We start from the raw sequence: 144,179 nt of genomic DNA on the forward strand, positions 1-144,179 counted from the left end.
CAGCACATCAGGTCCACATCCATTTGATCTATATACCGAGTTTCATACATAGCATGCCATGTCATGACCAAGCAGCTGTCTAGGGATATATTTCTTTACTGGGAAAGTCCGCCTGGGATAAGACCCATTTTCAGCAGAGGCCCAAGGAGAAAAGCTCCACATATAGAGATCAGACAAAACTTATACAAGAAATTATACAAAAAATATACAAGACATACAGTAGACCAGAAGTTACAAGGCTCATGGTAAAGTACTGTCTGTCCCTGTGGTTTTTATTTCAGACAACACAGCTCTCAAAAATATATAAGCACTGGAATATACTCAGCAGTGATTCTGAACTGTTGAACTTCATTGGAATGAAGCTAAGGTTTCATTATAAGAATAATAGGTAATTAAAAAGGATGTTGTATTATCCAAAAGGTCAGAAAGTTTTGAAAGAGTAGAGAAATATGATGAGTGGAGGTACCCTGAAATGTTATAATTATGCCTTTTGTGATTATATTGATATATCAGGTAGTTTTGTACATCCAGATACCATTAAAGAGTATAAGTTTCTAATTAATGCGGATTGCAATACTAGGAATATAGTCTATTTAGCTTATTGTATACAGTGTGCCTCTTTCTATGTGGGAAAATCAAATACGAGATTGAGGGAGAGAATTTGTGACAATATGTATTGTATACGGAGAGGACAAATGTTTAGTGCAATTGCTAAACATACATTGAAAGATGGAGAAGCACACAGTTTTAAAATTTAAATTAAATTTATGGTGATAGATGTGATATATGAAGGTGTGAGGTTAGGTGATATTGTGAATGATATGGAGAATCGTGAGCTTAAATGGATTTTAAGAATGAGATTGCATGATGCTAAAGGGTTAAATGACTTTTTCATTGAAACCTGTGCTTAAGCAATGAAGGTTAAAGCGTAAGTGAGAGCAGTATGATTGATGGGATATACACTCTTTCCCAATGTTACCTAGTAGCTGTTAATTGCATAATTGCTCTGACTGGTTGTTTTGAATTTTAATTTACTATTTGTATGTCTTGTGATTTATTTGTTGGTGTCTGATGAAGCAATTTTATTCGCAAAAGCACTCACAACATAAAATCAAATGTGTTTTTAGTTCGGCATCAATTTCTATGTTTTATTATACAGTTTTTATTAGTTACAATGTATATATAGCCATGTTTCAGTGCAGGATACATCGTGGTCAATTGCTTTGATAAACAGTTCTGTTTCACATTAATGTGCATCCTCTGTATTTAACACTACTCGCTTCCATTTGCACAAAGAAAAATTTGAACAAATAGGAAAAACCCATTCACCCTGTCAACTACCCCATCAAATTACAAATATGCAACTTTATCCAGCAGCCATCTGCTTGACTAGCACTAAGTACTATTCTACACAATTATGTTCCCACTCTGTCATATCTGTGTCCACAATCCTGTCAGATATGTTGGGCATGGTCTGTAATCATACCATGTTGCTAAGGTCTGGAGCTCTTTACCTGTATCCACCAGGTTAACCCTCTCCCTCCAGTCCTTTGAAACTATTCTGAAAAACTTCCTAGCCAAGATTTGGCTCTGTTCTTGCTCATCTCCAGAATAAACTATCTTCTTAAATATGAACAAGTACCTGTTCATAACCTCTGCATCCTTATTCCTTTTTTACTCACTTCCTTGCTTCAGCCAAATTCTCTCCCCCTGACTCTGTATCTTGTTGTGTCTTTCGACTTTTCCTGGTTAGGGGACGCCACAGCGGAACTCCGGTCCGCTAATGATTGGCAGTAGATTTTTTTATGTGCCGAGTTGCCATCCCTGACGTACAACCTTCAACGAAGATACGCCCATTCATGCATGCCTCCACACAGAAGATGCTCTAGCTGAGAATCGAACAGGACAACGTTTTACTGTGAGGCAACAATGCTACCGCAGCACCACTACCGCCCCCCCTGACTCTGTATCTAAGTATGACATAACTCTTTTTTTTCTCCCACTTCATATTGCAATTCCTGCTTGTATTATACTAACTTATCTTTAATTTCTCTAAACTGTCTATAGTTACTCTAAATATTAAATCATTGTCATATAAGTTATATCCTTAACCACTGTTTTCACATTATGTCTAATGTGGTAAAATTGTTTAAACTGTAGATTTTTTATTGTTTTTATTGTAATACTTTGGAGCTTTTCTCCCAGACTGCTACTAAAAATGGGCATCAATCCAGTTGGACTTTCTTGATAATCAAATGTCAATAAGTGTGTGTGTGTGTGTGTGTGTGTGTGTGTGTGTGTGTGTGTATTTTTTCCTGCATCAACAGGTGCTTGCTAGCCTTCAGAATTCTTTTTTTACTCCTTTTTTAACACCTTTATTGATTTATCACTTGACAAAGGCAAACATACATTTATATAAAAGAGAACAAACCATATTAACATATTCCCAGTTACAAACATTATACATTACATTTATTCTTTTTATAATTATCATCAATCCAGCATTACATAAATTGAGCCCTGCCTTCTCTTAAACCTCACTCCTTCTCCAAAACATTCTGCAGGTATTATTTCCACAGTTTCCATTGTTTATATGTAATTTGCAAAATCCTACTTTCAGTTCTTTTCTCTCTGTTACAATATTCAGTACTTGAAATACAGTTGACTTAGACTTTGTTTTCCATTTTCTAGTAATTGCTTTTTTGGCAGCCAGCAGAGTTAAATTTGACAAGACCTTACTATGTCTATGTAATGTATATCCTATATCCCACCTCAGAAAATCCTTTTCTTAGTTAAACTCATTTGGTCACACAGTATTTCTGATAGAGTACTCTGTAAGGCATTTTTAAAGTCTGCCAACTCATTACACTCCCAGAACATATGTTCTCAGTTACCTCTTTCTTCTCCATCACATCTCTAACATTTGGCATCTACCAGAGAAAAAATTGTTTGGAGTCTGCTTGGGGTATAAAAATACCTATGCAAATACTTCCAAGCAAAAATCCTAAATCTTCTAGTCTTTGTTGCAAATTTGGGAGCCATATGTGTGTCTTCCCATTGTTTCCTTATGAATTGTTTATCTAGTCTCTCTCTTCCAAATCCCCAATCCTTTCTAACCTCCTCTGATTGATTCCTATAGTTATCGTATTTTTTTCTTGGTCCTTGTGCCACTCTGGGGTGACTAGGAATTGAACTACTGCCAACGTTATTTCTGATGCAAATCTCTGGGTTCCTGTCAAGTAAATGTATACAGTTTCAGCAAAAACTAGTATCATAGATAGTGGAGTTTTCCTCTTTCTCCACTAATGTGTGACTTCAGTGGTTGGTGTGTGTATATATATATATATATATATATATATATATATATATATATATATATATATATATGCATGTATATATATATATATATATATATATATATATATATATATATATATATATATATATATGCATGTATATATATATATATATATATATATATATATATATATATAAATCAGCATGAATGATGTGAAGAAGAAACAAAACCAGTAAACAGAAAAAAACCATCACACTGTAACAAGCAGAAAATGGCAATTAAAATACCTTTGTAGTCCAACAAGGGTTCTCTTCACAAAATGTATACCAAAGTCCAAAAGTTTAAAAAAAAATAATTTTAATAAAACACACAAAACACTATGCTATGCCAGGTTATGGTAAATGGATTCTAGATAGACCATGTTTTACTTATAAAAATTGCAATAGTCTTAAAAAAAGTTGATGCTACAAGGACTTCAATCTAAATAGAACAGAATCCATGTTATATAACAAAAAAGGCACCTATCCATGTTATAATTGTGTATGTTGTGCCAATATAGTCACAATGACTGAATTTGTACATCCATGTAATGGGAAGAAATTTGAATTACGTTGTACAGCTACATGTAATACAAGTAATGTTATTTATTTAGCCTTGTGCCAACAATGTTCATGTTTTTATGTTGGCAAATCAACAAGAAGGCTAAGAGATAATATTGTGGAACATAAATCAGAAATAAGAAGGAAAAGTAGTTACAAATTCTTTAGCTCAACACATACAAGAGTTAGGTATGACATTCTCTTTCTCTTTTTGTGTAATAGATATTATTACTACCAGCATTAGATTTAGAGATATGGTAAATAGATTGGATACAAGGGAATATGAGTGGATTATTCATTTAAATGCTGACACTCATCCTGGTTTGAACAAACAAGTTACAATTAAACCTATTTTGAAGAAAAAACAACAACAAGTAAAATAAATGTTTATTATTTTTAAGTATTGATAATATGTATTGTATTAAATGGTCAGGTAGATATACATATAAATGTAATGACATTTTAGTTGGTTTATGAACATATTAGATCTAACAATAATTTTGATAAACTGTTGATTAAATATGTTTAACTATAAATACATGTTTATGGAATAGAAAAAAATGTACAGTTTAATTCATATGTATTTATATGGTGGCATTTACAAGTGCAATATGTGTTTCACCAAGTGTTGTAGTAATCAGTAATTTAGAAAGTTTCTGACTTATTGAAATGTAACATATTTCTTTAAGATCCTTTGATGAGAAATCTATTCAACTGTTCTTCTCTTAATTATTTTATTAAGTCTGATTTATGATAGGTAGGCTGTGTCATGTGTTTTAATTTACTTTAGGTATAAAGGATGTGATATCCTGAATAGAATTTTATCTAACACAGAAGAAGGACTCTTTGTCTGAAAGCTTTGTTTTAATAAAAATCTTTTGGTGTAGCATTTGTGGAACCTGCCTTTGCTTGCTGTAGTGACTTCAGTCCTCGGTGATTTGCCAAAAAAAAAAACATAGTTTTTATGAGGAACAGGCCAAAAATATAAGGTAAAAATCTGGCCATTTAACTGTGACAGTCTGGACATTTGAGATGTATGCTTTTATGTACAAACTTTGGATTTTTACCTAATATGAAAACTAAAGCATTATTTTGGGAATATACACTCCAGTGCTTTATTATGATGTCGTTCACATTATTAACTTCTGATATATAAGTTAACACCATTGATCTAGAAAAATCTGTGTGTGTGTGTGTGTGTGTGTGTGTGTGTGTGTGTGTGTGTGTGTGTGTGTGTGTGAGGCTTTCTTGGTGCAATAATAACACTGTCCTTAGTCACATTTAATACAGGTTGGTATGTTTTTTTTTTCTGTTCAGTAAGACCTCCTTAGCCTTCTAACCTCCTTCTAACAATTTAGTGGGGTACTCCCTATCCAAAAATAAACTTTTCAACTTTTCAAATTCAGTTTAAAACTTCTCATTGTCAGAAGTCAGTCTTGAAACTGGGGCATTTTGTCTTTTGGTGAAATGGGTGACATCTCATAGTGTAAAAAAACTGTTTAAAACTGTTGGTTTTCTATAGATGCAAAGCTTAATGTTACCATCTATATAATCTTCATATATATATATATAGTAATATCCAAAAAGTCAATAACCTTATCTTAACATTTATAACTAAACCTAAAGTAGATGTCTAGAAAATTAAACAAACAAAAAAAAAGAGTTGTAATTTTTTGTTCCTGATCATAGAATAACCTAACATTTTTCTATCACAAGTGACATTTCTGGTGTGTTTGCATTGGTTACACATGGAGTATCCATTCCACCGATGGTGTTTGGTCTGGTGGGCTTAGTAGTTATGTGCATTAGATCCATGGTGTTTCCTGTTTATATATTTGGGGGCTTCTGTATCCACTTACATCTGTGATGAAATCTTCAATTTAGGGTTAGAGGGACACAGGGAAGTAGTAGGTTAAGTGACTCCTATATTTAGTGTTGTGGAGTTTTCTAATAAGAGGTATATCACTAAGTAGTTTGGTCATCATCTTTAATTAGATATTACATTATCAGTTATTTATTTTATTTTATTTTATTTGACATTTGTTGACCAGGATAGTCTGACTGAGCTAAAGCCCTTTTTCATCAGAGGCCCTGGGAGAAAAGCTCCAAAAACAAACACATTAGTTACACATAATAATCAAAGAAATAATCATTCACATAAGTTACAGTTGTTGGCAGATAAAACTAATATCAAGAGCTCAGGAGAGATTGTCCAGTGAAGTACATCACAAGGATATGCACTTTATCTCTCAATACAGTTTAACACTGAGCAGTTATAATAATTTTCCTTCTGTTGATGAGTAGTACGATGTGTCCATTATTCTTGTACCCGGTCTGTTATCCCTGAATATGAAGTAGTTGCCTGTGATAAAGTTAGATGGTCAATTTTCAGATTTTAACCTGAACTCTGTAAGGGCTACAATATCAGCATCAATTCTTCATTTATTTCTTGCATACCTTCATCTCTCAATAACAGTCTCTGTCTTTTTGCTCAACTTCTATCTGGGTAGATCTCAAGGGCAATTCTGCAATTCTTTTATTTTTATTTTATTTTTAATTCTTTTATTCTCTCAGTTGTTTCAGGCCCTAAACGATCCACATTTTACCATCCCAGAATGCATTCAATGTAGCAGGGTATAATGGTTTAAATTTCATTTTTTTTAATGTGCACTCAGTATATGCAATTTGCTCTGAAAAAAAACAATTTCATATCACCTTTGGAGTAATCATGCTGTGCAGATACAGGCTTCCCAGTCACTGATAAAGTCATACCTGGTTGCTACTACTTCTACAATATGTGCTATTTTTCAAAACATGTCAAAAAGTGTATCAGTACTGGTTTAGGTTTCTCATATTTGAGTTCTGAATCTGGCAAATGAAAGTGTTTTACAAGCATTATCCCTAAGGAATCTTTCACAAACCCAGTCCATTCTGCTATCTTGCTTTCACATATTCTATCAAATCCATTGTTTTTTTCACCTCCCCAAACACCACACATTGTCAATCTTTACTTCCCACCCTCCTCCATCCTCTAAGTGCTGCTCAGTCTGGTTGAGTTGTGTTACTATAACTGCTTTATCCTGAATTTTTCATATTTGCTGTTTAGCAGGCTTGATGGTCGTCTGCTGGCTGTGTATGAGTTCTGTTTCATTCAATGTAACTTCTCTCATATATTTCATGTATAGATCAAATTGTCCAGTCAGGTTCCACAACTCAGTCCATATGGCTTTCAAACTATTTGCAATCTCCACAGTGCTCAGCCTTAATATTATTATTATTGTTGTATTTTCTCTCCTTGCTGGAGTCTGAGTATATTGGTGAACCAGTTTTAGTTCCCAGTGCACTTCTCCTTAAAAATAATGTGATTCCACCAAACATTCAAATTCTTCTATCACCAAACAAGTGACAACACATTCATTCTTCAGTTTACTACATTGTTCATACTACTTTTATTTCACTGTTTTACATTTATAACTTATGAAGCAACCTGATGAGGCAACCAACTTCAGAAAGCTCTGCATCCTCAAGAAGCATATCTGTTCTTCGTACATTGTGATTTTTAAAGTGCCTCTGATTCCAAAGACAATGCATGTCTGTCATCACTATGTACTGTAACTGTGAAATGCTATACCTCTTTCTTCAGTGTAAGTATACTTGAAGATATGCAACTTATCACAGTTGTTATCTTAGGGACCTATGCTTCACTAATTCTGCAAGGGGTTCCTGGTATTTTCTGGAAATATTTGTTTATGTAGTAATTAGGGAGATCATGACAAAAAGGAAACCTGGCCATTCTGATGGTGTGGGTGGATAAAGTCCTAACCTTAGCCCAGCTGACCCAGGCTCAGTTAGCAGCTTGGGCAATGGATAGAGTGACAGGAGAGGCATGAGTGTCACTATCATGGGAAGGACAGTCTCAAGGGTGCTCCCTGCATGATCCATGGTGGAGGCTGGAGAGGTATGAAGCATTGTATATAGTCTGAAGAGGGATTGGACATTGACTGAGCTGTTAAGAAGGTGGAGAGATACGTTTGCCAGTCCCCATTCCATGCCCACCCTCTGGACAAACCAAAAAGACAACATAGGAGAGAGGAAAATGGGATAAGGCATTTATTAGGCATTATATATGTTATACTGAGAAAAGAATGATACTATCACTCCAAGAGAAAGAATTTCTTTCTCCCTATAGTGCTGAATATGTTTTTTTTTTATGTATGTATTTTATAATGATAAAAGCTGTACCTTTTAGAATTGTTTGCATTTCTAATAATGTTTTAATAACATTGGGTGGCTGTGTCATGTGTTTTTTTTTTGAAAAACTGTTATAAATTCAGTGTCTTAATACTATTTGAATTTAACACCGAAGAAGGGACATTCCCGAAAGCTTTGTTTGTTAGTTTGTTAATAAAGTGAGCGTTTTCCACCTATTCGAGATTCTTTTTTGTTGGTTGGAAATATAAGAATCGGTGGAAGTAAACTGGAAATTAACTTTTTATTTTCATAAAAAAAAAATCCCCCAGTAGATGGTGTGATGGACAGACCCCCCCCCCCCCCAGAATGATATTAAGCTCCACACTGGCCCCAGCCCTTACACAGAAAGTTTGGGGTGTGGAAGAGGCTGGTATACCTGGTGATGGACATGGGGCACTGGGGTAGGGTGCTGTAGGATGAAGCAAGGGCTGAGGAAGAAACTGGTTTTAACCAGCTTCACCCATGAGTCCTGATAAACAAAGTGAGGCAAGGCATCTGTTTTTAGATTTAGCAAGAAAGGAAGTGTGCTGCCATATTTTTGTGGATATAGTATGAGTAATGAGGCTGAAAACTACAATGACTTAGGAAATGTATTTGACCTGGGCATGAGACTTGAGAAATGCAAAGGCATTGTACTGAGGGCAAGACAAAAATTAGCAGGGATCCTAACATATGCATCTAGTGGAAACCCAACAGTCATGGTATTAGTATATATAATATTGATGATGCCCATTTTGGAATTTAGCAGCGCAGCCTGATATGTTAGTGCCAAAACATTGTGCAGTGAATGTGGAAGACTGTAAAAATTCTTCACAAAGAGAATAGGTGGCCTAACTGATCTCCTTTGTGCAGCCAAAGGAAGACTGTTTTTTTTTTTTCTTTATGCTAAAGATGTTTAAGGAGAGGTTTGTAGCTGGTCTTTAGGGATGTACGGAATGAAAATCTTTATGAATGCTCATGCTTAGCCAATTTAGAGCATGAATTTAATAGAGGAAGGTAATATGCTTTAGGGGCAGCTAGTCTAATGTAGACAATGTATGTGCTTTTAGGGCAGTCAGTTATAACACTGTTAGGAGAAAATATTTAGCAGCAGTAAAAGAGAATGTAACAGTATGCCTGCTTATATCTGAATTGCTTCTAGTGTAGATATTTTTAAGACATTACTGTGTACGTTTATGGGAATGACGTTTAGAATGTATTCTGCAGAAGATAATAATGAAACCTTACTGAGGACTGCTTACCATGTTTGACATGACATTATATAGGTTCATAGGTGTGTACTAGGCCAATGGCCCTGGAGCCTTTACAAGCCTAGCCCATAGAAGTGCCTTGGCATCATGCTGCCATTAGTTCCCGGTGCCTCTATCAAGAAGAGTCACTGGAGTGAACCCCGAGGTGAACTTTCTATTTCCCATCCACTTATCAAGATTTCTCTTGAAAAGGGCCAGTGAAGTGCTCTGATTGACATGTATGGGAAGTCTATTCAAGAGCATGGGCAGTCTCTGGGTTATGAACCTCTCCCTCCAGCATGTTCTGTTGATTGTGGTAATGAGGTTGAGGTCCCTGGAGGGTGTGGTGTGGAGGGATTGGGATTTCTTTAGGCGTAACATTTCTAATAGGGCTGGGCCAGACATGGCTTTGTAAGTCAAGCAGAGATTGCCTCTTAATAGAGAATATGAGACAGAGAAAAGCTAGAGTTTTTTGAGTCTGACAATGTAGGGCATGTGGTTAAGGCCTAGGATCCTCTTTGTGAGGTACTTTTGTGGCCTTTCCAGTTGTCGTAGGTGTTTAGTGAGGTACATGCCAAATGGGATATTATACTTGATGATTGGTATAATGAGGGAAGAGTAGAGAGAGAGATGACCTCTTTCTTCCTGGATGCAAAACCCTTGGTAATGAGGTGTGCCACATAGAAGGACTTCTGATCACAGTGGCAATGTGGTGGTCGAAGGAGAGGTTGCTGTCAACCTGTGTCCCCAGATCTCTTATAACACCTTCAGTGTTCAGTGGGCTACCATGAATGTGGTAATTAGTGGGAACTGAGTTTTTCCCAAAGGGAATGATAATGCATTTTTGGCATTAAGCTTAAGGCCATGGTTAAGACACCAGTCGTTGGTCTCAGTGAGGCCTTTATGTAGGATGTCTGCATCACTTGGGGAGTTAATAATGGCTCCCAGCTTGCAATCATCGGCGAACTTGGTCAGCCAGAGTCCCTCTGTGTTAGCCTGGACTTCTGAGAAGTAGGTACCAAACAGGAGAGGACCCAGGACCAATCCCTGTGGGACTCCACTCATGACTGGTCGGCAGTCTGACTTGGAGTCTGCTACTTTCACACTGTGGATTCTATCTGTGAGCCAATTTGCAACCCACCTAGTGATGTAGGGGTTGATGCGTAGTTTGGTGAGTCTATCAGTAATTCCTGAGTGAGGAATGGTATCAAAGACCTTGGCCAGATTGAGGTAGGCTGTATGAACTGCCTTGCCCTCATCCATAGCTCTGGTGACTGACTCAAAGAAATCAACCAGGTTGAGCAGGCATGATCTACCCTTCACAAAACCAAATTGCATTCTGTCATTGGAGATTTCCTGTATCCTTGTTAATTAGGTTCATGATGATGTGTTCCATAGCTTTGCATATCAGACTCATCAGACTAATGAGGCGATAATTCCCAGGGTCTGTAGTCACTCCCCCTTTATGGAGAGGGATGACTGTAGCAATGCGCCATTCTGTAGGGACAAAGCCTGAGGTGAGGCTGTGATTGAACAGGGCACATGGGTGTGGTGCCATTTCACTTTGTAGTTCATGTAGAACACAGCCAGGGATATTGTCTGGTCCCATGGAAGCTGTATTCTTGGCCTTGACAATGCAGCTTTAACCTGTGCTGCAGTAATGCTGAGTGCCTGGCATTCTTTTGGTATTGTGATTGGCCCTTTGGGGAGGAGGGGTAAAGTTAGCACTGAATCTGTCAGCCAGTATGTTGGCAATATCTGTTGGCTCAGTATAGGAGGTACTATTGTGCAGTAACTTATAGCAAATCTAGGTATTGCCATGGAGATTCTTGATATAACTGTAGAAGGCTTTGTGGTTGTTTTTAGTGTTTGCCACAATTTTGCCTTCATAGCTAGCTTTAGAAGTTTTGATGAGGGATCTCATTTTTTTTGTTGAGGCTAATAAGGGAGTTTTTCCAATCTTGGGACTTCACCTTTTTCTGCAACAGTTTCTTCCTTCTGTTGCAGAGTTTGTTAATGGCAGGGGACCACCAGATTGGCTTCCTTTTTTTGGAGGAGAACTTCTTGGTTCTGTTGGGTATGGCTAGTTCCATGCATTTATGTACGTGTTTGTACAGTGGATTGGTCTATGATTCGGCAGTCATGCACCTATTTTCCATTTGATTGGGTGCCGTGAAGTTAGCCACTTCTGTTTTTAGGAGCCCAAAGTCAGCTTTGGAGAAATTTTTCATGGTGGTTACCTTTGCAGGTGGTGTGGGTAAGATGTGGATTTCCATGGTAATTAGTTTGTTGTCAGATCTAACCAGGAAGGGGAATTGACTATTGGTGTTGAGCAATGGTTGCCCATGTTATTAATAACTAGGTCAAGGATGTTGCTTCCTTTAGTAGGGGTAAGAATGAGCTAGTCCAGTGCATTGGAATTAATGAATTCCAGGAAGTGTTGGGCAAGTGTATTGGTGCATGAATAGTTTTCCCAGTTGATGGAGGTGTAGTTGAAGTCACCCAGTATGAGAGTGTTGGATTGGACCCTAATAGTTTCCAGGGTGCTTAGAAACATGGAGTGAGAGTCTTGGGACATGGTTGGGGACCTATAGCAGGCTATGACCTGAATCGCCGTCTTACCAACTGTTAGTTGTACCTGAAGTATCTCTGATGTGTTATGCTGGGCTACTAGTCTGGAGGTGTGCATATCCTTTATGAATATGGAGATGCCACCACCATTGGAGCTTCAGTCCATGTTCTGGGACCGAAAGGTGTGGAATGAGTTATAGCCTGGTAGTGCAGGGGTGTTTTCTGCTGCTTTAACCCAGGTCTCCGTTACAGCACAAATGTCGGTGTTCTCCATTTTGAAGATTGCTTCAAGCGAGTGCATCTTGAGATTTAGACTTCTCATGCTGAGCAGCATGACCCTCAGATTGCATTTATTTATAGCTGTTATGGTGGTAATTTGGTCTTTTGAACACTGCCTAAAAAAGGCAGTATAGGGATGGCAAGAGCCTTACCCAGTATCCGGAAATGTAGGGATGCCAGATGCAGGCCATCTCTGGCAAAGCACTGAGGTCTGTCAATCATGTCATCCCAAGCAGACAGATACCGGATCCCCTTAGAATGACACCAGAACTTAGCCAATTGTTGAAGTCAATCATTTTCTGCTTGTACTGCGATATCATTCTGGGCAATGGTAGGATGCTGCTTAGGGCTAGGGTGATACCTGCATGGGCCACATAATCTGAGAGCTTCTCCATGTCTCTTTTCATGTAGTCCAGAGAGGTGCATCTCAGGTCATTTACACCCACATGGACAATGACAGAGTCATACTTGTACTTGTGAAGTGACCTGACTGCATGTGTTATGTGTCAGATCCTGACACCCGACAGAAAGCTGACTGTTTCCTTCTCCTTATTCAACCTAGTGATTGGGACATGAGTATGCCTCACTATCGAGTCACCTATGATTAGTGTATTAGGCAAACTGTTTTGCCTTAGGGACTTAGGTTAAGGGGCACACTGTGTAGGTGAGCTATGTGTCCTGTGATTTGTGCTGTGTTGTGGTGGTTGAGTGCATTTCTGATTTGGAGGTCTCTGCTGTTTTGGTAGATTTCTTTTGAGAGCCTCCATGAATGTGGGTGTGTGGTTTGTGTTTTTATTTGAGAGCTGTGATGGTGGGTGTTCTGGAGGGCTATGTGTTCCATGTGGTGTGGTGCAGATGTTGACCTTCTCTTCTTGACCAGCTATTCCATTCATGGCTGGAAAGTGCATGTCTTCCAGTTTGGATATATAAGTGCATCTTTCACAAGTCTGAGTGTTGGGAGGTAAGAGGAGAGGGTTGTCTGTGAACATGAGGCAGTTACTACACTGTCTCAGAATGCCCAAGTTCACCAGATTAATAGGAGAAAGCACAGTGAACTGACCTTTAGACATGCCAGGAGGGATGGTCATTATTAATAAGTACTGGAGCTGTTTCCCTATAGGATGTTTTTGCTGTTAGCACTTATGTGTGCTACAATAATTGCTACAGGAAGCCAGATGAAGTGCTAGGTGAATAAGCTAGTTAAATGCAAGAGAGAAGAGAACTAGCAACATCTAAGGGAAAAATTGAAGAGCAGACTTTCTGTCAGCGGTAATAGTTTACCCTAGCTTAGTTGTGCTGCACGGCACACAAACCCATGCAAACACAGGCTTTTAAAGCAGAAAGTTGAAAGGGAGCTAGAAACCACTCCTCTTGTGGTAGATAGGCTACCTAGTGCTTACCACTCCCACTGATAAGCTGAGAGGCTTCCCATTAACAAAGAAAGATCTGGGGAACTCAGAAACTGCAATACAGTCCTGAATACAGCAAATCTGTATCTGGACTACTCTAGTAACAGGAAAGGCAGGAAAACAAGCTAGAACTTTTTTTTTTTTTTAAATATAACAGTAGCAAATGAGTAAACTGATTTAAACCAATTAACCAGTAAAAAGCTCAAAACTGAGCCTGTTCCAGCAGTCTTCAATCAGACAAGTTCTAGCTGCACAATCATGCCACTAGGGTGCAGGGGAACCTTCTCCAAAAAAAGATGGCCTGGATTAGTGCTCAAGTTATACAAACAAAGCTAGATTCAGCAGGTCTGAATCTATTGTATGCCACAGCAAACAAGGCACACCAATTTCAGAAAGAAACAGTTCAAATAAGCAGGCACAGTAAGCATTTAACTAGAAATTCCCAGCTCATAAGGGCAGAATCTACCATCTCCTTCCACAAGAGTGCAGACCACAAACCTTCTTAATGTAAAATAACTGGCCTGAAGCTCAAGTACTTAAACCAAATCTAAGACACTTTTAGAATAACAGACATTAAGCCTTCAATCAGCAACTCCCAACTTAGAAGGATTTAAGCTACCTGTCCTGCCACAAGAGTGCAGACCACAAACCTTCTTAATGTAAAACAAATAGCCTGAACCCCAAGTGCTTAAACCCAAAGGCTTAGAATAACATTTACAATTTAATCAGGCTACTAACAAGCAGTAATAAATGCAGCAGAATTAATGCATTTGAGTACTTTTAAGAACAGGCAGCAAAAGCAAAGTAAAGTAGGAAGACACACAGATACAGTAAAAGCAGATGAATAAAGTGCAATTTATTTTGATTAAGTGGGAAGGGATGAAACACGATGATTTAAGGTTGATAAACTAAGAGGGTGGGCCTTACCAAATGATCTCTCTCTTCTCAGTAGAATAAGCTGATGAGATGGGACTAGGAGTGTCCAAAATTAGATTTATACTAGGGGTGGGCAACTCAAAAGCCACCAAATTTAAGAACACAACAAGGACTGGGCAGGTGGGTGGGGAACTCTTACAACTCCAACAGAACAGAAAACCTAAAACAAAACAAATGTAATACTAGAATAAGATACAAAATAGAAGTGATCAAACCTTAAATAAATAGCTTCAAATCAAAATTAAATGCAAAGATGAGTGATACTCAGAACAGCGCAGACCACACAAACACTTCAGATAACTACAGATATTTCTAAATAAAAGAACACTGCTGTCTCTCAGCTCCTCCCACTAATTAACTGATGTTATTCACAGTTTACAAAGGAATTATTTGCAAAGGAATTCTTGTTAACTTTTTTTAACTGACCCAGCCAAGAACTCTTAAAACTCCAACAGAACAGAAAACTTAAAACAAAACAAATGTAATACTAGAATAAGATACAAAACAGAAGTGATCAAACCTTAAGTAAATAGCTTCAAATCAAAATTAAATGCAGAGATGAGTGAAACTCAGAGCAATGCAGACCACACAAACACTTCAGATAACTACAGATATTTCTGCTCCTCCCACTAATTAACTGATGTTATTCACAGTTTGCAAAGGAATTCTTGGTAACTTTTTTTAACTGATGATAGAGAAGACAGGATTATAGCTATAAGCCTCTTCCTTTCCCTCATTTCATTCAGAACAAGTTGTGATCAGGTCTTTTTCTTCTCATAGTAAACCATTGCAGCATTTTATTCTAGATAAATAGGTAGCCAGTGGGGCTACCAGCTCGTCTTTTTTGTTTATGTTTAACAGCATGAAATGATATATTCCAGTAAGCTATATTGCTGTGTACTCCTATACTGTGACATATTTTAAGATTTTTTCTTCTTTAAATAAAAAGCTGTTCACATCTATATTTTTTCATGCTGGTCATCTGTGGCAGTGATTCTTCTCTTTCTCCCATCTTTTGTGAACGTAGAAAAAATATATTTATATTTTACAGTAGTCTTTTCCTGTCTCCCTGCTGATGATCCCCTTTTCTGTTTTAAGAATTCCTTTACTGTATGGTTTCCTTCTTTAAATAGGTTACAAAACCAAATACATGTATTTATTTATTTATTTATTTTCTTTCATATTTACTTTTCTGGTTCCTAAGCCTTGCATTTCTCAAGTTACTGTGTTTTTTTTTTTCATCTCTATGTATTTCATTTTATTTCCTAAAATCTAGCTTGTTTTCCCTTAACTTATTGCTTCTTCCCTTGAGAACTGTATAATTTTCATTGTTTTCCCTTTTTGTAACTGGCAGTTAGGATAAAGGCAGCGAGGTGTTAAGAAACCACTTCCTTTACGTTTGGATTTGGTTCCTTCAACCTCCAATTGCCTATGGTGTGATGCTGAGTGAAGTACTTAACCAGAAAGTGCTGTCCAGTCGCCCCCTGAGAAGGGATACTTGTCTCCAGTTGGCCTACTTGGTTAAAAAAACTGAGCAAAAAAAAAAGACTGAATGAAAAAGTTTTTCTGCACTTTTTCTTTTTCAGATAGGCTTATTGCTGTCATACTTTCCATTTCATCCCACCTTACTGTTGCATGCTGGAAATTAAGATTCATGCATGTGAAAACTTGAAATCCTTAACTTTCTACATGCCATCATGCCACATACTCATGTGGAAACTCAATATTATGATCACATGATTCCTGTTATCTACATATGTTGAATTCCTGCATTCTGTCATTAGTAGATGCATGCATTCCAGTTGGAGTTAAGCACAAGCTACTTGAGGCATGTAATGTACAATGAACATATTTCCATGTACATAGCTATATCTCACAGAGGATATCCATGCCCTGGAACAAACTCCCCATCCACATAAATTTTAAACTCATACCTGTCCATACTCAAGTGCAGTTTGGGTCTGTGGATGGGAAACAGAAAATTTACCCAAAAATTACTCCCTGTACTAGTAAAGGACAGAAGCAGCTCCTAAATACTTTATTCCATGCATGGGTCCCCCCAAATTCTCTATAGGATGATCCCAGTTACTATCATTAGGAGTAATATCTAATTATTGACCAGGGGATGGGAGAAGCCAGTCTCTAACCAAATGAGATAGGTCATTTTGCGCAAAAAAGTGAAACTGGCTCAGCTTAAATTGGCTGAAAAGAGCAGCTAACCTATATTTCACGTAAATGAAGGATCATTGCATTTATTGAAACCACTACCATGGAATGTCACTTTGATGAAATGTGCTTAATAAAAGTGGTCATTTTGAATGCTTTCTGTTTTTTTAACTTCTTGTAAAACATAGGATTTGTGTGTGTGTGTGTGTGTGTGTGTGTGTGTGTGTGTTTGCATGTCTGCTTGCGTGCATGAATGCCCCAGTGCTTGGCAGTGGGAAAATGCAGTGACCTCAAAGATAATTAGCCTTACTATTATTTATTTATTTTTTTGGCAAATGCTGTTTTATGCAGTTGTGTTCGGTGAAATTGTAAGAGAGGGATAGCAACAACAGCCAAGATTCAGGTATGGTGTAGTAGAATAATCTACAAACATCACATTTTGTGTATATGTGTTGACAAGGTAGAGTGGAGCATTATTCTCTGTCCGTGTAGTGAAAGCCATCTACATATAATGCCTGTATGAGTTGAAATGCTGCTGTCTTTTTTTGGGAAGACTCTTCTTATACATCATGTATTCTTGTCAGTTGAATAATGCTTTAACGTAATCTCTTTCATTACATTTCTTGCCGGAGAATATAACCTATTAAGAAAACAAGGAAAGAGTGCATTAAAAAAAACTCAGAATTATGATAGTCTGTTACTTAAGTGAGACAAATGTAGCAAGCAAAAGGTATATACTTTGATGCAAGAAACCAGAAACTTGATAAAACTGTTGACAAACGTATTGTGTGTTTGAAAAAACTGGTCTCTAATAAATTGGGAGTGTCCCTGATGAACAAAAGCTGGGTCACTTCTCAAATAGCATAGATGATCAACAGCCTTACAGACACTTGCTGAATACTGAGTATACACATCCGATAAATGTATTGAGATGCTGTAGGTGTTTGACATACTGTCAGATGCTGAAATATCCCTGCTTCCTGGTTTGAATGAAGTAGAAGCTGTAAGGGTTATAGCTTATTTCAGACCCTGCTATGCTTACTTTACAAACTGACCTCAGCCCAGAGTATACTCTGCAATAATTTGTATTTCTTTTGTTTATAATGCAGTGCATCTAGCATTTGCTGAGTCAGACATGCATATCAACAAGTATGCAAAATGAAGCTTTGCATACAAAACATAGTGTATGCTTATAGTTTACAACATATGTTAGTAAATGGATGTAGTGTATATCCAGATACTAATGGAGGGGCTTAGGTAAACGAAATAACTAAAGTGAGTCACTTTTCATGTACCGCAAAGTATAAAATTTTAAAGAAAGTAAAGAAAAGTGCTGTGATGACACCAATCATGATGCCACATTGCTCATAAAAAGTCTGTCTGTTAAATGGTGAGGAACTGCTCATGGATATATGGGTCACTGCTGCCAATGCTTCTGTATAGGAGTAAATGAGTAAATCTACTATATGTGGTAATAGTGCATATGGTATAAATGTACGTAGTGATGCTGCAATAGCAGTGGACATTCAATATTTATCACTGCTGGAGTATCCTTAGCTATACGGGTTACATCATACCAGGGATATAACAGCCAGCCACCTTCCAAAGTCTCAGGGCATCTTCTACACATCCAAACTATCAGGCAGCTTGAGCTGAGCTGACTGAAAGACAAGTTTGGGTATCAGGCCCTTCATAGCTTTCCTGCTGTTGAAGAGTACTCTCCTTTGAGACTTTTGAGGATCAACAGGCAGCTTGTTCTGTTCCTTTGCTGGGCAGAAAAGTCCCCTTTGGGGGAAAAAAACTTCCATTTAATATTTTTGTTTATTACTGATACTTCCTTTTCAGGAAAGTTATTTTAAGGGTAGGAATGTGTGTTTTAATTGAATGTCATGAGACTGTAGTGCTGTTTTTTTTTTCTTGTCAGTTTAAAAGTTGTTTAAAGTAGCTCCAAACCATTTTTCTGTGGAAAAATGTGTTTATTTTACTTTGTGGGGCTTACAACTTGTTTTAACATGATTTTTCTGTGTTTGACCATCTGTAAAAAAAAAAAAAAAAAAAGCGTTGTTTGTTTTCCCTGGGAAAGAGGCTCCACTTTCAGCTGGACTATAAGAACAAACTGTTGGTCCTACAGTTGGACTTTCTTCCAGCCACAGAAAGAAAAAGTTAAGCAATCAGCAATTGCCACCACAGCAGGCTATCCATTTGCCTCAGCCTCTGGTGTATGATTCTGTTGTGGCCATTTTCTGTACCTTAGATCATTCATCTTTTACCACAAATCCCTGTGGTGTAGCAACTATAGCCACTAAGGATTGGAGGTTAGCTACATACTCTGCAGCTGATGCGGTCTTCCTCAGTGGGAAGGGAGAGCAACTGTTGCTGCCACTAATGACACTGCTGGCCCAATTTTTTCCTGACAAAAAAGTAAACTAATCATGTATGAACAAATTTCTTTAGACAGGAATAGTTTGCTGGATCTGTCTTAGGATTGAAATCAGGCAATTGATCCTTCTTGTAAGGTAGTTTTTGGTAAAAGAAAGAGGGACACTTCCTTGATGAAGATTTTCAAAATTCTGAATCTGGAAAGGAGGACGAAAGGAGGTGGTCACGGTACTGTCAATAATGAACAAGGACATCTACTTCTCACATACAGTAGTGATGTCAGTGGCATTTGTGACATTATTAGACAGAACTGGAAAGTGCTACATACAGATCCTAAGATAGCTAATATTGTTGGCGCACAACCAAAATTTATATTTAGAAGAAATAAGAACTTAAAGGATATATTATGTTGTGAACCTAGGAATAGCATACAAAAAACTATGTTGACAAGGCGAATGAGGACTTTTCCTTGTCAGCGATGTAAAGCATGTTGCTATATTACACGAGACAGTTCATTTGTTCACCCAAAAACAGGACAAACATATTTTTTGAACAGTTATGCTGATTGTAGAACAAAAAATGTCATATATTTAGCTATGTGTCAAGGTTGCAACTCATACTATGTTGATAAAACCAATTGTATGTTAGAAAATAGAATACTCAAGCATGTCTTTGATATTAGACATAAGAATGCATATAATGCACTTTCTCAACACATAGAATTGAATGCTGGGCATTCATTTTTGTTCATGGTGTTACAGATAATTTATAAACATGATAGAGGTAGGGATATTGTCAATGAGACTGAATGCAATGAAATCAAATGGATAATAAAGCTTGGGGCTGACAAATACCCTGGCTTGAATGCTGCTATCCCTTTAAAACCTATATTAAGGAAAAGGAGGGTAAAATACTAGCTTTTGATTGGTAGTACTGTGATTTAAATTGCATGCTTTACTTTTTATGCATTATCTGATGAAGGGCATTTTTGCTTGAAAGCGCTTATGGTGCACTTTTATGTGATTTTATTGTTTTAATAAATATCGTATTAGTGAGTCTCGGCTTGGTGTATCCTGCTATATACATTTCCTAGTTGCATTTGGCTTTTGTTGGCGGTGAAACTTTAGTGCAAGGTAGTAATTTTGTTTGAATAGGAAGTGATGGAAACAGTTCCCCTTCCCAGGTGGGAATGGGATTTTATTCAAGGATGTTTTTAGTGCCAAAGAAAGAAAATGCTTAGAGACCAGTTCTAGATAATTCTTTCCTAAACCTTTTTGTAATAGTGCCCAAATTTAAAATGATATCACTTCATAACTTGTTATCTTTTCTTTCTTATTTAAGTTTCTTGGTAGCACTAGGTTTAAAAGATGCTTATTATCACATCCCTATTCATCCAGACTTGAAGTTTCTTAAGGTTTTGTGTACCTTAATCACATTATCTGTTCCCTGCCTTATCCTGTGGACTTCCCACTGTGCCAAGAGTGTTCACAAATTATGTAGCTCCAGTTATAGCTCATTGCAGACTACAAGGTATCCACAGCATTCCATATTTAGGTGATTTGCTTATCTTTGAAGAGTCTATTTCAAAGTGTCAGAAATATGTCACTTGGATGAGATATCTCTTATGCAAGGTTGGATTCCAAGAGAACATTTAAAAGTCTTTTTGACTCCTTCATGTAGTGTTGTATTCCTAGGGTTTCATCCAGACACCTCAGTTCAAATAGCTTTTCTTTCACTGGCAATATGAGATCTATGTCCAGATTTGTTTCTAAGGTTTTTCATAAATACTTGGGTCACTGCGAGGGAATACATCAGGATTTTCAGTCTCATGGTGTCTATGAGTCTCCCATGAGAGTGGTACAATGGTATCTGAAGTCTCCTTGATCCCAGCATTAACATCCTTTGCCTTTTCAAATTCCAGTGCTTGGGTTTCTCAGAAGAGAAATCACTTGGTGGAAACACCAGGTGTCCCTTCTCCCTCCTTGTTCCAAAGTAGTCAGTCACCACAGACTCCTCAGACTTTGCTTGGGGAGCAGTTTCAGGAGGAATAAAAGTGCAAGGTGTGTGGGACACCAAGGACAGATGCAAGCACATCAATATAAAGAGATGATCAAGGAACTCCTTGAATCATCTTTGGTCCCCAGGACCTCTTCATGTTGTTATAGACAATACCACAGTCATGTGGTATAGCCACAAGCAAAGGGGAACTAGGTCATACCCTCTTTGTAGACTAGTCATTTTAGCCCGGGATATAGCTTCACAGCACAGTCTGACTCTACATGCATCCTACATTCTGTCAGAGCAAAACTGTGTAGCAGACAAGTTGAGCCGGACAAGGGCAGACCCTCACAAATGGAAACTAATTTAGGGTGTCTTCCAAGATTTGATCCATCTGTGGGAAGTTCCTCAAGTAGACCTCTTTGCCTTATCTCTGAACAATTAGCTGCAAAATTGATTATGTGAGTAAAATTTCCAGTATGTTACAGAACACTACCTAATATATCACAGTGTCTAAAATGAAATCCATATAGCTTATAGGAAGATTGATTTATTTTTGGAAGACTGCTTTATTTATACATTTCTTGTATTTAAATATTCCCTCATTGCAACTATTTTTGGGATCCCCAAAGTCCACAAGACTCTAGATGACCCCCTTATAGACTTAAAGTATCGGCAGAGGGGTCTAAGATGTAGCCACTAGCAGTTTATTTGGACAGGTCCCTTAAGATTATTTTTAAATCCACCTCCCATATTTTAAAAGACTCATGGGATTTTTTGAGCAACATTAAACAGAGTTTTTTTCAAATAAAAAAGTATTTTTTTAACAGTGGACATGATACATTTATTTACTTGTATTCCCCACAATGTAGGTCTTGCTTTCTTTCATTTAGCCCTATTAGAACTTATGGATTTTGCTAACCATTTTATTAAATTACTTATAGTTCTCATTGAATTGATTTTATACAACAATTTCATTTTCTTTGAGGGACAGTATTTCCAACAGGTGCAAGAAATGTCATTGGGCCCTTCATGCTCCCTGATATGTGCAAATTTAGTTGTGTATACATGGGAGAAAAAGTTTATTTTTGACTCTACTCAAATTAGTGGAAATTGCATTTGAGATATCTAGATGATTTATTTTTTTACTCTGTGTTGGCATAGAAGATAGAATATCCAAATTTATGAGGGTTTTGAACAACACAACTGATTTCTTTAAATTTACCCATCAATTTGAGAAAGATAAGGTAAATTATTTGGATGTAACTATCACCTAAAGCACAACTTTGAAGAGATTTGAGTTGACTATAGAAAAGAGACTTTTTCAAACATGTACTTACATTTTAAGAGTCGCCAACCAAACTCTAGTAAAAAGAAGCTTAATTAAGCGACAGCTAGTTAGGCAGCTAGAATGTGCTCAAATTTGGAATCCTTTATAGAAGAATGTAACAAGTTGATAGAGATGTTCTTAGAATGAGGATGACCTCATGATCTACTTCATGCAATAGGACATGAGATTATCAATGTTTGGGGTACAAAATATCACCTCTTGCTTTGTTCAGTTTGGGGTATAAAATATCACCTTTTGCTCTCTTCAGTTAACAGGTGTGAAGGAGAGTTATTGCCTTGTAGAAATAACAATGTAAACTTTACCTATTCACTTATTATCATATATGATAGTTTTGTACACAACTTTAAGGATATAATAAAGAATAAATGAAATGTGTTCAGAATTGACCCTGACTATTTAATTTAGTTGGTGAAAAAGTATTTTTTATATATGTAAAACAAGGAAAATCTTAAATGTATTCTGGAGAAACTAGTTGATGTACATAAAAATAGGTTTTTAGTAGGTACTCTTAGTTGTGGGGTGTGTAAGCAATGCCCATTTATATTAGAAGAGGACTATTTTAGTCTTTCTAATTATAGAATAAATTTAGCTAAAGGTAACTGCTCAACTAAGGGGTTGTGTATGTAGTTATCTGCTCCAGCTGTAAAAGCTTTTATGTTGGTAAAACCGAGAGAATTCTCCATAGATGTATTTACTGATATAATTATCATATTTCGAGGAGAAACTTGAATAGCTCTCTTTATAAACACATACTGATATGTACTGAATATAAAAAAAATTCTGTTTTGGAATTTTAGAAGTGGTTACACCAAATGAGTGGGAAAGTGGTTGGGAAAACACACTTGAGAATAGAGAACTAATCTGGCAATTGAGACTAGATGCTTCTATCCATTCTGGATTAAATTAACAAATTTCATTGGTTCCATTTTTGAAGTTGAGAGCCAGGAAATTATAGATACTGTAATTTTTTTGAAAACAACGACAAAAAAATCATTATTTCAATAGGAAAATTAATTATTGTGTCCTTCTTGGTTATTTTAAGTTGAATTAATATTCAGCAATTTTTTATACACAAACTTGATACTTTTTTTATTTTTTATCGGTTCATATTTTTATACTACATTATATTTCATAAAGTAATTTTTATATTGATAGCACTTGAAATTTTATTTCTCTACATTTTTGTGAATAATGCTTCATTATAATTATTGAAATGTTCCTTTAAGGAATTTGTAATTAAGTTATATGATCTGTTTAATCAAGTATTTATAATGTTTAACAACGTTTGGTCATGGTTCTGATGAAGCCCGACTGTTTTAAAGGACAAATGTGCTTAACCTGACCTTAACTTGTATTTGTGTGAAGTGTTTATTAAATTTTTTGGTGGATATCAGTATTTGGAAGTTTATATTACTGTATGGTGGTCATTTGTAGTTTTATTCCTTGATTGGTACACTTGTGAGCTCCGTTTTGTTTATACAGCTTCACAGCACAATCTCACTCTACATGCATCCACATTCCATCAGAACAAAACTGTGTGCCATACAAGCTGAGCAGGTCGAGGGCAGACCCTCACAAATGGAAACTAGATTACGTTGTCTTCCAAGATTTGATCTATCTGTGGGAAATTCCTCAAGCAGACCTCTTTGCCTCTTTTCTGAACAATCAGCTGACAAGATTCTGCTCCAGGACTCCATGCAAGAATTCCCAGAAGATAGATGCCTTGCCTTTCTTTTCTTGGAAAGCATTGTTCCCATATGATTTTCCACCCTTTTCACTGATATCTAGAGTACATCTGAAAATGCAGAAGAAATCCCCCAAGATCATTGGCGTGACTCCCTTCTGACCCAGGCAACTGCGGTTCTCCCTTCTTTTGGAAATGGTCAGGTGCAATTACCACAAAACTCCTCCCAGACTGGATGTACTCACACAAGAAAAGGGGTGTTTGATAAACCATAACCACAATCAACTTCAGTTGGTTGCCTGGATGATAGGGTATTAATTCCCTTTAGGCACCAGTTTACTGAGGACATGCAGCAGTTACTAATGGAGGCAAGAAAGCCTGCTTCAAGAAAATCATATATTAGAAAATAAAAAAGGTTTTCTAGTTAATGCCAACTACATAACCAACACCCATTCAGGGCTAGATGTTCAATGGTTTTACAGTATTTGTGTGTGTACGTATTGTCTGATCTTTCTTACTCCTTCACCAAGGTTCATTTATCAACCATTTCAGCATGTTTGCCCATGGGTCCTCCTGCTTGAATGCATTCTCATGTCAAAATATTTTTGAAAGGGGTTTGCATAAGAGTCCTCCAAGAAAATGGGTGGCCCCTCCTTGGGATCTTAATTTTGTGTTCTAGATGCTAACACTTGCTCCATTTGAACCAGCTATCTCAGTTGACTTGAGGTCCTTAACATGGAAAACAATTTTCCAGATTGCTCTGACCTGTGCAAGAAGAGTATCTGAGCTACAAGTTCTTATGGTGAGTCAACCTTATCTCATTTCCAAAGATACAGGGTTTATTTGAGAACTGATCCTTCTTTTATGCCTAAGGTGGTATCTGAGTTTATTTTAAGCCAAACTATCCATTTCTCATTTTTGTATATTGACCTAAAAATGAGGGACAAAGGATACTCCATACCTAAGATGTCCCACAGACAACTTGGGTACTGTCTTGATAAAACTAAATCTTTCAAATCTTCAGATCAGTTGTTAATTTCTTGTGAAGGTAAGAAGAATGGACAACATATGTCAAAACAGACTATTCCCAAATAGTTGTTTACGTCTATTACCTTTTGGTATACTCACCGCAGCAAAACTATTCCAGGCAGGGTCAAGGCCCACTCTGCCAGGGTGTTGGCTTCATCTATGGCTTTCTGGAAAGGGTTCAATTCTATAAGTATTGTAGAAGCTGAACCTTGGTCCTCTGTACAAACCTTTGCAAAGCACTACAAGCTTGATTCCTTCTCTAGGTCAAGATCAGGCTTTGCTAGGGGTATTCTCCTGGGGTTCCTGGACTCTTTTTCCACCTCCAAAATATAGTTAGCTAGGGTAATGTACCCATATAGTTAAGGCTACAGCATCAGCAATAAATATAATGAACATAATAGAGTTGTGTAAGTAAAGTTACCATAACAGTAGATGTTTGAATGATCACTGCAGAAGACGCAGTAGACGCTCCCTCCCTCCATCCCCCCTTGTTTTTTTGGTGTGGTGTTTATGCCAGGCTGTGGTTATTTATTTTTTTGTTCTTGCTAACATTGTCTTTTCAGGGCTCAGTCTCCCTGTTTTTGTTGGCACAAAAGCTTTGAAGGGCTTGACACCCAAACCTATCTTTTTATTCAGCTCAGTTTGAGCTGACTCTTTGGGCATGTGGAAGGTACCCTGAAACTGTGGAAGCTGGCCTGGTGTTACATATTATGCAGGATATAACTCATGTAGCTAAGACTACTGCAGCAGTGATCATTTGAACATCTGCTGTTATGGTAAGTTTACTTACACAACTGTAGCTTAATGTTTTCTATGGGTGTGTCTCCAAGGCATGGTTGCCATTGTTCCATGCAGGCTCCTTCCTAGTATGCCAAGTCTGCCACCTGATTGTAGCTTCCATAACATAACACATGACAATGAGGTTTTCTTCAGCTAGCTTACATGACCCCTGTATTCAGTGTTTGCAGTGCATGCACTGTTCCCATGACATACACACAGGGGGACAGGTTTGGCAGCATATAGTCTTGGTCTGTGTTTCACACTGCCTTCTATAGTATGCTTTGGTAATGCAGCTGCGCTGCATTTTATTTCTATTGTTTTGTAAACAGCATTTTACTCATCCAGGAACTACTGTGTCGCACATTGTGGTACATGTCAGTGATAACTGCATTTTCTTTAGTGTCTCCCTCTGTATTGCTGTCATTTTACATATATTGTTTGTTGTCTGATATTTTGTTTCTTTTTCTCTCTTTATGTACTCATTTATGCATTTTTTTGTTATGACTGTGGATGTAATGGGCAGCATCCCCCTCACAAACCACCTACCTTGCTATCTCTTACTGGGTCTCCAACTGAATCCAGTCCAATCTCTCTGCAGGGTGACATAGGTCATCCAGTGGGAGGTAATTGGGAGGCTTCCCTGGTGACCTCTATTGGTCTGTCTCTGGTGAGGAGTGTAGGCTGTCCATCGGGGGGGGGGTGTATTGGTTGGTCACAATTTGTTACCTGGAAGGAGTTGAAAGGCCAGTTAATAGTATAATTTACATGTCTTTGTTATATTCAAGTATACATAGTGTGTAACTGTGTGTGTGTGTGTGTGTGTGTGTGTGTGTGTGTGTGTGTGTGTGCGCGCGCACGCATCTGTCCTCTGTTGGACTCGTGTCCTATCCAAAATTAGTTATTTGCCTTATATCGGCAATTTGTATAGCTTTAGCTTCTCCACGACCATGGATAGGATGAAGCAGTTGTTGGAAAATGAATGAATGAATGTTTTATTATCAGTTTAATAAATAATTTTAACTCCCCTTTTCTTCTTCTCTTGCATGTTCTGGGATGTGTGACACCCACATAAGGTATTGGCAGTTCTGGTAGGAGAGAGCTCAGTTTAACAGTTCAACTAAAGGATAACAACTTAGGAACATATCACCTCATCTTATAGCCATGTCAGTACTGAAATCTGAATTGAGTCACTTAGCGTATGAATAGAATCTACAGCTTTCTGATCCTCTCAGCCTCAAAAGTGAGTAGGCTGCCTGTTGCTTTAGTAATATTGCTAGCTTTTTCTTTTTTTCTTACACTTCTAAAGTATCCTCTTCTTCACACTAAACTTTCTTAACAATTTTTTATTAGACAGTAGTGCTGGCTTACTTTTTTCACTTTATTCCAATATCTGCTCTGTCAATAACTAAATATGATTTCTCCGTTTTGTAGTCTCTCATGTTGTCTGTTGAATTCTTCATTTGTCAGTCTCTGAGTCAGAGCTGACACTCACTTCCCCAACACAAATTCTAACAACATTACAGTACACACTTTGATGGCTGGCCTAATCTGTTGTTAATTACACTGTATAATAGTTGCTTTACCAAAATGGCTAGTTATAGTCACATAATCCTATCTTTGCTTTTTCATTAGAGACACAGGTGCAAGTCTCCTGTCCCATGACTGTGTGCCCTCTCTAGTGGGCTACCGTATTAATACAGTTTAGAAATAAGGTTGTTATCTCATGCGTGACAATAAACTACAAGAATCAGTTTTAAAGAGGGGGTCACATTTTATGTCCAACATACTACACTCAGATGTACAAGGTTTCTAGATGACTATGCAGGGGTATTATGCATCTTCTTATATGACTAATGGTAACAAACCTAGAATGCTTTCCCTCTGGAAATTGACTTTTGTTCTGTTGCAGCATCCTGTTTTAAAGCAAAGCCTACTAAATCAAACATGATCAAATGAAAGCTGCCAGTAGGATTTTTGTGGATATGATATGCAGCAGAAGGATCAATAACTAGCCTGCTGGCCTTCTATTGTATAATAAGTGTTATATATGGTCACAGCACAGACAAACTAAGCAGCTTGATGAAAAAAATACTGCCATGTTCATCATCATTAGTTAAACACATTTTGTTCCCTGTTGTCAGTTTGCTTTTATTTAGAAACTGCGGTTAGTTAAATAATTCCCCACTGCCTCTTCATGCAGTTCCTTTCCTGACTTCACGTGATAACCTGAGCATTTACTCCAAAGGAAAAAGTGGATCTAGTTTTAACAAGTTTGTACATGCCATTGACTTTTGCTTGAGCTAGTCATAGGGTGTATTCTAAATTCAGAGCATTCAGGGTTCAAAGTAAGCATAGTTTTAAAACTCTTAAACTGCAAAAAATCTTTAAAACTGGCAAACTATTACAAAGTAAATGAAGGTAAACATGCCATGTGAGGAAGGAGAAAGATTCAGGTAGAGCAGATCATAGCCAAATGAGAACCTAGGCAGGGCATTGGACTGCCCCCCCCCCCCCCAAAATCTATACCAGTATCTAATTATTTAGCTGTCTCTTCCCAAGCACCAAAAACACTGTTCAAACCTGTCAAGATGTATACTATTGTGTTCTTTACTTTTACAATGGTCACAAAAATTTGGATTTAATTTAAAACGTTTTTAAACATTTTGTAGCAAAGACACCTTAAGCCATTTGGTGAGCAAAACACTCAATGAAAACAGAGTTAGCATGTTGAACAGTATTATTTTTCTTCTTTTGAAACTCACATTTATTGAAAATACATCTGGCAAAACATTAAATTACAAGAGGTGCACTGGGATTCATAGTCAAATAGTACATAGAGTACTAATTAGCAGCTAGCTGAAGAGTACTGGAATTCAAAAGACATAAGTATAACATATTTGTTAACAGCTTGGGACAGACCACTGGGCAAAGTAATACAGCTGCAGACTCAGCCACAAACAAAGGTTTCAGAAAGAAAAGTAATGTTTCTGATTTCAAATACAAGTGGTTTCAAAGAGAAATGTAATTAATGCCTTTTCTCATTTCAGCTAAGTATGCAAGCAAAGTAAAACAGCTGTAGACTCTGTCACACACATAAAGGTTTGAGAGAGAAAAGTAACATTTCTCATTTCAAGTACAAGTGGTTTCAGAGAGTAAAGTAATGCCGTTTCTCATTTCACCGAAGTATGCAAGCAAAGTAAAACAGCTGCAGACTCTGCCGTTTCTCATTTCAAATGCAAGCAAAGGTTTCAACTAGACTGCCATTTCTCTCTGACAAGTATGCAAGCAAAGTAAAAGTAAAACAGCTGCAAACTCTGCTGTTTCTCGTTTCAGCTTAACAGACTCTTGCAGATAGGAAAAGACAATTAATGCAGCCATCTTGCAGATAAGACAATTAATACAGCCATCAGCTTAACAAAACAGTTGTTTCTCAGTTTCTCTTGCAGATAAGACTTACCTGGAGGAAAAAAGTGAATAATACATGTGGACAAAAAAAAAAAAAAAAAAACAGGGAAATTTGGAAATTAAAGGGGCCACTTGGGAATTTGTGGCACCCCAATATTTTCCCCTCAAAACTGGTATTTGCTGAGGAATTCTATATGGTTGAGAGATATGATACTTGGGCATAAACATTTGTCATGATCATATTCTGTTTTACCAACAGAACTTAAGGAAGGAAAGTTTGGAATACTATATAACAGGATATCCTTAGATGGAACAAACTTAATCTTTCTCAAAGTTGCTATTATTAAAATGAATATACACCCCAGATTATTATTCCAATTTAATGCATCAAATATTAAAATCCAAACCCATTTTTAAGAATATTACTACTAGTCTTTCAAAGTTTATTTGGTTTCTACTAGGATCAGTTATCAAAAACTTACACATCCTAAAAATATTGGTGTATCAGCATTGTCAGATTTTAAGACCTACTATGATATAATTAACTCAGGCAAACTGATAGCAATAGCAGAATTTAACCAACCTCAAGACAAATGGAACTCATTATTGTTAAATTGTGGTATAATTTTATGCATAAATAGTGTAATCCCAGAGCTTTACCTTTTCTAAATAAAGATAATATTAAAATGTTTAAAATTCATAAATTTCTGAAGCATTTGCTTAGAATTTTTCAAGAGTTATTGGCTACTCTCGATTTAAAAGAGACAGTGATGATATTCTAGCCATTATGTCTCAATCCTAATATAAAATTAAATAACTTGATGTTAAATTCTTACAAACTACTCCCTACTTAAGGATAAAATCATCCTTGACTTCCTCTGTTACAAAAAAAAGTTTGACAAAACAAGAATTGCTCTTAACCTCCCTGAAAGTTAATTTATTATATTAAGACAAATTAAAAAACTTGTTTATAAATTCTTAGACAGTACAAAAATCAACGAACATAATACAAATGTATGCAAATTCTTATGGTTAGCATTTACTTACAAAATAACATCAAATGTATATAAATTAATTACTTCTCTTAAATATCAAAATTCTATCATTAATTCTAAATACTGGAACAAATTAAACCCTTCAGTTTCATATAATCAAATATCTCACTCTATTCAATCATTAAAATGAATATCTTTCAAAATATTTGTCTTTACTCAACTAATGATATTAAATAATGCTTATATGATTTCTAATAGAATTAATAAATTCTCTCCTGCATCCTTCCCTAGTTGTTCAATTTGTAACCATCAAAAAGCAGACATACTTCACATTTTTTTGGAGTTGCAAATGCTCATATAAACTTTGGTATTCTCTTAAAGTCAGGCTAGAAAAAATGGGGTATGAAAAATCTACCCTATCCTGGAAATTTGCATTACTACATATATCCCCTTTTGGTTTAACACAATTTGATTTACATCTACTAATTACTTTTTTAATGGTTAAATGCTGGATTGCACAAAATTGGATGGACAGAACAAAAACAACATGAGATAGATTTAAACAAACAGCAGTAAAGTATTTGTCAGCACAGAAGTTATCAGTATGTAATTCTATAGACAATCTTATTATAAGCAATATTGGGGAGAATTTTACAACTACATTTTATATTAATTTTTGACTGGAAAGAGGAGTAGGTTTTCAGCACTTTGTATGTAGTTGATAATATTGTTATTCTGATGTTTATGCCTGCTTTTTTCTTTCTCTTTTTGTCTGATCAATTGATATTGTCTGCAAGTTTAGTTATTGAAGGGAAAAAGTTACAAAAGCAAAAATGATTTCAACATACATTTGCTATAGATCATTCCGTTAATGATATTATGATATAATACCAAATGTGTGTTGAAATGACTTTGTGCTTAACATAATTTATTCATGTTTTTAAGGTTTGTCAGCTGATTGTAATCACACGTCTATCACCATGTGGCTCTGTTTTGTACTTAAATGTGTCAATATTAGTTGTGAATTGTTCTGAAGAAGTTCTTGATTATTAGTAAAGTCTTTCTGGAGCTATAGCAGTCAAGTGGTAATCATGCACAGAGCCACTAAGTATTAATGTGGATAAGAGTGAGCAGTTTCTTATCTTTTTTCCCCCTAGATTTGCACATTTACATGCCTCGTGGGCTCTAGGCAGCTGTCTATGTCACCTTGTGCCAGATATAGCTTTGTCTGAGGGACTATGTCAAGAAAACCAAGCAGTGTAAGAGGAGCAGGATGGAGATCTCATATGCAATCTGCAGGCTAGGCCTTCATTCCTCCACCACTGTGAGATGCATTTGGAATACATAGTTAAAGGAATTAGCGTTGGCCACTCTTTATTTTTTTAGTTTTTCCAAAAGTTTTATGTTTCTAACACCATGACAGGAATGGACCACATTCCCAAATCATGTTACAATTAGAGTTCATGAAATTAGCAATGCTTCAGTCTTTGATGTTAGCTAAGAGTGCTATTCTCAGTACCCACAATGGACCCAGACTTGTCTTTTCCTTCTGCAGTTCATACTGGGTTATGTGTATTAGCAACATATTTAAGACAGACTGTAAATTTATTTGTATTAGTCCTGTTGGAGCTGTATGAGTATTTTTCTTCCATTTCACTACTGTTTCTGCTTTTAAATTCTGGTATTTTATGTCTTTGTCTCTGTTTGTATATAATACACTGTAATCACTGGATGTAGCAATTTCAGTGATTAATGCTACTTTGTCTTTTTTTCTTGGACTACCATATCTGTTTTTTTGTATCTATTTTTCAACTATTCATATTGGGTGATCCCATGTGATCCAAACTTCTTCTTTGTCGATAATGCTTTCTGGTTCATGTTTTCAGTGTTTCTCAACTACTTCTGTATTGTAGTGTTTGCAAAATCCCTATTGCAACAGTATTACCACATTATTGTTCCTTTCAGGATAAAGACCTTCAGCCATAAGTATATCACACCCAGCAATAACATGTACATCTATTTCCATTTTTTGTTTTACAGAACCTGCATTTGTCTGTTTCTCCCATTTTTTTCAATACATTTTGTAAATCAAAGTGTGCATAACTCACTTTCTTGGGTCGCCATTATTAGCCTTTCATCTTTGTGTTTAATTTTACCTTATTTAGTCATTCTGCCATCAAATCTTGGCTAACACACTTATTCTAGGAGTTTTCTATACTTTGCCACTATGTGTGAACTTTTCAACTTTCTTTCCTTTATTTTATATCCTTTCCTTTTTTTTAGCACTTTTATTTTCTGCCTAATTCTTGTCTACTTATGATTTAATTTCCATTTCAACAATATACCAAAAATGCTTCTGCTAAACTAAGCAAAGATGTCATCATATTTCCTTCTGAGGAAGGGATTTATAACTTCAGTATGCTCTGTTTTTTCTTGTATCATTTGATTGGCACAATGAATTGTTCTTGTTTTCTTGACCAATTGATTCAATGATGTTTGGGACTAGTCAGTCATAAGCTAGATAACCAAAAAATGCCCAGGAACTGGACCACAGATCCAAATTCCACAACCTGAATGCAATACTCAAACAAGATTAACCAAGAATAAAATATATCATAGATTTATTAGGATACTGTGAAATAAATAAAATTAATTAAGCACTTTTGTCCGAGACAATCACAAACGTCATCAGAATGAAGTGAGCAGTTAAATCTGTGTTTAAATACAAAAATATATGTCAGTAAATAAGTTAATCAGTTATTTAATTGAAGGCAAAGCACACTGCATAAAACTACTTCCATGATACAAATAGTTAGATCCATATTTTAAAAAGAAAAATATTTTTTCCTTATTTAAAAAAATGATGTTATACATCATATAATTCCAGTTGTTTAAACTTTAAAATGCTGTCTATACAGACAGTTTCATTGAGACAAGGGGGTTTATATGCAGCAGTTAATAGCTGCCACTCAAGGTCAAGGGCACCCAGTTTTAACCATGGCCCCCCTCTCAAATCCAAATGTATTAAATCTGGCACCCAACATTTAAAAAATGGCCAAGGTTATCACATATATGCCTTCCTAATGCACTTCTGCCAGTTTGTTTATCTGTAACATATATGTGTTCATAAATCCGTTCATTTAGTTTTCTTTTTACCTTTCTTATGTAGAAACCTGTACATATCTGACACTTGGCAGCATAAACCACTCCATTATAGGTACAGTTGTAGTATGCATTCTTGTTAAACCATTCTCTACTATTTAAAAAAATTCTCCTTCTGGAAGGTACTTACTTTGTACAGATGCTCCGCATTTAAAGATGTCTTAGTTTAAACCCCTATTATATCCTAATTTCTTAAAATTTGATTCCAACATGTCTTTTAAATTTCTGTCCCTTTTGTATATAACCATATTGTATATAACCATATAACCATATAACCATTGCATATAACCATTCCCTGTTATTTTAAATAATTCATCATCTACCCTAAAGATGTTCCATTTCTGTTTATTAAGTTATTTTCCATCAGTACATGTCAGATCATTTTTACACTCCCCAAATGGGGATGATATAACCCCTCAGCTCTCTTCCTTGCCATCTCAGTCATAATACTAGTTATTAAATCATAAGGATATCCTCTGGAGAGAAACATATTTTTAAATGTGTCTATTTCTTCAAAAAATATCTCCAGATCCAAGGACATCCTAGCTGCCCTCACCATTTGTTCTTTTATTATTAATTTTTGTCTGGTGGCAAGGATGGCAGCTGGAAAAGTGTAACATCATGTTTGAATAGGTGGCCTTCCTAAAAATGCTAGAAGTGAATTTTTTGTTAGGTTTATCTTTGACCAAAACAACATCTAAAAACTTAATCTTCTTTTTGGAATGGTTGGATGTTAACTTTAAAAAAATCAGTTGTGCTTTCAAGATGGTTCATGAATTCACATAATTCTTCAGTGGTTCTGATCCAAAACATACAGATGTCCTCTAGGTATCTACAATAAAGACTCCATTTTTCATTATAACCAGATTGTAATGAAAATTTTTCCTCCCAGTAAGCCATTACTAAATTGTTGTAGACAGAGGCACAAGCCACACCCATCACTACACTAGACTTCTAGTGGTAGAGGGAATCTTCAAAAATACAAAATTAGGAAAAACGGTCCAGGCGAAACCAAGGATAGCAGTCAAAACAGATTTATTCAAATAACACAAGCACTTTCACCCTGACTGCAGATTTGAGTCAGGGTGAAAGCGCTTTTGTTATTTGAATAAATCTGTTTTGACTGCTATCCTTGGTTTCGCCTGGACCGTTTGTCCTGATTCTGGTGTTCTAGTAACGTTCCTCCGCCTGTTTTTTACTTAAAAATACAAAATTGCTGTACAGAACCATCTCCAACAGTGTGACAATTTTATAAATGGTAGAATGATCCCACTTGGTGTATTTACTCAGAAATTCATTTAACCCATTGGATGACTGTTCATGGGGAATGGCAGGTCTTTCACATCTATTGTTATGAAGATCAAATTGTCTGACTATATTTTTTATCTGTACAAAATCATACCAAAGCTGTAAGTTAGAAGAGGAAGAGAAATGGGTGTATAGCTTAGACATTATTCCTAGATATCAGGACATTTTCAATATTAGCTTTAGCCTTCTGAAGCATTTCTTACTGAGCTTTGTTTTTATTTGTTCATGTTGTATTGTCAACATATCTTTTATTAGCCAATATTTATACACTCCATCCTGCCCGAGTTCCTTTATATCACATTCCTATCCAAGGCTGCTATTTTCTTGGTGCTACAGCTTTCATTTTGTAAATGATGCTTTTGCACATTTATCAAGACCAAATGCCATTCTTATATCATCTGAGAAAATTTTAACCATTTGTACTTGTGCTTTAACTTGGAGTAACCATAGGCAAATCTATTAAGTAAAATGCATGATGGACTAAGAGCAAGTCAGAACAGTAGAAACAACAAAGAATCACCATGGAATATCTCCTGTTGAATTCATACCCCTGGGATAATTGTCCATTGTCCTTTGCTTAGTTGCAGATTGGTTTGCCAAAGTTTCATAGTCACTGCAATGTAACTGATCAATGTAGGGTGAACTGTACACATCTGTAAGCATTCTATTATCCATGAATATGGAATGCTGTTGAATATTTTTTTTATTTTATTACTTTTATGTTCTGTTGCCGTGATAGACATTTTTTCCTCAGTAGCTTTAAACTCTGTCTGCATCAATTCCAGTATAAATTATATATTGCTTGTGATGCAGTGGATGTTACTCTTATCTAGTGTAGGAGCCCAGGGAAGACAAAAATGACATGCCAAACATTGTATTCCTGTAGATGATAAAGGAGTCATGAGAAACAGCAAAAAAAATAATGCCAAACAAGATGAGGAATGGAAGATGGCAGTGCTGTGATAATCAGGCATCCATAATGTCTACAGTTAAAATATGACAGCGAAGGATCATAGGAAGTTACTAGGCTAATGGTCCTAGGGCCCTTACAAGCCTAGCCAAGTTCTACCCTTATTTTCATGATCAGCACCAATTGCACCTGTCCAAGAGGGACAAAAGTGGAACCCCCGGGTTGAATTTATGGTTACCCATCCAATCGTCTTGATTGCTCTTGAAGAAGGCAAATGAGGTGTTGTTTTTGATGTGAAGTGGGAGTCCATTCCAAAGGTGTGATAACCTCTGGGAGACAAATCTGTCCCTCCAGCAGGTTCTGTTAATGTCATATACCAGGTTAAGGTCTTTAGCGTGAGTAACCCATGTACCACTTGACTTGCGGATAAGCAGCATTTCTAATAAAGTAGGGTCAAAGATTGCCTTATATGCAAGGCATAGATCACCTCTGAGTAGTCTGTATGAAACAGAATAAAGTGACAGTGATTTCAAATGATCCACATAGGACAGATGCTGAAGACCTTGAGCGTTCCTTGTGAAGAACCTTTGTGGTATCTCCAATTGCTGCAGGTGGTTGGAAAGGTACATACCAAAAGGGGCGTTGTACTCAACTATTTGCCTGATGAGGGAAGAGTACAGAGAGGTTATAACTTCTTTTTTTTCTGGACGCAATTCCCTTACTTATGAGATAAGACCTTCTTACCACTGTGGAGATATGGTGATCAAAGGTAAGGTTGCAGTCAACCTTGTGCCCAGGTCTCTCACCAATGAGTGTGTACTCAGGGTAGTGTTATTGATGTGGTAGTTAGCATGAACATAACACTTACTGAAAGGGGTGATAATGCATTATTTTGCACTGAGTTTAAGGCCATGACTTTGGCACCAATCATTTGTTTGTGTAAGACCGTCTTGTAGGATGTTGACATAGTTTGGAGATTCTGTGACTGCTCCCAGTTTGCAGTCATCAGCAAACTTTGTCAGCCGCAGACCTTTAGTTTTAGCTTGTACTTCAGAGAAATCGATTCATAACAGTAGAGGTCCCAGGACTGATCCATGTGAAACAACACTGGTTACAGGTCTGCTGCTGTAGGTGGATTCCCCTGTATTGACTATATCGGTTCTATCAGTGAGCCAGTTAGTGACCCATCTAATGATATAAGAGTTGATACCTAGCTGGGTGAGTTTGTCAATGATGCTTGAGTGGGGCATAGTGTCAAAAGCCTTGGCTAGGTCTAGGTAGGTTGTATGCACAGATTTTCTCTCGTCAAGGGCCTTGGTGACTATCTCGAAGATGTCCACCAGGTTTAACAGGCATGATCTCCCTTTGACAAATCCAAACTGAGTAGGGTTATGTGTTTGGAGATTACCTATATTTTTGTTGATAAGGGTTACACTGTATGCAAGACAGACCATTAACTACAAGGTAGAAGACCAGCTAGAGGTAATGGGAGATTGGGATAGGATAGAACTCCTGTCAGAAGGACTGAGAGAAGGTTAGCACAGTCACTTAGTTGTTAACATTTCTTTTTCAAATATCCGGGGTGTATGTATGTGTGATTTTTCCTTGCATGCTCTGGTTTCCTCCCACCTCCCAAAACATGTCAGATGACTGACTGTTGTCTCTGTGGCTTGGATTGTGGAATTTGTAACTGAAAATGGTCTGTAAAGTATCAGTTCACTTGCTCAGTTAAGTACCAGAAATTAGCAAAAAATTAAAATGAGAGGGACAGTATCTTTATTTGCTCCTCTGCTGGGTATGTCTGATGGCTCCTCTGCCTTTACCCATCTGACCTATTCTTTCCATGGGGGGGTGGCAAAAGCCAAAAGTCCCCAGTCTATGTGAGACTCCTACATTACATTTATTTCTGTTTGAGGTGTTTAATTAGACCATTCATTCCTCCCATAGCAAGAGTAAGGCCAACTTGTAGGTCTAACAGAGTGGCCTAACTTCCCTCCCTGTAGGACCCCACACAATGCTGCCACTTTCAATCACCACTTAAGTGCTGCCATTGCATGCTGACTTCTACAGCCAGTGTGCTTGTACAGAGGCAGCCTATGCTCAGCACTTCCATCCTTTGCAGATTTAACACCTAATGGTCCCTGAAGGTGTCTCCCAAAATGATGAGTCAGAACCTCTTCTCTCCTTTCAGAATGGGCAAGCTGTCAGGGGCTTTTCACTCCCCTCCTCACCAACCTGCTCCTTCATGTCAAACCGCTTATCAAACTCAGGTCATCTGGTTTGCAGTTTGGGCTTCATTCCTATTTGTCAGACAGCCTGGGGAAAACGGGAGAGACTTCATTGTAAAAGAATGTGGTGTAGAGACTATAGTGAATAGGCTGAAGAAAAGAAATTCTGGAAAATTAACTAAATGAATGTATAGAAAAGAAGCTGTCCACAAGTCCTAAGTTGAGAGATTTGAACATGACCTCAGTCAAATGGGGGGTGCTGATATCATAAGAATAAACTAACAGGACCATTCTGGATGCATGGGTTTGGGAGAGTCTTGTACAGAAGCTGAAATTAATATCCCAAATCAAGACTGATTAAGTATGAGAAGGTTAAGCATGTGACTGTGGAGGATCTAAAAGAGACAATGACTATCCTACACTTTATTTCACCTTTGGTAGGATCCATGTAAGGTAAGGCATCTCAGAGAAGTTTTTAGTATACAATTAGTGGAAAGTTGTCTTTAGCAGGTAGGCAAGAAATGTTGAAGATGGATGGAGAGGCTGGAAGGAGAAGGTGTACTCAGAAAAAGGATGAAAGGCAAAGATTTAGAGAAACACAGCAGATAGTATTGCTGAAGCAGCATAAAATGATGAAGAAGAATAGGAAGAAAGGAAGAGTCTGGGTTCGTATGAGTGAAAAAGAAACAAAGGCATGCAAGGGAGTAAAAGACTTGGAGAATGGGTGAAGGCAAATAACAGGGCAAAGTGCTGATTGGTAGCAGGACAAGACTGTCTGCTGGTATGTTAGTAATGTGTGAAAGTCAAGCATTAATCCACAGTTTATAGCACATTCAAGTAATAAAAGAATTGAGTTCAACTTTATATAAACTTTCAGGAAAAAAAAAAACACTTTTTTCCAGCTGTCTACTATTCCACTCCAAATAATTCACCTTCCCTTCTGTATTGCTTTACTACACCTTTCACTTTTATCCTAAACCACTTTTTTCTCCAGTTATAAATGTCCTCATCTCCTCTTACAACATACAACTAAAAATTCTGTCTTGCCACTCTATCAGTCACACCCTCTTCATACTTATTTATTCTCTAACTTCATACCAAAATCAACTAAATAACTGCTGTTACTACTACACTATTTAACTAATCATCAGTCCCACCCATCTACCAAAACCTTCTACTACTTAATTGCCCCCAACCTCTATAATACAATCCAGATAGGTTAATTCCCTTACAAATGTATCCAGGTTCAATCCAAATCTGTTTCAGTCCTTAGATACAACAACCTCTTAACTAAAATCACCAAAGCCCTTCTGTACTTCACCTCTCAACTAATATTTAGTGGAGGCATGCACCCTAATCCTGGACCCCAACAAATTCAAAATCAACTCTACCCTGCTTCCCCTCTCCCTTGTACTGGTATTCATGCTTCCCCTAAGGCTCTAACATCTTGCTACTTAACATCAATCTAAGAAGTATAGTCAATAAAATTCATGACCTACACGTTTGCCTCTCCCAATACTCTTCCAATATTGCTATACTTACAAAACCTGGTTAAAACCTGATATTAAGAAAAATGAGAGCCTCCCTCCAGGTTATAACATATATCATTGTGATAGAAGCAACAAGCGGGGAGGGGGAATAGCCATAATGTTTAAACAAAATTTAAAATTAGATCTAATACAGACAAGTACTCCTGAGTTTAGTAATGCTGAATTATTATGTACTCAACTCAAAATCAACAGTAATAAACACTTAACAATAATTACTACTTATATTCTTTCTCTCCTTCCTCCTACTGCTATCAGGCTGGAAGAATCTGGTGGTTAGGATAAGGCAACAAACTCTGCCATTTGCATTCCAGCTGCTTATTCTGCTGTTACCTGCCCAAGGTCCCTCAAAGTGGCTAGGTGACCAGTGTTAACCAAAGGAAGCATCCTGATAATCCTCAACCAAACGAGATGACAATAGTGGACCACATAGCACCTAAGTGAAGCAATAATTGTAACACAGCCACTTATTCTGCTGTTACCTGCCTAAGGCCCCTCAAAGTGGCTACAGGACCAGTGTTAACCAAAAGAAGCATCCTGATAACCCTTAATCAAACGAGACGACCATAGTGGACCACATAGCACCTAAGTGAAGCAATGTATGTTTCTGGAGCTGAACTAGTTTGCTATTCCCTAATTTGTACTGCTCTGTTGCTAGCCTGCCAGCAGTACTCAACCCCCCCTCTCTACTGTCTAACATAGCCCTACCTCACAGCTCAAACTCTCTACTTAGATTTTAGTTCAGTGCATAATCTGTCATTTTCCTAACAGTGCATATACTTTCCTGGCTGCTATACTCATTTTGTCTATCCCCATATTTGTTCTTCTTTCTGCATTGTGTTTTTTTCTCTTGTTTTTCCTTTTTCATAATATTATCGATTGTTTTTCAACTTACCTGACCTGTCTCAGTGCCATAACCAAGCTTAGAAACTCATCTCTAAAGACAAGCAACACTACTTCTGGAACCAACAAATTAGTAGAAAAAATAATCCTAAAGCTTTCTGATCTTCCATCAACAATCTTCTTAAACCTGGCACTAAACCCAACCCCTGTCCACACCCTGATAAACCACCCAAACAAATTGCAAGTATCTTTAATTTTTACTTTATCGACACTATCGCCAGTATCACTTCTACCTTTTCCTATCCTCTTCCCAACTCCAACACTACTACTTCACCATCTTCTACTCACCACCCCTCTCTTTCTACTGATACTTTCTCACCAAATGCCAAACCTCTGACTTCTCTACCACTTTTTACACTCTCTCCTATCCCTACTTTCCTGATCAAAAATCTGCTTCTAAAACTAAAACCCTGCTCCAACTCTGCTGACAGTATCTCTGCCAAATTCCTCAAACTTGCAGCAGACTCTGTGGCCTACCCCATTAGCATTCTGATTAATAGACCCATACAGGAATCTTACATCCCTTGCCTCTAGAAAAAAGCTGTCATATTACCACTTCATAAAGGTGGTCCTTCAGCTGACATTTCCAATTTCCGACCTATAGCTTTGCTTTCTCCTATCTCAAAAATTCTAGAAAAGTGTGTTCAAAAACAATTTTTAGACTACCTTCTAAAATATAACCTTCTCTCCCCTATTCAGCATGGTTTCCGTCATGGACATAGCACATCCATTGCATTAATCTCATTCTTAGACATTGTGAACAAAACACAATACTCTGGTAACATTGTATCAGCCCTCTTTCTGGACTTATCAAAAGCATTCAATACCATATCTCACTCTATCTCCCTCTCCCAACTCTCTAGTATTGGCCTATCCACTCAGTCTCTTAACTGGTTCAAAAGCTACCTCTCTAATAAACAGCATGCTGTTAAATGGCAGAACTCCATTTCCCCTTACATACATAGCCCTACTGGTGTTCCCCAAAGTTCAGTCTTAGGCCCTCTTCTGTTTAACATTTTTATTAATAATCTACACCAGGCTATGCACAAGTCCAGTATGCAATAGTCTGCTCTGCCCACAGCTCAAACAGTCTAAAGCAAATTAACCAATCTGCATTTACCACAGTAGAAACCTGGCTTCACAATCATCACCTCTCTTTAAATCCTAGAAAAAACAAGCTTATGATATTCACTCCTAGCAGAAATTTTCCCCTTAATATAGCTGACTTTGAAATTCTCTCCCTTAACTCTACTAAAATTGAATTAGTTACCCACACCAAACTATTAGTTAATTATAGACGAAAATCTTAAATTCGATCATCATATTCAAAATGACATAAATAAAAACCACAAAAAACTGGGGCTACTATATGGACATAATAAATTCCTCTCCCTCCTAAGCAAGCATAAGCTCTAGCATACCTTCTACATTTACTAACGTACGGTGCTTCGTTATTAACTAATCTGCAGTCTTTCTTAATGACAAAATTAGAAATATACTATAATAATTTTGATAAATTTGCTGCAAACAGTCACTACTCTACTCATCATTGCATTGCTCTTTGGCAACTACAATGGCTTGAACTGCCCCATTACCTTCTTCTCCTTCAGCTTACAACCTCCCATAAACTTATATATGAACCCCAGGACTGTCCAGCACTTAGCTCCCTCTTTACCCTGTACACTCCAGCTTTTCCCCTATGTAATGAACACCAATACTTTCTCCAAGTACATAAAACCAAACTTCCTGCAGGTCAGTTCTTATACTCTTGGACTATCTCCAAAATTTGGAACAATCTTCCGGCGTCTATATGCCTTCTACCAACACCTTCCAACTTCAAAAGTGCACTGCACAGTCACTTCTTTTCAATGCGGATTTGTAACTACTCAATTCCCTCCTTAGCCATTAACTAAACCCTATTTATCCAACTCATTTACTTGCTTTATTCAACACTCCTTCTGCTCATCTCTTATTCCTTCCTCCTCCCCTTCCCTTCTTTCACTAGTGTCCACTCTCCCTCTACTCTTAACAAACTACCTTCTTCCTGTTTTCCCCACCTTTCTCTCATTTTTCCCCACTCTCCCTCTACTTTCTCAAACTTCCTTCTCCTGTATTGCATAACTGACCACTAACTTTTACTATATCCTGCACACCTCCTTCTCTGACTGCCCCTCATCTCATTTCCTTACTCTTATGCCATCATAAACCCATAACCATATACCTTCACACTAACCTTTACTCCCATGTTTCCATTTCTTGATCATATACAGACTTACTTGATATACTCCTTTCTCTCCTGTCTGTAACAGATTTTTTCTCACTCTGTTGCAAAACACCACTGATTTATGCTTTGCATGTTATACTAGATTTTTTTAGTCTTACCCCTATGCCTTCACACTAATCTTACTTCCATGCTCCCAATACTTTATCAAACAAAGATCCAACTGATGCACTCCTCTACTTTTGAGTATAACAGTTTGTTATTCTCTGTTGTGAAATATCACTGTGTTATTCTTTGTATGATGTACTAAACATCTTTATTGAATCATACTTTATAATAAGTAATTTGTCTCTTCTGTTTTCCAATAAGTTTTTCTATCTTCTGTAAATTTATATACTATTGTTAAGACACTTCTTATGTAAAAATATGTTTTAAATTTTATATTTAATGTATGTTTCCTGGAACTTTTTTCCCTGGGCCTCCACTGAAAATGGGCTAGCCTCACCCAGTGGACTTTCCCAGTAAACAAATCTCAATAAATAAATAAATAAAATAAGTAATTCATCCCCCCAGCAATAATCCAGACACCATTGAGGATATGTTCCACTGGATATCTTTGACATTCATACAAGAAACCAATATTTTAGGAGATTTCAACATCGACTGATACTCTTACAAGTCAGATAATCCCTACAATTTCATCAGTCTGCCTTTAAAAGACAATCTATATTAGACTGGATTCTATCCAACAAGCCTTCCCTAGCATATCAATCAGATGGTTGCCTCCCCGATAGTATTAGTGACCATCTCCCAACCTACTTATTTAGATATCATATGAACTTCCCCCAGACAAAACTCCTTTTGTCTAACTTGCAGCAAGAAGAATTTCAATGTTCAAACTTTTATTTCACTCTTACAACTCTAACTGATCACCACTCAAAACTCTTCCTCTTGATACAGCAGTAAACTATTTCAACTCTACCTTCCTTAAGGTGCTAAATATGTTATCTCCTTGTAGATCTAGTAGAATAAAATCTAACTACATGCCTCGGTTAACAAAAGAAACCAAAACTCTACTCAAACAAGGAGACAAATCTTGGTCACTTTGGCTCTCTACCAAAAATCAAGTTAACCATGATCCATTTAAGCAACTTCATAATAAAGCCAAGTCACAAGTCAAACTAGACAAAAAAATTACTTTACCAATTTCCAGCACCAGCACCACAACAATCCCCAAAAATTCTGGTCTGTAATCAATAAACTCCTCCACCCCAGCCAAACATCCACCCCTACCTCTTCTAACACTAACAACACCAACAGTATTGCCGAACAATTTAACTCTCTTTACTAACTCCATTCAATCTCTCTCCAAATGTAATCCTATGACACCTATAACTATCCCTAACCTTTGGAATGCATCCAGGGACTCATTCTCATTCAAACCTATTCAGATTTCCACCATAAAAACTACTTTCCAAACTTAAACCCACAACCCTTGCTGCAGACAACCTACCCACAGAATTCTTAAAGCTAGCTTAAAGCTAGCTGCTGATGCCATAGCCTACCGTATCAGCATTCTTATCAACCGATCTATCTCTGAACATTATGTTCCCTTATAGCTGGAAAATATGTTATATTATTTCCTGCACAAAGGTGAGCTATCTAACTACAGACGCATTGCTGTCTTACCACCCCTTTCCAAAATTTTGGAAAACGTATTCATTTGCAACTGTTAAATCAGCTTCTATCAAACACACAACATGGTTTCTGCCCAAACCACAGTAGCACTACTACTGTTCTAAATTTCACTAACACCATTAATCAGCATAGAAATAATAGGACATTTGTATCCTCCAACTTTCTGGATCTTTCCAAAGCTTCTGATACTGTTTCCCACCAGAAACATCTTGATAAACTTTCCAGTCTAAAATTTAGGCACACTTCCCTAGCATGGTTCCATAACTACCTATGCAGTCACCAGCAAGCAGTTAAATGGCAACAAGCACTATCTTCATTATTATCTGTCAACATGGGGATACCCCAAGGTTCCATCCTAGGGCCACTTCCCTTTACTATTTTTACAAACCAACTCCATACATCTACTCCCCTAGCCTCCATAGTTCAATATGCTGATGACTCCACACTTATCTGTGCTGCACCATCCTTAAATCAACTTGTCACTATAATACAGCAATCTTTTACAGCTGTTGAATCATGGCTATCTGATTCTCACCTGATTCTGAATCCTTCCAAAAGAAATTTGATGCTGTTTCACCCCAGCAAGTGTCAAAACCCACCACCCTCATTCCAAATGCATTCCACAAACAACACCATAATAACAGCCATATCACAAACAAAACTATTAGGTGTAATAAACAACAATAAATTGAAATTTAAACTAGACCTTTCTCAGTCAGTAAGGAAAACACATATCAAACTAGGCTGCCTTTATAGAATGAACCCATTTCTCATTAAATTCTCTAGACATGCAATAGCCAGAACACATCTTCTCTCCACCCTACTATACGCCACTCCTGTCTTCACTAACTTAAGTAAAAATGATCTAACATGAATTAAATCTTGCTACAATAAAATAGCTAAATTTGATTCCAACTCTCCTTTCAGGTCTCACCACTGCTCTGCCTTACTCCAACTAAACTGGCTAGAAATACCACCTTATTTAATGTACATTCAACTTCCTATTGCTAATAAGCTAGTATTTCAACCTGACAAAATCCCTGCCCTTCAAGTAATACTTCAACTTCAGTCTATCACTCACTCCTCACCTAAATATCTATTACAGGTCTCTAAATCCAACAATAAATTCAGTGACTCTCTGTAGTCAAACTACATCTCCAAAATATGGAATGCTATCCCTCAGCCCATCATTATTAATGTCAACTACACTCGCTTCAAAAATCAACTATGACTCTACCTCAGCGACAACTGGCTTTGTTCATGTATCTGTCATGGTTAAACCCTTTCCATTATCTATTAGTTTTTCAACATACCTTCCTTCCACACCTCATCCATCATATGTAATTTGCCTTTTTCTTTTTCCCCTCTTCTTACTTTCCTGCTTAAATCCTTTTCCCTAGTCTCTTAGTTTCTTTATTTACTTTCCCTTCATACCACCTCCTCCATATGTATTTTCTTACTTTTTACTTCCTCCTTACCCCTTCAACATCTGTAAAATTTCATCTTTTCCTACTTCTTTCCTTACCTTCACCTTTGGCCCTCCCTTTCATCCCCTCTGCATAGCTCTCTCCCCTTTATATTTCTAGTCTACTCTCCTTTCCACTTTATGCTTTACTCACTTTTCCACTTTATACTTTACTCACTTTAGTCTCTTTTCTTACATATTTTAGGCTGTTGCCGCCCTCTCATCTGATGATCCTTTTTCATAACTCTCCATGCAGTTTTTGCTAATATTTGTCATCTGGCTTCAACTAATAACCATCTTGCTTTATTATTCCCTATTCATCTTACTGAATGTTCTTTTTTATATTGTGGGCAACTATTGTTCATTATGATGTGTTCAAACTAGTCTTCTTAAATATTTTTAGATATTTGTGTTCCTAAATATTTGTATTTCTAAATGTAAATATTTCTAATTGTTGTATGTTAATATTGTTAGCTATCTTTGGAGCTTTTCTCACTCGGCCCCAATGAAAATGGGCTTTCGCCTAGTAGGACTATCCCAGTTAACAAATGTTAAATAAATAAATGTGATGTAAAATAGCAAAAGTTATAGAATGCTGTTATTATGAAGAATTTTCAGAACTGTGGACAGTACAGATAAATAATGAATGTGTATTTCGGCTTTTCCCGGTTAGGGGTCGCCACAGCGGAACTCTGGTCCGCTAATGATTGGCAGTTGATTTTTACGTACCGTGTTGACAGCCTTGATGCACAACCTTCAATGAAGGTACGCCCATTCATGCATGTCTCCACGCAGAAGGCGCTCTAGCTGAGAATCGAACCGGACAGCGTCTTACTGTGAGGCGACAATGCTACCGCAGCACCACCACCACGGACTCAGATAAATAATGCCACCTGAAAAATATTTATATGCAAATCCATCAGGTGAGTTAATAAGCATGAGAGTAAATTGCTGTGAAGAAAACAATGCAAAATATATAAATTTGTTAAATCTGAAAGCAAAGGAAATAACAACATAATTATAAAAATGGAAAAAAGAAAGAACCCAGTCAGAGAAAAATTACATTTTTCCAAAATGTTACCAATAAAGTGATGAACAAAAGTTTATACCCACCTTTCCCTGTGGTTTATATAACAGGGAGAAAAGTCAAATCATCACATTTCAGGCCTGATATACTTGGAGTAACTGTAGTGCCCAAGCAAATGTGGACTTTATAATAAGAAAGACTACAGATGTTTTGTCATTTTTGTAATACCTGACCATCTGTGAATACATAGACTCCAGACAGCATGTAAGGAATTTAGTAGAAATTTCTTTATTTTAAAATTTATAATGCAAGCTTATTTAGCATCTGTAATGTATTCTTTGTAGTCTGCAAACATGTACATAGCTGAAATCTTGGTAATGTTAAGAAAGCTGCAAAGTGTCGCAGACATCTTTGGATGGTATGCAAGAGGGATATTAATAACTCCCCCATACAGCACTTTACTAAATAATGCATTACTTACACATCCTGCTTAAAATGAGTTGATTTTGAAACAATTTGTCAAGGCATAAAAGAAGGTAAATTTCTAGATGAAAAGTAGATGCAGTGGATCTTAAAATTAAACAGATTCCATCTTTGGTCTTGAACCTGAAACCTTGTCTCAGGCATTTGTAGATGCAGTTTAATTTGAATAACTTTTGTCTGAGTTTAGTTATTACAATTTAATATATGCTAATTTACAAGTAGGTCCACAAGTGAAGACCAGTAATCCATCAAGAAAGCTTAGCCATAGCTAGTGTCTGTGAAAGTTCCCTTCCCCTACCCCATATTGCAACTGTCAAAGATCTGGTGAATCTTTCTGCTGCATTATGCACTGCCTGTCTCTCTTGGGAAGGTGACTACATAGACTTACCATACAATTCTCTCTATGAAAAAGTATTTATCGAGTCAAACCTGAACCTTGTACTTTCCAATTCTTATTCATGTCATCTCCTTTCCTCACACCATTTTTTTCAATTCTACCTTCTATCTGACTACTGATGAGTTGATGATTTCATATTATGTTTCACTATCACCTTTAATAGTTAATGAGCCCTGTTGTAATCTACTGCTTTTTGGCTTCTTGACTTTTCTCTAAAACATTTTTTAATATCACTACTTTCCATTTCCTTTTTATCAGCCATGTACTCTGACACTATTCCAGCCTTTCTGTCATCTGTATACCTTTTGTCTTCCTCTCCAGCCTGCATATTGTCAGAGACCTTGCTCAAGTCAGTGTATACCACATCTACTGAGTACAGTTTGTCTCTCTTACTGTTACTTTTACACAGTCATAGAATTATGTCAGAATGGATTGACAAGGGATTCAATGTACAAAGCCATGTTATTGTTCATCTATCAGGCAATCAGCTGTCAGAAAATTAACTGACATACCTTGGATCATTATTTCTTCTACATTATAAGAAACTGAAGTAGGGCTGTGTTCTACCATTCCTGGACTTCTTCCTACTCCTTATATAGCCACCATCTTGTTCTCCAGCACCATTCCAGAAACTTAACAAAAGCTATATAACTTTGCCATTGTTTTTTTTTTCCAGTTTGTTTTGTATTTCTTTGTAATTCAGTTTTTCACACAAACTCAGGTACTGGAAGAAATTTTTCAAAAGTCACGACAAATTATGGTTACAGAACTCCAATTAAATATCAGACTGACTGCTTCAAAGCATCAACTTTGTAAAATATGTCTTTTGCTACATAGTACTTAGTACACTTGTCAACATTATATTTAATAAGGGGGAATAAAGACAAGACAAAAACAGACAACAATTAGTGTAAGTAGGGGCATAGCCTGTCATATGAGCCTTAGCATGAATAACCTTAATTTTAGGTCAGGTAATGCCTGTGGGCACAGCTGTTGATTTTGTACAATTGTTCCTATCAGGAGTATCAAACTTCATTATTTGAAGATGTACATAGTTTTTGTGTTTAAGTTGATAGGTTATGGGGGTGTTTTTTGAGGGTTTTCAGAAAAACAAAAATGTCTTGTAAAATATGACATAGGTTCAAATAGAGATGGAAAGAAACAGCTGAATCAAATATCAGCCTGCCAAACATTAGTGGGCGCATGTAACACAAAAGCTGGAAATAGACATTAAAAAAGCTGTCATATATAATAAGTGGGAATAATAATGTCTGATCATAATGGCTATGCTGTTCATATTGTTTCGGAACATGAATGTCCTCACAGATATAAAACAAAAAGGCAGGGTATTCAGTTACATTAAGTACAGTGCAAATAATGCTACAGGAGACACAGACAGTAAAAAGTGAGTATGTGAATAATTTCAGGATGGATATTCAGCACAATAGTGATAGTAAAGGAAAATGTAATAGTGGTAGATTTGTGGTAGTAAGGAGCTACTGGCAAGGGATGAAGATTATGCTGGCATGTATTTATATTCTACTTAAACTGATATTATGGAGCTTAAGAACACTGTGGGATAAGTAATCAGATTTCAGCAGGGAATATTACTTATAAGTAGGGACTGGAACTTGATCTGCAGTAGTGAGGATTTTTTGGGGGAACCTAGAAGGGAAAATATAGAAAAAGAGGATAGATTTCTGAAGAGATTTATGAAAATATTTGGTATGGAAGACATGAATTCAGTAGTAGGAACTTGGAGAGAATTTGCATATTAATCCCCAAGGTACAATGACTGAGCTAGGTTAGATGGAAATTATATTTCACGGGAACATTTTCAATTAATTGAAAGCTTTAACATACATTCAATAACTATTTCAAATCATATACTGATAACAACTAAAATAAAGATGTAGGGTAATGAAGTAAAAATGAGACACTGGTGCTTCCCCACCTATCTGTTAAAAATAGAGGAATTTAGGGAATGTTTAGTGGAAATTATTCAGGAGTTATAATGGAAGATAGAAATGTCTTCAGAAGTTATAGCTAATGAGTGGGATAAAATGAAAATGGAGTTTAAAAATAGACTAAAAATAAAAAGTGATATGGTCAGTAAGTAACAGAAATTATTTAGAGGGGCTGACAAAGGTTAAAGTATTGCAGAATAAGGGGAATCTCAAAGAAAAAGAAGAGCCACAAATGCAGAGTGCTAAAATAAAAAAAATAAGGGAGTATGTTGATAACATGCATGCATTTAGAAAGATTGCTGTTAATTGATAATAACTTTAGAGCACAAAAACTTTTAGCACAAAGACTCATGCAACAGAAAGTAGAAAGAGTTGTTGCCAAATTTAGGGAGCCTATAACAAGAAAAATAACCAGAGATCCTGTAGAAATTTTACAGATATTTTAGAAATTTTATGAAAATGTATATAAAGCACAGAAATGTGGAACTCAAGAAAGAGCACAAATGGAAATATTTATAGAAGACTTAAGTATGCCAAGGTTAAAGGTAGATGAGGCTCAACAGTTAACTAAGACAAGAGGAGATGAGATAAAAATGATGACGTATAATCAGTCTGCAGAAAAGTCTCCAGGAATAGATGGTATTCCTGTGGAAGTTTGGAAGCTAGGAGAGAAGAAACTGATAATGATATAGAAAGTTTTGTTTAAAAGTATTTTAAAAGTAGGGGAGGCACCAACATCCTGGAAGGAAGCTGTGGTGGCTATAATACCTAAAGAAAACAAAGAACCAATACAAAAGATGTATGCAAGTCGAAAGAAGACCAAAACCAAAAAACAGGACTTGCAAGAGTGCCCAAATGAAGGTCAAAAACCAAACTTCTTTGATGAACACAAGCACTTTATTTCCTTAACGCTGCAACACAAAATAATACGTTTTCGACATAGAATCCAAGTCTTCATCAGAGATGAACAAATCACAGTAGACCTTACATCAATTTATACCATCCAACCTTCTCCTCTTGCATGTGATTGTGACTGTAAGTGAGCACAGCAGCATCAACCTAGCCCTCCTGCAGCTGGGTGTGGTAGCAAATCAGCAGCAGAAATGACAGGGACTCTGCTAGTGCAGCAGCTGTACCATGTTAGTACTGTGCTCACTTACAGTCACAATCACATGCAAGAGGAGAAGGTTGGATGGTATAAATTGATGTAAGGTCTACTGTGATTTGTTCATCTCTGATGAAGACTTGGATTCTATGTCGAAACCTATTCTTTTGTGTTGCAGCGTTAAGGAAATAAAGTGCTTGTGTTCATTAAAGAAAACAAAGAACCATCAGACCCAGATTCATATAGGCCCATTGCAATTTTAAACTTTTTTTTACTATGATTATAAGGTGTTTATGACTATAATAGCTAAAGGGATGGGAAAGTAGTTTCCAAAAGTGATAGATATGGATCAATGTGGTTTTGTGGAGGGGAGGCAAACATTTGGCAACATTAATAGAACAATTGTGATCTAGAGGGAAGCAGAATGTAAGAAAATACTGCTGCTGTTGTTGGGTATTGATGCAGGAAAAGCATTTGACATAGTAAGCTGAGATTTTATGAGCAGGGCATTAGATGCATTTGCAGTACATGATACAATAATAAGGTTAATTAGGAGGATATATGAGGGATCTAAGGCAAAAATTAAAGTGGGAGGGTTCCTTTCTGCCAAGTTGTGTCTGAACAGAGGAATAATGCAGGGGTGTCCTCCCTTCCCTTTGTTATTTGCTTTATATTTAGAGCCATTGTCAAAGAAAATAAGGGGGTCAGAAATTCAAGGATATAATTGGTATGGTAATCAAGAAAAGTTGGCTTTATTTGCAGATAGTATTATTTTGTACCTGATAAAACCAGAAAAGAACATCTCAGTGTTGTGGAACTTTTTGATACAGTTTCAGTTGTCTTGGGATATAAAATGAATGAAGATAAAACAAAGGCTATAGCTGTAAACTATGTATCCATTCATGAACTGGTTCAGCAATACCCATATTTATGGAGACACACTAAAATAGAGCATTTAGGACTATGGATTGAAAATGATTCTGTTAGGGCAGCTAAGGATATATGGGGGGAGACTAAACAAAATATAATGCAAACAAATGAGATGCTGGAAGCTCTTGTGTATGAATATGGTTAGAAAGATATAAGCAGTGAAATGTTTTTAGTCCCTTTAGTTTTATATACAGGGCAGGCATATTTTTATCAACCAGAGGAGAAGTTGTCAACAAAAAATAATAAAGTGTTGAAGGAATTTATCTGAGAAGGGAGGATGTCAAGGGTCAAGTGGGATAAGTTGATCCTGTGTATAGAACAAGATGGTTTAGGATGACCTGATTTGAAGAGATATTTTAACACAGTTAAGGGTCATATACATAACACAAGCAGAAAGCTAAGTGGAAAGGGGTGGTAAAGAAGCAGAGGTGGGATTCAAGAAATAGGGCAAGGGTAGGATTTTGGATGCAAATCCTTAAGGAGACTAACAGCAGCCATACAGAATATTATATTCACAAACTGTCAGAAAGTATTCCAAGAACTAAGCGAACACGATAATGAAAAAGGAAATTTTGCCATTAGGGATGACTGCAATTAGGGGTACACAGAATAGGCAAGAAGAAACTGGACTTTACTGGAGAAAACTGGAAAAGGAACCAAGGTTTTGGAAGCAAATAACAAGAGAGGGATAGGTAATAGAATGGGAAGAGGCCAAGAAGACATTTGGACTGCAGTCTAGAGACTGCCTTCTCTATCAGGGATTGATATCAGAGTATAGGCAAAGAGAAAGGGATGGAGATTTTTAAGTGAAAGAGCTGCTGTGGTAGAGATTTTATTTGAATCTAGAACAGAAACTGCCATTTAAAAAGGGTTAATTAGGAGGGCACTCCTGAGTCTATTGTTCTTTGTATAAGACATTAAACTGAGGTCCCATCTACTTGAGTTGATAGTAGCTCAGGTGGATGTAGAAGATCCCTCGACACCTATTGAAAGGAGTAGGGAATGTTCTCAATGTCCTGGCCAAATTTCCCCTAGTAATATAAATCTCACCTTGGGTCTCACCCCTAAAAATAGGCCATTAGTATAGTTGGGAGTAAGCCAATCAACAAAAAATGTGGTGTGAGGGTGCTGAAGAACTTCCTGCAGAAACTTTGTTATTCAGTTGTATTTTATATTTTTCATGGCTTGGGTGTGTGAGTGAGTGTGAGATTGTTAAACAATGGGATAAATATGTCTGTACACATTCTGCTGATGGGGGATCTTACACTTAGTTTAATTGGAGAGATGGGAGTAGTGTGATCCATTTATAATATTGTATCTGATGTTATCAATCTTCATCTATTCTTGACTTATGGGGTTGTTGGTTCTGATCCTTGGAACTGGTCTGGCCATTATACAGCTCATGCCGGCCAAAAATCTCTTGAGCTTATACTCTACCCACAATGCCCCTCTCCAATATACCTCAGATCTCGTGTGCTGCTCTTATAGCAAGATGCACCAGCCAACTCTCCTCTCACAGCTAAATAATATTTAAAATTTATTAGTCTTTCTACCTTTCCTTCCTATAAAATTTAATATTTTTCTTTTCTCTACCCACCTTTTTCACTGAATGCATTTCTGTATCTGTTGGTATTCCTTCTGTACCATTACTGATAGTTGTACTTTCTATACCCATTGGTATTCCTTTCCCTACCATCGCTGGTAGTTTTTTCTCTCTCCTTTTCTCTCTACCATTTTGGTAGTTCTTTCTACCATTGTTTGTAGAACCTTCTCCTTTTCCTCTGTGTGTGTGTGTGTGTGTGTGTGTGTGTGTGTGTGTGTGTGTGTGTGTGTGTGTGTGTGTGTGTATAGCGTGACTGTTTATTTTTTTCTGCCACTTGTCAATATGGCAGGTAAGTCCAAAGGCACAACTGGATTTAAGCAGTGCCAGGACTGTGGCCGGAAAATGCCTAAGTCTGACAAGCATATGGCTTGTGTTTATTGTTTAGGTGCTCCACATTTAAACATTAGAGTGCTGCAACTGTCAGGCCTTCAGTAGTAGGGCTTTGGTAGAATGTTATAACAAGCTTATTCTTAAAGGGCTTCTTAAGACCCACTTTGAAGAAGCTTTATCCAAGACCAATAAGTCTCCAAAGGCCTCTGGTTCCAAAACTAGTCTTTCTGTGCCAATTTCTCCGTCAGCACAGACATCAACAAAACAAAAGTCCCCTTCTGTTTGTTCCTCCTTGGGACCAAGAGCTAAGGTTCTGAAGCTCTCTGAACTAACTCATTCTTCAGCATCAGTCATCTCGGCACCTTCAGCACTGGCTTTGGCACGAGCTTCTTTAGTTTCCACATTGGTGATGACATCTCCTTTTTCACCACAACAGGTCTTTCTATTCCCCTTACATTGACCCCTTCTTTGGTCAACTTCCCAGTCCCTTTATAGAAAGGCCAGACTCTCCTTCTGGATTGCTGTATGCTCCTCCAGGAGTCTCACTGAAGTTGATGTGGTGAGATTGGTGGACCAGCTCCTCACTGCTAGGGGTTTTTCTATTTCTTCCCAACCCCTTCTCCGTCATGGAGCAGGGATGTTTTCTCCCAGAACTTCTCCAGTTATTCCTCCTCTGACCTCCCCAGAGGCTTTAGAGCTCCCCATTCCAACCACTCAGGTTCTTATTGCTCTGGCACTGACAGCCCCCTTGCATTTGGTTCCAGACTCAGCTCTGACTTCCTCGGTTCCTTCAGAACTGATGGATTCCCGAGATTGTGGCTCTGCTGTTGGACCTGAAAGGTTTGAGTTGACTTTTGTATTTTATTCAGAATTGGCCTTACTTCTTGGGACTCTGGCAGCTGGGGGTCCTTCCTCGGCTCTGCTTTGGAGGTGGGTCTATCGGGGTGGGGTGTGACCCTGGTTCGGAGTTCATCTTTCTTGGTGCCGGAGTCCTATCCCTCCTCAGGGAAACCTGCTTTACAGGCTATGGAGAGAGCATTGGCCACTGCAGGCTCTCACGTGATAACTGCTGTATCATATCTTCATCCACTGACCTCTTCTTACCGGGAGCTTCCACCAACATCCATGCCCAGACAGTGAACTCCAAGGTTGCACTGTATCCCAGCTGAGGACCATCCTTCTTTTGAGACTACCTCAGACATTCCCACTGAGGAGCCTCCTCAGAAGAAAACATATAAGAGGAAACACCTGGACTCTCCTGAAGAGTCCATCACTGAGGGCACTAATTTCGATGATGGGGAGGGTTCTCCCCAGTCAACCCCAGAAGACATCTCCCTTGGAGACATTCTTGTGATCCTTAAACAGAGGGGAATCTGGAAGCCCAAAGACCCTACCTCTGAGAAGTCTGTGTACTTGCAAGCCTTTGGTTCTTTGCCCATCTACTTCCTGGATGACCCTTCCCGCTGACAATCTCATCAAATTGATCACTCAGCAGGCTTGGAGGTCTGCTGTCTCCATAGAACCAATTCCCCAGAGACCGGATAAGATCTTTCCTGTGCCTGAGGACCACCAACATTGGGCTAAAGAGTTAGCAGTAGATGACATGGTGGTAGCAGCAACCACCAAGAAGGAACTGGCTGAGGAAAGTTCTTCTGTTCATCCACCTACCCAAGAGTCTAGAGCGATGGACAGATTTAGAAAGTGGATTTATGCATCACAGACCTTCACCTCAAAGTCCTTGAATTTTCTAGCACACTTCACTAGGCTCCAGAGGGCTCTGATCAAGGAACTGTTGGACACCCTAGCAGGAGCTCTGTCTGATAAGGTCCAAGAAAAAGTGGCCTCTCAGTTAGCTACCCTGAAGTCTATTTCTAACTCATCCATGAGACTCATTTCACATGCAGCCAAAGTGGCAACCAGGTCAGCTAGTTCAGGCGTTGCTATCAGACAACATGCCTGGATCTGCCTGTGTGAGTTTGTGGAGCCATTCAAGTCTTCCTTCGTTAGTGATCCCTTTGTTGGATCTTCTTTGTTTGGCCCCAAGGTTAAAGAAACTCTAGCCAGGTATGAGAAGGATGGGAAGACCCTATCTGCTGTGGGCATGCATTTTTCTGCTCCACAACGATCCTATTCTAGGAATCAGAGGAGTGGGAAGATGTAGTTAAAAAAGTCCCAAAGGCCTTTACAGGACATATGTGGTGGAGGCTCTCCTTGGGGTAGAGGGGAGGGAACTGTAGTGGAAGATGCTGATCCCAAGACAGATGTGGCCTGCTGAATCAAGGTTCCAGAGACTCTTTCTCTAGCCAGACCTACCAGCACTCCTGAAAGGGGGCCCAATTGCTTACCTTTGGAAATGGTTGGGGCAGATTTTCTCTGCATTCAAATGTCTGGCGACAGATTAACCACAGATGTTTGGGTACAAAGAATTATTACCAGAGGTTATTCTATCTCCTTCACCCTTTATCCCAGATCTCTCACAAATCGCCCTGATGTTCCACCCAATCAGAGAGACCAAGCAGCCTTAGAAATCCAAAAGCTGCTAGAAAAAAGAGTTATTCAAGAAGTTCCACCACACCAGATAAGATCTGGATTTTACTCAAAGTTCTTTTAGTGCCAAAAAAGACAGGGGACTGAAGACCTATACTGTATCTCAGCCTTTTAAACAAATTTGTTCAACAGCCCAAATTCTGGATGGTTGCGGTTCAGTCTGGACTTCCCTTTTTGGAGGAAAATGATTGGATGTACTGTATAGACCATCAAGACATGTACTACCAAATAAAATGGACAAAAGCTCCAGAATGTTTCTGCACTTTCGGATAGGAGCCAGTTACATTCAGTTCAGGGTGCTGCCTTTGGTCTCACCACAGCCCTCAGGGTGTTCATCAAATGTATGGCAGCAGTAGCAACTCACTTGAGACTGCATGAATGTTTCCATATGTAGATGACTGGCTTATCACCGTTTCTACCAGGTATGTACTGTTTCAAGCAACAGAGTTCATTCTGCATTTGTTCATGAGCTTGGGCATCACAGTCAGTCAAACAAAATCTCAGCTAAGCCCCTCTCAAAATTTAGAATTTATAGGAGCTCATCTGAACACCATCTCTTGTGTAGCTTCCCTTCTCCAGCACAGATTACAGAAGATAAAATCCCAAGTACTTCCTATTCTATGCCAAAAAAAAAAAAAAGTTCCAGCACTACTAGTCCTTCAAGCTTGGATTCCATGGCAGTGACCATCACTCTAGTCCCATAGTTCCACATGTGGCTACCACAGTGGCTTCTAGCATCACAATGGTTTATGCTAAACCATCCATTGAACTACCCCATACTAATCAGCAGTTGCTGCAAAAAACAATTATACTGGTGGATGGAATCTGAAGAAATCCTACTAGGCCGTCCATTTGTCCCTCCTCAACCCAAGGCCATAGTGACCACTGATGCCTCCCATATGGGGTGGGGGGGGCATTATCTGGGAAGAACAGTCCAAGGCACTTGTTCCGCAATAGACGTCAAACTGCATATTTATGTTCTGGAGTTGAAGGCAGTGCTATTAGCATTACAAGCCTTTAAATCTGTCCTCCCCCTAGGGACCATTGCAGTCCAGTCAGACAATATGTCTGCAGTCTGATACATCAACAAACAAGGGGGAAACCAAGTCCTACCCCATGTGTCGAGAAACCCTCAGAGTGTGGGAATGGGCTATTTCCTCCAACTGCTTTCTGATAGCAATGCACATCTCGGGGCATTCAAATTTGATAGTGGACAAACTGAGCAGTGATTCTCCTATATGGGGATTTATTTATTTATTTATGTTTTGTTTGTAATTGTGCCAACTGTAAAAAAATGATAGTATATTAATAATTTGCATATTTGATTTTAGCATTTTTTGTATTGTGTCTAAAAGCTTATATGACATTTGTTTTGTTTGCCTTGTTGTTTCTTAACATTTTAAGGTGGTGATTTTATGATATAATTAAGTTATCATGTGACTTGTTGATTGTGTTATGTTAATTGTCTGATGAAGTTTTGTTCATTGAAGCAAGATGAAAGTGCTTACTTCACTTGTTTTGGGCGATTAAAATCCTTCGTGGAAGCTTTTTACTTACTCCTGCCTTTAGTCTTTATTTTTTTGGAAGTGGTTTTATGTTTTTACAAGCTCTTACATTCCTTCATCTTGGAGCATCTATCCTGAATTTCACATAGTCTAAACACTTGGATGCCAACTTGTGACCATTATAAACATCACACTATATTTTAAGGCAAGCTTATCTTTTTGACAGACTAAAGGATGGTCAGATCAGTGGCTGTGGAGCATCAGTCATTTTCTCAGTATGAAGTTTGATGTAGTTCTATTTATTCTTTCTGTGGGTATGAACATAGAATATTGATGGACCTTCTTTCCCTTCTGGATACCTGAATGCAACATTGTGAGCAGAAAGAGAAGACAGAATGAAAAACAGCTATATTTAAAAATGTATGAAACTATTCAGTCATCATTTGAAAAGGTGAAAGTCTTTTGTTTCATTTAAGGTGTGTCGTTTTTCCTACTGTCTCTATGAAAGTCACCCTTCCTTGACATTACCTAAAAAGTGTGCTGATAATCAGCTGAGTGCTGAGTCATGCCTGTCCCCTTCCTCATCCGGTATTCTTCTGGTGTTTGATTTGCCATCTATTCACCTTGAACTGTTTAAGTTTGTGTCTATAGAGGGGAGATGGAAGATCAGACTAAAGTTGCAAGTTACAGAGGTGACAAACTGTTATATAAAGCAAAGAGGTATACTCACATGTAGACATAGATGAGCATGCACGTGCACACACACACACGCACACACACGCACACACACACACACACACACACACACACACACACACACACACACACACACACACACACACCCCTGTTATGATTGTTTAAGGAATTCACAAACAAAAGAGGAAATGGCAGCATTTAGGAAATATGCAAACCAACCTAACAGAGCAGTATACTAGTTACAAAGAATAGCATGGAGAAGTCAACCACAACAGCAAAATGAAGGGTGATTAGAAAGCAAAAAGCAAATATACAAGAACAGGTTATGGAAAGGGGGTTGACCAAGATGGCTAACTGAGAGCAGCATCTGGTGAAAGCTCTGTGACTGAAAACTTTTCTCTGACAGAAAATATAATCAAAAAATTAAAATTTGGAGATACTTGTTAGCTACTTTTATTCACTAGTAGTCAGAGAAAAGATTGATATCTTCAAGTTCTTCAAAAGTACTTTTCTTGTCAGAATTTCAACTGCTTGGTTAAGAGAAGAGACTTCATTCAGCATGAGCTACTCAAGAAGTGATACTCAGGCTTCTTATGATAAAACAGACTTCCAGTTGCTAATATCTAGTATGCAGGATGTATTGATTAAAATGGACAGACTGGATTGCAAAATAGAAAGTTTCAAAGAAGAGTCCAGAAAGAAGATGGAACATTTAGAAATTCATATGAAACAACAAAGTACACAAATCAGCAGTAAAGAAGGAGCTTGAAATGATCATTAAGGGAGAATAACTGAAGGTGAATTTCAGACGGAATTTCTTTTAAAACAAAATAACTTGCTCATACCTAAAATTGATAATGTAGAAAATAGACTGAGATGAAATAACATTAGAATGTATGTTATACCTGAAAAGTATGAAAAGACAATATAATACATTTCTTAACAACCTGTCTACATAAAACAAATCTACCCAAAACTTTATCTTTTGGAATTGAAAGGAAACAAAGATCCCCAGGACCACCTTCAAAGAAGGAAAAATCACCACCGCATTAAATTATAGTTAAGTTTATGTCCATCTTAGAAAAAGATCAGATATTAAAACAGCATGGTACAGCCCATCTATTAAAATAGGTGAATATGTACTCAGATTTGACAATGATTATTCCAGTAAAGTAATGAGTAAAAGAAAATCCTGCTTATCACTAATTAAGGACCTTAAAAAGAACTATATTAAGCCACTTTGGTGTTTCCTGAAAAGATCAAATTATTTCTTTCTGAATGAACTAAAACATTTGACACATTGGAGGACGCACCCACTTTTGTTAACAAAAATAAAATCCTTAATAATACTGAAGAAATGTATTGGAACAGTATATGTGCCTCAAGAGACAGAGTGAGCTGAATTCCTGGAAAACTGCTTCTGAAATTAAAAAGCTTAAAAACAATTGATTTTTACTCTCTGCTCACAGGACTTTTATTTTCTGAAACAGTAGTAAGAGGTTTGCATTGGACTTTAAGCTTCAAAACATATGTAAGTATGTAGTTATATTTTAACCTAAAACATTTGCCATGATAAGGAATATAAATGGCTAATTTTACTATTTTACTATATTTACAGTGAAATACTTTAATATATTTCATTTAACTGAACTTATAAACTTATTTCTAAATGTTAAACAAATATATCTTCTAAGAGAATCTCATTAAATTAGAAGCAATAACATAGGTAAATTTAACACTAAATTAAACATTTTATTTTATTTACAGAAAACAGGGTGGCACACCGTTAAGAACAAATATAGCATTGCTCAGTAAAAGATAAATAAAACCATCAATTAAAAATAGAGCAGTCCACAAACCATGCAGTCCACGAAGTAAATAAACCATAAAATATAAGCTTCTTCAGACCATTAAAACAAACAGTGGTCTACCAATCAGCTTTCACCAAACTACTAATGCATTAATTTAAAATAAAATTAACAAAATTGATACCATGTATCCAAATCAAACATAAAACAATACGATCAAAATAAAAAACATATATAAAAATAGATATAAAAATATAATTATCAACATAGTTACCTAATCGAAAGCTTCCTTGATTTTAATGTGGGCTTAATGGAGGCTCTCTCATTTAAACCCTTGCCTCTATCAGCCCTAACCCTCAGTATTCACTTCACCTCCTTACTCTCAGTTGAATTCCGGATGTCATCTTCATGTATAGTAATCTATTACCATAAATCTAAAGCTGTGATCATCCCCCTGTGCCAGGATATGTTTAGATAGGGCATTGTTTTTTGACCTGACTCTGATGTTATAGATATGTTCCCTAACTCTCTCTCTAAGTAGCCTATCCATTTTTCCAACATAAAATGACCTACAGGTCACACACTTAGCAAGGTAAACTACATGTGATTTTCTACAATCTGCACCAATCTCAAAATTAAAGTGTTGGCCTGTGTCTAGATGTACAAAGACCTTTGTAATATCTAAATAGCCACAAAAATTACAACTTCCACACGGATGGGTACCAGTCATACCCTCAGTATATCTACCCCTATCTCTGGGATGACATAGCAACCTCTTCAGGTTGCACTTGTTCTTAAACAGAAATGTAGGATCATCCCCCACTATCCTCTTAACCGTCTGGTCAATGGTGAGGACTCCCCAGTTCTTCCTGATGATATCTGTAATGGGTTTGATGTCCATTGTATAGAACATTGGAATCTTACCACCATTGAACGTGGGTTTTCTCAACAAATTATTCATAGTACTAGTAGTAGATGAGTAATAGGGTCTGGCTCTATCCTGTCTTAGATCTCCAAGGCCCTGAAAAATCCTATCTATCTCAGTGGGGCTATAGCCCCTATCAACCAACCTCCCTTTTAGTTCAATGTACTCCTGATCAAACCCTTGATCCAATGCATTCAGCCTCAAGGCCCTCATCCCTTGTCCTCTGACATTTTTAAAAGTGTATTGAGGGTGCATGCTACCTCTATGTAACAAGGTGTTCCTGTAGCAATGCCTCCTGTACACCCGTGTATTAATTAGGCCATTACTCAGTCTTTCCACAAACACATCTAGGTACTCAATCCTGACCTGAGAATATTTCTTAGTGAATTTCAGGTAGTCGTTCACATTACTGAGTTGCATCAAGAATTTTTCCAAATCCCATGATATACCCACCCATCGACGAAACATCAATAAAAGGTAACATAACTTACATATAATTCCATCTTAAACAGTATCTCCTCCTCCCATCATTCCAGGAACATATTGACGTAGCTATTGGCACATGAAGTGCCCATAGCTACGCCATCCCATTGTAAGTAGACCTGGTCCTCGAAGGTAAAAACATTGTTCTCCAGTATCGTTTCTAGAAACAAGCATATTAGATCTATTTGTATGTCCCCATAGTCACTATGCCTATGAAGATATCTCTGTATAGATTGAACTCCTAAAACATTAGGTATAATGGTAAAAAGGACTGTACATCTAATGTAAGAAAATAAAACTCAAGCTCTAATGTCATAGAACTACTATATCGGTACAAATCTATCAGAAACCGTTCCTTCAGGATGAAATTATTGATGTTATGTAGTCCTGTCTCACCGTAATTCTTGCTGGATGGGTTTGGAGCCAATATTTGACTCCAACTCGGCCTATACTAAAGCTTGAGAGCTTTTTACTGGCTCAAGGCTAGCCCCTATCCCATGGTGCCTCACGGCAATTCCCCAGATCTCGTTTGCCATGTAAGCTTTGAGGTTGTGTCTTACTGGCTCATTGGCTAAGCAGAATGATTTTTTTTTACTTATTTAGTCCTTTTCTACCACCTTTTTCTGTTTATATATATATATATATATATATATATATATATATATATATATATATATATATATTAATAATTTATTCTGTATTGTGCTTCTGTTTTTTGAAAGTATTTAACCCCTATTCCTCCCTTAGGACTGTACGGCCTGTTTAAATTAGAGGGCCATAGTGCCCAATTAAGTTAGAGGGCCTTTCCTCCCTGTGAGTGTGTGACTGTTAAAAAAAAAAAAAAACTTTTCTTCTTCCTTACACCTTTATTTTTTTAGTCTTTAACTACGTCTAAAGATAAAGATAAGGATCATAAGGATCATTGCCCTTCAGGCTTCAAAAAATGTGACAGGTGTGCGCAGAAAATGTCTCCTAAAGACAGCCACACAAGTTGTGTATATTGTCTGGGTGAAACCCATTTACAGGAACCTTGCACCTTCTGTCGCGCTTTTAGTACAAGAGTGTTAAACAAAAAGAAGAGAAAGCTTATTGACAGGGGTCTCATGACCAGTTCCTTCCAGGAACAGCTGGAACTTAGTCAGGCAACGCCAAAATCTTCAAAGAGAAAATCATCGGCCCAGACTTTGGAGCCGACCAAAAAGTCTAAAGCGTCGGAACCAAGGAGTTCCAGTTCTGACTCTGCTTTATCTTCAGTGCAGTCTATTCCATTGGTTCCGAGACAGTCTTCGGTACCGAAGGTTTTGCCTGACATCGAGACTGCATCTCCTATTTTTAGATCTCCTATTTTGGAGAGAAGGAGGTCTCCTTCAGTCTCCACCAGATACTCCAGGACCCTATCAGATGAGGACATTGTAAGGGTGGTGAAGAGGTTGCTTTTGGATCCAGCTCTGGCTAGAATATTGACCCCTCCTGACCCAAAGGTCTTGGAGCCATTCCCCATACTGATCACTGTTCCTCCTCCAACTGCTTCGCTCTCAGAGCCTATTACATCAGGTTCCTCTGTCTTTGACCCTTCGGCTCCGGGGATTCAGCCTGTTTCCTTGGAGCCAATTACTCTATTCTCAATGGCTCAGTCTGGAGCCGATGCTCTCGTGTTGACTCCGAGGGGGACAGTCACCCTGGGTTCTCTTTAGGACCGACCCTCCCTCTCAGAGCCTCAGCTCGACTCAGCTCGGCTCCCACTTCTGCTTCATAGCTGTCCCTCTTGCTAGGAGTTGACCATCCACCCCCTCGGAGCGGAGGTCTTCTTCGGAGTCGGGGGGAAAGGCTTTTGAAGCTATAGAGAAGGCTTTATCCTCTGCCAAAACCATTCCTTTGGAACCTGTGTCCCACCAGCAGCAGGCAGCAACCTCTTCCCCCCTGCCACCCCCACAGTGTAGAGAACCAGAGGCCCAAGTAGCCCCCATTGGAGGCACCCCTCTTCCGAGACCTCCTGAGATTATCCTGCTGGAGAGCTCCCTCGGAAGAGGTTATGTAAGAGGAAACATGTCGACTCCCCTGAGTCTGTCACATCAGACACTGATTTAGAGGAATCAGAAGGGTCCCCTAGATCTCCCTCTGAGAATGTCTCCTTCTCTGACATCCTAGAAATCCTTAGACAGAGGGGTGATTTGAAGACCTCTAACCCTACTGAGGATGAATAAGTGTATCTTGAGGCCTTTGGCTCCCGACCTTCCACCTCTTGGGTGACACCACCTTATGACCAACTTTTGGGGATCATTTCGCTGAAAGCATGGACCTCTCCAGATTCAGTGGAAGCCGTCCCAAGGAGACCAAACAAATTTATGACAGCACCTGAGGACAAGTCTTTACTAGCAAGGGAGTTCCAGTTGATGCTGTGGTGGTAGCAGCGGGCACCAAGAAGGAATTATCTGAGACATCTTCTAATATCCATCCTGCTAACAAGGAGTCCAGGATGATGGATAGGTACTGGACGCATACTTTTTCTTCAGCGGCATTTACACTAAGATTGCTGAATTACCTGACTCATTTCACTCGTCTGCAGAGGGATCTCCTGAAAGTGTTAGGAAATACCCTCCAGGGTTCAGTAGCTCTGGGTTCCATGGACAAGGTTTCCACACAGCTCTCCACCCTTACTTCCATAGCTAACTCCTCCATGAGGCTGATCTCATATGCGGCAGATGGAAGGAGCAGGGCAGCTGCAGCAGGAATAGCCCTCAGGAGACATTCGTGGATGTGGCTTTTAATTTTACGGAATCCTTCAAGTCTTTCTTCACTAACATTTCCTTTGATGGTTCATCTCTTTTTGGACCCCAAGTGAAAGAGACTGATTAGGTGCGAGCAGGCAGGAAAAACCTTATCTGTCGTTGGAGTCTGTTTCTCTCTCCTGTCCAGACCCTATCCCAAGCATAATACAGGAGGGAAAATATGGTTCCGCAAATCCCAAAAAGGTTTTCCTCAGGCACAAGGTCAACCCTCCCCCAGGGGCAGAGGGGGAGGATATAATGGAAGACACCACCCTCATGGCAGAGGAGGTCCGCAACATCAGGAGACAGAGAATCTTTCTCTGATCGTCCCTTCCATCGACCCGGAGGGGTTGCCCAACTGTCCGTCTCTGGAGGCAGTCGGGGTTGTATATCGCTGTACCCAAGCGTCTGGCTAACTATCACTCAAGATCATTGGGTACACACAGTAATATCCAGAGGTTACCTGATTCCCTTTATTTCCGAACCCCCAACAAACCGGTCTTTTCCATATGTACCACCCATCCAACTGGACCGTGCAACATCAGAGGTCATCTCGTTGCTACAAAAAAAAGAGTCATCCAAGAAGTCCCCACAGAGTAAGTAGGATCCGGAACTTACTCTCAATTCTTTTTAGTTCCAAAAAAGACAGGGGGCTGGAGATCAGTTCTAGATCTCAGCAGGCTCAACAAGCATGTAAGAAAATCAAAGTTCCAAATGGTCACTCTGCAGTTGATATTTCCCTTTATCAGGAAAGACAACTGGATGTGCTCAATCGATCTCCAGAATGCGTACTACCACATCAAAATGGAGGCGCTCCGGGAAACACACTTCCGGCTGGGAGCCAGCCATTTTCAGTTCAGAACACTGCCCTTTGGCCTCACTACAGCCCCCAGAGTGTTTACCAAATGCATGACAGTGGTAACAGCTCACCTGAGATGTCAAGGATTCCAGGTGTTTCTGTACCTAGACGACTGGCTCCTCACTGCTACCACCTAGCATCAACTCATAAGAACCAGGGACGAGGCTCTATTCTTGTCCGCCAGCCTAGGCATCACTGTCAACTTGCAAAAGTCAGTCTTCTTATCTCCCTTGCAGCATATTGTATATTTAGGCTCAGAAATACACAACCACCATGTCAGTAAAGCTAACACAGGAAAGAGTGGAATCTCTACGCAGTCAGATCATATCCTTATTAAACAAAAAAGAGTCCAGGCCAGAGTAGTACTTCAAGTCCTAGGGACTATGGCTTCCGCCATCTTATTAGTTCCTCTTGCTTGTCTACATATGAGGATTCTCCAATGGATGCTGTTTGCACAATGGTCAATGCAAGACCTTCCATTATCTCACCAGATATTAATAACAAATGCATGCAAAAGGGATCTGACATGGTGGTTACACATGAAACAACTTGTCATAGGTCGTCCACTTGTTCCTCCCCAAGAGAAGGCAGTTTTGACCACGGACGCTTCCCAGGTAGGGTGGGGGGGCATTATCTGGGAAAGACAGTCCAAGGTACTTGGCAAAACCATGAGAACCAATGACCACGGACGCTTCCCAGGTAGGGTGGGGGGGCATTATCTGGGAAAGACAGTCCAAGGTACTTGGCAAAACCATGAGAACCACTTACACATCAATGTTCTGGAGATGAGAGTGGTGCTATATGTGTTGCAAGCACTTCACAGCTCCCTTCCCACTGGAACAATTGCGATTCAGTCAGACAACATGTTTGTTGTGTGGTACATAAACAAACAAGGAGGAACCAAGTCTTACTCACTTTGCAGAGAGGCTTTAAGAGTTTGGAAATGGGCAATGGATACGCAACGCTTCCTGATATCAACGCATATCACAGGGAAATCCAACATAATAGTGGACAAACTCAGCCGAGCAATTCTGATGCCTCACGAGTGGTCCCTGAATTCAATGGTTGCGAAAGAGATCTTTCACAAATGGGGCCAGCCTTGCTGCGATCTATTTGCCACACACCTGAACACCAAATGCAGCAGCTACTTTACCCTCATTCCCCATCCAGGGTTGTCACCCAGGGATGCTCTAGTTCACGATTAGCCCCCGGGACTTTTCTATGCCTTTCCTCCCTTTCCACTCATACCCAAAATAATACAGAAAGCAAGACAGTTCAGGAGTTCCTTGATCCTCATTGCTCCTTACTGGCCTTGACAAGTTTGGTTTCCTTTCCTGTGGCCCTACCTTTTGGAGGAAACATGGATTCTGGATCCATCTCCAGATCTCCTGATTCATCAGTCGGGACAGTTCAACCCCTCCATCCACACACACGTATAGCCAGGTGCATTCCCTTATCTCCAGCGGTCAAACACATCCTAATTTCATCCCATAAACCTTCCACTCAGAATCTATATAAAGGTTTTCCTTTTGGGCTACAAATCGGGGCTTAGATCCATATACAGCTCCTTTAGAATCCATTATATCCTTCCTAACAACAATTTTTCATGAAGGAGCCGCTGCCGCTACAGTTAGAGTTAAATTAGCTGCCATTTCCAGTTTCCATTTTGGTTTCATGGGAAACCCAATCATGCAACACTCCCTCTGTAAAATCTTCTTAAAAGGAGTTCTTCTTCTTAGGCCCCCAATAAAACAACCTTTAGAACCCTGGGACTTAAATTTAGTCCTCTCATCTTTGATGTCTGCACCCTTTGAACCATCGTCGTCGTCAGACTTAAAATTGTTATCGTGGAAAACCCTGTTCTTGGTAGCTAGAACATCAGCTAGGAGAGTCTCGGAACTTCAAGCCCTAACTATTCAATCTTCTTACATTATCTTTCACAAGGATAGAGTCTCTCTTAGTCCTTTTCTCCCTTAGGTATGCTCAGAACAAAACCTGAATACTACCATTGAGCTACCTGTGTTTTTTCCAAACCACTCTAATAAATCAGAGTGTAGACTTCACCAGCTATATGTACACAGGGTACTCAGATTCTATATATACACAGGACCAAAGAATTCAGGAAATCTGATCAACTTTTGGTTTCCTTTTCTGACAAAAGAAAAGGCTTACCTGTTTCAAAAATTACTCTTTCAAAATGGCTTTTGGATTGCATATCCTTTGCTTATCAACAAGCTGGTAGACAATTACCATTAAATGCTAAAGGGCACTCTACTAGGGCTGCAGCTACTTCATGTGCCTTTAGATCTAGGCTCCCAATTGATATTATTTGTGCAGCAACTACATGGGCAAGACCACATACGTTTGTCACTCATTATAAATTGGATTTGGCCTCCCTGGACAGGTCATCCTTTGGGTCCACTGTGCTGAAGAGTCTCTTTGCTTGAGCCACCCGAGATAAAGGTGCTAGGGACGCTGTCCCATCCATCAAGAATTACGGTGAGATAGGACTACATAACATAAAGAAGTTATGTACTTACCATAACATTCCATGTTTGTAGTCCATCTCGCCTATATTCTTGCTTCCCTCCCTCCAACCCCCTTCCCGTTTCTGGGAGATCTAGTGGACCTTTTTTGGGGGCTGCATGACTTTGCTCTTTATTGTCCACCTGGAATGGATTATGTTTCTAATCCCTTCCTGTATTTTACAACTTCTTTCTTATTATTATTACCTGATAGGTATTTATTATTTTCTTGCAAACTAGATCTGGGGAATTTCCGTGAGATACCATGGGATAGGGGCTAGCCCCGAGCCAGTAAAAAGATCTAGAGCTTTAGTATAGGCCGAGTTGGAGCCGAATATCGGCTCCGAACCCATCCAGCAAGAATATAGGCAAGATGGACTACAAACATGGAACGTTATGGTAAGTACATAACTTCTTTTTATCCAGGATGGGCCGTAGCAATTTTTCCACATATAGGGAAAAAGGCTTGGTACTCCACCCTTTCCCAGCAACTCTGGATCTCATTGGGGGATTCTGACCATCCTTATGAATTTTGGGTATGCCTTGTATAGTAGGTAATAAGGGACATTCAACTTACAAAAACCTATACAATTCCATGTTTATCAATCTACTTTTTTATGTTTGATTTGGATACATGGTATCAATTTTGTTAATTTTATTTTAAATTAATGTATTAGTAGTTTGGTGAAAGCTGATTGGTAGATGCCTAGTATTCAAATGAGTCCTGACCACTGTTTGTTTTAATGGTCTGAAGAAGCTTATATGCAAAAGCGCTTACCTATTTTTGTAATAAAAACAGTTTTTTATTATTTTATGGTTTATTTACTTCATGGACTGCATGGTTTGTGGACTGCTATATTTTTAATTGCTGATTTGATTTTATTTGTTTAACTTTGCTTAGCATGTGCATTGTTGTGTTAACTTAATGTCAGATATAAGTAATATGCTAATTTGAAGTGTTAAAGTATTTTGTTCCTGTGTAACACATTCCTTTTTTTTTGTTGTGTCTTTCGGCTTTTCCCGGTTAAGGGTCGCCACAGCGGAATTCCGGTCCGCTAATAATTGGTAGTTGATTTTTACATGCCGAGTTACCAGCCCTGATGCAAAACCTTCAACGATGGTACGCCCATTCGCGCATGTCTCCACGCAGAAGATGCTCTAGCTGAGAATCGAAATGGACAGCGTCTTACTGTGAGGCGACAATGCTACCGCAGCACCACCACTCCTTTTACAGGTTGTTTATGAAGCAATTAGCACTTAAGCTTGAGAACAAAATAATGTTGCAGTTGTGTGAAAATGCTTGATTCTTGCTTGCCTTGCTTCCCACCTGCTCCTTGAGCTGTTTTGAAGAAAATCTTGGTCAGAGTTCATCACTGATGTCTGTGAAAACTTTAATTTTCTTTCTTTTTTCAAGTATGTATGTGAAAATTGTACTCAAAAATAACATCTTTTTAATATTTATTTAGTAGTGAAGAATTGGTAAAACAAAAGCTATAGTAATATTTTATATTGAGGTGTTGCTGACATATAATTTGCTCACAGTTTGCAGAACGCTAATAGTTTATGCTGTAGTGTTGTTAACTCTGACAATACATATTAATGGAAAGAAGTAAAGTTGGATGTTTGTTACCGATTAGTACACTTTAAAAGAATTAAAAAGAATGAGAAACTTGCATAGGAAATTAGCAGCTGCTGTGTGCTGTGCGTTGTCATTTTCACATGCAATAATCAAATTCTAATGCTGAGATGTGAAATTTAGATCAGAACAGTAGATGTTATATTGTCCCATCTCACCTTCATTCTTGCTGGTTGGGTTTGGAGCTGATCCTCTGCTCCAACTCATCCAATTTACTATAGCTCAAGAGCTTTTACTGGCTCAAGGTTAACCCCTATCCCAATATTACTAGCAGTAGCTACCCAGATCTCGTTTGCCGCTTGCAGCATCAAGATTGTGGCTACTGACTCAAGATAAGTACTTAGTGCTTTTTTCACTTATATTGTTAACCCTCTCAGGGTTTTGTTGTTTAATTAACATCATTAGAGTGTATATTATCCCCTGTTAGTCTAATGACCCTTTTTCTACTTGTTGTGGGTGTTTTTGGCAGTCATTTTCTTCCTCAGACCTTGCCTTCCCATTTGAACCCATTTAAATTAGAGGGTTCTTCTTTTTTGCCACCCTTTCTGGGATAGCTCTTTAAGTTATAGGCTCCCCTATTGGGGGAGTTGCCATTTAAGTTAGAGGCTCTCCCCCTTTCTTCTTCTCTTCCCTTTAAAAAAAAGTGTTTTTCCTTTATTGTTGTTTGGGCTAGGAGTTAACAGCCTTGAAGAAGTTTTAGTTATTGTATGCTGTTAGCTACTACAGCTTTGTTTTTTAGAGCTGTGGCAATTTTTTTCTGTCAGTTATCCACTATGTCCAAAGAGTTGAAACCCTCTTGGTTCAAAAAATGCGACTCGTGTTGCCACAAAATGTCCATTATGGATGGGTACACAAGTTGTGTATATTGTTAATGGGCTGTTCACCTGCAGGCTCATGCTTGATCTGTCATGCTTCCAGCTCCAGAGTCCTGCAGGAGATAAAGAATAAGTTAATTTTGTGTGGCCTTCTGTAGAACCCTCAAGATTCTTCATCTCAGGGTCCTCACCCAGCTAAAGTGTCCGAAAAATTCACTAAGCCATCAGTTCTGACTTCGGAACAGACAAAATCCACTGAAAAACCTTTGGCTCTGTCAGTTCCCAGTGTTGGCTCTGACAAAGCTAAGTCTCCAGCGGCTCCATCTGTGTCCTCGGAGCCAGTCCAGACCCATAAGAGAACATGGTCTCCTTCTTTGGAACCAGTAAGCTGTACTCCACAATCTACTTTGTTGCAATCTGGAATGGGCAGTCACTGGTCCTCTTTGCAGTCCTCTTGGTCCTCCAGGCTTTCAGACCATTACATGGAGAGAGAGTGGTCAATAGGCTCCTCAAGTCACAGACACTTGCTAAATTACTATCGAGCCCAGTCCATAAGGAATTGGCTCCTTCGGCCCATCCAGCTTCTCCTTCAGTTCCTCCTCCGACTCTCTTGAGCTCAGAGCCGTAGTGCATGGAGGTCATGGTGGTGGAACTGTCGACTCCGGTTACTTCTCCTTTATCGGTTCTGACACCCACGCCAATCTCCTCGATGTCTCAGTCCATCATGGGATCTGGGCACCAAAACTCTCTCGCCAAGGGGGGAAGTGGCATCCAACTCTTGTCTGACCCCACTCTCCCTCTCAGAGCTTCTGCACAAGTGAGCTTGGCTTCCACATCAGCCTCGGAGCCATTGCTCTCAGTTCGCAGGAGATCTCCAGGCTCTTCAGAGTCAGAGGCTCCTTCGACTCATGACTGTGGTGCCTTCAAAGTGATGAGGAGTGTGCTGTCTCCTGAGACTGCTCCACTCTTGGCTCCATTGGCTCCTTCTCCCTCAGTGCCTGTGCCTGTCTTTGACCCTCCTCCTGCCTCCAAGCATAGGGAACCTGTGCCTCATGATGCCCCATTGGATGACACCACTTCTTCCAAAACCTCCCCTGAACATTCAGAGGAGGTCCCTTGGAAGAAAAGATGTAAGACGAAGCATTTGGACTCCCCTGAGTTCATCACTTCAGACACAGACTTGGATAAATTGGAAGGGTCCCCACGGTCCCCCTCTGAGGATTTCTCCTTTTCAGACATCTTGGAAATCCTTAGACAGAGGGGTGGCTGGAAGTCCCTAGCCTCTTCTGAGAATGAGTCTGTCTACCTGGATGCATTTGGTTCCCAATCCTCCACCTCTTGGGTGTCTCTGCCTTTTGACCCACTTTTGTCTGTAGTGAGACGAAAGGTGTGCAGTGCTCCAGAGACCATGGAACCAGTTCCAAGGAGACCGAATAAATTTATAACTGCTCCTGAGGATAAATCCTTCCTTTTTAAAGGAGTCCCTATTGATTCCATGGTGGTGGCAGCAGCTACTAAGAAGGAACTTGTGGAAACATCTTCATCTGTCCATCCACCGAACAAGGAGTCTCATACGATGGACAGGTATGGGAAGCGTATGTTCTCTTCAGCGACCTTTACTCTCAGGTCACTGAATTACTTGTCACACTTCACATGATTGCAGAGGGATCTCCTGAAGGAGCTAGGAAATACCCTGCAAGATTCTACAGCTGAGGGAGTTGTAAACAGGGCGGCTTCCCACATTGCGACCTTGACTTCAGTGGTTAACTGCTCCATGAGGCTCATTTCTTATGTGGCAGATGGAGTGAGTAGGGCAGCAGGTACCAGAGTAGCTTTGCAGAGACACTCCTGGATGCACCTTTGTCAGTTTGTGGAACCTTTCAAGTCTTCATTTACCAGTTCCCCCTTCAATGGCTCGTCTTTGTTTGGGCCTCAGGTAAAAAATACTCTCACCAGGTGTGAACAGGATGGCAAGACTCTCTCTGCCCTAGAAGTCAAATTTTCCACTCCATCTAGACCCTATCCTAAAGGTCAGAAGAGTGGTAAGATGTGGTTACGTAAATCCCAGGGAACTTCGCCTGACAAACGTGGAGATTTTTCCCCCAGGGGCAGAGGGGGAAACAACAATTGAAGATGCTGCCCTCTTGGCAGAAGAGGTCCGCAACAGCAGGGTGACAGAGATACTTTCTCTGCTAGGCCCTTGCAGCACTCCTGAAGGGAGGCCCAACTCTCCACCTCTGGAGGGAGTTGGAAGCAGACCATCACTGTACCCAGCAGCCTGGCAAACTATCATGAGAGAAACATGGGTACTGTCAGTAATATCCAGGGGTTACAAAATTCCTTTTTCCCAGTTACCCATATCAAAAAAAAAGTTCTATCCCAGATGTTCCACCCAGTCTTTAGGATCACGCAATCCTAGAGGTACAGAGATTGCTAGAAAAAAGAGCCATCCAAGAAGTCCCCGCAGACCAAATCGAATCCAGAACTCACTCAAGGTTCTTTTTAGTTCCAAAAAAGATAGGGGACTGGAGACCTATTTTGGATCTCAGCAAGCTAAACAAATCAGTAAAAAAGACAAAGTTCCAGATGGTAACACTGCAGTCCATTCTTCCCTTCTTGGGTCAGGACAATTGGATGTGCTCCATAGATCTCCAGGACACGTACTACCACATAAAAATGGACAGGCAATCCAGGAGATTCCTACACTTCTGGCTGGGAGCTAGTCATTATCAGTTCAGAGCCCTGTCCTTTGGTCTCACCACAGCCCTTAGGGTGTTCACCAAGTGTATGGCAGTGGTCACGGCTCACCTGAGGCATCTAGGATTCCAGGTGTTTCCATATCTAGACGACTGGCTCCTCACTGCTACCACCGAATATCAACTGATAAAAGCACGGGACTACACAATCCAAACTTGTTCCCAGCTAGGCATCACCATAAACTATAAAAAGTCTGCCTTGTTGCCTTGTCAGTCTATTACCTTTATAGAGGCAGACTTAGATACAAGATGCATGATAGCAAAGCTGCCTCAACCATTTGTCAGCAAGTTTCATTTCTCATAAAGAAGACGAGAGTTCAGGCAAGAGAAGTATTACAAGTCTTGGGCTCAATGGCCGCAGCAATTACACTAGTTCCTTTGGCACTCTTCCATATGTGGATTCTGCAGTGACTTTTTTCACTCAGTGGTCTTTCCCAGATTTACCAATGTCACACATGATCTTGATCATGGAAACTTGCAAAAAGGACTTAGTATGGTGACTTGTCTCCCCCTAGGTGACTCTGGGCAGACCCTTTCTAGACCCCCATCCAGTAGCCACAGTGACTACGGATGCTTCCCAGATAGGGTGTGGGGGGCATTATCTGGGACAGACTGTCAAAGGAATGTGGCAACCTCATGAGTACCATTTTCACATCAATGTTCTAGAGATGAGAGCAGTGTTTCTGGTGTTGCAAGCACTTCAAGACTCTCTACCTACCTGGACCATTGCAATTCAGACAGACAATATATCAGTGGTATGGTACATTGACAAGCAGGTCAGAACCACATCTTACCCCTTGTGTCAGGAGGTGCTTCGAGTATAGCAATGGGTGATGTCTTCCCAACATTTTCTGATTGCGATGCACATTCCTGGGAAATCCAGCGTGATAGTGGACAGGCTCAGCAGGGCTAACCTCATGACTCACGAGTGATCCCTGAAGCAAGAAGTTGTGGACTTGATTTTTCGCAAACGGGGCCAGCCATGCTGAATCTTTTTGCCACTCCCCTCAACAACAAATGTGGCAGCTACTTCGCCCTAGTCCCCCCTCTAGGACAGTCACCCAGGGATGGACTTGTTCACAATTGGCCTCCGGGACTACTCTATGCTTTTCCACCTTTCCCTCTAATTCCAAAGGTACGTCAGAAGGCAAAGTCACTGGGTTGCAAACTCTTCCTCATTGCTCCTTACTGGCCTTGTCTGATTTGGTTCCCATTTCTTCGCCATCATCTTCAACTGGAGCCTTGGATACTGGACCCAGTTCTGGACCTCCTGATGCATCAGTCGGGCGGGATTCATCCTTCCCTCCAAACTCTCAAGCTGACTGCTTGGTTCCTCCACTTCCAGTCTTAGCCAGGCTCCCAAACATTTCCCCAGCTGTACAACACATCCTAGTGTCCTGTTACAAGCCCACTACCAGGAAGATTTACACTAGCAAATGGAAAAGGTTCTCTTATTGGGCGAAGAGTAATGATATTGATCCCTTCACTGCTCCTGTTCACAAGATTCTTGATTTTCTGGCCGAAACCTTCAAAAGAGGGGCAGCTGCTGCTACTACTAGGGTCCAACTAGCTGCCATCTCCAGTTTTCATGTAGGAGACTTGGGTTCTAACATCATGTCCCATAAGTTGTGCAGAGCATTCTTACGAGGTACAACTCTTTTACGGCCCCCGGTAAGAGAACCTCACCGCCCCAGGACCTAAACTTGGTTTTAGCTTCTATGGTTCTTCCACTTTTTGAATCAGCAGCATCTTGTTCCCTGAAATTTCTATCTTGGAAAACCCTTTTCTTGGTTGCTATCACCTCAGCTAGACAGATTTCTGAATTACATGCTTTGTCTATTCGCCCGGCGTATCTCATTTTTCACAAAGATAGAATCTCTCTTAGGACCAATCCTTACTTCTTTCCAAAAGTATGTTCAGAGTATAATTTAAATCAGTCCATTGAGCTTCCTGTGTTCTTCCCCAATTACAGCAACAAGGCAGAGTATAGACTCCACCAACTGGATGTTCATAGACAATTATGTTTTTATTTACACAGGACCAAGACCTTAGAAAATCAGACCAATTGCATGTATCCTTTGCTGGCAATAAACAAGGCTCCCCAGTTTCTAAAGTGACCTTATCAAAATGGCTGTTAGACACAATCAGTTATTCTTATGATTTGCGTAAGAAGATGCTTCCAGGGAGAACCAGAGGACATTCAACCAGGGCCTTAGCCACCTCCGTTGTCTTCCAAGCTAAATTGCCTTTAGATTCAATCTGTGCAGCAGCAACATGGGCAAATCCTCATACCTTTATCACTCATTACAAAGTGGATGTGGTCTCTCGGAATAGGGCATCCTTTGGTTCCACTGTCCTGAAGAGTTTGTTCCAGTGAGCCACCCAAGAATCAGGTGCTGGGGACGTGGTCCCCACCAGCAAGAATTAAGGCGAGATGGGACAACATAACATAAAGAAGTTATGTACCTACCATAATACTCCATGTTTGTTGCCCTTAATCTCACCTTCCTTCTTGCGTTCCCCCCCTCCTTTCCCCTTCCTGGAGGTTTGAGAGGAGTTCTTTTATTGGTTGCACTGGCTGAGTTTCCTGCTGACATACCAGGTTAGTTAATCGTGCATTGTTTTTCCTCTTTCCTTCCAACCTTAAATGTATAAAATTTGTTTTTTTACTATGCATGTCTAGTGTGGGCTGTTACAAACAAGATCTGGGTAGCTACTGCTAGGCATGTTGGGATAGGGGTTAGCCTCGAGCCAGTAAAAGCTCTCGAGCTATAGTAAATCAGCTGAGTTGGAGATGAGGATCGGCTCCAACCCAATCAGCAAGAAGGAAGGAGAGAGGAAGGACAACAAACATGAAACGTTATGATAGGTACATAACTTCTTTTTCACAATGGCTGAAACACATATTCAAATTAAACAGACAGGAACTATTTTATATATAATCAAGATTGATTGCATTAATAATTATAGATTATTAGAATTAATAAGTACAGTAAATATCTCATGAATAACATGAAAATGCACATGGAATGAAATATCTACTATGTAAGAGTAATAGAAGAGCAGTATGAGTAAGTTAAGAAACATATACACATACTGTAATCTCTAATAGAGAGCTGATAATTAGCTAGTGGGAGATTTTAGAAATACAAGTTCTATAGAATAAGGTAGAATATCAGTGGTCAAATAAAACAGAAAATATATGTTTAAATAACAAACTGCTTATAAGAAAGATGCGTACTATATATACCTGCATATGGCAGAAATATGAATGTGCAGGATCTCATATAATTTACATCAAAGGTCATATAAATGTATTTGAAAATATTCTGAAAGCTGAAATGTGAAGCTTGGTCATGTGAACTTTGAAGCTGTTTGCATATTGTATGTTATTAGATTCACTAAGCCTACTTGGAATAACTCAATTCATATGTCACAGCTGAAATTTGAATGTTATATTGCTGAATAAGTATATCCATTTTGGTAGAAAGTAAAGTAGATTGTTCAATATGTTTAAACCTGAGAAGGGAGAATGGGATTTGTGGGACTGATTTAAGCACATTGTAACATTTGAATACAATATAGACTGCAAATGTTTTTTTTACTCCAAAGAAATAGCAAGACATTCTCTTTGAGCTCAGTAATGTACACATTTTTATGAATTAGTTTAATAAGCAAAAGGATTTTAAAATATGTTGATATTTATCATGTGGAGAGTGTTACATAATTTTAAGATAGAGACGCTTACACTTTTAAAATTAATTCAGAGCTTTTGTTAGCTCTATAAAATATGGGTATTTGTTTTAGCATGATAAATATATATGTGCATTGATTTTCCTTTTGTATAATAGTTTAGTATGATAAGATTGCTTGTCACATGTAAGTTTACAAATATCTTTATCTCTTCAGGTCCCACTGTATTCTACTTATTTATTTAGAGATTTAGTTAAAATAATGTTGAATGATTGAATAATTTAGGAATATTTAATTGATAATTTATACTACTATTACATAAATAGGTATATAGTACAGTATTTGTTGTACTATTTAATATTTGTGATTAATATAAGAGGATTATTAAACTTTTATGTAGTAATAGGGGAATAGTTTTAAATGAAAAAATATAACTAAATTAATATCATCTTATTATTTTAACTTATATTAATTATCTGTAAGTTGCGATAGCTTTTGGCTAGTTTTTTGATTTTTTTTTAGGTATTGGTAGGTAGATAATATAATAGTTTATCTATTCAATAGGCAAACTAGGAACTGTTCGTAGCCATGGTAAGTTGTGTTTTATTAGTGATATATATAGTTATAGTTGTAGACTTGTTTTTTTTTTTGTTATTTAAAGGTTTTAGTAGTTTAGTTTGTAGAAAGGAAGAATTCAAAATGTGTAATGTTAAGATAGTGTTGGAGGAATGCATTAGATTGAGTCGTATTTGCAGTTGAATTAATATGGTGGATAAATGTGTCATATTATCTTTTAAAAGAAATATTTAAATACGCAATATGGATAGTTTTAATGTGTTATATGTTAATGTAAAGGGATTCGATAATGGCAACAAAAGGAAATCATTGAGATATCTAAATTTAAATAGAGGAGACATTATATTCTTGCAAGAAATGCACTTGCTAGCTAAAGATACAGAATATTTAAATAATTTAGGTTACAAAATGTTATCTTCTTCTTTTAACAAAAAGAGTAGAAGAACTGCTATAATTTGAAGAAAATCTGCTGTAATCATTAAGGTCATAGAGTCCATTAATTATCCCAAAGGAATTTATACATTTGTAATAATTAAATTTAATGGGAAACTCTGTACACTAATTTTTACTGGATCCCTGGAATGGGTTCAAGGGTGGCTAAAGATCACTTGAACTTACTATAAAACCATTGGAAGGGTAGTTTAATTTTAGCAGGGGATTTTTAACTGCATGTCTATTATAGAAGATACAGGTGAACAGAAGAAAGCTAATATTCTGGCATTAGCTAAAGTACTCAGCAGATGGATTACCCATCCAATTTCTGACCCATAGCTATCCTGTCTCCTCTCTCAAAAATTTTAGAGAAATGCATAGATAGACAACTTCTTAACTATCTACTTTATGAAAACCTGCCCACCCCCTCTCAATGTGGATTTAGGCTACACCACAGCACTTCCATGTACCTCTTATCCTTCATTCAGACTGTAGCCAAGGCAAGAGACAACAACAAATGGTGTTATGCCTTTTTTTGACCTCTCCATGGCATTTGACACCGTCTCCCACCCCAAGCTTCTGACTAAATTTACTGAGCTCGATCTCTCTGCTCCCTCTATTCTCTGGTTCTCCAGTTATCTTACTAACAGATGCAATCTGTCAGATGGCAGACCCCCAGTTCACCTTTCCTGACTATCAAATCAGGTGTACACCAAGGATCCATTCCCGGCCCCTTCTCTTTAATATCTTTGCAAACAATCTGTGCTCTGCCTGCTGCACCTATTCTCTGATCCAGTACGCTGCTGACTTGACTCTTATTACCCTCTCCAACAACCCTTCTGATCTTCACTCCCTCACACAGATTTCTTTTAATACAATTGAGCAATGGTTAATCAATAACCAACTAATTCTAAACCCAAAGAAAACTAAGCTTCTTCTTTTCCTTCCAAAATCCATGTCCAACCTGAAACCATCCTTTAATCTCTCTCTCCTAGACAACACCATCATTTATGCTGACTCCCATACTAAACTTGTAGGTATCACAATTAATGGCCAACTGAAATTTGATATTCACATCCGCCAATCCATCAAAAAGACCACTCAAAAACTTGGTCTTTTGTATAGAAACAAAAAATGCTTATCCATCTCCTCAAGGACTTCACTAGCTCAAGCCTACCTTCTCCCTTGCCTTCTTTATGCCTCCCCTATATTTACTCACCTACAAGCTAATCTTTTAGCCAAGCTGGAACAGACATACAAGCAGATAGCGTGGTTTGCCTGTAACTCCCCTTACAAATCCTGTCACTGCCTATCCCTCAAACAACTACAGTGGCTTAAATTCCCTTAACTACTCCAACTTTCTCAGCTACAGATGACACATTCCCTACTGCACAAACCTGCAAACTGTCCCTCCCTGTCTACCTTCCTATCTCTATACAAACCTTCATGATCACTGTGTAGCACTGACCAACAGCTACTCGAAACCTATAGGCCTAACAAGACAGTAGGTAGATTACTTTACAAATGTACTATATCTCAAATTTGGAACAAACTCCCTCCCAATATATGCTCTATCCAATCTTCTCTTCAATTCAAAAAAGAATTAAAGAGCTACCTTGCCAACTCCCCATCTTGTACCTGCCACCACCCTACCTAACACTCTTACACATTTTTGGCCTAACATAATTTTCCGCCTCCGTTGACTCTAATGTAACATTTTAGCACTGGGGTCACTGAGCTACACTATAACCTAATCTCATCTTATCTCATTCTCTGTTACCATCCTGCATCCCCCCTTATAGCTGCATTTCTCTAGACTCTCCTTCACCTTTACTTCCTATAGCTGCTCACTTTCCTTTCTACACTCTCCTGGACCATACTCCCCCCCCCACCATTTTCTTCCCCCTATTCTGAACACTTATTATTTACCAATTTTGGAGTTCTTCACTATTATTTTTGTGTTATTTGGGTGATCTTTTGTAAATCTGATTTTTTTACTCCAGTTTTCTACCTCTTATAGTTTGCTACAATGTTATTGTTGAATCTTTTTTAATGCTGAGTTATTTTTCATTATTTGTACTTAATCTCTGCTGCTGTGTATTCATAAATGTATATAGTTTTTATTTACATGTTTGTGTGGAGCTTTTCTCTTCAGGTCTCCACTGAAAATGGGCTAACAGCCCAGTTGGACTACCCCAGTTAACAAAAGACAAATACATAAATGAATATTAGATTAATAATAATTTAGTTGATTTAATAATAAAAGCAGAGGATAAGCCATTGATATTCACTCTTTATTCTTATGCACATGGGATGTAAATTCGAATTGACAGAATTTATGCCCCTAATTTACTTAATAAATTGAATTATTTTAAAACTATTCCTTGTCCTTTATCTGAATATAATAGACTAAATATTGACATATTAATAGATATAAGGAAATTTCAGATTATTTGTATTATAACAGTATATATGATGCAAGTAAAATAGTTTAAGAGTTACTTAAAGAACAAAGCAAGATATTTTTTAAACATTTGAATGACAGTGGTCAGGTTAATAAAGTCATACCATGGAACTCCTTAAAATGCATATTAAAAACAGAATGGGAAGATGGGCTAGTAATAAAATGAAAGAGTAGGATAAAAAGTTGTTAGAAATGCTAGATAAAATACATAAAGTGAGATATGAACAATGAACAAAGAGATTAGATAATGTTGAATTCATTAAAAAGATGAGAAAATATCAAACAGTATCAACACATAAAATGGAGATAGCTTCAGAAAAAATAAAATTGTACAGTTATATGATGACTTCAAAAAATCTGCATAGATTAGCTAATAAAAGTAAGAAGTTAAGAAAAAAAATCTCAGATCAATAATATCACAAATCCTCACACTAATAAGTTTACTTCAGACATACAGGAAACACTTCATTTTTGTTTTTTAAATTCCATGAGGATATTAATAAAGATAAAAATAATCTTGATGATTACAAAATTGACAAGTATTTAAAGAAAAATGTTACTGATAAACTTAATAACCAACAAACATCTCTGTTGAATAAGCCTATAACCCAAATATAAGTTAAAGAAGCTTAAAAAAGGGAAAATGGTAAAGCTCCAGGGTTAGACGGTTTATGTATGGAATTATATAGTCTGCTTCCATTAAATATTTTAGAATCATTGATATTTTCAGGATAATTCAGAATGACAAAATAATTCCTCCCTTGTGGAAGTTTTCTGTAATCTCACCTATACTTAAACATGGAAAGAATAATAAGTTAGTTTTCTCATATAGACCTATTTCATTATTAAATGTAGACTGTAAAATATTTACTTCCATCTTCGCTACAAGATTAAGAGCTATAGTAGATTAATTAATAAAGATGAAATAGAATTTATAGTCAGTAGATTGATGTATGATAATGTAAAAAGGGCAGTAATTATATTAGATTTAGCAAAAGTAATGAACAAGAAATGTAGCCTAATTAGCTTAGATATCAAGAGTGATTTTGATTCTGTACATTGGAACTACTTGTTTAAAACTTTAGAAGGGTTTGCATTTCCAGAACAATTTATTGCAATATTAAACAACCTATATAGATACTCCAAAGCATATGTTAAAATTGGATCTTAAATTTCTCAAGAATTCACTTTAAACAAAGCAAGGGTGTTCATTGTCTCCTCTACTGTTTACATTAGGTATTGAACCCTTAGATAATAATATAAGAACCAGTGAAAAAATTTGATGGATTCTCCATTAACAATGATTGCCAATCTAAAATACAGCTTTTTGCAGATATTTTACTAACTATAGGAGATTTAAATTATTCAAGCAAAGAAATAGATGAGGAAATGTAAATGTTTCAAGAAGTATTACTGCTAAAATTTAATAAGAATAAAACTAAAACTTTAGTGCTAAATCAGTTACTAGATAGTAAGTTTAAAGATAAATATAAATACAACTGGGAAGGAAAACAACTAAAATATTTAAGAATAAAAATATATCAAGATGTGAGTAAGATTATTAATAATAATTAAAAAAAATAATTGAAGTGTTACTTCTTAAAAATGGAACAGATTTGTTTTTTACTTCTGATAAGTTAGTACTTATTAAAATTATTTTATTACACACGATTTTATATATATGTATATATGCAGGGGTTATAAAAAGTGTACACACTCTGTTAAAATGCCAGATTTTTGTGATATAAAAAATGAGACCACAATAAATCATTTCAAAAATTTTCCCACTTTTAATGTGACCTATAACCTGTACAAACAAATCTGTTAGGGGAAAAATATAAAAAATAAAAAATGCACAATACGTTGATTGCATAAGTGTGCACACCCTTAAACTAATACTTTGTTGAAGCACCTTTTGATTTCATTACAGTATTCATTCTTCTTGGGTACACACCTGCCATAAATTAAAGAGACTCTGATTAACCCCCATAAAGTTCAGCTGTCCTAGTACGATTTTCCTGACATTTACTCAGTTGCCTGCTACAGCAAAAGCTATGGTTTGCAGAGAGCTTACAAAGCATCAAAGGGATCTAATTGTTGAAAGGTATCAGTCAGGGAAGGGTACAAAAAAATAATCCACAGTATTGGATATACCATGGAATACAGCGAAGACAGTCATGAAAAAGTGGAGAAAATATGGGACAACAGTGACATTGCAAAGAACTGGATGTCCCTCCAAAATTGATGAAAAGACAAGACAAAAACTGATCAGGGAGGCTGCCAAGAGACCTACAGCAACACTGAAGGAGCTTCAGAAATTTCTGGCAAGTACTGATTGTGTGCTGCATGTGACAACAATCTCCCATATTCTCCATATGTCTGGACTATGGGGTAGAGTTCAAGACGGAAGCCTTTCTTATACAGAAAAAACATCCAGGCCCAGCTAAAATTTGCAAAACAATACATCAAGTCTCCCAAAAGTGTGTGTGAAAATGTGTTATGGTCTGATGAGATTAAGGTTGAACTTTTTGTCCACAATTCCAAAAGGTACATTTGGCAAAAAAGCAACACTTCACATCACCAAAAGAATACCATCCCGGCGGTGAAGCATGGTGATGGCAGTATCATTCTTTGGGGTTGCTTTTCTTCAGCTGGAACTGGGGCTTTAGTCAAGGTGGAGGGAATTATGAACAGTTCCAAATGCCAGTCACCTTTGTCCCAAAACCTTCAGGTGTCTGCTAGAAAGCTGAAGATGAAGAGGACTTTCACCTTTCAACACGACAATGACCCCAAGCATACATCCAAATCAACATAAGAATGGCTTAACCAGAAGAAAATTAAAGTTTTGGAATGGCCCAGCCAGAGCCTAGACCTAAATCCAATAGAAAATCAGTGGGGTGACCTGAAGAGGGCTGTGCACAAGAGATGCCCTCGCAATCTCACATATTTGGAGCACTTTTGCAAGGAAGAGTGGGCAAATGCTGCCAAGTCAAGATGTGCCATGCTGATAGACCCCTACCCAAGAAGACTGAATGCTGTAATTAAATCAAGAGGTACTTCAACAAACTATTAGTTTAAGGGTGTGCACACTTATGCAACCAGGTTATTGTATGTTTTTTATTTTTTTTATATTATTTCCCCTAACATATTTATCAATTGAATTGTACAGCTTATAGGTCACATTAAAGGTGGGAACATTTTTGAAATGATTTATTGTGGTCTCATTTTTTATATCACAAAAACCTGGCATTTTAACAGGGATGTGTACACTTTTTATATTCACTGTGTATGTATATATATATATATATATATATATATGTGTGTGTGTGTGTGTGTGTAAATCTTCAGTAGTTTTAATGCCTGACAAAAATCTGTTAAAGAAAATGGAGAAAATGTTAACTTCATTCTTATGGTATAGTTTAAAGCTGAGAATTGCTTATAGAAATCATATAAGATTATGGGATTATGGTGGTATTAGCTTCCCAGATGCAGAATGTTTTAATGTATGCATTATAATTTGGATAGACATAACTTACACAAGTCAATAAAAAATCTTTCAGGAGCAGATTATACTGAATTCTTACAAGTTTATCAAATATGATAAATTAGAAATATGTAACAATTCTTTCATCTGGTTAATAAAATTTACATTACAAGGAAATTAATTTCAGTCTTTAGACTTTGTATATATGAAATCAGTTATTAATATGGTTAAAGAATATGTTTTTAAAACTCCATTAGTATCAAAATGAAAATATTTGTGCTTTCCCAGTGAACATGCCTCTAGATTTAAGGACACTCAGGACAGTGTTAAAATTAATTTACTAAAAAGGAATAGATTAGTATTATGATCTGATTGCTTTGAAAAAGGAAATGGTTCATTGACAAAATATTTAATGAAAGAATATAAGTTGGATGAATATATTAATATTATCCATCAGAAAAAAATTAAATTAAGTCGTAGATAATGAGTGAACAGGATCAGAACACTATCCCCCCATTATATTAATATATGAATGCTATCATCAAAGGTAAATTGACCTACAAAGGAAGCTTGTCTAAGTTATATATGTTAATTATAAATAATATTTTTAAACAAGAATAATCTTTATTAAATTATCACATATGATAGCCCAAAAGTTCCTAGAATTTATAAACTCAAATGCTATGGAACAACTTGTTACCACTCCCACAAGAGGGGAAAACATACTGGACCTGATCATCACCAACATGGGGACACTATGCTCCAGACCAAAAGTGTATCCCTCACTGGTAAGATCAGACCATAAACTAATCTCACTGGATATTCACATCCCGACCCCACCCCCTGCCCAGAAAACCACAGTGAAAAATTTCTCTAAAGCAAATTTCACACGCCTCAAAACCGAGCGAAATCCTTCAGAGCCCCCGGGCGTGTGGAAAATAGCGCCCAGACCGCAGAATCCTTTATAAATGCATTCTATGAACACCTTCAGGAATGCATGGATCATGCAATCCCAAATAAAACCAAGACCCAATCCTCCAAAGGCAGACGTCCTGTCTGGTGGACCCCAGCCATAAACAAACTATACAATAGAAGGAGGAAGTTACTACATGATAGAGCAAAATCCCAAAAAGGGAAGGCATCTCTGATCAGTATTAGCAAAAAACTACGGGCACTCATAAAATTGTCTAAGGCCAGCTTCGAGAGAAAAATTGCACAGTACACTAAGGATAATCACAAGGCTTTCTTTAGTTATGTTAGGAACCTGGGTGGGAATTCCCAGATATGCTCAGAATTAGACCAAAATGACAAAAAATACACAGATCCCACAGACATTGCCAACATCCTAGCTGACAGGTTCAGTGCAAACTTCTTCCCCCCCTCCCCACCAAAAGGGCAAATATCTATCCCAACAGAGTGCTGCCCCCCTGACATCTCAGATGCTCAGGTAAGAGCCGCCCTCTCCAAAGCAAAAAACACAGCATCAATGGGACCAGATGGTGTCCCGGCTGCCCTACATGAACTCCAAGAAGAGCTAAACCCAAACATAAAACTACTGCTCAATCTTAGCCTTACTACAGGATATGTACCCAAAGAGTGGCGTGCAGCAACAGTGGTCCCTCTCCACAAAGGTGGTGCCTCAACGGATCCTGGAAACTATCGCCCCATAAGCCTGACTAGCTTGGTCTGCAAAGCTATGGAAAGGATCATCATGGACCTCATAAATAAAGATATTGGGGACCTACAGACATTGGATCCTACCCAGTTTGGCTTTGTTAAGGGCAGATCCTGCCTCTTAAACCTGGTTGATTTCTTTGAAACAGTCACCAAGGCCATTGACGAGGGAAGGTGGTCCACACAGCCTACCTGGACCTCGCAAAGCCTTCGATACAATACCCCACTCAGGCATTATAGATAAGCTCACCAGCTTAAATATAAACCCCTATGTCACTAGATGGGTTGCAAACTGGCTCAAGGACAGAACCCACATGGTTAGAATTGCTGGAGCCATGTCAGACTCCAAACCAGTTACAAGTGACGTCCCACAAGGCTCAGTCCTGGGACCTCTCTTGTTCGGTATATATTTCGGCGGTACAGGCCAACACGGAAGGACTGTGGCTGACCAAGTTCGCAGATGACTGCAAACTGGGCCCGGTAATCAACTCTCCAGCCGACACAAGCATCCTCCAAAAGGGCCTCATAGAAACAGACAACTGGTGCCAGAGCCATGGCCTCAAGCTGAACGCCAAAAAGTGTATAGTCATCCCCTTTGGCAAAAACAAAGTGCCCACAAATTACCACATAGGTGGTAATCCATTAAGTACAGAAGAAGTCATTAGGGACCTGGGGACCCAAGTTGATAGCAATCTCTCATTTGACAACCACGTGGCCAAAGTGGTTAGAAAAACATTTTATATAGCCCACCTAATCATGAAGGGATTCACATCTAGATCAGGGGAGGTCATCGTGCCTCTTTACTCATCCCTCATCAGGCCCAAAATTTAGTACAATGCCCCTTTTGGGATGTACCTTACCAGACACCTGCAGCAACTGGAAAGACCCCAAAAGTACCTCACCAAGAGGATCAAAGGGCTCAAACAGATGCCATATGCTGCCCGGTTAAAGAAACTCCAGCTCTACTCAGTGGCATACCGCCTGCTCAGAGGCGATCTGTGCCTGACGTATAAAGCCATGTCCAACCCGGAATTAATGGACATGCTGCACCTCAGAAAATCCAAATCCCATCGAGCTACGCACTCGAGAGACTTGAACCTCAGCACTGAAATAAATAGGACATGCTGGAAGGACAGATTCATAACCCAGAGGCTCCCTTCACTCTGGAATAAAATCCCAGTCCAGGTTAGGCAGAGTCCCACATTGACTCTCTTCAAGAGGAATCTTGATGAGTGGATGGGAGATCGTAGGTTTACCCCAGCTATCACTTCTGTGTCACTGTTAGACAGAGGCACAGTATACTAACCTCAAAAAAAGGCATAGCAAAATTAATTTAAAATGGGTGGCGAAAGCCAAACACACTCTGGCTAGGCTTATAAATGCCCTAGGGAAGATAGCCTAGTATGAACCTATGAACCTATATAGGCAGTCATACATTTATATAAATGAATACAAACCATATTGACATATTATTTGCAAACATAATACATCACAAACCATAATGACAATTTTAGTTGCAAATGTTATATATCACTTATGATCTATGCAGTCATTGTCAATCAAACATCGCATAGGTCATTCAAATCCTGCCTCCTTTTAAACCTTGTTCCTCCTCTGCATGTATTATTCCCACAGTTCCCATTTTTTCTATGTAATTTGTTCCTACCTTTTTCTAAATATTCTGATTCCAGTTGTTTATCTCTGTTATAATATTCACTACTTCCATTACATTTGGTTTAGACTTTGGTTTCCATTTTCTAGTAATTGCTTTTTGGCAGCCACCATAATTAGACTCAGCAAGGCCTTAATATGTCTAGGCAATTTTGATTCTGTATGACAGCTTGAAAATTAATTTATTTAGTTACAACAGTTTGCTCACCCTGTATCTCTGACTGAGTAGTCTGCAGGGAATTTTTGAAGTCTGCCAACTCATTACACTCCAAGAAATATGTTCCCAATTACTTCCTTCTTCCCACTCACACCTCCAACATTTACTGTCTACCTGAGGAAGAATTATTTGGAGTCCACTTGGGGTATAAAAATATCTATGTAAACACTTCCAAGCAAAAATCCTAAATCTTCTAGACTTTGTTGCATATTTGGGAGACATGCATATATCCCCTATTGTTTCTTTGTGAATTGCTTATCCATTCTCTCTTCTCAATCCTTTCTAACCTCCTTTCATTGATTCTTATAGTTATCATGCAGTATTTTCTATGCTGTACTAATTATTCCTTTTATAACAGCATCTTCTGTTCTAGATTCTACTAAAAACTCTACCAGTGCTTGTCTTCTGCTTAGGATCCCCCTATTTCTTTCTCTTTGCCTATACTCTGATATCAGCCCTTGATAGGGAAGGCAACCTCTAGCCTGCAGTCCAAATAAATTCTTGGCTTCTTCCCATTTTGTTACCTTTCACTAGCTAATTATTTTCTCCCAATACCTTGATTCTCTTGACAGTTTTCTGCAATAAATTGTAGTCCCCTCTTGTCTCTTGTCTATATCATCATTTACCATCATCCCTATCGGTAGAATCTCCTTTCTCAAATCCTGTGTTGGCTTAGTTTTTAGGATGCTTTCACCTTCTTTACGAATATAATATTCTATATGGTTAGTGTTATTCTCTTTAAGGAACTGCATCCAAAATCCTAGTCTCTCCTTGTTTCTTGAACTTCCCCCTTGTTTCATCATCATCCATTTACACTCTGAATTATAGGATGTTAAGTTGTCTATCTCGCCTTCATTCTTGCTGGATGGGTTCGGAGCCGACCTCGGCTCCGACTCGGCCACTCTAAAAGCTCGAGAGTTGGTTCCACCGGCTCGAGGCTCCCCTTATATCCCACAATGCTAGGCGAGAGTTACCTCAGATCTCGTTTGCCGCTACAGCTTCGAGGTTGGTTGCTTCTACCAGTTCCTGGTGAGTGTTAGCTTTTTATACAAAAAGTTACTTTTTTTCCCCTTTTAACTTTAATTCTTCCTAAATTAGTGTAGGATATAGATTTTTATCCCGACCCTATTTTTTCCCGTTTTCTTATTAAAAGAACCGTTGGTTCTTCCCTTGGGCCTTTGGCCTTCCCTTCCTAGGGTGTGTTTGTGTAGTTACTTTAACTTTTTTGTGCTTAATTATTAGTATTTTACTAAAATTGTTATTATTTTTAGTATTAATAATTTTTTCTGACAGGGTATAACTGTGTGTTTGGGTGTGTGTTAGTGTACACCTGTCAGTTAGAAAATGTCAAAGGAAGCAAAGGTCTTGGATTCAAGAGTGTGATGCGTGCTGTCAGAAAATGTCTCTGACAGACGCTCACACTTCTTGTGTCTATTGTCTGGGGCCTTTGCACCTGCAGGACTCCTGTGCTGTGTACCATGGCTTCAGCCCCAGGGTCCTGCAGGAGAAAAACAAGTTGATTCTGAGAGGCTTGTTAAAACCAGAGGATTCCCTGTCAGTTTCAACAGGGAAACCCTCTAAGGCATCGAGGTCTTCGGCTCCGGCTTCTGAGCCGAGACCTCAGGTTGTTCAACCTTTGCCTTTATCGGCTCCGGCTGGAGCCGATAAGACTCAGTCCACAGTTTCTGTGGCCTCGGCTCCGCCGGAGCCGAGGTTATCGAGACCCGTGTCGGCTCCGACAAGATCTTCGGAGCCGACAACCAGAAAGAGGTCTAGGTCACCTTCTCTTGGCTCCGTTCATTCGGCTCCAGGATCTCCCCTGCTGTCTGAACGGAGCCAAAGGTCTCATTCCTCTAGGTCATCGAGGCTTTCCGATCATGACCTTCAGAGGGTGGTGAGTCGACTACTTAAGTCCGAGGCACTAGCCCAGATGCTTCAGAGCCCGACTCATCAGTCGGTGCCTGCCCCGTCCATCAACTCTTTCCTCCTTCGACTCTTTTGAGTTCGAGCCGGGTCGTGTCGGAACCGAGACTGTGGTCACCGGCCGAGACAATTGTCTTCGGCTCCGTCGGCTCCGTTTTCTTCCATGGAGGAATCTCGCGGACCTCCCTCGTCGGCTCGAGGGGTGAGTGGCATCGACCCTTGTCCGACCCCCTCTCCCTCTCGGTGCTTGCGCTGGTGAGTTCGGCTCCGACATCGACCTCGGAGCCATCACTGTCGGTGCCGAGGGGGTCCTTAGCTCCTCGGAGCGGGACCTCTGGCTCTGCCTGACAGGGTTGCATTCGAGGTCATGCGGAGTGTGTTAGAGCCTGGCTCTACTCCACAGTCGGCTCCATCAGCCCCTCCCTCTATGCTGCCTCAGGGTAAGTCGACTCACTCCCTCATCCCGGACCGCAGAGAGCCAGCTCCTCAGAAGCCCCCTTGGGGAATTCATCCTCTTCGAGGCCTCTCCTGATTTGGCAGAAGAGCCCCCTCGGAAGAGGAAGTGCAAGAGGAAGCACATTGACTCACCTGAGTCTATCACGTCGGACACAGATCTGGATGATTCTGAGGGTTCCCCCCGTTCCCCTTCTGAAGATGTCTCATTTGCAGACATTCTGGAGATCCTTAAACAGAGGGGAAATTGGCCAGCCCTCAACCCTTCGGAGGACGAATCTGTGTATCTTGAGGCGTTTGGCTCTCGTCCTTCCACCTCCTGGGTGTCCCCCCCTTCGACCCCCTCATGCAGGTGGTTGCTAAGAAGGCATGGACGGCTCCTGATTCAGTGGACCCCACTCCCAGGAGACCCTCCAAATTCATCACAGCTCCATCAGACAAGCAAGTTTTATCAAAAGGAGTTTCTGTGGATGCTATGGTGGTAGCTGCCACCACAAAGAAGGAACTGGCTGATCCTTCAGTGCCTGTCCATCCACCTAACAAGGAATCTAGGTCCATGGATAGGTATGGAAGCGGATGTTCTCCTCAGCGACATTTACCATGCGTTAAGCTGAATTACCTGTGCCATTTCACTCGTCTTCAAAGGGACTTGATCAAGGAAGCGAGTGAAATGTTGAAGGACCCTACAGCTGTGGGTTTCCAAGAGAAAATGAACACGCAGCTGGCTATCCTTAATTCCATTTCCAACTCCTCCATGCCTCCTCTCTTATGCGGCCGATGGAGCGAGAGCCGCAGGAACAGGGGTAGCCTTACGTAGGCACGCCTGGATGCGGCTATGCAACTTTATGAACCTTTCAAGACGTCTTACACGAACTTCCCTTTTGATGGATCATCTCTTTTTGGTCCTCAAGTGAAAGAAACCCTGACTAGGTGCGAGACTGATGGCAAGACCCTTTCTGCCGTCGGAGTCCGTTTTCGACTCCTTCTAGGCCTTACCCCAAAGGCCAGAAGGGTGGAAAGATGTGGTTCCGTAAACAATCTGAAGGGACTTCGCCTGGCCTTTGACAGAGTCATTTTCCTACCAGAGGCAGAGGTGGGAATAACAATGGTAGACGTCGCCCTAGGGGCAGGGGGGGTCCGCAGAACCAGGGCAATCGGGAAGCCTTTCCTGACAAGCCCTTTCAGCATCCCTGAGGTGTTGCCCGACTGCCCATCTTGGGAGGCAGTCGGGGGAAGATTGTCACTGTACCCAGAAGCCTGGCTATCCCTGACTCAAGACAAATGGGTACAGTCCATCATTTCGAGGCTATTCTATCCCCTTTCTTCGCTTTCCAAATCAGTCAAAAATCCCTTCCAGATGTTCCACCCTCAAAGGGATATAGCAGCTTTGGAAATTTCAAAACTGCTTGCAAAAGAGCAATTCAGCCAGTGTCAGCAGACCAACAAGGATCCGGAATCTACTCAAGGTTCTTTTTAGTTCCAAAGAAAACAGGGGACTGGAGACCAATTTTGGATCTCAGTATCTTGAACAGATCAGTCAAGAAAACAAGATTTCGGATGGTCACGCTGCAATCCATTCTTCCCCTATTGGGAAAAGGAAATGGTTCATTGACAAAATATTTAATGAAAGAATATAAGTTGGATGAATATATTAATATTATCCATCAGAAAAATTAAATTAAGTCGTAGATAATGAGTGAACAGGATCAGAACACTATCCCCCCATTATATTAATATATGAATGCTATCATCAAAGGTAAATTGACCTACAAAGGAAGCTTGTCTAAGTTATATATGTTAATTATAAATAATATTTTTAAACAAGAATAATCTTTATTAAATTATCACATATGATAGCCCAAAGGTTCCTAGAATTTATAAACTCAAATGCTATGGAACAACTTGTTACCACTCCCACAAGAGGGGAAAACATACTGGACCTGATCATCACCAACATGGGGACACTATGCTCCAGACCAAAAGTGTATCCCTCACTGGTAAGATCAGACCATAAACTAATCTCACTGGATATTCACATCCCGACCCCACCCCCTGCCCAGAAAACCACAGTGAAAAATTTCTCTAAAGCAAATTTCACACGCCTCAAAACCGAGGCGAAATCCTTCAAAGCCCCCGGGCCTGTGGAAAATACGGCCCAGACCGCAGAATCCTTTATAAATGCATTCTATGAACACCTTCAGGAATGCATGGATCATGCAATCCCAAATAAAACCAAGACCCAATCCTCCAAAGGCAGGCGTCCTGTCTGGTGGACCCCAGCCATAAACAAACTATACAATAGAAGGAGGAAGTTACTACATGATAGAGCAAAATCCCAAAAAGGGAAGGCATCTCTGATCAGTATTAGCAAAAAACTACGGGCACTCATAAAATTGTCTAAGGCCAGCTTCGAGAGAAAAATTGCACAGTACACTAAGGATAATCACAAGGCTTTCTTTAGTTATGTTAGGAACCTGGGTGGGAATTCCCAGATATGCTCAGAATTAGTCCAAAATGACAAAAAATACACAGATCCCACAGACATTGCCAACATCCTAGCTGACAGGTTCAGTGCAAACTTCTTCCCCCCCTCCCCACCAAAAGGGCAAATATCTATCCCAACAGAGTGCTGCCCCCCTGACATCTCAGATGCTCAGGTAAGAGCCGCCCTCTCCAAAGCAAAAAACACAGCATCAATGGGACCAGATGGTGTCCCGGGCTGCGTCCTACATGAACTCCAAGAAGAGCTAAACCCAAACATAAAACTACTGTTCAATCTTAGCCTTACTACAGGATATGTACCCAAAGAGTGGCGTGCAGCAACAGTGGTCCCTCTCCACAAAGGTGGTGCCTCAGCGGATCCTGGAAACTATCGCCCCATAAGCCTGACTAGCTTGGCCTGCAAAGCTATGGAAAGGATCATCATGGACCTCATAAATAAAGATATTGGGGACCTACAGACATTGGATCCTACCCAGTTTGGCTTTGTTAAGGGCAGATCCTGCCTCTTAAACCTGGTTGATTTCTTTGAAACAGTCACCAAGGCCATTGACGAGGGAAGGTGGTCCACACAGCCTACCTGGACCTCGCAAAAGCCTTCGATACAATACCCCACTCAGGCATTATAGATAAGCTCACCAGCTTAAATATAAACCCCTATGTCACTAGATGGGTTGCAAACTGGCTCAAGGACAGAACCCACATGGTTAGAATTGCTGGAGCCATGTCAGACTCCAAACCAGTTACAAGTGGCGTCCCACAAGGCTCAGTCCTGGGACCTCTCTTGTTCGGTATATATTTCTCGGCGGTACAGGCCAACACGGAAGGACTGTGGCTGACCAAGTTCGCAGATGACTGCAAACTGGGCGCCGTAATCAACTCTCCAGCCGACACAAGCATCCTCCAAAAGGGCCTCATAGAAACAGACAACTGGTGCCAGAGCCATGGCCTCAAGCTGAACGCCAAAAAGTGTATAGTCATCCCCTTTGGCAAAAACAAAGTGCCCACAAATTACCACATAGGTGGTAATCCATTAAGTACAGAAGAAGTCATTAGGGACCTGGGGACCCAAGTTGATAGCAATCTCTCATTTGACAACCACGTGGCCAAAGTGGTTAGAAAAACATTTTATATAGCCCACCTAATCATGAAGGGATTCACATCTAGATCAGGAGGTCATCGTGCCTCTTTACTCATCCCTCATCAGGCCCAAAATTGAGTACAATGCCCCTTTTGGGATGTACCTTACCAGACACCTGCAGCAACTGGAAAGACCCCAAAATACCTCACCAAGAGGATCAAAGGGCTCAAACAGATGCCATATGCTGCCCGGTTAAAGAAACTCCAGCTCTACTCAGTGGCATACCGCCTGCTCAGAGGCGATCTGTGCCTGACGTATAAAGCCATGTCCAACCCGGAATTAATGGACATGCTGCACCTCAGAAAATCCAAATCCCATCGAGCTACGCACTCGAGACTTGAACCTCAGCACTGAAATAAATAGGACATGCTGGAAGGACAGATTCATAACCCAGAGGCTCCCTTCACTCTGGAATAAAATCCCAGTCCAGGTTAGGCAGAGTCCCACATTGACTCTCTTCAAGAGGAATCTTGATGAGTGGATGGGAGATCGTAGGTTTACCCCAGCTATCACTTCTGTGTCACTGTTAGACAGAGGCACAGTATACTAACGTCAAAAAAAGGCATAGCAAAATTAATTTAAAATGGGTGGCGAAAGCCAAACACACTCTGGCTAGGCTTATAAATGCCCTAGGGAAGATAGCCTAGTATGAACCTATGAACCTATATAGGCAGTCATACATTTATATAAATGAATACAAACCATATTGACATATTATTTGCAAACATAATACATCACAAACCATAATGACAATTTTAGTTGCAAATGTTATATATCACTTATGATCTATGCAGTCATTGTCAATCAAACATCGCATAGGTCATTCAAATCCTGTCTCCTTTTAAACCTTGTTCCTCCTCTGCATGTATTATTCCCACAGTTCCCATTTTTTCTATGTAATTTGTTCCTACCTTTTTCTAAATATTCTGATTCCAGTTGTTTATCTCTGTTATAATATTCACTACTTCCATTACATTTGGTTTAGACTTTGGTTTCCATTTTCTAGTAATTGCTTTTTGGCAGCCACCATAATTAGACTCAGCAAGGCCTTAATATGTCTAGGCAATTTTGATTCTGTATGACAGCTTGAAAATTAATTTACTTAGTTACAACAGTTTGCTCACCCTGTATCTCTGACTGAGTAGTCTGCAGGGAATTTTTGAAGTCTGCCAACTCATTACACTCCAAGAAATATGTTCCCAATTACTTCCTTCTTCCCACTCACACCTCCAACATTTACTGTCTACCTGAGGAAGAATTATTTGGAGTCCACTTGGGGTATAAAAATATCTATGTAAACACTTCCAAGCAAAAATCCTAAATCTTCTAGACTTTGTTGCATATTTGGGAGACATGCATATATCCCCTATTGTTTCTTTGTGAATTGCTTATCCATTCTCTCTTCTCAATCCTTTCTAACCTCCTTTCATTGATTCTTATAGTTATCATGCAGTATTTTCTATGCTGTACTAATTATTCCTTTTATAACAGCATCTTCTGTTCTAGATTCTACTAAAAACTCTACCAGTGCTTGTCTTCTGCTTAGGATCCCCCTATTTCTTTCTCTTTGCCTATACTCTGATATCAGCCCTTGATAGGGAAGGCAACCTCTAGCCTGCAGTCCAAATAAATTCTTGGCTTCTTCCCATTTTGTTACCTTTCACTAGCTAATTATTTTCTCCCAATACCTTGATTCTCTTGACAGTTTTCTGCAATAAATTGTAGTCCCCTCTTGTCTCTTGTCTATATCATCATTTACCATCATCCCTATCGGTAGAATCTCCTTTCTCAAATCCTGTGTTGGCTTAGTTTTTAGGATGCTTTCACCTTCTTTACGAATATAATATTCTATATGGTTAGTGTTATTCTCTTTAAGGAACTGCATCCAAAATCCCAGTCTCTCCTTGTTTCTTGAACTTCCCCCTTGTTTCATCATCATCCATTTACACTCTGAATTATAGGTTTCTGCTTATGCTGTGTATAAGAGCCTTAACTGTGTAGCTCTGAAATACCCATTCAAATTGGGTAATCCCGAACTGCTGTGTTGTATTGGAAGAATCAGCTGATTCCACTTAACTCTTGCCGTCTTCCCCTCTCAGATAAAATCCTTTAGCTTTTTATTAATTGATATCCACAGCTTCTTCTCTGGTTGATAAAAATATGCCTGACCTGTGTATAAAACTCAAGGGACTAAAAACATTTTAACTGCTTATATCTTGTTATCCATATCCATGTAACAGAGCTTCCAACTTCTCAGTTTTTTATTATCTTTTATTTATTCTATTCCCACATATTCTTAGCTGCCACACCAGAATCCTTTTTAACCCATACTCTTAAGTTTATTTTATCATGTCCCAATAAATAGGAATTATTGCTGATCCAGTTCATATGTGGGTACATAATTTACAGTTATTGCATTTGTTTTAGCTTCATTAATTTTGTATCCCAAAAAGATTTGAAATTGCCTCAAAATGTTCCATAACAATGAAATGTCCTTTTCTGGTTTTATAAAGTATAAAATAATATCATCTGTAAAACAGAGTCAGCTTTTCTTGACTACCATACCAATTATATATTTGAATTTCTGAGCCCCTTATTTTCTTTGCCAGTGGTTCTAAATATAATGCAAATAAAGGGAAAGAGAACACCACTGCCTGGTTCCTCTGCTCAAACAGAAATTATTAGAGAGGAACTCACCCACTTTAAATTTCGCCTCCAAGCCCTCATCTAATCAACCTTATAATTTTATCAGGGAATATAAATTCTTCCATTGCCCTGCTCATAAACTCCTAGATTACTCTATCAAATAGTTCCTCTGCATCAAGACCTACTAACAACAGTGGTATTTTCTTACATTCTGCTTCCCTCTGGATCATCAGTGTTCTTTTAATGTTGCCTCCTCCCCACAAAACCACACTGATCCATATCTATCAATTTTGGCATCACCGTTGCCATGGTTTTAGCCATTCTAGACATATATACTTTATAATCATGGTTTAAGATTGTAATGGGTCTGTATGAAGCTGGATCTGATGGGTCTTTACCCTCTTTAGATATTACAGCCACCACCACTTTCTTCCAGGATGTTGGTGCTTCTCTTCCTCTTAAAATGCCATTAAACAAAACCTATAACTTTTTTCCCTCCTAGCTTCTAGACTTCTACAGGAATACCATCTGTTCCTGGGGACTTTCCTGTGGATTGGTTATACATCATCATTTTTATCTCATATCCTCCTGTCCTAACTGTTAGTGATTGAGCCTCATTTACCTCTAACCTTGGCATATTTAATTCTTCTGTAAGCATTTCATTTGTACATTCTCTTGTTTTCTTCCTTGTTATAGACTCCCTAAGCTTGGTGGCAATCATTTCTACTTTCTGTTGCATGAGTCGTTGTACTAAAAGTTTTTGTGCTCTGGAGTTATTATCAAAAAGTAGTTGTTTAGCAGCATCTTTCTAAACTCATGCATATTATCAAGATAATCCCTTATTTTCTGTTAAGCATTCTGCAGTTTCTCCTGTTCTTGTTCTGTGAGATTCTCCCTATTCTACAATACTTTAACATTCCTCAGGCCCTCTAAATACATCTTTTTACTTAATGATATATCTCTCTCTCTTTTATTTCCACCATAGTTTTAAACCCCACTTCAGTTTTATCCCACTCCCTAGCTATAGTTTCAGAAGAAATTTCTATCTTCTCTAACAACTTCCAAACAATTTCCACTACCCATTCCCTAAATTCCTCTTTTTTCAACAGATAGGTGGAAAGTGCCAGTGTCTCATTTTTATTTCATTACTCTGCATTTTTATTTTAGTTATTATTGGCACATGATCTGAAATAGTTACTGGATGCATATAAAAACTTTCAAGTAAATGCGCATGTTCCTGTGAAATGTAAGTTCTGTCTAGCCTAGTCCAGTTATTGTATCTTGGGAATTAATATGTAAATTCACTCCAAATTCATACTACTGAATTCATAGCTTCTATGCAAAACATTTTAATAATTTTCTTCAAAAAATAATCCCTTCTTTGTTATATTTTCCCATCTGGGCCCCCATATGCATCTTCACTGCTGCAAATCAAATTCTAGTCCCCCACTTACAAGTAATATTCCCTGCTGAAAGCTGATTATTTCTCACAGAATTTTCTTAAGCACCATTATAGCAGTTTTAGGTGGAATATGAAAGCATGCCAGTCTAAACCTCCTCCTCCCCTGCCAGTAGCCCCTTACTAATGCAAGTCTGCCATTATTTCCTTTTTTTATCCTCCTGTCACTATTGGGGCTGCTCTTACAATTAATATAAGTACTACTCTTTTCCTTTGTCCCTGATTTTCTGCTGAATAACCATCCTGAAAACCTTTCTTTATCAAATTCACATGTTCACTTATTTCCAAATGTGTCTCATGTAGCATATTTATTTGCACTCTACATTTGTTAATATAGTTCACTACTTTTTCTTTTTTGTATATATTTGTGAGGCCTTTGACATTTAAAGAAAATACAGAAAGTGCCATTATGTTAAAACATATTATTCCCATCTTTAATGTGTAGCAGCTTTTTTGGTTAAGTATCTAATTCCCTCTTTTGTGTTACATGCATACACTAATATTTGGCAGGTTGATTATTTACACAGTTATTTCTTGTCATATCCTTTTGAGCCTATGTCACATCAGAATGTTTTGTTTTATTGAAAACCCTCAAAAAATACACCCCCAATACACCCCTAAAGCCTATTAACTTAATAGTAACACAAAACAATGTACATCTTCAAATATTGAAGTTTTATTCCCCAGATAGGAACAATGGTCCCAAACTGACAGTCACATTTAACATAAAAGGAAGGTTATCCAATGCTAAGAAGCATGGTACAGCCTGTGCTTTTACTAAGTGCTGTCTTTTTTTGTCTTGTCGTTATTGCTGTCCGAGACTGGAAAAACACTTGAACGCTTTCATAAAACATTATAGCCTCGCCATTAAAATAAAGAAGTATTCTGTTTTTATTGCTCTTTATCAGATTGTCTCCATGGAGACATGAGAACCAGATACAGAGTTGCTTCTACAAGCATTTATTTATTTGCTAGATGAAAGCTTTATTATAGCCAGTGTTCTTTTTTTATTTATTTGATTTGCCTTAAAGTTTGTTACTAGATCAAGCTGAGAGTCTTAATGCAGTCACTCCCATATGCAAGAACGAGAAAAAACACATAAGGTTTTCTTGTATCATACACTTTTGATCAGACTTTTCTCCTTTTTTTACATTGCAGTGTCCACATTTCTGAAAACTTGAACAAGGAGAAAGAGAAAAGAAGAAAAAAATGGCACCTGTTTACTTTAGTATCCCCATTACACTTGAAAATAACTGAGAAAACTTTCTTTTATAGCATGTAGATAATGTCATGCATTATAAAAATACTACTGCTAACAACGGTTTGCTACTGGCATGTCGAAACCACATCGGTCGACCATTTAAAATGTCGACTCTAAATGTGTAATTCAGCATGCCAAAAAGTAAACCAATCCGAAAATGAATACATCAACAATCATGGTTCTGTGTATTTGACATAGCAGGAGGTGATGTCATGCACCTCCTGCTGTGAACATTAATGTACTATTAGACTTTACAGTCAATGGTACATTAATTCTGCTGTTTTGCAGGGGGGCTATGCCACCCTGTACCCCACACTCTTTGCACATTAAATATACCAACTCTGAGATCACACTTCAGTGAGGAAATGGGCTAACTCCCTGTTCCTCACTGAACCACAATCCCCCTGTGCAATGTCGAACCCAAATGCTCAACTGACACTACCTGTTCAGTGTAGTGTAGTTGATTGATTTGGGTTCGACATTCTGCCCACTTGGAAACTGCAAGTCAACCATATGCCGGTTGACTGATGCAGTTTCCAAGTTTTAATAGTAAACCATTAAGAACAATATTTTGCTTTACTTACAATTCACTCTTTCCCTCCTCTTTCCCTCTCCTAAGTGTTCTTCCAAACATTAATGACATGAAGTAGGGCATATGCTTTAGAGTTCCCTACAAGTTAACCAAAGTAAAAAAAAGTCCAGTATTTCCAGGTTTTCAAGTTCTGTCATGTTTCACAAATATAATTAATGCTTTGTAATCCCACATTTGTCAGTTTCCAAGTTGCTATTTTTATTGCTGTTTATCTCCATTTCCCAAATCCAGTCTCTGCTTCATTTCTAATGTACTCTCTTTTCTTGTAGTCAACACTACACATTCTCTCTGTGGTCTTTATTACCAGAAGAACAAGAAGCAGAATCTCCTTCTGTTTCTCAGCTCACTTTTTGTTGGACAAACTTTTATATCTCCTCCTTAGGATGTTTTGCATCAAAAAATGATTTTTTCCCTTCAGGAAAGAATATTCTGAAGATATCTGGGTATAGTAGTTTGAATCTTATGCCTTCTTCTTGACATACCCTAATTAGTGGAATAAATTTACTCCTCTTCTGCCTGGTGTACAGTGAGTAATCATTTTCCACAAACACTCTACTGTGTCCCACTTTTAATACTTTCTTTCTGCCACAGTTTTGTCAGAATCACCTACTTCAGCTGGTAAGATGACATCTTTACTATTAAAGTTCTAAATTGCTTTGTCATGGCTAGGTTTGGAGCATACACCCAATGTGCCCTTTCAATTAACAACAACTGCTGTGGAATACCATTCCAGTTGCTTATTTCTGCTTCTACAAAATTAATACAGTCTGTTCCTTCCAGCTTCTTTGATACAGCAGAAAATCTCAGGTTTTCCCTATGTGCTCTGTCCTATAATTATATTATTTCTGAAACATCTCTTCTTGAGCAGTCTCATATTCAGCCAGCCTTTTCTTCATTTTGGCTTCTAATTTTTTCAGTTTTATCACCTCATCTGAGTATCTGTTTAAAGCTGCTTCCATTTTCTTCCAGTCTTTTGTTATTTGAGTTTATATATTCCATCAGTGTTTCATTTATTTTAATCAGCTCTGAGTACATCTGATTTATTTTTTTACTATAGATTACTAAAGTGATGTCTTACACCAGAGCTGGAGCTTGCACTGATTTTTTCCTAAACAGCGCAGAAGTCTTCCCAGTCCGTGTTCTTTCATTGCCTTTTCTTTCTAGTTCTCCAAGTTTCTTTTTTGCTGGCATCATGGCAGCGCACTTACAAGCCAGTTACTGAAATTTACCCCAAAATGCAAGTTTACTGGCTCTGTCTTCTGACTTTCTGTTTTCACACTGGGAGAGCTGAAATTAAGCTGTTACTGAATGTGCAGCCATCTTAGAAGTCTTATAAATAATAATTTTGATGCAAAATTCTTGAACTTTTAGATAGTAGTGGATTGAGTGACTCAGTAAATGGTAAGAACAAAACTTTGTTACTTAAATCAATTATTCCAACTTCAGGTTTATACTGGAAAGTTTTATGTGGAAATAAATACATAGAATGTTTGTTACTCCCTATAAAATCTCTAAGTGTAGTAAAATGACTTTTTCAGTTTGTTTGAGGGGTAGTGAAGATGTAAAAGTGATTGTTCGCATGTTTATGGATTGTGAAAAAATTAGTGTATATTGGGAAGACACAAGTATATTTTAAGGAGTTATGATCCGATAATTGTTCTTTAACTAGATCAATAATACTAATGCATGTTCAGCTTCCTGTGTCTGTAAAAGCCCAAAAACAAAAAAAATATATTTTGGAGTCTTTCAGCAGTTCCTAGAAAAGTTATTACAAAAACTAGACATCTAACTCAGTTCCTACATTCAAAGAATTTTTAAATTTAAGAACAATACTATGCAAAACTGAAAAAAAAGACATCAGAATAAAATCTATGAATCATACTAAGACTTTTAATGGTTGGGATAGCTGTGAAATGTTGCTGTTGAAATACCAAGACTCTTAATGTGTTAATTGTGTAAAATTACCTTGATGATTCAATATATTCCTAGCATTGTATAATAGTATGTCATGTTGAATTTCTTCCTTTCTGTGTACATATTGTAAATAAGTTAAAGTAATAAAAATGTTCTTAAAAAAATTATTGGATATACAGTTGCACATAGTAAAGAATATGAGCAGAAGAGAATAATCATCCCTAGATGTAAGACAGTTTGTTGTTCATGCATAACTATATATACCCTGACATAAAGGCCATATTTATAAACTACGTTCTTTAACCCAAGTACTTTTTTTGTACTGGAAAGAACAATATCTTATGACATGTCTTTTTTCATAATATACTTCATTAGCTGCAGTATAGATTTATTTAATAAATTATTTAGTATCTGCCACTTCTTCAGTGTATATAATATTTCATACATATGTTCTGAAACCTCACACTATAGTCAAGCCTAGATAAACTCATCTGTCTGCAATAGTCAATTTCTTACATACCCCAATAATATAGTGTCAAGCCCCTAAATTCCTGGAGAATTCTGACATATCTCTCTGCATGTCTCTCTGGGTTTTCTATCCCAAGCCGTTCACTCCCACAAGGAACAACACTGTATTGTAGCCATATTTGTCAAGTAAAAGTATCTTTAGAGTTCTCATGATGTCAGAGATCCTGGCATCTGGAAGATTCACAGTAATTCCATCTGTGTCTAGTCTTGTGAGTGAAGAATTTATGTGCCTAACTACAGAGCTACTCATCACTGAGACATTTTTGTTAGTACAGTGGTTTGGAGTAATAGATTTGATGTGATTTGTCTCTTGGTAACTCTTTGAAAGAAGCCTCCAGATTAGTTAAATATTTACACGGTTGGGAGGGTGGCCTAATGGTTAAAGTATTTGCCTTACAACCACAAGGTGCAGGGTTTGAGTCTCACAAGGGATAATTGGCTGCAGTTAGCTTAGTAACAATTAATATAATTAATAATAATAATAATAATATAATATAATAATAATATAATATAATATAATATAATAATATATAATAATATACACCTCTCAAAGACAGTATTATTTATTTTGAGTATGAGTTTGTCATTTGTGAACATAATGCGCTTTTATAAAGCTTGAAGATACCAAATGTTAAGGGGTTGGCAATGGAAGGGAAACAAGCAGGCTGACCTTCCATTTTTGCCCAGAGATTTTAGGAATTAGTTTAGAAGTGCACAGAATAAAATGTATGTAACTAGACAAGTTAATTTATGGAGATATATCTTCTTCTTCTTCTTCTTTCAGCTTTTCCCAGTTAGGGGTTGCCACAGCTGATCACCTGTCCACTCATGATTGGCAGTGGAGTTTTACAGTGTCAAGTTGCCAGCCCAGCGCCCAGCCTTCCACAGAAGGCACACACACATGCACTCATGCCTAGGGCCAATTTAGAGTGTCAAATCCACTTACAGCATGTCTTTGGGATGTGGGAGGAAACCAGAGCACCCAGAGGAAACCCATGCGACCACAGGGAGGACATGCCTACTCCGCACAGAAGGCACCCCAGCCAAGCATCGAACCGGAGAACCTCTTGCTGTAAGGCTGCAATGCTAACCACTGCCCCACTGCAGCAACCCTCATTTATGGAGGTATACAACTAAATGAATTAATTGACGGAGGGATACATAGCCTAAAAACAGAATAAGGTTTATGAAAATAAGTAAGGTAGTTTATGGATGAATACACAGACTGCACTATTAATAAGTAAGGAAGAGTAGATTTGTGGTGAAGGTGTGGCTAGCATTGCAATATACAATCTAAGGGTGCTTATTGGCTAGGATGGCAACTGCAAAAATCTGTGCAGTGAAGGCTGCTGGGAGGACTAGACAGTAGTCTGAGATCATACTGTGGCTTGTTATGCAGCTGTAGGCAGGTATGGGTTCTTGTAAGTTTCACTTGTAATAGCTGACTACATAATATGTGGGGGCAAGTGGAGATATGAGCACAGATGCAGGTCACGTTACTTCAATCTCTGTATGGTGCATGCTGTGGCTATGGCAGCTATGAGCAGCCCTACAAAAACATGCTCAAAACATAGTAACATGTAATGTTGAAGGCTTAAGTGAGCACATTAGCCAGTAGCAGAACCCTGTATCACATCATAGCGTATTCATGTTGATTAATTGAAAGCAGTTTTGGCAAAGGAAAAAAAAACTCAAAAGCAGTTTGCTAAATCCACCCTCAGCAAACATTAAAATATTTTTTTTGCATGGGGGCAAGCCTCTCTGCACCTTTTCACACCCCCAGAATTAGATATGCCAACTCTAATATTGCACAACAATGGAAAAAAGGCAATCTTCACTGTTGGCAAAAGTGGTTTTGATGAACTGCCTTTGATTTCTTTGCATTTGCCAAAACTGCCTTCAGTGATATGACATGCTCCCCCTCTTAGCTATATGGATTTTGTTAAATGTTATCTGATAATCCTGTTGAATTATGCAATAGGGAAGTGGAAAAGCTCTTGAATGAGCATGTGGGTATTAGTTTGATTGATGACGAAGTATTTACATTTTTTTTCAAGTATGGTCCCCTTAAAATCCATAAGAACAATATTAAACCTCCCTTGAGACCTACCAGTGCTGGAAGGTGCTGGTTGACAGACAACCACAGTTGAAAGTTGTGGTTCCCTATCTGGATGTAAAATTGTAATCAGTGGGGTACCACATGGATCGGTTCTAGGCCCTGTCCTTTTTGATGCTTATTTTGCAGATATCCAAGCCAGTATCCCATAACTCTGGTTGACCAAGTTTGCTGATGGCTGCAAATGGGGCACTGCTTTGTATGAAACAGGGCTGGAATATGCACATACATGGTTTATCAAAAATGGTCACCAACTGATAATAAAGCTCATAGAGAGGCTATGCCAGTGAAACCTTTTCCAATGATCCAAAGGAAAATGCTTGAGAGATGGAGAAAACCACAGGAGCTGACTAGAAGAATCAGGAGTACATTGGAAATGAACCAGAGACTGGAGCTGGGAGATGGAGATAAACAAGAAGAACACCAGAAACTCAGAAATTAATGAATAAATGTGGGATTACAAAACATCAATCAGTTACATTTGTGAAATATGATGGAACAAGAAAAAATAGAAATATTGGTCTTTTTTGACTTATAAGTGGACTCCAAAGCATATGCCCTACTTCATATCATTAATATTTGGAAGAACATTTAGGTGAAAGGAATAGGAAGGCAAAAGGTAGCTGTAAGTAAAACAATGTTGTTCTTAATGGTATTTTTATATAATATGACATAAACTTCACATTATATAGTGAAGAGTTTCCAGTTAGTTTTATGTGTAATATGAATACTAAAGTAAAGCAGTTTTGTGTGTAATATGAATACTAAAGTAAACCAGTGCCCCTCTTTTCCTTCTTCCTTCTTGTTTAATGTTAAGAAATGTAAGCACTGCAATGTAAAGAGGGAAGAAAGTCTGCACAAAAGCATGTTTAAAATAATAGGCTGTAATCTTAGGTTGCTAAAGTGAGGGATGAGTTGTAAAATTATACAGAGCATGATATAAGTAAGATTGACATACTTTTTCTTACTTGTGCATATGGGAATGACTGGTTTAAGACCCTTGGCTTGATCCAACAAGTTTTATTTGGAAGCAAGTAAATAAAAGAACATTGAATGTAATGAGAAATGTGTTCCTTTAGCAAATAAATGTTCAACAGTGCAACATGGGAAGCTTGTAGATAAAGGTAACTTAACACTTGGTTCTCATGTTTCTACAAAGACAGTCTGATAAGGGGGCAATGAAAACAGATACTTTTTTATTTCAATGACTAAAAGATTATGTTTTCTACATCTGGGAGAGAAATAAAGATAAGACAAAAACAGACAACAGTTAGTGCATGTAGAAGCACAGTCTGTACCATACATCTTACCATGGATAACCTTCATTATAGGTCAGTTAAAGCCTCGGAGTTTAGCTGTCAATATGGGTCACTTGTTCCTATTAGGAGGATTAAACTTCAAAGATGTATATTGCTTTGTGTGTTTGTATTAAGGTAATAGGTTATAGGGTGTGTTTGATTGTTTGATGGTTTTCATTAAAAACAAAAACTCTTCTAGGATGTGACATAGTTTCGGATTTATATGACAAGAAACAACTGTATAAAAGATCAACCTGCCAGTATTAGTGCATGCATGTAACATAAAAACTGAAACTACACATTTAAAAAAAATGTTATACATAGCAGGTGAGAATAATAATTTCTTATCATAATGGCAACACTTTCCATATTATCTTTTCACATGGATGGTCTTACAGGTATATACAAAAAGAAAGAGCAGTGATCTATATCAGGAAATGCAGAGTGCTAATAGCTATGCTACAAGAGACACATTTGGAAAGAACCAAGCATGTGAGTTTGTTAAAGAAAGGATTTTAAGATGGGTATTCAGCAGAATATCTAGGACAAAGGAAAGGAGGAGTATATATTAATTGCTAGAATAGCCTTAATGGTAATTAGAAGAGGAAAAAAAGATAATAATAATGGTAGATTTGTAGTAGTAAGTGGCTACTGACAAGGGAGGAGGATTACGCTGGCATGTATTTATATTCCATGTAAAATTGATGCAATGGAGCTTAAGAAAATTCTGGGAAAAATAATCAGCTTTTAGCATGGAATATTACTTATAGGCGGGGAATGGAATTTGATTTGCAACAGTGAGGACATATCTGGGAAGCCTAGAAGGGAAAATAGAACAAAGGATGGTAGATTTTTGAAGAAATTTATAAAATATGTGGTATGGAAGATGCAAATTCTGTAGTAAGAGTTTGGAGAGATCTTGCATAATATTCCCAAGGTACAAAAACTAGACTAGGCTAGACAGAAATTATTTTTCACAATAACAGTGATAACTAAAATAAAAACAAATTCAGGGTAATGAAATAAAAATGATACACTGTTACTTCCCCACCTGTCTGTTAAACAGAGAATAAGGAATGGATTGAGGAAATTATCTGTGAATTATTAGGGAGGATAGAAATTTCTTCAGAAAAAAATAGCTATGGAGTAGGATACAATGAAAGTGCAGTTTAAAAATAGGGTAGAAATAAAAGAAAAAGTGAGATGGTTAAGCAACAAGAATTATTTAGAGGGAGGTTAAAGTATTGTAGAATAGGCAAAATCTCAGAGAAGAACAACAGGTGCAACTGCGGAATGCTAAATAGAAAATAATGGACTACATTGATAATATGCATGAGCTTGGATAGTTTGCTGTTAATCAACTGTTTTAGTGATAATTCCGGGACACAAAAACTTTAGGTATGATGACCCAGGCAACAGAAGGTAGAAAGGGTTGTTGCCAAGCATAGGGAACTTATAACAAGGAAAATAACCAGCACTGATAGAGTTTTTGATAGAATCTGGTACATAAGCTACTGTTAAAAAGGGATAATTAGTAGGGCATATAAAATATTACATAATAACTATAGGAATTAATCAGAGGAGGTTAGAAAGTATTGGGAAGAAAAACTGGATAGGTTATCCACAAAGAAACAATGGGAGGATATACATATGGCTCCCAAATATGCAACAAAGTCTAGAAGATTAAACATTTTTGCTTGGAAGTGTTTGCATAGTTATTTTATACCTCAAGCAGACTCCAAAGAATTTTTACTCAGGTAGACTGCAAATATTGAAGGTGTGATGAGAAAGAAATAGGTAACCGGGAACATATTTTTGAGAGAATAATGACATGGTAGATATTAAAAAGTCCCTGCAGACTATTCTGTCAGAAATACTGGACAAGCAAATGGATGTCACTAAGGAAGTTAATTTTTTTTTCAGCTCTGATACATATTTGGAATTGCTTGGACATCATAAGGCCTTGCTGAGTTTAATTCTAGTGGCTGCCAAAGAAGCAATTACTAGAAAATGGAAAATGAAGTCTAAACCAACTGTACTAGAAGTAGTGAATATGGTAACAGACACAAAAGAACTGGACATGGGATCTTTAGGAAAGGATGGGAGCAAATTACATAGAAAAAAATGGAACTGGGGGAGCAATACATGCAGAACAATGTTTTGGAGGAGCAATGAGGTTTAAGAGAAGGCATGAATTGAATGAGGTATGTAATGTTCAATTGTCAAAGATTGTATAGAAAATTACATGTGATGTGTAATGTTTGCAACTGAAAGTATGCCAATGTGGTTTGTTTTCATTTATATAAATGTGTGATTGCCTATGCCATAAGTGATAATTCGATAAAGATGTTTCTTGTTTTTAAAAAATGGTCTTAGATTAAATGAAAATAAGTGCAACATAGTGACATTTGGCAGAAAAGTTGCTGCAAACTCATATGTTAGAAATGGTTCTCCCTTTCAGACAAATACATAGAAGACCTAGGTACTACTTATGTTGATAACTGTCTCTTCATCATATATTTTCAACAAACACACTGACATTTGGTGGTAATGTCCTGCTACCCTCCACTGGCAGTGTACTAAAGCTTAGTCCCTTCCACTGCCCGTCTGGAGGTTTGTTGGACCAATCACCTATCAGTACAGGAGACTGCCTTACAAACCCACAGACAGGTTTTTATTTTCCCCCTCTGCCTTTTTTCTCTCAGTACTTAAATAGTGTATTCTGCTACTTTGACTGTTTTTTCTGATTAGGAAATTGTATGTGCTTGGTGTTTTCTTTACCTGCAGTATAGGGCTTATACTGTTTATTATAAGCTTTATTTAAATGTTTTGACAGGAAAACTTGCTAATTTTACAGCTTTTTCTTTGTAATTATGATTATCTGAGGTGACTGAGCAGGTTTACAGAATTTTAAATTGTTTTTTGTATTTAAAATCATGATTTTTTCCCACCATTTTGTTTGTTAAACATTTCTGATGGAAAATTTTCATATGTTTATGCTTTATTTTTTGTCTGAGGCTGTTTTATGCTGTTTCTAATCATTTTAGTCTGAAACTAATTTTTTATTAAAATTGTTGGATTTTTGTAATATGTATTTTGTAACTGAACTGCATTACAGAAAGTACTGGTCTTTTTATTCATTACAGTGTTCGGAATAGTATCCCTACAGAAATAGACTTTAGTTTGTATTTGGGGGGTGAATAGTGGGATTTGTCCATTTTTTTACTGGGCTGACTGTACAACCATTCTTTGGTATTTCTCTGGCAATTTTTTTTTGTGTCCTAACTTGATGGACTCAGATACAGTGTCCTCCACCCCCACCATGTATCCCTTGTGCACCTAAAAACACAAAAGTAAATCAAGAGATATGTCTTAGCTATTGCTTGTGACTGAAGTAGCACTGAGCAAGCTATCGGACCACTTGTCTTCTTTTGCCTCCAAGTCCCCTAGTGTAGTGTTAGTATCTCAACTGTGCATGGCACAAGGATCAGACATGTCCTCTGGGGCTGTACAATTGCCTGGTTTAGGTATGGGAGAACCATACTCTTTAGGTGCAGAAGAAGTCAGGGGTGCAGAATCTGTTGCCAGTGTTGATATGTCTTCCTCCCAGGAGTGCATGTAAAAGAGAGACAGAAGACCACCACACTGCAAGACAACAGTCTCCAACTGTGTTTTCTCCTGAGTTGGTGGCTTTGGCCAGATCCATTATTCAGGTTGTTGATTACTGGGTAAAAACCTGGGTTATAACTAATGCTGGGACTCCTACCCAAGGATACTAATTTTGAAAGGGATTCAGAAGTGTCAGAAACTGATCAGTCAGTTTCCTCTGTGGGCAAAAAACGTTCAGAAACCAAAACTGATGTCTTTTTCTCAAATGCTGATTAGATTTAGAGATGTAGTCAATTAGTAGCAATCTTCAGCTGCACCAAGATCAGCAGGGTATATGATCTTTTTGAGGATGAGGCCCCAGATGTGGCGATCTTCCTTCCAGTGGTCCCAAGGTTGAACAATGTCTTTTTTAAGACAGCTTGCAATTCTTCTCTGCTGAATGAGTCTCTGCCTAAAAAAGTGTTTAAGAAATTCAGTGTGTGCTCAACCACGCCTGCCTTTTAAACCTTCTTGTCTGCATACCATGCTTCTGTGTTCCCAGTGACCTTTTCCACTTAAAAGATTATGTCTTCAACAAATGCAGTCCCTCAAAATAATCTAGGCAAGTTGCTAGAATCTCAAGGAGAGAAGCTGTCATGGTCCAGCATGGGAGCTTTTAAGGTGTTTATTTACAGGTGTTTTATGTGGAAGTAGGTGCTGAAGTGCATGTATACTTTAGATGAGTTTTCTGCATGGTTACCTGTGGAGCAAAAAGACTTTGTGAAAGAAATTTCCGATGTTTCTCAAGTGTCTAAACATGCTTGTGTTAGTTAAAATTTCCTTGTCTGTACTCCAGTGGTATTGAAGGATAAAGGAAAAACCAAGATTGAGGCTACAGGAATACTTTATACATTTTTGAATCGCTCCACCATGTTGGATAGGTTTATTAACATTAAATTCACCTGCTTATGCTATAACTAGCATCTATTAAACACACCTGTTTCTTGCTCATAAGTGTGTTATGTGCACCTACGCATAAATAAGGTAAGCCCAGGCAAAATCGATATTTCCTCCATTCTCGTGATATTAGTGCAAACATGGACCATAAAAAGTGAAGGAAAGGTTGCACACCCTTTAGTCAAACCCAAGACCATCTATATTCCAGCCCTAACACATACATGTGCTGCCACAGGAAGAGTTACATAGCAACCCAAAGAAACCTACCATTCATTCCTCTGTTTTTAGTGGTTGCACTAAACGCCATATCACTCAAACAATGGCAGATTAAAAAATAAATAAATAAATAAACCAAACAGAGAACACACAATCCAACAGCCAAATAATGAGGGTGACACAGAACTTGGGAACTGTGCACTGCTTCCATGCACTTTCACTCTTCACAGCCCTACATGTTCACCTCTGCAACTGTAAGCTGGCAGACCCCCGTGATGTCAGCATTCACTGTTGCCATGCATTCAACATGAATACTGTGGAAGTGCCTACACAAAGTGAACATCCCTATACAGTTACTCTTTTTTGAGTACAATTCTAATGAGTTTTGACCGCTTTTGCATCTTCACCGTGCTGACAGCCTCTAATCTACACAGTTAGTAACCATGTAAGCAGGGAAACTGCACAGTAGCTCAATACATGCTTTATTAAAATGGGTCTGTAATCCATCAGCTACATCCTGCATATACTTGCATTACTGTATAATAATCTGTTTCATGAAGGTTTACACATTTTAGCAGTTTGCATTACTTACAAGTATATTCTTCATTTGGGGGTGTGGGAGCGAAGCTGCATTTATGTCATGGCAATTAAAAAGGAATTATTATGATTGTTACACTGATTTTCTAGCATCCACCCAGTGTAATTAGGTCAGAATATGTGTGATGTTACATATTACGGGAAGTTCTGTACAAATATAAGACATTTTACTTGCTCTTGTTTCCATGTAGACTCCTTTACGTCACTGTATTCGGAAATTTTTGGAATACATGGCCAACACAAACATGGAGTCTACGTGGTTGCCTTAGAGGTTGTTGAATCACTCCACCATGTTGATTTCCTTCATTGGCATAAAATTCAGTTTCTGTGTTTGCGTGTGAGTGCGTGCTACTGTGCTGCACTACTCATAGTTTACTGAATCTAAAATGTATCGTGGCCATGTGTGCATTGTGCTGTGATGTACACATGGTCAAAATTATCAGGTAAGCTTTATTGAATCCAACCCGTGAAAGTACTCAGCTCTGTTTCTTCAGTTTCTAGTCCAGGTCTTTTGGGAAATGTCTGCCACAGATTTACAGATAAGTGAGCTTGGGTGTCCCTTCTTTTGTGTATTCATCTAAAATGGAGGATAGGAGTTACAAAATTTGACACTTTGTTCTGTATACCTTCTTAGACATAATTGTCACATCTGAAGAGCTTAGTTTTCATTTGACTCAAGCTTAAATCAAAATGCTACCCTTCTTACAAAATGGAGAAACAAGTATCGAATGTGTTTTTCTGGTTACTTTTTTTCTTCTTACTTATATAGGATGCAGTTTTATACTTGACGCCTTGAAAACTGTGCTTTTAGACTTTGTTTCTTTTATTCAACTTGTTTATATAGAGAAGCAGTAGGACTAATGTGAAATGTATTTGGACAAACCACTGTTAAGTATGTCATACTTTTTTCCATTCATGCAGACAACCATATTTTGTCAGTACCATTTATACATTTATTGAATTCTGGTCAAGTTACATACATCATAGATACGTTATTTCAGGGACTACACTATTATGTTTTATAATGACATCAGACTGCTATGATCTTAAAAATACATATTATGTAATTCTATGCATATATGTACAGCATTACACTTAAGCCATTTGTTTGGTACTATATGGACCAAAATGTTGCATGGACTTTTTAACTTTTATAAGAAAAAAGTCATGTAAAACATTTCCTTTAAGACTTTACTGCTAGTATTCTTGGTCATAAATGATTTATTGTCACCACAGTATGTTAATTAAAAACTCTAATCGTGAAAAGTATATGTATTGACATTTTTTGTTAATATAATTTTTTGGGTTTTCTTTCATGTAAATTTATAACAGGATAGTTGATTATTATATTCCCTGTGTCATATGGAATTTGGTTTAAAGCCAGCTGACTAATCTACTTTGGTTAGACATTGGCATTTTATATATATTCATCTTGTAATGTTACTACTGCATTATTTATTATGCGCTTTGATCAGTGAATCCCAAATAATTGTTCCTATTTTAGTTTTGCAAAGCATGTACATAAATGTGCTGTTGTAATGGTTTTGTGTAAATTTATGTCAGGAATTTTGTCTTTGCCTGTTATAAACTGAAATTGTCTAGTACTACCTTATCTAGTTAGTAACATTTTGTTTTTAGTATCTTGAACATATAGCAGTCAGGCACATGAACCATGAAGATGGTAACAGAATGAAACAATCTTATATGTTCATTTGCTATAATAAAATCAAGGAATTGAAAGAAAAGAATATTACGATTGTGGTAGATTAATTCTAAATACTATCTGCTGTTTGTTGTGTTACCCCAAGCAACCAGCTCAGGCCAGACAGTACATTCTTTTTACTGGAATATTTATTTATTTATTTATTGGAGCTAAGAGAATACATAAAGTGAAGCTGTGTTAAAAACAATTGCTCTGTGATCACTATTCTGTTACAATGAATCTTTACCCTTTGCCCTAGTATAAGATTTTTGTTCACCTGGTACAGCAGCCTACAAGGAGTGCAATAAATGAAGAGAAAGGAAAGAATGTTGAAACACATCCTGTAAACTGCCGAAGCTCTTGGTACATCAGCCAGTATTGTAATAAACTTAATTTTGTTACTCAGCTGCTAAGAAGAAAAAGCAGTGACAGATTTTTTTCCCTTGGAATGGAAGTTGCATTATGATGGTGCAGTAATATTCTTTTCTTTTGTTTTCTTTTCTTGTTAGTGTAATGTCCTTCAGGCTGTCACTGACTGTTCTTTGTTATGTATGTCCCCAGTGAATTCCTAAATCCATTAGAAATGTCATTCTCCATTTTTGAAGCAGAAAGAGACAAACGTCAGTCAAGACAAAAGTAAGTCAGGGTTTTAACACTTGTCCCCGATTCCTGCTTGGTGCCAGTAGAATGGACATTACCCACTGCACAGTGTACTCTAGCCACTTACAACCCTTACTTACTGAAGCTGTGCAAAGCAGCTGTGTGTATGTGTGTGTGTGTGTGTGTGTGTGTGTGTGTGTGTGTGTGTGTGTGTGTGTGTGTATTTGTATACCTGTGGAAGGCAGGTAGGTATTGCTTCCAGAACACTTGGCATCATTCTGCCATGACTACCTTTGTACTTGGCTGTATTAGCATAACATAGATCTTTATAAACCCCTTTTTCTATTTGTATCATGCAGTACTGATGGAAGGGTGTCAGTTCACTAAAGAAATGGCACTGCATCATAATACTCAATACAAATTGTTCAAAGGATTTCTGCTTATTTGCGCAATACTGCTTCATCATAATACACAATGTGGATTGGTTCAAAGGATTTCTGCTTATTTGTACAATATATCTTGTGTGGTATAGATGACTGTTTATCAGCCTTCTGCTAGGCTAGTGCAACCCTACTCCCATTTCTTAAATAATTGGGGCCTCATTGTTCTGGTGCTAGCTGCATACTATATTATTACTACTTACAGCTAAGCAATGTGATTCCGGTGCTGCAGGACTGTCAAATGTAATGGTATTTGGCAAAGACTGGTATAGAGAGGGGGACTAGCACACCTCCAGGCACTTCCTCAGCACCTTTCTTCCTCTTCACCAAAGCATCCCAGTATTATATGGTGCCGTGGTGAATTTGTGCCTTAAGTGCATTCTAACTGGCTGCATAAGCATTTTATTTATGAATCTCTACTGTGCCACATGCAGAAATGGCTAAGCAGAGTGATACAGTATAACACTGGTAGTACTACTTGAAAGGAACGTGTCCCACTCCTGTGAAAGAAGTACCCCATCACCAAAAAATGATATGTCAAGTTAGAGGCATATAAAGTGGACTATTGAGGATAAGAAGATTATGTATTGTTACTATTATGCAACAAACCCAGAATTTCGACATAGAGAAAGAGTAAGAAAAATGTTAAAAGCTACAAAAAGAAAATAAATTAAGAGCCTCACCTAAAAAGCAAAATATTACCTAAATTAAGAAACATTGGGGCCAACTGGAAAAGTAACAGGGGAAGTGATACAAGATTAAAAAAAATGGGTTATCAAAGGTTATAAAAAAAAACATGATGATAGAAAAGAAAAAGAGATCTGGTATAGCATGATATTTATGTAGAGAAGAAAGTCAAACTAATCCATATAAATATTACACCTCCAAAGATATTCGAATAGAAGAAATACAGGGGAATACACCCGAATATGGTAAATGTCACCATAAAAAAATAAGAACACAAAGGTGGAATGTAATTGACAAAAATAAGTTTAGTGAAGCAGAAATTAGACAAATAGAAATCAAAGTGAAAGACCAACTGTGAAGTGAAGGAGTTAGTATGGAAACTTTATCACAGGCAATATTGCAACATGATTGGACAATGAGTCACCAGAAGTAAGATCAACATACATCTGAATGAGATATGCGAAAGGGTGATTTTCTGGAATGTTCTTTAGGAGCCTCACATGAAAGTCCAGTTAGAATTACACAGCAATGGAAACAACTGGTAAAGGAGAGCAAAGAAGATCAGTTTACAAGAGCATGATCTAGAGGAAGACCTTCTTTATTTAGTAGAGATAGATTGACATTAAGATAAATGAAAGAATTAGAGTACAGAATGTGAATAAGATCCCAAATGTTAGACGAGTGGCAAAACAGATAAATACAGTAACTGGGACTATCAAGAGAAATTCGTCTGGTATAACAGAAATACATAGAATATACTACTGTGCAGAACAAAAATAGCAGATAAAGTTTTACCACAAAAATTTAGAGTAACAAAGGAAACAAACAGTACAAGTAGAATGCCACCATGGAAGCACTGAATAGAGAACACGCTAAAGCAACCAATGTAAGAAATATCACTGTTAGAAGAATACAAAAAAGGAAACAGATAATCAAAAAGTCTGGAGTGACAGATGTGGTAAAAACAACTCACAATATCAAAACAGATCAAGATTTAGCATATGCTAATTCCAATAATAAACTAAAATAATACTACCACTAGCAGAAAAACTAAGAAGATATGCTGACCGATAACAAACGAAAAGTACAAAAAACAAGCATGATGACATCATAAGGATTTATAGAGAACTGAGATGCAAAGCAAGCATATATTAATATTAACTAAAAAAAAGAAAAGATCTGTACACTTTGGTGAAGTATTTATGAAGACCCTGCTGAACATCACAAAGATGTTGAATGGATGGAATAGTTATAAAGAACAGTAAAACATTCTCATATAGAGGATATAAAGTGGGAAAAAGTAACAGCCAGAAAAACTGAGACAAAATTAAGGAAAGCTCCTAACTTGAAAACTGTGTGTCCATTTACAGTACCTAACTTTTGGCTAAAGATATTAACATCTTTAGCCCTGATTAAAATTATTTATATGCACTTACTGACCAGACACCAACCTGGTTAAAAACATACTTCTCCTTAAGAGTGAACCTGCAAACCATCCTAAGAACTATAGTCCAATAACTTGCCTTCTGACAATCTACACATTATATACTGGAACTGATGTACAGAGAATTAATGGGCATATAGGAAAAAAATCAGTCATGCCATTAGAACACAAAGGTAATAAAAGAAAGTAATATGGATCTTCTGTTGTTAAACAAAGCCATAATAGAGTGTTATAAAAAGAAATGCAATTTGTGCAAGGCCAAGTAACTGTGTAGTGTCATGGATGAAATGCACAAAAGATGCCAAAAGCTTGTTATGGTGGGGGATTTTCTGCAACAGCTCATTATAGTGTGTCTTGAAGTTATCCTACATTTTCAGTGCTTACTGAATGACAAGTGTCATATTCAACATGGCCTATATCATTTCACTGTCTCTTGGCATCCTCATGAACAGTGCCAAGCTGCTTGCTAGATCCTGGATGGCCCTAGTAATATTTGCCCGGACAAGTGCACACAGGATTTAAGCGGTTGTTGCTGCACAGACAGATTATCCATCCCTGGCAGTTCACAGGTTCCAGGCACTAAAAATAGCTGCAAGTGCTAATGACAGGTTATTTCTGCACTTGTGGCCATCACTATCCCAAATGGAAGAACTTGACTGAGTTTTTCGGTGTGACCCCTGCTTCCAAACAGGCAACCTCTTCCAATGTGATATCAGTAGAAGACCTAGCTGTGCTTCCTGTATTTTCAAAAAGCAATTAGCAACAATATACTTTGTCGTGTATACCACCCTGTACATGTGTGCCTCATATGCCATTCAAGATACCTCATGTGGGCAGCTCAATCTACATCTTGTTGCAACAGTAACTCGTTGTATGGTAGGAGGACCTATAATAATGTCTCCTCAGTTCTTTGTGGTCAATGAGCTGTAATTTGATATGTTTTCATTGACATTCCAGGTGTGTCAAGCAAAAAATATTTGAAAATAGTAGTGTAATTTTATATATATATATATATATATATATATATATATATATATATATATATATGGTTCCCCTTCATATGATCGAATATCTCTAAACTCGAAAGTCATAAACTCGAAACCAGAATCTCAAATTTAGAGAAACTCGAACATATGAAAGGGACAAAAAAAAATTAACACCTTTCAAATGTTTTTGCGGGGGGAGCTTCACCCCCCTGCACCCCCCACACCCCCCTACTTAAATATACCTACTCCGAGATCGCACTATAGTGAAGGAAAGGGAAATCTCCCATTCCCCGCTATACGCGTAAGCACAAAACGGAAGATTTTTCATTCCTCCACTATAGTGCGGTCACAGAACATTCACATTTAAACTGCTAGGGTACAGGGGACCTGCCCTACTGCAATAAGGTAAGTTATTTTTTTATTTTTTTAAACCCGAGGCTCCCATTCACAATTTCAAGTGAATGGAAGTTCGAGATTCTGGTCTCGAGATTATGAATTCATCCATTCGATCTTGTGAAGGGGAACTTTATATATATATATATATATATATATATATATATATATATATATATATATATATATATATCACACACACACACACACACACACACACACACACACACACACACACACACACACACACACACACGTGTATATATCTATGGCTCAACAGGTAGCTTATTCTCCTTTAACCCTGGAAGAAATGTCTGTTGCCCACCAAATGTTTAGATGAGGTTTCAGAACTGATGCAGCAGTGCACTGTAAGGTTGGGGTGGGGTAGGGTGCTGTGTGTATGCTGTACTCCAATGTATGTGTCCTTTGACTGGGACACTGAATTGAGGTCTTGAATGCCTGAGTTTGATGGTACCTCATGGATTTAAAAGATTACATTGCTGTTATCAAATAAAGAATAGGGCAACTTCAGATTTATTGATAAGAAAGTAACTCTGCAACTGACGACTTAAAATGTAAAACAGATGATATATTGTGTACATAAGTACACATATTCACATGTATACACATTGGCTCTTAAAATACTTAAACTATTAGAAATTATTTATCTATTCCTTTTTTCACAAACAAAAATTTGTTTAACATTTCAGAACTGTACCATTTTGTATCATAAAGTACATCTACATACCTTCTGTTCTACAAGTGAATTTTCCTGTTGTCTTGGGTCTTGGCCAAAGTTTCAATATAAAAGTACAACAGTCGTCTACTCTGGCCAAATCAGCTTTTGTTTTGGATTACATCTCAGATCCACCACTCAACTTACTTGTGGAAATTTTCAGTAGTCAATAAAAATGCCAGCTTAGGTTTCCCTCAAAAATAGCCCACAAGCCTAATGTTACTACCTCAGTTGACATAATATAAATAAACAAACAAATAAATCAATAAACAAGTACATGTATGTATATGTCTTATATATGTCAGCTCACATGGTAGTATTTTTCAGCATATATTAATATGTGGATCATATAGGTATACACTGAATACTTACTCTATCATGCCACTAAGAATAGGTCCAGTGTAATTCAGAAGATGCTAATCTCTAAAAACAGTATTTGGAAATTCTGGATACTAAATGTTAGGTGAATAATGCTTGGTGTAGCATTTATGTAACATACTATGGATATATAATGAATCTTTTTTGCGTGGAATATTTCTGAATTTAGATTTGCTCCAGAGCATCCTGGAAAAAACAGTACATTGCCTTTCACTGCTTAGTCTTAACTGGACTTTTTTGAACATGGCCTATCCTGTTTAAGCTTTATTTTGCCAAGAGACTAATCTGCACACTTTTCAGCACTGCCCAACATACTTACCTGGCAAAAGCCTTAGAGTGTGCTGCAGTCCTCTTCTGGTTTTCTCATACATATTCTCGTTGTCGCCTCACAGTAAGACGCTGTCCGGTTCAATTCTCAGCTAGAGCGTCTTCTGCGTGGAGACATGCGTGAATGGCGTACCTTCGTTGAAAGTTGTGCGTCAGGCCTGGCAAGCCGGTACGTAAAAATCAACTGCCAATCATTAGCGGACCGGAGTTCCGCTGTGGTGACCCCTAACCGGGAAAAGCCGAAAGACACAAACAATTCTCAAATCCACATATAGGAATAGAACTGCTTGTATGTAGGTAAGCTTTGGAAAAAATCTTCCCTTTCATCTAAACTCCATATAAAACAGCTATGTGTATGAGCGCAAATTAAATTATCATTTCACTATGCAATGGAGATGCAGCTTTGATGCAGCATAAAAATCTTGCTTAAAGTTGTTTGTACATGTGCATTACCTAATCAAATACATATATATTTTTTCAATTTGATGTATAATTCAAATATTTGCTACTAACAAATAGATATATGCGCAGCTAGAATTGTATTAATTTCTGTGTTTACTGTCAGCTGTTTGTTTTTTAGTAAGAAGATATAATAAACTGTGCTAAATTAGCAAGATTAGTATTTCATAGTTTATCTGTATATGTAATGTACCAGTATATGTATTTATAACTGACTGTACATTTTGTATATGTTTGGAACTTTTTTGATTGCAGTGCCAGTAAAAATGGGATCTTCCCATTCAGGCATTCTTGGTGAAGGGATGTAATTACACAAATAAATAGATGAATGAATAAGTCACATGATGGTGATCAAATAAGTAAATTAACAAGTAAATATATTCACATGGTTCATCATGGTAACAAGCACTGTATTGTTTATATCAGTACTTTATAGAGAGATATCTTGTTGTAAATTTCACATATTTCTGGGTTGCCATTTTCTTGTGTATTACATTGTGGACAGAGATGGTTATAGTAATGGCTTTAACAAGCAATGCTCACTCTTGTTATCCTGCTGTGGTGTTATCATGCCCCGCTCATCAGGAGGGAAATAGGAGATGCTCTGATAGTCCTTATGCATTATCTTCTGAAGTGGCATTAAGGTGATCATTTAGGGAAATAGGTAGCTGAGAAGACATAGCATGTGAGCTAAAAAGGAAGAAAGTCACGGAAATCCAGGTGCATCATAAATGTGACAGCATTAGGAGAAGGCAGCCTGGGTGGAGTGATCAGTGGAGAGATCAGCTGGAGGGTTTTAATACGTATTCATTTAGTATTATGTCCTTATTGCTAAATTATCACTGATGGCCACCAACATCGCACAAGTTTGTTTATTGTTGATATGTTGTGGTATACATTGGTATTTCATAAAGTAATGACCATTACAGTATCAAGTAATGGCTTACTCTGCATTACATGATTTGGTGTACCTCTGTCTCTCTCTCTCTCTCTAGAAATATACTTTTTAAGCATTTATTCATGATAATCCTGGCAATCATTATGTCAGAAAAGTTTTTATAAAGATAATACAGTGATTATTGCTTAAACATAAATCATTTTCTGAAACTTTCAGTTGCACTATGGTACATCCCTATGGTGGAGGTATAATTACTGTTGTATGCTGTAGTATGTGCATTTCTTGTAAGGATCCTGACAAGCTTCTTTTCTGTATGCTGAGACATTATTTTGATGTAATGTTATTTACCCATATGAAAGTTAGTGTGGTAGCAGTGTCAGGGCACAAGTGAACCTTTTGTTACCTGAGTTAGTATTCCACTATGGCTAAGGAACAATCACTGCTGAACAATTACTATACCACCACTTGTGCACAAGCACAGAGATTCCTGGACTTGGCCAATACAAATGCCCTGGAACAATTAGTCAGAGTACCCACTAGGGGAGCATCTTGCACCATGCCTTGTGTATCTTCTTCACTTGTTAGTTCTGACCATAAAGCAGTCTCCTTCGAAATAAAACTGAAACCAGAAATCCCTTCCACCCAAAGTACCTTTAGAAGTTTCCTTAAAATAAACTACCAACTCCTAAGTAAGATACTGGCAAGCTTCAAATCCACACCAAACCCAGTTAACTCCATTGAATATGCAGAAACATACACCACCACACTACTCCCAACATGTAAACAGCTGCAGAGATGCAGCTGTATCCCATAGGAACAATTGCAGGACAAACCTCAGAAACAAACTCACATAGTGGAACCATAATGTCAACAAGTTTTATAATACAAGGAAAAGAATTTTGACCAAAAGTAAGAAGAGTAATTTCCAGAATGTTAAGAACCCCTGTCACTGAAATAAACAAACAACTCAAGAGCTTAATAAAATCCACCAAAGTCAAGATGAGGCTAAAATAGCTATCCAAGCCAAAGATCATCACAAGGCACTTTTCAGTTATGTTTGTAAGCTCAAAAGCACAATACAGTAATGTGCTGGACTAATTGTGAACAATGGAAGGTTGGGAGGGTGGCCTAATGGTTAAGGTGTTTGCCTTACAAAAGGAACCTTGACGATTGGATGGTAGAAAGGAAATTCACCCCAGGGATCACGTCAGTTGCCCTGCTAGACAGGGGTCCAGGGAAGTAAATAGTGTGGGAAGAACTAGCCAGGGAATTGTTATGGCTAGGCTTGTATAGGCCCTAGGGCTGATAGCCTAGTGCCAACCTATGAACCTATGAAGAGGTGCAGGGTTTGAGTCTCACAAGGGATAATTGGCTAGGCTTAAATGGCTCGCAAGGACACTTAGCTTAGTACTAATCTATGAACCTATGAACCTATGTTACCTACACTGAGGCTGAATATATAATGAACCTACTGTCCAATAAATTTAGCTCTAACTCAGCCCCTCTCTCCCCTCCATCTGTCCCTCAGGATATACCTGAAACTGGCTTGTCTGCAGCTATCACACAAAACCAAGCCCTGAAAGTGCTATCAAAAACTAAAAATACTGCATTGATGGGTCCTGGCAATATCCCTGTATACATCATAAATAGCATAAAGCACAATCAAGCCACACCTTTAACAACACTGTTTAGTCTCAGCCTCCATACACGTTTTGTACCAAGTGAATGGAGAACAGCTACAGTCATTCACCTTCATAAGGGAGGACCTTCCACAGACCCATAAGTCTGACCAGGCTCATATGCAAAGCCATGGAAATATTTATCATGGAAGTGAAAAATCAGCATGTAGAGAACCTCCAAACACTGATTGGATTCGGCAAGGGGAGATCATACATACTCAGCCTGGCGGATTTTTTTTTTAAAAGGTCACCAAAACAATGGGTGAAGACAAAACCATACACACCACACACCTTGACCTGGCTAAAGCTTTTGACATACTTGCCCACTCAGGCAGAGTAGAAAAGCTAAATATGCTGGAAATAAACCCCTCTGTGAGTTGCCAACTGGCTCACAGATAGGAAGCAGGAAATCAAAATAAGTGAAGTTACCTCCACAAAGAGACCAGTCCCCAGTGGAGTCCCCCAGGGTTCTGTGCTGGGACCACTCCTGTTTGGCATCTACTTTTCTGAAGGAAAGGCCAATACCAAAGGGCTGTGGCTGATTAAGTTTGCAGATGACTGAAAGCAAGGAGCAGACATTGATTCCCAAAATGACTTAGCGATCCTGCAGTAAGGTTTGTTTCAAATAAATAACTGGTGCTAAAATCATGGACTGTAACAAAATCCCAAAAATGCATTATTGTATCCTTTGGGAAGTCATCTATGCCAGGGAACTACCACATTAAACAATGCAACCCTAAGAGCTGACCCAGTTGTTCGGGATTTGGAAACTTATAAGGACAGTGACCTAACTTTTGACTAGCATGTGTCCATTGTTGTAAGAAAGTCCTTCTATATTGCATAGCTTATAAACAAAGGGATTGTGTCTTGATCTAGGGATATCATTGTCCCCCTTTACTCATCCGTCATTAGGCCAGTAATTGAATATAATGCCCTCTTTGGCATGTATCAGTCTAGACACATGCAACTACTGGAATGTCCAAAGAAATACATTTCAAAAGGAATACAAGGCCTAAACAACATGTCCTACATAGACAGACTCAAAGGCCTGTCACTATACCTGATATCCTACAGCCTGCTTAGAAGTGACCTGTGTCTGGTATAATACAAGGCATCCTCTGACCCATTACTGATGGACCTACTACATATCAGGAAGTCAAATGGCAGCAGAAATACTCAGTCTAAGCATATTAACCTCTTCTACAACATCAAGAGAGTAATTTGGAGAAACAGGTATATCTTGCAGAGGATACAGCTGCTCTGGAACAGACTCCCCATCCACATAAAACAAAAAGTTCATTCTTGTCCTTATTCAAGTGCAGCTTGGCTCTTTGGATGGGAAGCAGAAAAAATTATCCCAGGGTTTGCCCCCTGTACTACTAATGGACAGAGGCAGCTCCTAAATGTTTTATTCCATGAATAGGTTCCCTCAAATTAGCTATGTTATGATCCCAGCTATTCTCATTATGGATAATATATAATTATTGACCATGGGATGGGTAAGGCCAATCTCTAATCAAATGGAATAGGTTAATTCAAGCATAACATGGGAAATTGGTTAGGCTTAAAATGGCCAGCAAGGATGGCTAGTTAAGCACTTAGCTATGAATCTATGAATTGGTTAATGAAGGAACTTGCAGGGATGCCATGCATCAGAGCAGGATGTGTTGTGCCACTGATTTCTGCATGTTGTATAGTACTAAATGAATACTACAAAACTGTCTTTTAATTGCAACACTTTTCACATTTCAGCAACATCATTTGCCTGTTAAAGATCTGATGTTGTCAGTCTTTAGTTATCCTTGTACTTGGGGACTCTGTTCCGATCCTCAGTAACAGCTCGGCCATTACACAGCTCGTGTGAGCCAAAAACTCTTGAGTTAAGTGTCTACCCACAATACTCCTCTCCATATTACCTCAAATCTCATTTGCTGCTCTTGTCGTAAGACGCATCAGCCAGTTTCTCTAGCAGCTAACTAAAACTTTCTAGTTTTTTCTTGATTTCCTGTTTAATCTCCTATTTTCATATATATGTATATATAACTCTCTCTTTTTCTACCTCTTTAGGTAACTTTGGCCTATCATTGTTGGTAGTTTTCCTCTCCTTCTGTGAGAGAGTGTGTGTGTGTGTGTGTGTGTGTGTGTGTGTGTGTGTGATTGCTGTCTGTTGACCTTTTGTTTTTTTGTGACTGTCAACATGGCAGATAAATCAAAAGGTACTACTAGCTTTAAACATTACCAGTATTGTGGATGGAAGAGGCCCATTTCCGATGGGCATTCTTCCTACATGTATTGTTTAGGCCCGGCTCATCTTCAACAAGACTGTACTATTTGCCAGACATTCAGTAACCGGGCCTTAGTCGAAAGGAAAAATAAATTAATTTTGAAAGGTCTAATTAAGTCTTCTTTTGAGGAGGCTGTGTCCAAGACTGAAACGTCCCCCTTTAAATCTGATCTTGGACTTAAGAAAAGTCACTCTGTGCTGACATTTCCTTAAGCTCTGGCAGCAAAAAAAGCATAAGCCTTCCACCACTTCAGCAGAACTGAAGGCTAAAGTTCAGAAACTTTTGGAACTGACTACCTCAGCACCATCTAGTATGGCACCACAGACCTCAGTGCTGGTCATATCGGTACCAACATCTTCAGCTTGTCTGTCGGTACTGACTTCACCTACTACACTTCCACAAATATTGGAACTTCCATCAATGGTGAAAATACACATAATTACCACTCCCAGGACAAGGTATTCATTCTCTAGTGACTCCTTTGTGGGACAGCTCCTGAGTCCCTTTCTTAACAGACCAAAATCCCCCTCAGGCTTATCTGTCCATTCCTCCAGGAGTCTAACTGAAGTCAATGTTGTGAGGTTGGTGGATTAGCTCCTAGTGTCCAGGGGTCTATCTGTCTCTTTCCAGGCTCCTCTCCCTTCTGGAGTTGGAGCATTTTCCCCTAGGATGCCACCAAATCTTTCTACTCTAACCTCTTCTGAAGGCTTAGAGCTTATGACTCTGATCCCTCTGGTTCCAGCTGCACTGGTGCCGACAGTTTTTTCCCCTTCATTTCCAGTATCTGCCTTGACTTCCTCAGTTTCTTTGGAACCAATGATCTCCTGGGGCTGTAGCTCCACTGTCAGGACTGAGGGCTCCAGATCAGCTCCAGTTTTTTTATTCGCAGTCGTTCTTAAGTCTTGGAACCTAGGCTGATGTGGACTCTACCTTGGTGCCTGCTTCGGGGGTGGGTCTCTTAGAGTGGGGTGTGACCTTTGTTCCAAGGTTGACCTTCTCAGTGGGGGGGGCTGCCTTCCAGGTACTGGAGAGGGCATTGGCCTCTGCAGGCTCTCAGCTGGCCCCTTCTGTGACAGAGTTTTATCCTAGGACTCCTCCTTTCCCAGAGCTGTCACCAACCTCCATGCCTGGACAGTGAGCACCTAAGCTGCAAGATACCCCTGCATAGGGCCCCTCTTCTGCTGAGTTCTTCTCAGAGATTCCCACTGAGAAGCCACCCCAAAAAGAGATGTGTAAAAAGAAACACTTAGATTCCAATGAGGAATCTGTCACAGAAGACATGGACCTTGATGATGGGGATGATTCCCCTTGTCACTCCTGGAAGATGTCTCCTTGGAGACATTCTATAGATTCAGAAACAGAGGGGTAACTGGAAGCCCAAAGATCCTACCTCTGAGGAGTTGGTGTACTTGCAGGCTTTTGGTGCTTGCCCATCTACTTCTTGGGTAACCCCTTCTGCTGATGATCTTATTAAATTGATTGCGCAGTGGGCTTGGAAGGCTCCTGATTCCATAGAGCCAATTCTCTGGAGACCAGACCAAATACTCTCAACTCCAGAGGACCACCAGCATTGGGCTAAGGGGTTAGCAGTAGATGCTATGGTGGTGGCGCCGGCCACCAAAAAGAAACTAGAAGAAGAGAGTTACACTTCTCATCCTTGTAATTGAGAGTCCAGGGCAAAGGATGGATTCAGAAAGCAGGTGTGCGCTTCATCGACCTTCGATTTAAGGTCTTTGAAATTTATGTCTTATTTTGCTAGGCTCCAGAGGGATCTGATCAAGGAGTTATCAGATACCCTTGCAGGCGCTGTGTCTGAGGAGGTCGAGGATAAAGTGGCCTCCCAGCTAGCCATCCTGGAATCTATTTCCAACTCGTCCATGAGGCTCATTGTGCATGCAGCTGGAGGGATGACCAGGACAGTGGGTTCAGACATTGTCATAAGGCATCATGCCTGGATGTACTTGTGTGAGTTTGTGGAACTATTTAAGTCTTCCTTCATCAATTCTCCTTTTGACAGATCTTCCTTATTTGGCCCCAAAGTCAAAGAAACTCTAGCCAAGTTCGAGAAAGATGGAAAGACCCTATCTGCAGTAGGCATCCATTTTTCTTCTCCCCAACGGTCCTACTCTAGTAATCAGAGGAGCTGGAAGATGTGGTTTAAAAAACCCCAAGGGCTTTTTCAGGATGCACTTGGTTGTGGCTCCCCTCGGGGCAGAGGGTGGAGCTCTAATGGAAGATGCCAAACCAGCGGCAGTGGTAGCTCGCAAAATCAGGGTTCCAGAAATTCTTTTTCTGGACATTCCTACCAATGCTTCTGAAAGGGTGCCCAATTGCTTTCCTCTGGAAGCAGTCGGGGGAAAATTTTCTCTTCACTCAAGAGCCTAGCAGCAAATAACTTTGGATACTTGGGTGTAGAGGATCATTGCCTGAGGTTACCATATTCCCTTCACTCTTTTTCCAAGATCAAAATGAAGACTCCCTGGTGCCCCACCCAATCAGAGGGATCAAGCAGCTTTAGAGATTCAAAAGCTGCTAGGAAAAAAAGAGTCATCCAAGAAGTCCCTCCAGACCAGATAGGATCCGAATTTTACTTAAGGTTCTTTTTATTGCCAAAAAAAGACAGGGGATTTGAGACCAATTTTAGATCTCAGCCTTCTGAACAAATTTGTTCAACAAGCAAAATTCTGGATGGTCACAGTTCAGTCTATACTTCCCTTTGTAGAGTTAAATGATTGGATATGCTGTATAGATCTTCAGGATGTGTATTACCACATAAAAATGGACAAATGCTCCAGAAGGTTCATACACTCTCAGCTATGAGCCAATCATTTTCAGTTCAGAATGCTGCCCTTTGGCTTCACCCCAGCCCTCAGGGTGTTCACCAAGTGTTTGGCAGCAGTAACAGCTCACTTGGGACTGCATGGATTCCGGGTGTTTCCTTATCTAGATGACTGCCTCAATACCGCTCCCACCAGGCATCTACTGCTTCAAGCAACATATTTCATTCTGCACCTGTTTGCTCATCAAGGCATTAGAATGAATCAATCAAAATCTGAGCTAAATCCCACTCAAGATGTAGAGTTCATAGTAGCCCATTTGAATACCATCTCTTGTGTAGGCACCCTTCCTCTTCACAGGCTCAGAAGATAAAATCCCAAGTACAAGTCATTCTGTCTAACGACAAGGCTCCTGCACTTCTAGTCCTTTGAGCTTTAGGGTCCATGGCAGTGATTTCTCCTTAGCTCCACTAGCAAGATTTCATATGTGGCTGCTACAATGGCTTATAGAATCCCAATGGTCCATCCTAACCCATCCAATGATGCATCCAATTTTAATCACCAGTCATTGCAAGAAGGACTTATCCTGGTGAATGGAATATGAGGAAATTCTTTCAGGCCGTCCCTTTGTTCCACCTCAACCCAAGGCCATAGTGACCATGGACACCTCCCAGATGGGGTGGGGGGTATTATCTGGGAAGAACAGTCCAAGGCACTTGGTCCCTGATAGAGGTCAATCTGCAGTTCAGTGTTCTGGAACTGAGGGCAGTGATCTTAGTGTTGAAAGCCTTGCAATCTGTCCTCCCTCTAGGAATGATTGCAATTCAGTCAGACAACATGTCAGTAGTCTGGTACGTCAACAAACAAGGCAGAACCAAGTCTTACCCCCTGTGTTGAGAAGCTGTCAGACTGTGGCAGTGGGCAATGTCCTGAAACTGCTTTCTAATAGCAATGCACATCCTGAGGAGCTCAAATGTGATAGCAGACAAACTGAGCAGATGCATTCTCCTGCCTCAAGAGTGGTCTCTCAATCCCAGAGTGACAAAGGAGATTTTCTGTTGCCGGGCCCAGCCTTGCTGTGACATCTTTGCATCACCCCTAAACAACAAGTGCACCAGTTACTTTATCCTAATTCCCCCTCAGGGGTAGTTCCTGAGAGATGCTCTCCTTCATGACTGGCCCCCAGCACTACTCAATGCCTTTCCTGCCTTCCCACTGATTTCTCTCTTCTTAAAGAAAGCCAGCAGGTTGAGACATAGCTCTCAACCTTCTAGCTCCAAAATGAGGAACACTAGCCCTCATAATGTGGAACACATACTAATGGCTTACTAACAACTTCAGCTAGGAAGGTCATTGGATGGTTAAAATATGCTGGTTTTACTTACAAAGAAGATCTTTTAATGAATTAATATGATTTATTTCTATTTGCCATAGATTTCACTTAACAAATTCCCAAAACCTGAATGTGTTACAGACCGTTTCAATGTGGAACTTCTTGGAACTTCGAGGAACATTAACTTTTTAAGACCCCAAATGAGGTACATTCCTCGTAATGAGGTACACTTGAGAGGCATGGGTTGAGAAGCAAGGTGATCTTCATTGTGCCCTTTTGGCCTCGACAAGTCTGGTTCCCATTTCTGTAGCCTCATCTAATTCTCCGTCCATGGATTCTGGACCCAGTTCCGGAACTTCGGTCTCATCCACAGGGACTGGTGCACCTCAGTCTTCAGAACTTCAAGCTTACAGCTTGGCTCCTCCAATTTCAATAGTTGCCAGGCAGAAAAATTCATCTCCCCCAGTGCAAAAAATTCTACTGACTTCCCATAGACCTTCCACCAGGAAACTTTACCACAGTTAGTGGAAAACATTTTCTATTTGGGCACATGGTATTGGTCTTAACCCCTCTTCCACAACAGTCGAAAAGGTATTGAAGTTTTTTAGCTATGCTTTTTAGTCAATGAGCATCTGCTACTACTATTAGGTCCCAACTAGCTGCTATTTCTAATTTCCACAATGGCTTCAAAGACCATTCACTAATTTCCCATAGACTGTGTAAAGTGTTCATAAAGGGTGCTTTGCAGTTAAAACCTCCATTTAAAGACCCTCTAGCTTCCTGGGATCTGACTTTAGTCTTGCAGTCTTTGGTACTTTCTCCCTTTGAACTGGCGGCTACTTGTCACTTAAAGTTTCTTTCATGGAAGACCATTTTTCTCATACCTGTTACCTCTGCCAGAAGGATTTCCAAATTACAATCACTATCTTCAACCCCCCCTTACTTGATTTTTCATAACAATAGGGTTACTCTTAAGAACCAACCCATCTCTTCTTCCTAAGGTGGTCTCAGAAACTATATTAATCAAACCATTGATTTACCTGTTTTCTTTCCAAATTTTTCTAACAAAGATGAATATTGCTAACATTTGCTGGATATTCACAGACAGTTACGTTTCTACCTCAACAGGACTAAAAAGTGTAAAATATCATATCAGTTATTTATCTCCTTTTCCGGTCCATCTCTGGGGAAACCAATTTCAAAAGTCACCTTGTCAAGGTGGTTAAGAGACTGTATTATTTTCATATACAGTAAAAAAGAATCTCCAATTGCCAGCGCCAGTGATGGAGCATTTTACTAGGGCAATAGCCACATCTGCTGTTTTCCATTCCAAGGATTCCATGGGTAAAATATGCGCAGCAGCAACATGGGCTACTCCGCATACCTTTATCACTCATTACAAATTGGATTCTGGTCTCCAGGGGAAGAACATCCTTTGGCTCTATGGTTCTCAGGAATATCATTCCATAAAGCCACCCAGGATCTAAAGTAGCTGGGGACTCTGTCCCAAAGGTCAAGGATAAATGACAATTGACAACATCCGATAATGAAGTTATGCACTTAACATAATGTTCCATCTGTGTTGTTGATCTTTATTCATCCTTGGCACCCCACCCTCTTTCCCCCTCCTGCAGACTTTTTGGAGGATCAGATGCTTGTCCTGGTAACTTTATGAGGTTTGATGTTGGACATAGCCTCTTCATTTCCATGTACATATTATTCTGTCTTTCTGTGTAGCTGCAAACTCGATCTGAGGTAATATGGAGAGTGGTATTGTGGGTAGAAACTTAGCTCAAGAGTTTTTGGCTTGCGCGAGCTGTGTAATGGCTGAGCTGGTTCCGAGGATCAGAACTGAGCCCCAGAGGTCAAGGATAAATGAAGATCAACATCACAGATGGAATGTTATTGTAAGTACATAACTACTTTTTTTGTTACAAAATAATTGAAACTTCTTGGTGCCTTGGCTACTGCCTTCTAGGCAAACAAATAAAATAATTTTTTTCTGTTTACATATATAAAGAGTGAAAACTAATCCAGTTGTGATGTCATTAATTAATTAATCCCACTTAATATATTTAACGTAACCAGGCTTCAGTTAAATGAAAATGTGCCATATTAACATTGTCATAACTTATGTGGAAAGTATGTTTCATCGGTTCATAGATTATATATATAATATATATATATAGGTTCATAGGTTCATAGGTAGGTACTAGGCTATTGGCCCTAGGGCCTATACAAGCCTAGCCAAAAATGTTCCCTGGCTTTCGCCACCCAAGAAAATTATTTTCCTGTGCCCCTGTCAAGCAGAACCACAGAAGTGATCCCCGGTGTATGTCTTTCTGTGCATACCCTGAAAATGTAGATACCAAAAGAAAACAGTTAAATATTGACACAGCAAAAGACTGAAGCTCAAAATACAGACAAAAACAAAAGTATATATACCAATTATTTCACTACAGTAGGGAAACGAGAAAATTCCCTGTTCCCCAATGTACCACAATATTCATACAAATGGTTTGAGATTTCAGAAAGTCTTTATTTGTATAGGTATCAAGTTTTCTTGTACAGAATTTTTTGTCTGAAGAATTGTTCGTTCAGTTTTACCTCTGTTTGCATGTGTTTCTGAGTTATTTATCTGATATTTGATAATGCGTATTATATTTGTTCATACTGGGCTGGCCATTTGGATCAGTGCTTTAACCAAGAAAACAAATGCACATAATTAGGCATCAGAATTACAGCAAGATCATATGGAGGCTATGTGTTGATGAGACACCACTCACTGGGGAAAAAAGATTTCTTGCAGATTACTGACACTGAAGCTACTGACACACAAAATAGCGAAATTGACTGAAACAGGACAAAACCAAAAATGCTGAATCACAGAACTCTTGAAAATACAAATGCACTTCATAAAAACACTCCCCACTGTACTGTGATCTCTATAAAATATTTTGAGTTTTCAGAAAGTTGAACATATGGTCTCAACCATATGAAGTCTGATTTTCCAAAAACTCTATCATCTGACATAAACCTGTATATATGAAGGTGGGTGGGTGTGTGGATGCGTGTGTGTGGATGTGTGTATGTATGCATATATTTGTAGGTATGCATATATATGTATGTGTGTGTATATATATATATATATATATATATATATATATATATATATATATATATATATATATATATATATATATATATATATATATATATATATATATATATATATATATATACACACACACACACACACACATATATATATATATATATATATATATATATATATATATATATATATACATGGGTCTGCTTCATTTGATCGAAAGACCATTTGACCTAAACCTATTTGATCGAAAGTTCATTTGATTGAAAACCAGTATTCAAGGCAAATAACAGGGATTTGTCCCCCTCCCCAATGTCGTGTGACCCTAGAGTTGGAATATATTGTTAGGGGTGGGGGGGCACAGCCCCCCACATTGGGGGGGTGGCTAAGCCCCCCACCTATTTTCATTTAAAATCTGTACTTTTTGTTTTATTTTCTTCTTTTAAAGGAAACTGCACGCCCCACCCCCCCAACTATATATACCAACCCCAGTGTCGCATGACATTGGGGGGGGGGACAAGTCCCAGTTTTAAGCCTTGAATACTGGTTTTCGATCAAATGAACTTTCAATCAAATGGGTTTAGGTCAAATGGTCTTTCGATCAAATGACGTAGATATATATATATATATATATATATATATATATATATGTATATATATGTCCTTCTATGCAGACACTGAAAATGTAGATACCAAAAGAAAACAGTTAAATATTGACACAGTAAAAGACTGAAGCTCAATATACAGACAAAAACAGTCAAACCCTCAGGAAATAAATCACAAAAATAAGAAAAAAAAACTTTACTTCTCTGATCTGTTTACACTAAAAATACAAAAAAATAAAACAAACAACCCCTGTAAACCATAGCAATACCATACTACCTAGTTTGTCTGAATAATGAAAGTGTTACAGAAAGTTTTTTTTTCCCTAAGGTAAGGTTGGTGCAAGGTTAGAGGTAGGGTTGGGGTCGGCATGGATTAGTAAGGTGGTGCAGGATGGCTTTGTTCCCCTGCATCACCGTACTAATGCATGCTAACTCTAACCCTATACCTTACCTTAGAAAAACCCTTTTCTTATCACTGTGACACTGCCAGGCCAGCTATCTGGAATTTTGTAAATTATCATATGTCTTTTGTGAATAGTAATATGATTCATATGCTTGTCCTACAAATGTAAGAGAACTGTATGTTATTTACTGAGCTTCAAGAATGTAACCACAGAATACCCTACTGGAAAAGAACAGAAATGTATATAAACTATATACCTGTGCAAATGTATGTTTTAATAGTAGAAGCTGGACCACACATAGTTAATTTGCAAAACTTCAAGAAAATAAGTTGAAAAGTAAAGTGTTTTATGATTGTGTTATCTCTGTTTCAGTGCGGCAAGCAGACACAATGTCCAGAGCTAAAGGGTTTTCCTATTGTCTTGAAACAGAAATAATTACTAGGTTTCATATGTAAAAGTGTTTTTATTGCTCTATGACTTCCTAGCAGCTGCACACTTCTGAGAGAGATATATATTTTTGACACAGAGGTGTTAAATTCTAAGTATCTGTTTAGCCTGAGAACTGAAGTCAGGTGACAAAGTGATGTCATCCAAGCTAACCCAGCAGTAATGTTGATTATTAATTTAAGAACTCTCTCTCAGAGAAAAACTATGCATTTTGTATCTTGTCTTGGACCTGGAAACATCCGTCTTCTGCGTTTGCCTTGCTCTGTAAGTAAGTTATTTAGGGCATAGTATATTTTAGATATAGATAGGAATATAGTAAAGATTAATTTAGATGTTTTCTGTATTTATTTGAGACTGTCCTGCAATGTTGTTTTAAAATATTTCCTTTGATTCTGAACTCTGTAGTTACCATGTTGTTTGAGTATTGTCTTGTTCTTTTATTATTTATTATTAAATATATTTAAACCTTTTAATTGTGGCTGAGATATTTAAGTTCTTAGAGTACTTGTATATGTATTTGGTGACACTGTATAGGCCACTCCAATAGCCTTACTCTTGGTCACACTTACCATTTGGATAATAGTAACATTACACAGTAGGATTGGGCACCCTTTGTAAGGTCCTTAGAGTAGCTGATAAGTAGTGGTTGGTGCCTTATAGTCTGGGCAGAAGGGGGCATAGCTAGTAAACCCGTGTCAGCCTTCCCTAGGAATGTCTGTGTGTTTGTATATAAATCAAATCTCAGTGTGTGTGTGTGTGTGTGTGTGTGTGTGTGTGTGTGTGTGTGTGTGTGTGTGTATGTCAGCTACTTGGGCAGGGACATGAAGCACTGGTTGGGCAGAAGGGTGCTGGAGGTTTTGGCTAGACCACCTAGCTGAGATCTTAACCCTATAGCTGTGCCATTGGGGAGTCTTATTGGGTATCTGGAGAAAGAGGCAGAAACCAGCCCCAGACTGACTGTGATCTCTGTGTGCTTGTAAGGGAAATTGTACTTTACTGTGTGTGTACTTGTCATCCTCCCATTTTGTATGCCCCTCAATGTTCCCAGTGGTGAGGATTGAGGCTCCTTGATTACTGGGCCAGTACAGGGGGATCACAATCACTACCACTGTGCAAGATAGGGTTGGACACAGAAATAAGCATAAAAAACAAACGTAATATGAAAACTATCCTCTTACCTAACCCTATTCCACCAGCTCTTGCACAAACATACTCCCACCCCTTACACCAGCCCACTTACCTTTGTCTACATTCTGAACTGTCTATCAGCATGTTGATATTGCAGTTCTGTTAACATTTTTAACTGTACCAATATATATCTATATATATATAAAGTTGTCTTGCATTTGGTCTAAATGCATGTTGGTCGACATCTGTTTATTTGGTTATGTTTGGTTAACATATGCAGTTAGTCAACAGGTGTGCAAGATAATTAGCAGGGGTGAGGGGGGCACAACCCCCCACATGGGTGGGAGGTGCAGGGTGGCTTGCTTTCTTGCAAAAAATGATGTTCTTTGTTTTTGTTTTAGAAATATTGCTTGTAGTGAGGTTCTTTCTTTGCACATGCATAGTAGCATGTCAACATCAGATTTTTCGACCTTTTCTGGTCGATTTTTCTGATCGCCAATGTATGGGCTACTAGACTAAAATGAGTAGACCCATGAATGCATATACTGTACATGTATGTATGTACTATGTATATCTGTGCATATGTTCAGTGTGTTTCATCTTATGTTTGTTACATAAATGCTTCATTAGGAAGATTGTTTTGTTGAACTGCCAGTTCATCACAGGATGCTGGCATTTCCAACAACAACACAGTCAAAATGCAACAGTCCTCCATTCTACTGTAAATTCTACTCTCTACCTCATCACAAGCATCTTGACTTAAGTTATATTTATTTCATTATACTCTCTTCCTATCTAGTTAACACTCAGACTGAGAATGCTAATTGTATTCTTTCAACATATCTCATAAACATGTGGTACTCTATAACTTAGTCATTCTGAGAGCATAATGTATTTTACTTCATTCTCCCCTCTCCTTATTAAACCAGTCTGCTGTGAATGAATTCTGCCATCTCTGTATGCTTATCTGTTTATGTTTAACTTATTTTTATTTTTTATTTATTTATTTTACATTTGTTGACCGGGATAGTCTGACTGGATACATATCCATTTTTAGCGGAGGCCTGGGGAGAAAAGCTCCAAGGATAACCAGATACAGCCTTACATAATACCAGCATTATATATTACAAACAGACTATTTACAGAGATTACATAAGTAAGCAAGTTAAACAAGTTCCACATATTAGAGTTAATCCCGAGCGTAAGTCAGGATTAAATTAAATTACACAGTAAAATGGTTAACAGATTTTTACACATTCTAGAGAGAGTTATCCAGGCTTGATACAGTGACATAGCCAGTTAAGTGACAAATGTTGTTTGAGTCTAGTTTTAAATTGACTTAAGGTGGAAAGTAAGGTAATATCAGCTGGAAGAAAGTTCCAGGATCTACTTACAGAGTTTGCAAAGAGAGAGTCACCAGCTGTGTTATTAATTTTGCTAGTCTGAATTAGTAGTTTGTTAGAGGATCGAAGTGGTCTAGGATTGTTATAGGGGGTGATAATATTTTTAAGTGCAGGAGTATTGTCCGGATTATAGAGGATTTTATAGGCCATAATCAGTTGGTTATACTGGATTAGGCTGGGTAGTTCAAGCCACCCAAGCTGGTTTAGATTGATGCAATGATGTGTCCTAAATGGCAGCCCAGTGGCAAACCTGGCAATGTGGTTGTAGCAAGTTGAGAGTTTGTTAAGGACAGTCTTGTTTAAATTCGAGAGTAGAGGGGATGCATACAGAAGGGTTGAAAGAAGGTGAGAGCGAGCTATGGCAATTTTAGCTGGAGGGGTTAGGAAGGCTTTTATTCTGTAAAGTGACCCTAGTTTTTTATTGATGGTTTTGATAGTTTGGTTAACATGTAGGTTGAACTTTAGATTATTATCTATGATGACACCTAATAGTTTTGTAGAGGGGTCAGGGGAGATTATTGTGTCATCATTTGAATTTATGGTAAAGGTGAAAGCGGTAGACCTACGTGTTGGTGAAAATAACAGCATTTTAGTTTTTTTGGGATTTAGGATCAGATGACGTTCAGAAAGCCAGTTTTCTGTTGTATTAACGGTGGTCTGGGTAGCTGACCATAACTCTATTGGAGATGTGGCCGAGCAAATCAGAGTAGAGTCATCAGCATATTGGATACAGCTGACTTTTGGGATGACAGTATAAAGGTCGTTAATGAAGATGGAGAACAGCAAGGGCCCTAGTATAGAGCCTTGTGGTACTCCAAGGGTGTTAGGTAGAAGGTTAGAGAGTTTGATCTGCCAGAGGACAGCCTGCTGTCGACCATTCAGGTAGAATTGAAACCATTGAAGGGCTCTAGTATCTAGACAGAATGTTTGCAGGGTGTGGATTAAAAGTTGGTGATCAACCATATCAAATGCCTTGGAAAGATCCAAGAAGAGGGCTGAGGATATATAATTATTGTTGCGATTATGGTTTATGGTGTTGGTAAAGGCTAGGAGGGCTGAAGTAGTGCTGTGATGAGGATGGAAGCCATGCTGAGTGTCTGTCATAAGGTGATTCTGGATTAGGTGGTGCATGAGTTGTCTTTGAATACATTTTTCCATAATCTTTGCAAGTGGAGAGAGTATAGCTATTGGCCTATAACTGGAGAATTCAGTAGAGCTGCCTCCTTTGTGAAGTGGGATTACATAGGATATTTTCCAGATGGTGGGAATTTTAGCTTCTACTATGGTTTGATTGATTAGTATTGAGACAGGATATGCAATAGCATCAGCTGATTTTTGTAGGTACTCAGCAGGGAGTTGATCAGCAGAAAGTGTAGTAGGTTTTAATTTTTTGATCAAAGTACGGATAAGTGAAGTGGCGATTGGTTGGAAGCTGAATTCGAGTAGGTTTCTAGGGGTGCTACTTTCAGGACCAGGGGAGCTAGGAGGTTGTTGGCTAACTAGGGCTTGAATTGTCTCAGTAAAGAATCAGTTAAAACTGTCAGAAACATCTTCAGAGGTTTTATCAATATTAGCAGCAGGGATTGGGGTTGAAGTTTGTCCGGGATGTAGTAGATTATTTAAACCTGCCCAAAACTTCTAAGGGTTATTTTGATTTACTGTCTGTAAATTACAGTAGTATTGTTTTTTGTCTTGTAAAATGGATTTTTTAGTTTCGTTCCTGGATTGCCTGTATTTAATGTGATCTTGGGGGTCGTTAGAAGAATGCCATAAAGCCCATGCTTTGTTTCTAAGGGTAATTTTGAGTTTAGACACTTTAGAAAGCCATGGCACAGTTTTTGCCTTTGTTCTCTTTGAACGAACAGGTGCATGCAAATCAAGGATCTCAAGGAATTTGTTGTTAAAGTATGCTACTGCTTCCTCTAAGGGGAGGTGTTTTAGAATAGACCAATTACATGAGTTTAGTTCTTGTTGGAATTTGGCAGGGTCAAAGTTTATATTGTTTCTAACCTTTCTGAGTAAGGGTTGTTGGGAATTAATGGCTTTGTGCTTAATTACATATGTGAGAAGGTGATCGCTTAGGTCATCAGGGAGGGTACCAGAGGTGTACAGTTGGGGGTGACTATTTATGAGTACCCAGTCAAGTATGCTTTCTTTTTGGTTGGGTTTACCTATCCTGGTAGGGGTGGATATGATTTGTGTAAATGCATGCAGGTTAATATGGGTGGTTGGGGATTCTGAGGAACAGGTGCCCCAGTCTATGTTAAAGTCTCCAAGTAGTAGGGTTTCTTGTGGGTAGTGACATGATAGCCAGTGCAGGATATCTTCAAGTGTAGATATATTGTTAACTGGGGTTATGTACATACAGATGATATTAATGCATTTATTTTTATTAAGTTGCAATTTGGTGGCAAGAATCTCTGAGTTATTAATCTGAGGTGGTTGTATTACATCTATGGTGACATTCAACTCAGATTTATAGAGTACAGCTACCCCACCCCCCTTCCTTGAAGCACGATCCAGCCTGTGTATGTTGTACCCAGGTGGTAACACTTCATTGTCTGTAGTGTTAGGTTTTAACCAGGTTTCAGATAAACAGAGAATCTGAGGGGAGTGGACATTCAGAAGTGCATGCAATTCATGTACCTTGTTATTAATGCTTCTACTATTGAGATGACAGGCTAGGAGAGAGTTAGTTGGCCTATTGATTGTAGGTTTGTAGCTTAGATTGCAAGATGAGGGGGTATGTGTATCTGAAGTGGGTGGGCCAGGGTTGGGGTGAATATCACCACCAAGTATTAGGTTAAGTCTATACTTGGTGATGAACTTCAGGAATTTGTTTATTAGTTTGTGGTAGTGTTTGGATCTAGAGCTAATGTGCCTGGGGTTGAGATGTTGATAGACTGAGCAAGTTGGATAGGACCTGGTACTGTAAGTATGGTTGAAGGCGGGAGGATTTACAGCTGGGGTGATAGTATAGCCTTTTGGGACCTGATATCCCGTGAGAAACTGGTTTTCATACAAGGTAAGGAGGTATGGTGCGAACAAGAGGGGTAGTAAAGAGCAGTATATCATTATTTGTGATTCAGCTAGTGAGTTAAAGAACTATTTTACCTGGAGATGCAACACCAGAAGATAGAGTGGTGAGGGAAAAGTACTGGAAGGGGGATGGGAGAATGCCAGATGAAAGCTAATAGGTGCTATTGAAATGTAGGTAGAAGAATGGGGGTGGGAGGAATTATCCCAGATGAAAGCAGATAGGATCTAGAAAGTGGGGAAGTGGCTATAGCACTATAAATTTATAGGTACTGGGGGTGGGAGGGAATTGGGGGCAGGGAGGGGAGCAAAGAGAGCCCGAGCGCAGTGAGGGCAAACGTAGTGGGGCTATTGCAGTTTACAAGGTTTCCTAAGGTGTCCTAAAGCTATAAGGTAAGTATTATAGTTCTTAATGTAAGAGTCATTTTACTTAAGTTACAGGGGAAGGAGGCAAACAATCAAGTAGAAAAAGAGCCCTATGGCTGACCAAAATGGTGACCTGCTTAATTACACAGCACTGTAAGTGAAAGCTTAACAAATGCTTTTTGTGTGCAACCTACTCTGCTTAAATGCTAAGAGAAATTGTTTGCAGTCCTGTAGACTCCATTTTGTAGGGAACTGTAGAGTTCAATCTGCTTAAATGCTGAGAGAAACTGTTTGCAGTCCTGTAGACTTCGTTTTGTAGGGAACTGTAAAGTTCAATCTGCTTAAATGCTGAGAGAAACTGTTTGCAGTCCTGTAGACTCTGTTTTGTAGGGAACTAGAGTTCAATCTGCTTAAATGTTGAGAGAAACTGTTTGCAGTCCTGTAGGCTCCTTTTTGTAGGGAACTGTAGAGTTCAATCTGCTTAAATTCTGAGAGAAACTATTTGCAGTCCTGTAGACTCTGTTTTGTAGGGAACTGTAGAGTTCAATCTGCTTAAATGCTGAGAGAAACTGTTTGCAGTCCTGTAGACTCTGTTTTGTAGGGAACTGTAGAGTTCAATCTGCTTAAATGCTGAGAGAAACTATTTGCAGTCCTGTAGACTCCATTTTGTAGGGAACTGTAGAGTTCAATCTGCTTAAATGCTGAGAGAAACTGTTTGCAGTCCTGTAGACTCCGTTTTGTAGGGAACTGTAGAGTTCAATCTGCTTAAATGCTGAGGGAAACTGTTTGCAGTCCTGTAGACTCCGTTTTGTAGGGAACTGTAGAGTTCAAACTGAGTCACACCAGGTCAGCCAAGGGGGGAAGAGAGAGGGAAATCCTAAGCACCTAGATTTGAAAAAAAAAACTCCACTCACACATTAAAAGGTATAACTATAAAGATGCTACAGAACACACATGAATCTGCACATGATAAGCAATATAAAGATCTAATAAAAAACACACAGGACATGCATGAAACAGCTGTGTTAACAGCAGTGAAGTGAAAATCAAGTATCTGAATGAGAACAGCAACACAGCAATTATGGACAAAGAAAACAATGGGGGGAATTAAGCCAACAATGGGCAATGTTTAATTATTGCTGTTATACATTTAGAAAGCTAATAGAAAGACAGGGTGTCTGTATTAAATCAGCAAAATGCCATTACAATGAATGCTGTTTCACTGACAGATCCACACTGAAACCCCATAACAGCAAAACCCCAGGCCACCAATGTTTTCCCATGGAAAAAAATTGGTAGACCCAACACAACATAACAAACCACTCAAAACTCTGAAACGTGGGGGACTTCACCCCCCACCCCCACTAACTAAATATTCCAACTCCAAGATTGCACTACAGTGGGGTAAAGGGCAATGTCAGCTCAGGCCAAGTGATTTTTTTCCCTGGGAAAAAGATTGCTGACCTGAGCTTTCGCTGTTATGGGGTTTCGGTGTAGATGTGTCGGCGAAATGGCATTCGCTGTAATGCCGTTTCGCTAATCTGATATAGATCCAAGACAGGTTTAGCATTAGCATGTATTTTCTGAAGAGTATGAAGCCTGAAACTCAGTTGTCTGTCATTATTTAATGACTTCAGTCCTCAACAATTTGTCAGAAAATCACAAATTTTATGAGGAACAGTCCAAAAATATGAGGTGAAAATCTGGACATGTGAGAGGTGAGTCCATAAAATGAATGAAATAACTAGTCAGGATATGTAAAGACCTATCAGTGGTGCACAAACATGTTTATAATTTCATGTATACACATGTACATATACACATATGCATAAGCAGGCACACAAAATCCAAGCATTTAGCAAAAGTGCATCCTCCTCTAACATCATGACTGAGCCACAATGCAGTGGACTCTTGCAGAAGCCAACCATGGCAGAATATTTTTGCACTTTTGCTGTCAGTTTGGTAGACAAACCTGTGTCATTTAAGTTGCAGCATACTAGAACAACTTGTATATATAGGATAAGACTGAACCTCCTCTCTCTAAGAGGGCCAGGCCAGTAAAGTCAAGGGTGAATTTGTGAATACCCAGTCAGTTGTCCAGTTTCTTTCTGAATGAAAATAAAGTATCACTTCTTAATTTGCAATGGGAGTCTATTCCAGAGACTGGAAAGGTGCAGTGTTAATGAACCTATATCTCTCTCCCTTGTTTTATTTATCAGCTGGTGAAGATTTAGAGCACTTGTTCTGGTATTTGTGGTACTATTGATTTGCACATATACAAAAGATCCTGGTGTAATGGATGCCAAATAGCTTGGAAGGTAAGACATAGATCTCCATCTACAGGACACTGAATAAAGGGACAGTATCTCCAGTCTTTTCTGGTAGGTTAGGGATTTTGAGCCTTGATGATCTTAGTTGGGAGTCTCTGGGGTCTTTCAAATTGTTTCATGTGTCTACTAAGGTACATCACCAAGGGTGGCTTTTCATTCAATAAATGGCCTAATCGGTGCTGAATATACTGAGACAGTGACCTCTTTGCCTCTGGAAAATATCCCCTTGATGATCAGCTGCTGTAAGTAGAACAACTTTCTGACTACTGTTATTAAGTGAGGATCAAAATACAAGGAAGTATCAAACAATTTACCAAGTTCTTCAACAACATTCTCATTTTGGAATGGAGTATTGTCTACATCATATGCTAGGAGAGGGAAGGATGGTTTACCAAATGAGAGTATGCTACATTTTTTAGCATTTCATTTAAGCTCATTATTAGTACACTGGGTGTTCTTGTTGTAGGGCTTGCATGTCAGCAGGTGACTTGGTAATGACTTTCAGTTTGCAGTTGTTAGTATACAACAGCAGCTGTTAGCAAACTTGGTTAGCTACAGGTGTTGGTTTATGATCCAGAGGTCAGAAAGTAAATGCCAAACAAAATGGGTGCCAGCACAGATCCCTGCAGAACAGCACTGGTAATCTTCATCATCTTTGATGAGATACATGCTACCCACATCATATAGGTTCTTTCCCTTAGCCAATTTACTATTCATCTTACCACACCGAGATCTATTTGCAATGCATTTAACTTACTAAATATGCTAGCTTCAGCACAGTGTCAAAAGCCTTGGGTAAGGTCAATGTATGCAGTGTGTCCAGCATGACCAGTGTCAACAGCTTGTGTTACTTTTTTCAAGGATGTTAACCAGATTCATTAGAGAGGATCTTCCCTCAACAAGCTACTATGGTTCAGTCCTGATGAGATTTTTAATGTCATAGTTAATTATCTCAGTTATAAAATGTTTCATGGCATTGACAATGAGACTCATCAGGCTGATGGGCCTATAATCTTTGTGGTCAGTGGTGGGACCACCCTTGTGGAGTGCCTAAACTCAGGTTAAATATTTTAGGGAGTGGCACTGCCAGGCCTTGCTTGGTACTGTTTATTAAACAGTATGGCTTATTCCTATAAAGAAAGTATTTCTAGTCTTTGAAAGCACCTTTATCATACAATCTTTGGTGATAATGGGGGTCTGAGGGCTTCAGGGATAAGCGGCCTTTGAACAGTCATTTTTGGGGGGAAGTTGGCACTGAATTTGTTAGCTAGTATGTTGTCAAGGTCTATCAAGTCAGAGTAGGTGGTCCATCTAGAATACGCTCTGAGCAATATTAGTTGTTATTTCTTAGTTTTCTAATGTTACTAAAGAAGGATTAGTAGTTGTTGTTAGGTTTACATGCTGACCTTATCCCATGGACTCCCTTTCCCTTAGTAGTCCTCATATATTTTTAAAGATTTTAGTCACGTTTTTAATGCTATCATTTATTTGAATGTCCTTAGATATGATGTATACTTTAAAAAGTTTTTTTTTTTAACTGTAGAGTTTATTTATGTTAGTGGACTGCAAGGGTGGTTTGCTTTTAAGCTTCCTATTATATTTATATATGGGGGGGGGGGGTACTGTCTTATGTATAGCTTCCTGCTGAGTTGTAGCTGTGGTTATGCTGGAATAAGTAAATCAGGAAACTTCATCATAGAATTTAATGAGATTTGTACATTTGAAATCCTTGAATTCTGAGATAATTGGTATCTTCATGTTTAGAGTTTCTAAAAGTGAAGGTTACTAATTTATGATCTGACTTAACAGGGGAGGAGATACCATGGGAATAATATATGAAGATTTGAAATATGTAAAGACCAGATCAAGAATATTATGCCTTCTAGAGCATAGCTCAGATTTTATTTATGACATCTAAGAACATTTGGGCATATCCTACGTTTGAGGTATAGTTGCTTCAATTTATTGATGGGTGGTTAAAGTCTCCCAAAATAATGCATTTTTTTTGTTTATAGGGAGTGCATTGATTACATCTAGGCACTTTACATGATCATCAAGGGACATATCAGGTGTCCTGTAACAGGCTAAAAATTGAAATTTGGTTTTATTTAGTGTGATTTGGAGCTCAGTAGTTTCTGTATAGTGGACCACCACAGCTGACATCAGGTCTGAAAACATGGTAGGTGCAAAACCCAGTAATGAAGGTAGTGCTTTCTGAACAATTAAACCAAGTTTCAGTAACTGCACAGACATGGATATGCTGCAAATGCAGGAGTGCCTCAAGGTCAGGCATTTGTTGTTGAGACTTCTGGCATTGATTAATGTGATTTATGTTTTGGATTTAATTTGTTAGTTCTGGATTTAGTATGTTAGTTATGTTGGGATGTCTATCAGCCGGACTCTGCCTAAAAAGGCACTATGGTGGCAGCAAAGGCTTTAGTCATTATCTGTAAGTCTTGGATTAAGAAGTGCAGACTGTCTTTGAAAAAGCAGTTAGGGCTGTTGAACATCTTGTCCCATGCTGAAACATACTGAATATCCATGATATGACATCAGCTATTTAGCCAATTGTTGAAGCCAGTTATCTTTTCCTTGTGCTTAGGCATCATTCTTGGGGAAGGAAGGATTCCACTCAGGATCAGAGTCTTGTCTGCATTTATGACATGCATGGAGAGTTCAAAAATGTCTCTCTGAATAACCCTCAGGTTTTGCGTACCAAGTCATTCACCTTCACATGGACCACCACCATGTCATAGTTATATTTGCCATGTTTAAGGGTCTTAGGGGCCCTTGAGATACAGAGACCCTGGTACCTGAAAGACAAGTCACCATCAACCTGTCTTTGTCTGGCTTAGTGTGTCTGCCTATAGAGTCACCAGTCACTATGATGCTTTTATTTGTAGAGTGCCTATGTGTACTGGATCTGGAATGATTTACATCCTGGTGACTATTTATTGGAAGTGTGCCAGAAGGTGATTAGGAGTTTCATTTGTACTGACATCTAGTCTTCATCATCTTAAGATGTTTTAGTGTGGGGTAGTGTAGAGTGTTGTGGATATCTGTCTGCAAATAAAACACCTCTGACTGTTCATGTCTCATGTTGTTTTCATTCTCATGTAGTAGTGAGACTCAATTTCAAGCCAGAAAGCATTACTTGCAGTTCAGTATATATATTTTTTAATTTCAATGCAAACAAATTGTGCCTTAGTTTTTGTGCTTCTTGCTGATTGCATTCTTATGTGGTCATGGCTCAGTTAAAGATTCAATGCAAATAAAAAACTTTTTTGCACTTGTTGCAGTTGTCTTGGCTCTTGTTGTTTGCATTCTCACAGTCATGGCTCTAATGTTGCAGCAGTGGGCTGATGACATAAAAAATAAGTAGATCAATACAGTGGCAACCTCCAGCATTATTTTGCAACAAAACCAAAAATTATTCAGTCTCTGTCTCTCACAAATGTAGTTTTTGTGGGTTTCTGTACTGCATGTATGTCCACATATTTATATTTGGTCATGTAGGGAAATAGCCCGGATTTTTGGAATGGTATACTATCTTCTAGAAGGTATCCTTCTCCTTCCACAGTATGCTGGATATCTTGGGTTTGAGTCCCAAATGAAAACCAATATCCTTTCACTTCTGTGATTCTAACAGTGCCTAAACAGATGGTTTTCTTGCTGTTTATGTGTGTGTGTGTGTTTAATTTGTCCTCTGCAAGTAAAAGTATTCTGGAAAAAAATAAACTATATAACCAAAAGCCATGATAAACATATTAGATTTTGTAAAAAAATAAATAAATTCAAACATTTAAGTGCACAAAAATAAACACTTTTTTGTTTCAAAGTGTGCACCATGATATGTAAG

The sequence above is a fragment of the Protopterus annectens genome, chromosome 4.part1 (assembly GCF_019279795.1).
Source record: "Protopterus annectens isolate FY-2018-M chromosome 4.part1, PAN1.0, whole genome shotgun sequence".
NCBI lineage: Eukaryota > Metazoa > Chordata > Ceratodontiformes > Protopteridae > Protopterus > Protopterus annectens.